The sequence below is a fragment of the Mobula birostris genome, chromosome 9 (genome assembly GCF_030028105.1).
Source record: "Mobula birostris isolate sMobBir1 chromosome 9, sMobBir1.hap1, whole genome shotgun sequence".
Taxonomy (NCBI): Eukaryota; Metazoa; Chordata; class Chondrichthyes; order Myliobatiformes; family Myliobatidae; genus Mobula; species Mobula birostris.
Window position 1 is genome coordinate 126012675 of NC_092378.1, and position 114762 is coordinate 126127436.

The following is a 114762-nucleotide window of genomic DNA, read 5'->3' on the forward strand; positions in this document are numbered from 1 at the left end:
TACAGATGCGTTGGGCTGTCCGCACCACTCTCTGCAGAATATTGTGATTAAGGGAGATACAGTTCCCATTCCAGGCAGTGTTGCAGCCAGTCAGGATGCTCTCAATTGTGCCCCTGTAGAAAGTTCTTAGAATTTGGGGGCCCATACCAAACATCCCCAACTGTTTGATGTGAAAGAGGCGCTGTTGTGCTTCTTTCACTACACTGCTGGTGTGCACAGACCACGTGCATCTCTCGCTGTGTACCGTGCATTGTTACTCATGCATCCCTTTGTTAGCATCCGTGACAGCCTTCTCCAAACTGATTTGCTCTTTCCTCTCGTTCTCTCTCTCCCTTCCTTTGAATTCTTCTTCTCATAACTGTCAGTGCAGTTGGTGATATTCGCTGACATTGAGGTTCATACTCGTCGCCATTTTTTGTCTCTGTACAACTGCATATCAATTAAATAAAAGCATTCAAACCAATACGCATGGATAAGTTATCAGTCAGTAAGTGGTGCGCTAAAAGAAATAGATCCATACATTACACATGGTTTTTCCACTGAGGTTGGGTGTGTCTACAACTAGAGGTTAAAGGTGAAAGGTGAAATGTGTAAGGGTAATATGAGGGGAAATTTCTTCACTCATAGGGTAGTGAGAGTGTGGAACAAGCTGCCAGAACAAGTAGTGTCAACGTGCTCAATTTCAATATTGAAGAGAAGTTTAGATAGGTACGTGGACAGTAGGGGTATAGAGGGCTATCTGGTGCAGGTCGATGGGAGTAGGCAGTTTAAGTGGTTTGGCACAGACTATATGGGCCAAAAGGCCTGTGTCTGTGCTGTATTTGTCTATGACTCTATGAACAGAAGAGATTCCGCAGATGCTGGAAATCCATATTAACACACTCAAAATGCTAAAGGAACTTAGCAGGCCAGGCAGCATCTAGGGAAAGGAATAAACAGTCCATATTTCAGGCCAAGACCCTTCATCAGGACTTGAAAGGAAAGGGGTAGAACCCAGAATAAAAGGTGAAGTGAGGGGAAGGAACTCGAGCTAGAAGGTGAAACCAGGTGACAAGGAAGGTAAGTGGGCGGGATAGGGGCAGTGGAGTAAGAAGCTGGGAGATGGCAGTGGAAAGGTAAAAGGTAAAGGGCCAAATAATCTGTTAGGAGTGGAGTGTACCATGGGAGAAAGGGAAGGAGAAGGGGCACCAGGGGGAGGTGATAGGCAGGTAAAGAGAAGAGAAGGGGTAATGCTTTGAACAGACTTTCTAAACGTCTCTTAGTGACTGTGATCCAACTCACAAGTTTTAATCATTACTAAGTTAAACTGATTTTTCTGAGGCGGGTGGAGTGATGAAATCTGGCGTTCCAAAAGCATGAATTTCCCAGAAGTCAATCAGGGAATTGTGCCAGAGCTGATTGGTGGCCCAGAGACACGGCCGCTCTCTCCCATCGCTTTGTTGTTTTGGAGGAGTCGGGCAGAGGAGTCAACAGAGCAACTTGAGTGAAGTTTTTAAGGTAAGTGCAAGTTTTCCAGCTGGCTGACTTTCGCAGGCAAAACGCGGGATCAGCTCCCCGGCGATTAAAAAAAATATGCGTGCCGAGTACACATATTAATAAATATATAATTTTGTGCTTTTTGTCAACAAAAATGATGAAATTGACTAGGTTATTTGTATTTTCATTTTATTACTCAATAAGTCCATGTTTTTAAAAAATATTTTAGCCATAGGTTTCGAGTGCAGTAAGCTTTAGCAATCCAAAGCATTTGGTTCCATAGATTGTTAATATTAAAACATAAATTATGTACGTTATTGAATTACTTTCGTGGAATCAAATTGATGCAACTTTCTGCCCATGTCAATAGATCGGTTGATTTCGATTAAATGCTAATTTATATTTAAGATGAGGAAATCGGCACTGCTCTGAGAAAATTACTTCTAAGCACAGAAGAGACGTTCTTCTTACGTTTGCAACATAGACAATCCTGCCCTCTCACATTTTCAGGAGTGACGAGGGCTGGAAGTTTGTTCCCTTGGACTCCGCGGGTGAGTGTGGCGGAACTTAGCTCTCTCAGCTGTACGGCGACTAGCAATATTGTTTCTTGTTCTTCTGGAAGTACCCAGAAAACAAAAGGAACTCATAAGGGAAACCGTATTACCTTAGCGACTCTGAATAACGTAAGTGAGGAAGATGTAAAAGTCTTATGAGCATAAAATAGACATTACTCAGAATTGCATGTTGTCCTTCCACAGCCTCTATAGAGTCTATACTTCTTTGCCTCATCTTTTTACTGCGTAATGGTGCTCAAACTTTGCTGAATTTCGTTAAATTGGCTTTGCGCTGAGGTGGCAAAACAAGTTGTCAATGGAAAGAGATCACTGGCAGTATTCAAAGATAAGCAAAAGTTTTTTTAAACTAGTGTTCTGCCCAAAATTCGTCCGTGTTCATTGCTCCTCTTGCCGTTTGTGGGATCTTGTCACATCGATCACCTGTTGTGGTTTTTCTGTATAGTAACACCTGATTAGACTTCAAGCATTACTTAGTGACTGTAAAGCTCACGGGAATGTTCTGGAACCTGAAAACTGCTTTATAGATTCCGTGCTCTTGGTTAACCTTCTTCATTTCCGGAATCAAATGTTCACTCAATGCCTTGCCTTTTGAAGCGAGTCAGAATAAATTCAAATTTTATTCCTTAAATATCTTTGAAAAATCTATAATATCAGTGCTTAAACAATTGTGTTATTTGAGGAAAATATTATATGACTAATTCCATTATCCTCATAAATGGAGGTTAAAGCTTTTGGAATTGATGATTGCTTAATCACAAAAAGCTTAAAAGTTGCAAAAATAATAGAAGCACTTGAAGAGATATATTTGAGTACATGTGTTAGACACCACCGAATCAGGTAAAGCATCAATAACAATACAAATAGCTAATCAGCCAATCATATGACAGCAACGCAATGCATAAAAGCATGCAGACATGATCAAGAGGTTCAGTTGTTGTTCAGACTATCAGAATGGGTAAGGAATGTGACCTGAGTGACTTTGACTGTGGAATGATTGTTGTTGCCAGATGGGGTGGTTTAAGTATCTCAGAAATTGCTGACCTCCTGGGATTTTCACGCACTGCAGTCTCAGGAGTTTACAGTGAGCAGCGTGGAAAACGACAACAGAAAAAAACATCATTTGAGCAGCAGTTCTGTGGCAAAAAAAGGTGCTTTGTTAATGAGAGAGGTCAGAGGGGAATTGCCAGGCTGGTTCAAACTGACAGGAAGGTGACAGTAGCTGAAACAACAGTGGTGTGCAGAAGAGCATTCCTGAACGCACAACATGTCAAACCTTGAAGTGAATGGTCTATGCAGCAAATGACCACAAACACAGCCACCTTGTTATGTATGGGAAGTACTTAATAATGTGGCTACTGAATGTACATCATCATTCATCAATGTCCAACTCCTAGTATCTTGTTAAGATTTCTTAAGTTATTCCATCTTGAGAAAGACTGGTGAGGAGATAGGTGTGCATGTATGATGAACAGGTAGTGATGCATGCATATGTGTTGAAATTCTATTTCAGCAGTTCATTTCCATCAAAAATAATAGAATCCAATTTGAATAATGGGGTCTAAAGCACACGTGTTAACAATTGAAGTGTAACGTATACAACAGAGGGTATATTTTTATTAATGATGTCACTTGCCAAGAAGGAAAAACTGCTATGTTCATGGAGTTGTTTTGCTTAAATATCTTGTGAAACACCAAGCCAGGAGATTGTGAAATTCGTAAAAGGATCTTCAGCAGTCTTTCCAAAGGATTGCTAATATTGGAGACCAGAGTATGAATAGTGGCAGATTATCCTGTTCTTTTCCTGATAAAGGGGCAACAGATAGGTCAGACATCGTGTACACAGAGAGGAAAGGAGTAGGTTACAAGCTGAGTATGAAGTTGTTCAGTGGAAGGATGCTGGTAATGAAACAATACTTTGAGAGGTTGGTTATGGCTAGAGGTAACTCTTGTTTCAGCAAGGACCTGGAGCTAGTGCAACTTGCTTATCACCACAATAGGTCCACAACAGGTGTGATCTCATTGTCTCTTCGTGTGGCCCAGGATCACTTGAGCAATACACATACCTATGTCAGGATGCTGTTTTTTGACTGCAGCTCAGCGTTTAACACGAACATTCCTACAATTCTGATTAAAAAGCTCCAACACCTGGGCCTCTGTATCTTCCTCTGTAGCTCGATCCTAGTCTTCCTAACTGTAAGACTACAGTCTGTGTGAATTGGAAATAACATCTTCGCCTCACTGACGGTCAACACTGTCACACCTCAGGGATGTGTGCTCAGCCCACTGCTGTGCTCTCTAAACAATGACTGTGTGGCTAGGCATAGCTCAAATGCCACCTATAAATTTGATGACAAAACTGTTGTTGGCAGGATTTCAGACGGTGACAAGAGGACATACAGGAGCAAGATATATCAGCTAGTAGAGTGGTGTCACCGCAACAACCTTGTGGACTTCAGGAAGGGTAAGACAAAGGAACACACACCAGTCCTCATAGATGGATCAGAAGTAGAGAGAGTGAGCAATTTCAAGTTCCTGGGGGTTAATATCTCCAAGGATCTATCCTGGGCCTAACATGTCGAGCTACAAAGAAGGCATGACAGCAGCTATATTTCATTAGGAGTTTGGAGAGATTTGGTATATCACGAAATACACTCATACATGTCTGCAGGTGTACCATGAAGTGCATTCTAACTGGGTGTATCAACATCTGGTATGGGAGGGTGGGGGGGGTGGTTCTGTTGCTCAGGACAAAATCAGCTGTAGAGAATTAGCCAGCTCCATCATGGTCTCTAGCCTCCATAGTATCCAAGCCTTCTTCAAAAGGCGATGCCTTAAAAAGGCACCACACATCATTAAGGACCCCCATCACCCAAGAAGGAGGTGCAGGAGCCTGAAGACACAGGCTCAATGATTCAGGAGCAGGCTGATCCCCTCTGCTACCTGACTTCTGAATGGACATTGAGCCCATGAACACTACCTCACTGTTTTAAAAAAAATTTTTATCTTTGCACTACTTATGTAATGATTTAATATACAGTATATACACGCTTACTGGAATTCAGTATTTCACAACTGAAGCACCTTCAATAACTCCAAAAGACTGAAGTTGGGTAAAATACTGACAGGCTTTTATTCGCTCCACGACCTCCACGGTGAGTGTCTGCCCCCAGACTGAGGGGGAGGGGGAAGGTGAAACACCTTTATACAGGATCTGTGGGAGGAGCTACAGGGGCAGTCAGCAGAGGGGCGTGTCCAGACAGTTAACCCAGTTACAACATATATATGGTTTATCTCTGATTCACCTGTTGTAAATGTTCCATGTGAAAGTGGACTGTCACTGGTGCCTGTTAAAAGGCTATAGACTTCAGATTCATTTACTTATCCCATGTACTGTGAAATGCATCGTTTGCATTAACAAGCAACACTACCCAAGTGTGTGTTGGTGACAGCCCACAAGTGCCCCCCACATTCCAGTGCCAACGTAGCATGCCCACAATGCTCAACAGAACTACACAAGAAAACAAGCCTCCCCACCCCTCCCATATCCACACATACAGGCAGTCCCCAAACCCCAGTACAGGGCCCTGGAACCCAGGCTTCAGCTATCGGGTTATGACCTCTGGACTTCAATCGACCTTCACCCTTTGGTATCAAACCCCAGACTAGCTGTTGACTGGAGCAAACAGCTCGAACTCTCAGTGTACCAGCTGTTGAGCCTTTGTGCATTGGTATATCATATTTGAATCACCTACTGGAGTTTTTTGACAATTTGGATAATATGGATATGGTTGGTCAACAATGTTAGAGGACACAGTCGAGAGCTATATTCTGGCAGGGATTGAGAATTGGGTATGGGAACAAAAACAAAATGGATCCTCCCGAGGTTGCTAGGCTGTGTCTAGTGAGTATCAGAGATTAGACCTTAGACCTCTGTTGTTCATATTACAACAATTTGGTCTAGGAGACCACGTGCCATTCCTCTAAGTTTGCTGAAGATACAAAACTAAATGGAATTGTGATAAAGGGTGGATATCAGAACGCCCCATGGACAAGCTGCGCAGAAGACAAGAACGTGGCTGAAGCAACATAATGTGATAAGACGTGATGTTAACCAGAGTAACTATGAATGTGGAGGAACTCAGCAGGTCAGGCAGAATGTATGGAAAGACAAAAAGAGTGGCTGTTTCTTGCCCAGATGCTTCTTCATAACTGATGCGAAGTTATCCAGCCTGGTGCACAAAATAGAAAAGCAGAGCATTTTTAATGGCAGGTAATTGTGTAATATCAATGTTCAAAAGGACTTGGCTGTCTTTATACAACATAGGTCACTATTAAGCAAGGTGCAGGGGCAGCTAGGGTCTGTGGAGACAAATGGTATTACAAGAGGATTTGTTTGCAGGAATAAGTAATTCTATTGCAATTCACACAAAAACAGGTCAGGCAGCATCTATGGAAAAGAGTAGACAGTCAACATTTCAGCCTGAGACCCTTCTTCAGGACTGGATAGGGAGGGGGAAGATGCCTGAATGAAAAGCTGGGGGAAGGGAAAGGAGGCTAGCTTGAAGGTGATAGATGAAGCCAGGTGGGTGGGTGATGTCAGGGGCAGGAGAAGAAAGAATCTGATAGGAGAGAAGAGTGAACAACAGGAGTAAGGGAAGGAGGAGGGGACACAGGGAGAGATAGTAGGGAGGTGAGAAGAAGTGAAAGGTCAGAGTGAGGAACAGAGGAAGGGGAGAGATGAGGAAATTTATTCACCAGAAGGAGAGATTGATATCCCTGCCATCAGGGCCTTGATGACACCAAGCAGAAATATACATATTTTAAATACATGTATGTACTTCCCACAGAGGTAGCTTTGTATGGAGCAATATAGAGAGGGATCTTGTGGTCCAAGTACATACATCCCTGAAAGTGCCAACATACATAGAGTGGTAAAGATAGTATATGGCATGTTTACCATCATTTCTAGGGACATGAGTACAAGGGTTAGGAAATCATGAACTGTCACGGATTATGAAGTATTAAAGAACAGGGCAGAGAGCTGAACTGGTAGATAGAAAAATGTGGATGTGTGTAAGTGACCAGCTATCAGATAGTCTTGGGTAGCTTTGTTGAAACAGGGCTACCAGTGTGAAATGTGGTGACTAACCATCAGAGGAGTGTGTGTATACTTGTACAGGGGAACGGTATAGTGGCATTCTTAGATCATAAGACCTTAAAACACAGGATCAAAATTAGGTTATTTGGCCCGTGGTGTTACAGCCACAGATTCGGCAGCACAGTAGATACGGGAATTGTGCTTGTGAATTTGCACGTGTCAGGTAATTATTATTTAATCGTGATAGTAGTTAACTCCACGCTCTTCGTCATAGCATTTGTTGAGACTTCCACAGAGCACAACAATGCTTCGCTTCCTGTCTCCTTTCCTGAGAAATTGGACTTCTGAGTCAACTGACTCTGAAGACTAGCGGTATTTGTTTTAATGTTTAGATGTTCTTTTCAGCCACAGCATAGGCTTTGTTTTCCATTTGAGAGTTTTAGTTAACGGCCCTGTTTTGGCCTAGCGTTTATTGTTTATTTTCCCTTTAACACTGTTTGCAATAAAGTTTGTGAACTATTGACCTGCTTCAGTGTCTCTCACTCCGCACTTGGGCCATATCTGAACCCGGTAACAGCAAGTCTTGACCACACAAAGATGGACCCAGCAGAGAGAGAGCAGCTGACCTTGGCCATGAGATTAATTGGTCAGGTAGGAGACAAGCTACAGGCAATGGAATCTGTTCTCAGTGATGTTACGGAGGCAATGAGGCAGATAATTTTGTGCCGACAAGCCCAGTCTCGCTTGGAGGAACAGGTATTGGCCCCAGCCGCAACTGTTCAGCAGCTCACCACAGACAATCAGACTCATGTGTCTGCGATTTTCGCACCCACGGCCGCCATCTGCGAACTTCCTGTGAACAGCCAGCATCAGCTGACAGCCATTAACGTTCTTGCCAACTCAATTCAGCAGCTTCAGGCCGCCTCAGTCCCACTCCCAGCATCTGGCAGGTCCTCCTTTTCTGCTGCCCCGACAATCTCTGCTACTAATGCTCCCGCTCCCACACCTGGACCAGAGCCGACTCCCATGACCGTACAGGAACCGGGCATTCCACCACCAGGCAGATATTCTGGTGATCTCAGTGGTTGCAGGAATTTTATTACCTAATGTGAGCTGACATTCCAAGCCCAGCCTGGTCATTTTGGTGATGATGCATGAAAATTGGCATACATGGTCAACCTTCTTGACGGACAACCACTCAGCCTGTTCAATGCTTTATGGGAGCAAGGATACCCCACAGCCCAGTCGTTCTGACATTTCGTGGCGGAGTTAAGGAGGGTTTTTGATCTTCCAGTACGGGGTCAGGAGGCTGCCCACCGACTCTTGGACTTCCGCCAAGGAAGAGGAACGGTGAGAGCCTATGCAGTGAAATTCCGTAACCCTTGCAGTAGAGATGGGATGGAATGAGAGATCTCTCATCACTGCCTTCCAGCGTGGACTGAACACAGGGGTCCGGCATGAGATCACTGTCCGGGACAAGCAGGATAGTCTGGATGACCTGATTAATCTGGCTATTTGAGTTGACAACTGGTTAACTGAGTGGCGCAGGGAAAGAAAGTTTCAAACTTCCTACCTGATCACCGTCTTTCCTCACCCTCTCCCCCCTCCCCCAACACCCAGTACCCAGCCCACCGAGGAGCCTATGCAAGTGGGGCGCATGCGCCTGTCTCTGGAGAAACGAGAGCAGTGCCAGAGGACCGGTTCCTACCTCTGTTGTGGTGATCCAGGACACTTCCGGGCGGTATGTTCCAAGCATCTAGTAAAAGAGAAAACCCGTCAGCAGGGAGGGGAATCCTGACGGGTGGGTTCTCTCTTCAGTCAGCTTCCCCTGATTCTGTAATGCTCGCAGCTTCCTTGTCGTGGAGGTCTCAGACCCATGAACTTAAGGTGTTAATTGACTCTGGTGCAGCCGGGAATCTTATGGACATCTCTCTCACTCAAAGATGGGGAGATACAACTCAGGAACTAAGAGAAAAGATCAACGTCAAGGCACTGGATGGTCGAACTCTGGGAACCGGCCAGATCCACCTTTCCACCCAACCCCTCCAACCTGGTGCTTGAAGGCAACCATCATGACGAAATATCTTTCTATCTGGTTAATTCACCTGAACTGCCACTGGTACTTGGTCTCTCCTGGTTATCTCGACATAACCCACAGATCAATTGGTCTCTTAAAGCACTCCAAGAGTGGGGACCGGCATGCCTGTCTACCTGTCTGGGTCCAGCTCAAGATCCATTCCATGAATCCCCTCCTGTGTCAGCTAAGGATGTGGACCTGTCTGGGATTCCGGCTGAATATGCGGTTCTCTCTGAGGTTTTCAGTAAAAGAAACGCCACCACCCTGCCCCCACACTGGCCATATGACTGTGCCATAGACCTCCTGCTTGTCACTAGTCCTCCCCCGGGCCGGCTCTCTTCCGTCTCTCGTACTGAAATAGTGGCCATGGAGAAATACATTAAGGAAGCATTGAGCATGGGGTATATCCGCCCGTCAACCTCGCCGGCAGGAGCGATCTTCTTTTTTGTGAGCAAGAAAGATGCCAAGCTCCGTCCCTGCATAGATTATCGGCCCCTGAACAACATCACTGTGAAGAGCCGCTACCCTCTTCCCTTGCTGGCGTCTGTGTTTGAACATCTCCAGGGAGCAACCATATTTCCCAAAATTGATCTCTGCGTAATGCTTACAATCTGATTTGCATAAGAGAAGGGGATCAGTGGAAAACGGCTTTCAACACCTCTAATGGCTACTATGAATACCTGGTGATGCCATGTTGAACTAGTTTGTGTTTGTGTATTTAGATGACATCCTTATCTGTGCCCGCTCTCATCAGGAGCACGTCCAGCATGTCTGAAGTGTACTCAGACGCCGCCTTGAAAATAACCTGTACGCCAAGCCTGAAAAATGTGAATTCCATAAAGACTAGGTGTCATTTTTGGGCTATATACTTACCCCATTCAGTGTTCAAATGGACCCTAGTCAAGGTCAGGCAGTTGCAGAGTGGCTGAAATCGTCTACAGTCAAACAGGTACAGAGCTTCATGGGGTTGAGAATTTTTATCGCGGTTTCACCTGGAATTTCAGCTCTATTGCGGCTCCAGTTAATGCACACACCAAGAAGACCTCAGCAGGACTCCACTGGACGGACGATGCTGACCAAGCATTTTCCGAGCTAAAGCGACGTTTCACCACTGCCCCACTGCTGCAGCACCCAGACCTATCGCAGCCATTCATTGTCGAGGCGGATGCATTCGATGTCGGCATTGGAGCTGTCCTCTCTCAGCGCTCGTCTGCGGATAGCCGGCTGCACCCCTGTGTCTTTCTTTTCCGTCACTTGACTCTGGGCAAGAGGATTTATGACGTTGGAAACCGGGAGCTTTTGGCTGTCAAGGAGGCCCTGGAGGAATGATGACACTGGCTGGAGGGGGCACAGCATCCATTCTTGGTATGGACAGATCACAAGAACCTCTCCAATATTCAGGATGCTAAGAGATTCAAGTCTTATCAGGCCTGGTGGGCTCTCTTCTTCACACGCTTCAATTTCATCCTTACTTATCGTCCCGGCAGCAAGAATACAAAGGTCGACATGCTTTCCCGGCAGTTCGACAGATCTCTGGACAATGCCGATCCAGGGCCCATTCTTCCTCGAATGTATCACTGCTCCAAAAATCTGGATAATAGAGGCAGAGGTGAGTGTCGCCCAACAATCAGATCCAGGCCCGGATGGGGAACCTCCCAACCAGCTCTTCGTCCCTGCTGCGGTGTGTTCCAAAGAGCTGGACTGGGGTCACTCCTTCTGTCTGGCTGGACATTCGGGAATTCAACGGACTCAGGAGTTTATAAAGAGACAACTTTGGTGGCCATCTATGTCCCGGGAAGTCTACGACTTTGAATCTGCCTGTCCCAGCTGTGCTCAGAACAAATCATCATGCAGCATCGTACGGGTCTGTTATGTCCACTGCCTGTGCCCCACCACCCCTGCTCCCACCTCTCAGTAGATTTCATCACTGGTCTGTCCCTATCTAATGGAAACACCACCATTTTGGTGGTTGTGGATTGATTTTCCAAGGCTGCCCACTTCATTGCCCTCCTTAAGCTCCCATCAGCTCGTGAGACTGCCATACTCATGGTTCAACATGTGTTCACACTCCATGCTTTCCTTAAGACACTGTCTGATCATGGACCACAGTTCATTTCCTGCTTTTGGAAGGCTTCCTGCTCTCTTGTAGGAGCCATGGCCAGCTTCTCGTCTGGCTTCCACCCCCAATCTAATGGCCAGACTGAGAGAATGAACCAGGAGTTGGAGACAACCCTGTGCTGTCTTGTCTCTTCCAACCCCACGTCCTGGAGCTCCCAATTGGTTAGGGCAGAGATCACCCACAATAACCTCCAGTTCTCCTCCACTGGTATGTCTCCCTTTGAATGTCAGAAGGGATTTCTGCCCCCGCTCTTCCCTGATCAGGAGATCGACGTAGGAGTTCCTGCTGGTGAACAGCTGACCCAGCGCTACAAGCGCACCTGGAGACGAGCCAGGGCTTCTCTGCTGCGTGCTCAGAAACAGCATTCCCTGGCAGGCTGATCGGCTCCGTCAACAGGTAACTGAAGCCAGGAGAGGAGGTCTGGTTGGTATCAAGGGATCTTCCCCTGAAAGTCAAGAACTGGAAATTGGCACCGTGCTACATGGGACCGTTTGTGGTGGAAAAGGTTGTCAACAAGGTGTCCTATAGATTGCGTCTACCAACATCATTGAAGATCCACCCAGTATTCCATGTTTCCCAGATCAAGCTGATTACTACCTCTCCCCTAGCCCCAGTCACCCCACCTCCCTCTCCTCCCTGCTTGGTAGATGGTCCCTTGTCTATACGGTGCGGTGCCTCCTGGCATCTCGCTGGGTATGTGGTAAGGTCCAGTACCGTGTGGACTGGGAAGGGTATGGCCCAGAAGAACGTACTTGGATCCTGGCGAAGGACATCTTGGACAAGTCGCTGATGCAGGACTTCCAGTGGACACAGGGCTGTGGCGCCTCAGGGGCTGCACCTGGAGAGGGGGCCCCTGTCACACCACGGATTTGGCAGCACAGTAGATACGGCAATTCCGCTTGTGAATTTGCACATGGCAGCTAATCATTATTTAATCCTGATAGTATTTAACTCCATCCTTGTTGCCGTGGTGCTTGTTGAGACTTGAACAGAGCACAGCAACACTTCACTGCCTGTTTGCTTTCAGCCTTCCCTGAGAAATTGGACTTCTGAGTCAACTGACTCTGAAGACTAGCGGTATTCGTTTAATGTTTAGATTTTCTTTCTAGTCGCAGAATAGGCTTCATTTTCCTTTTGAGAATTTTAAATAACAGCCCAGTTTGGCCGAACGTTTATTGTTTATTTTCCCTTTAACACTCTTTGCAATAAAGTTTGTGAACTATCGACCTGCTTCAGTGTCTCTCACTCCACACTTGGGCCATATCTGAACCCGGTAACACATGGTGTCTGTTCTGTCATCACAGTATGGCTGATCCCTCAAACCCTAAACTCCTGCCTTCTCTCATAACCTTTGATGCCCTGATTGATCAAGAATCTATCGACCTCTGCTTTAAATGTACCCAGTAGTTTGGTCTACACACTGTTAAGGCAATAAATTCAACAAATTCACCACCCTCTGGCTGAAGAAACTTTTTCTCATCTCTACTCTAGATGGATGTTTCTCTATTCTGAGGCTGTGCCTCTGGTCCTAGACTCTCCCACTACAGGAAAAATGCTCTCCACATCCACTCTATCTAGGTCTTTCAACATTTGATATGTTTCCAATGAGATCCCCTTTCATTCTTCTAAATTTGTGAGTGTGTTTGTGTGTTTCAGAATAACTTGAACCTTGGTAATAAGACTTTTAAATGCAAGGGCATACAACAGGCATTTTGAGTTCAGCGGCACACAAGTGGAAAATTGCGGAGTACATAGTCTGTGGTTTAAAGTATCTACTGTTTAATTTTTAATCCATCCTTCCTATTTTGTTTAGTGTGGGAATTAGTGTGGAAATATTTGAGGGAGAGGTTATACCTAGAAATATCTGTTGAGATGGGCCCCCATTGTGGTCAGACAACATCAGGTCAAGAATCCTGACCACCCCAGCCAGCCCTTTACACTGATTACCACAATTCACAGACCCTTCACTCCCAGAGAGAAGCAGAACATTTTGTCTCAACTGCTCTCACCTAAAGCCACTTGTTGGAATTTAGAATTTTGGCACATGCTTCAGGAAATGATTGAAATTCACCAGATGCACCCCAAAGATATATATGTGTTGCTTAAAGAGAAATGCAGGGGGAATACCTAGGAAAGCACAGCCCAGGGGGTGTGGGATGGTACGGGAGTAACTGCTGGGAGTGCTAGTAATGAGGAGAGACATTGCTTCTTTAAGAGGAAAGTGAGGCAGTGGGCAGTGACTGGAGGGAGGTGAGGGTAACTGGGGAATGATAATGTTAGTACAGAGAGCTGAAGGGTTTGCCATGGATTATGCAGAAAGTAAATAATGAGCATACGAGGAATATTCAGTGTTAGACAATCCAGGGAGGGTCTTCCTGAAAATGCTGGAGGGAGTCCTGAGATCAGCCCAGCAGGGAGATTTAGATTAGAAGATAGCAGTGGGATCGAGCTACCCACAATAGTATCATGGGCCAGGAAGATAGACAGGGGAGGGGGAAATTAAGTTGTAAAGTGGCAGTGGTGGATGTTGCTGCTGTGACATCACAAAGGATTTGTTTAGTGTCCCAGAAAATGGGGCACCTAGCAAGGGACTGCCAGAGTAAGCGTAAAAGTGTAAAGGAGATGTTGTGTTCAGCTGAGGCCTATTGGGCTGCAGATAGAGGCAGTGTCCCAAAAAGAGATAAAGGTGTTACAGTCACCTACCAAAACAGGCCAAAATGACAGCAGTGCCTTGTCTGTCCAATCAGATTGTAGAGCTGGTTAGGTCAGCGTCCAGGTCAGACAAATGGCTGGCCGTTGCCAATAATGGTCAATAATGGCCAATAATGCCAATAATGAGTGTACACAAGAGTTTTATTAAGGGAACAGCAATGTGAAATGTCGTTGACACAGGGTGATCAGTGTTGGTAACTGTTCTTGTCCAGACTGGAGAGGTGATTACATTACCAGTGCAGAGGTTCAAACAATGAGGGAGAGAGAAGTGATCCTCTGGTATTTGAAATGGAGGGAGTGTGGATTTTTCTTTCACCCAAACAATGAGGAAATTGCCCTGGGGAGAGACAGGCTGAGTAAAGCAGGTGTGATCATAGATTCAGGAAAGGGAGCAACAGCATGGACAAAGCACGGAGGGTAAACATATATGACCAACAGAACAGAAAACATGGCCCACAGAGAAGTAGCATTCCCAATCAGGGGCAGGAGACAGGACAATGTGTGTGGATCATGTCATGAGATCCCAAGTGTAGGGGTCAAACATAGCGAAGAGTTGTTAGAAGTAGTGCGGCTGCCTACAGAGAGAGCAGTAATTAGAGATGCAGCAGAAAGGGGAGAGAATACTGATACATCTGACTTTAGCTTCTCCTTTTCAAATTCCAGGGTGAATTTGATCATATTGTGATCACTTGTCCCTGAGGGTTCCTTTACCTTAAGCTCTCTAATCAATTCTTGTTCATTATACAACACCCAAAACAGAATAGCTGATCCTCTAGAGGGCTGAACCATGAGCTGCTCTAAAAAGCCATCTCGTAGGCTCTCTAGAAATTCCCCCTCCTGTAATCCAGCACCAACCTGATTTTTCCAATCTGCCTACATATTTAAGTCCCCTGTGACTATTGTAACATTGTCCTTTTGGCATGTATTTTCTATCTCCTACTGTAATTTATAAGCCACATCTTTACTATTGTTTGGGGGTCTGTATACAACTCCCATCGGAGTCTTTTTACCTTTGCAGTTCTTTAGCTCTGTCCACAATGATTCAACACCTTCCGACCCTATGTCACTTCTTTCTCATGATTTGATTTCATTTTTTACCAACAGAGCAATGCTGCCCTCTCTGCCTTCCTGCCTGTCCTTTCGATACAGTGTGTATCTTTGGACATTAAGCTCCCAGCTATAATCTTTCAGCCATGACTTAGTGATGCCTACAATTTCATACTTGCCAATCTGCAGCTGTGCTGCAAGATCATCTACCTTATTCCGTATACTGTGCGCATTCAGATACAGTGTAACACCCTCAGTCCTGTGTTCACCCTTTTCAATTTGGTCCACCTTTTATGTTGCAACTCATCGTGTTGACTGCAATTTTGCCCTATCAACAGCCTCTCCTCACTACACGTTGTGTCTGTTTGTAAACCAGCTACCTCATCTTGAGCACTATTATCCACCTTTCCTACGATACTTCTTGCATTGAAGTATATGCAGCTCAGGACACAAGTCGCACCTTTTGATTCCTGACTTTGTCTGAGGTCTTACCAACATCTGTCTCCACAACCTCTCCACTAACTGTCCCGGCTCTTTGGTTGCTACCCCCCTGCAGCTCTAGTTTGAACCCCACTGTGCAGCATTAACAAACCTTCCCACTAGGATATTCGTCCCCCTCTAGTTCAGGTGCAAACTGTCCCTTCTGTACAGGTTCCACCTTGCTTAGAAGAGAGCCCAATGATCCTAAAATCTTGTGCCCTCCCTCCTACACCAACCCCCATAGCCACATATTAAACTGTGTAATCTTCCTAGTTCTCGTCTCACTAGCACATAGCATGGGTAGCAATCCTGAGATCACAACCCTGGAGGTCCTGCCTTTTAACTTAGCATCTGAACTCCTTATGCAAAATCTCGTCTCTCATCCCGCCCATGTCATTGGCACCTACATGGACCACCTTCTTGCTGTTCACCCTCCCACTAAAGAATGTTGAGGACTCATTCCAAGAGATCCCGGACCCTGGCACCTGGGAGACAACATACTTTTCTTTATACTTTATACTTTAATGTCGCCAAACAATTGGTACTAGAACGTACAATCATCACAGCGATATTTGATTCTGTGCTTCACACTCCCTGGATTACAAATATTAAATATTAAAAATATTTAAAAATAGTTAAAGTTAGTAAATATTAAAAATTTAAATTATAAATCATAAATAGAAAATAGAAAAATGGGAAGTAAGGTAGTGCAAAAAAACCGAGAGGCAGGTCCGGGTATTTGGAGAGTACGGCCCTGATCCGGGTCAGGATCCGTTTAGCAGTCTTATCACAGTTGGAAAGAAGTTGTTCCCAAATCTGGCCATATGAGTCTTCAAGCTCCTGAACCTTCTCCCGGAGGGAAGAGGGACGAAAAGTGTGTTGGCTGGGTGGGTCGTGCCCTTGATTATCCTGGAAGCACTGCTCCGACAGCGTGCAGTGTAAAGTGAGTCCATGGACGGAAGATTGGTTTGTGTGATGTGCTGCGCCGTGTTAACGATCTTCTGCAGCTTCTTTTGGTCTTGGACAGGACAACTTCCATACCACGTTGTGATGCACCCTGGAAAAATGCTTACAATGGTGCATCTATAAAAATTAGTGAGGGTTTTAGGGGACAGGCCAAATTTCTTTAGTTTTCTCAGGAAGTAAAGGCGCTGGTGGGCCTTCTTGGCAGTGAACTCTGCTTGGTTGGACCAAGTCAGGTCATTTGTGATATTGACCCCGAGGAACTGAAAGCTTTTGACCTGTTCCACTTGCGCACCACCGATGTAAACTGGGTTGTGCGGTCTGCTACTCCTTCTGAAGTCAACAACCAATTCCTTCGGGAATCATACCATCTGGGAATCTCGTTCTTGACCACAGAACCTCCTATCCGTTCCCCTAACTTATAAATCCCCTATCACCACAGTGTTCCTCTTCTCACCCCGCTCCCTCTGAGTCACAGAGGCAGATTCAGTGGCAGAGACCTAATCACTGTGAATTTCCTCTGTTAACTCATCCCCCACACCCTCCCCCCCCCCGACAGTATCTGAGTGATGTACCTATTGTCGAGGGGGATGGCCACAAGGGTACTCTGCACTGTCTCCTTAACCCTTTCCTGACAGTCACTCAGTTTCCTGTGTCCTGCACCTTGGGTGTAACTACCTCTCTATATGTCCTATCTATCACCCCCTCAGCCTCCTGAATGATCCGGAGTTCATCCAGTCCCAGCTCCAACTCCTTATCACGGTTTGTTAGAAGCTGCAGCTGGATGCACTTCTCACTGTGGTAGTTGTCGGGGACATTGGAGGTCTCCCTGCCTTCCCACATCCCACAAGAGAAGCATTTCACTGTCCTGCCCGGCATCTCCACTGTCCTGGCTGAGTAGATGTAAAGAAGAGAAGAAAAGACCTAGGGTAATGGATGAATTGAAGGAAATTTATATTAGGCAGGAAATGGTGTTGGATAGGCTGTTGGGTCTGAAGGCTGGTAAGTCCCCGGGACCTGATGGTCTACATCCCAGGGTACTTAAAGAGGTGGCTTTAGAAATCGTGGACGCATTGGTGATCATTTTCCAATGCTCTATAGATTCAGGATCAGTTCCTGTGGATTGGAGGGTGGCTAATGTTGTCCCTCTCTTCAAGAAGGGAGGAAGAGAGAAAACGGGGAATTATAGACCAGTTAGCCTGACGTTGGTGGTGGAAAAGATGCTGGAGTCAATTATAAAAGATGAAATTACGACACATCTGGATAGTAGTAACAGGATTGGTCTGAGTCAGCATAGATTTACGAAGGGGAGATTGTGCTTGACTAATCTTCTGGAATTTTTTGAGGATGTAACTATGAAAATGGACAAGGGAGAGCCAGTGGATGTAGTGTACCTGGACTTTCAGAAGGCCTTTGATAAAGTCCCACATAGGAGATTAGTGGGCAAGATTAGGGCACATGGTATTGGGGGCAGAGTACTGACATGGATTGAAAATTGGCTGGCTGACAGAAAACAAAGAGTAGCGATTAACGGGTCCCTTTCGGAATGGCAGGCGGTGACCAGTGGGGTACCGCAGCTGTTTACAATATATATTAATGATTTAGATGAGGGAATTAATAGTAACATTAACAAATTTGCCGATGACACAAAGCTGGGAGGCAGTGTGAAATGTGAGGAGGATGTTATGAGAATGCAGGGTGACTTGGACAGGCTGGGTGAATGGGCAGATGCATGGCAGATGCAGTCTAATGTGGATAAATGTGAGATTATCCACTTTGGTGGTAAGAACGGGAAGGCAGATTATTATCTAAATGGAGTCAAGTTAGGAAAAGGGGAAGTACAACGAGATCTAGGTGTTCTTGTGCATCAGTCACTGAAAGCAAGCATGCAAGTACAGCAGGCAGTGAAGAAAGCTAATGGCATGCTGGCCTTCATAACAAGGGAAATTGAGTATAAGAGCAAAGAGGTCCATCTGCAGCTGTACAGGGCCCTGGTGAGACCACACCTGGAGCACTGTGTGCAGTTTTGGTCTCCAAATTTGAGAAAGGACATTCTTGCTATTGAGGGAGTGCAGCGTAGGTTCACAAGGTTAATTGCCGGGAAGGCGGGACTGTCATATGTCGAAAGATTGGAGCGACTGGGCTTGTATACTCTGGAATTTAGAAGGCTGAGAGGGGATCTCATTGAAACATATAAGATTATTAAGGGATTGGACACGCTGCAGGCAGGAAGCATGTTCCCGCTGATGGGCGAGTCCAGAACCAGAGGCCACAGTTTAAGAATAAGAGGTAGGCCATTTAGAACGGAGTTGAGGAAAAACTTTTTCACCCAGAGAGCGGTGGATATGTGGAATGCTCTGCCCCAGAAGGCTGTGGAGGCCAAGTCTCTGGATGCTTTCAAGAAAGAGATGGATAGAGCTCTTAAAGATAGCGGAATCAAAGGTTATGGGGATAAGGCAGGAACTGGATACTGATAGTGGATGGTCAGCCATGATCACAGTGAATGGCGGTGCTGGCTCGAAGGGCCGAATGGCCTACTCCTGCACCTATTGTCTATTGTCTATAAAAAAACTCGAGCTTTTTCTTCCTTTGCTTTCTCTGACTGAAACCTCTCTTCACTGAAGCCTCAAAGACTTAAAGCCTCAAGATCACCACTCTGACTGTCCACTCAGACAACGGCTGCTGCCCTTGCCCCGGCTTCCTTTAATTTGCTCTTATTAATCAATCCCAAATGCTGATCGGTCGCTAGTCAAAGCTCTTTATCGCTGCTGCCTTTTAACCTCAGGCAGTGGACCTGATTAAAGTTCCCTCTTCGCAAACTTCTGGTGTCTGGATTAGCCTTTGGTCAAAGCTCTTTTTACTTTTGTATTGCTAGGTTCAGTGTCTCTCCAGTGACTTTGATCTCAGTCTCACCAGAGGGATATAGCTCATGTGTAGTCAGAAGGGATTAGTTTAATTTGGCACCATGCTTGGAACAGACGTCTTAGGCTGAAGGGTCTGTCTCTGTGCTGTGGAGCCATATGCTTTTAGGGTTGACAGGCTGTGTACAGGGAAGATGTTTCCTTAGCTTGGGAGTATAGAATTAGGGGTCAAAGTCTTAAAATAAAGGTTGATCCAACTAGGATTGAGAGGAGGAGAAAATTCTTCATGCAGGAGGTGGTGAATCTTTGGAATAGTCTACCATGGAGAACAGTGAAGGCACAGTCCTTCAGTTCATTTAAAATAGAGATCAATATATCTGGATTTAAGGAAATCAAGGGATGAGGAGATTGTGCAAGAAAGTGATGTTGATGTAGCAGATCAGTGTGACGAATAGTAGAATCTGCTTGGTGGACCAAATAGCCTATTGCTACTGATTGCTTAAATTCTTAAGTGAGTAATGGGTTAAAGTAAAACTAGATTGAGAATAGGTAGTCTGCTTAACAGATTGTGATTGTTTGGGGAATGAGGAATCACTTTTACCAAATATAGCCAAGTGAAGACCCAAACTTGCCCTTTGTGATTTCATGAACAAGAAAAAGTCTGCAGATGCTGGAAATCCAAGTAATACACACAAAATGCTGGAGGAACTCAGCAGCCCAGGCACCATCTATGTAAAAGAGTAAATAGTCCAAGCTTTGGGCCGAGACCCTTCATTCAATTCTGCTGAAGGGTCTCGGCCCAAGACATTGACTGTTTACTCTTTTCCATAGATGCTGCCTGGCCTATGAGCTTCTTTGTGATTTGGTCAGGTTAGTAAGGTAATCCTGTGTGAGGTCTGGCAGTGACACTCGAGAACCTGCTCCTCAGCTGTTTCTCCAGATTGCTGCAAGAACTTCTCTGGCAACTTTTTTCAGCCAGTTGGAAATTGGATGTCTGTTCCTTCAGGTGCTGAATTACATCATAGATGTGTCTGAGACCTGACGATTTCCAAATAAATTCCAACATTAGCATGTTTGCGGGAAAGAAAAAGGATATTTTAACATGCTTGTGTTTAGTTGTGTTTCTATGGCGTTCTGTTCATCAGACGCACGCCTTGAACATGTTTTAGGAGTGACCTTTGCTGGAGGAGTGTTCCCCCCCCCACCCCCCACAGGGAAAACAAAGCTTTTAACATTAATTTTTCACTTCAATCAATTCTCTGGAGAATGTTCCACCATTCTTCTTTGGAAATCCATGTTCCACATATATGCTTCCCTCCCCCCTTCCTTCATCTGCTCTATTTCTGCAACAAACAAATATTGTTTCCTGGCTGAAAAAATATTGTTAAAGAGAGAGCAATGCAAATAGTGAAGTGTGAGCAAAAAGGTTCATTTTATTCCTAGGCTCACCCTTACATCCAAAAATACTCAAGTTATTCACAATCACTGAACAGCAGATGTTTTATTCATATACAGTGGGAAGTGAAAAAGCTAGTGCTACTGATGTGAGCACTTTGACTGGTTGTGCATTGATACAGTGCATTGATAATTCTAGGACTTGAGGAAATACCATCTCTCTATTGTCCTTCCTGATTTAGTAGCCCCAGTGAGGAAAACCATGCTTGATGCTAATCTACAATGCAAAAGGAATGGTTGTCCATGTAACATTAATATAAATCTGTTGTCTAACTTAGTTTTAATTGTTCTGCAATGCTATAAGGCATTTTTTTAAAAAATTGTATGTTGGAATGGATGCAAATAAGGGAAAGCAGCACATGAATTCCAGATGTAAGAGAAAAGATATTGCACTCAGCTGTACTGTGTTTACTTTATCACTGGATGTATGGTCTGGTTGAAGATTGTGAAATTTAGACCATAAAGGTACACATGTACAGTACTGTGCAGAAGTCTTAGGCACGTCTATATAGCTAAGGTGCCTAAGATTTTTGCATAGTATGTAGTAATTTTATCTATTGCATTGTAATGCTGCAAAAAAAAATTCATGACATATGGGATTGATGATAAATCTGATTCTGATATGGGTCTCTATTGTGGATTGAGAGTGGGAAGGGGACTGGGAGAGGGGAATTATAGTTGGGACAAAGGGAGGGGAGAGGGGAGGGATTGGAAAGTACCAGAGAGACATTCTGTAATGATCCAATAACCAGTTGTTTGAAATCAAATGGCCTTACCTGGTGCCTCAGGACTGGGTGTGTCTGCACCCATCTCACCCCCCACCTCTGGAACTCCTCCTCTGCCACCTGTCCCACACTCCTCCCTTGGCACTCCACCATCACCATTCCCAACATCCTTTGCTCCCGCCAGATTTACAAACTTGCTCTCTGCGCTACATTGACAAATACAGTACTGTGCAAAAGTTTTAAGCACCCTAGATATCTATACATGCTTAAACTTTTGCACAGTACTGTAAGTACAAAGTGAAAGCTCAGATAATGAAAATGGGAGGTTAATATCACCAAAACATGTGTTTTGAATAACAAGTAGATTTGGATACATTAGGAAATAATTCTCGCTGTTCCAGTTAATATGTGGTTATTATGTAAGCTTTGTTTTCAATCTTTAGTGATTTTCTTGGAAGATAAAATTAGGCAGTATTTAAATCCTTGGATTCCTTCCAGCTTCAGCCCTCTGTCACTACTGGGTTAGAAGGTCATTGGTTCCAGTTTCACTCCATAGGGATGAGTTCCATAATCTGGCTGGTGCCTTTTAGGAAATGCAGTCCTCTGGCAAGATATTAAACAGAGGTCTCCTCTTAGATGGATGTAAGAAAAAAAAGACATTATTAGAGGAGGAGTGAAATTTTCCTGCTGTTTTGCCAACCATTTGAGAGATAACATGCAATCAAGCTGTAATGTTAACTCTCTCATGTGGTGATTGACCTCTCAAGTATTTCAGCATCTTCTGATTTTCTTTCTCTAAAACAGATTTTCTTTTAAATGAACACACCCAAAATGCTGGTGGAACACAGCAGCCCAGGCAGCATCTATAGCAAGAGGTACAGTCAACGTTTCGGGCCGAGACCCTTTGTCAGGACTAAATGAAAGAAGTGATTGCAAGAGATTTGAACGTGGGAGGGGGAGATCCAAAATGATAGGAGAAGACATCAGCAGTATACCGGACACTCAAGGGTGGCAGGGAAGAGAAGTGTGTGCAGTAACAATTACGACAGAGAAAGTACTCAGGAAGCTGAATAGTCTAAAAGTAGTTAAATCTCCTGGACCAGATGGAATGCACCCTCATGTTCTAAAGGAAGTAGCTGTGGAGATTGCGGAGGCATTAGCGATGATCTTTCAAAAGTCGATAGATTCTGGCATGGTTCTCGAAGATTGGAAGATTGCAAATTTCACTCTGCTATTTAAGAAGGGGGCAAGGAAGCAAAAAGGAAATTATAGACCTGTTAGCTTGACATCAGTGGTTGGGAAGTTGTTGGAGTCGATTGTCAAGGATGAGGTTACAGAGTACCTGGAGGCATATGACAAGATAGGCAGACTCAGCATGCATTCCTTAAAGGAAAATCCTGCCTGACAAACCTATTACAATTTTTTGAGGAATTTACCAGTAGGCTAGACAAGGGAGATGCAGTGGATATTGTATATTTGGATTTTCAGAAGGCCTTTGACAAGGTGCCACACATGAGGCTACTTAACAAGATAAGAGCCCATGGAATTACGGGAAAGTTACATACGTGGATAGAGCGTTGGCTGATTGGCAGGAAACAGAGAGTGGGAATAAAGGGATCCTATTCTGTTTGGCTGCCGGTTACCAGTGGTGTTCCACAGGGGTCAGTGTTGGGGCCGCTTCTTTTTACATTGTACATCAACGATTTGGATTATGGAATAGATGGCTTTGTGGCTAAGTTTGCTGACGATATGAAGATAGGTGGAGGGGCCGGTAGTGCTGAGGAAACGGAGAGTCTGCAGGGAGACTTGGATAGATTGGAAGAATGGGCAGAGAAGTGGCAAATGAAGTACAATGTTGGAAAGTGTATGGTTATGCACTTTGGCAGAAAAAATAAATGGGCAGACTATTATTTAAATGAGGAAAGAATTCAAAGTTCTGAGATGCAACGGGATTTGGGAGTCCTCATACAGGATACCCTTAAAGTTAACCTCCAGGTTGAGTCGTTGGTGAAGAAGGCGAATGCAATGTTGGCATTCATTTCTAGAGGAATAGAGTATAGGAGCAGGGATGTGATGTTGAGGCTCTATAAGGCGCTGATGAGACCTCACTTGGAGTACTGTGGGCAGTTTTGGTCTCCTTATTTAAGAAAGGATGTGCTGACGTTTAAGGGGGTACAGAGAAGATTTACTAGAATGATTCCGGGAATGAGAGGGTTAACATATGAGGAACGTTTGTCCGCTCTTGGACTGTATTCCTTGGAGTTTAGAAGAATGAGGGGAGACCTCATAGAAATATTTAGAATGTTGAAAGGCATGGACAGAGTGGATGTGGCAAATTTGTTTCCCATGATGGGGGGAGTCTAGTACGAGTGGGCATGACTTAAGGATTGAAGGGCGCCCATTCAGAACAGAAATGCGAAGAAATTTTTTTAGTCAGAGGGTGGTGAATCTATGGAATTTGTTGCCACGGGCCGCAGTGGAGGCCAAGTCATTGGGCGTATTTAAGGCAGAGATTGATAGGTATCTGTGTAGTCAGGGCATCAAAGGTTATGGTGAGAAGGCGGGGGAGTGGGACTAAATGGGAGAATGGATCAGCTCATGATAAAATGGTGGAGCAGACTCAATGGGCCGAATGGCCTACTTCTGCTCCTTTGTCTTATGGTCTTATAAATGTAGTTACAGGTACGTAAAAAGATCATGCCCTGGTTTTAATTCTGAATGTGCTTATCCACCTCCAATAATATAATTCCAGGCAAACTCATCAGCAAACTTGAGACCCTGGGAGTCTGCAACTGGATCCTTGACTTCCTGACCAGTAGACCACATTCAGCAAGGACTGGTAGCAACACCTCCAACATGATTATTCCAAACACTGGTGCTCCACCAGGTTGCACCCAGAGCCCCCCAACTCTAGTCCCTACATACCATGACTGTTTGGTCAGATTCTGCTCTAATTTATTTTACAAGTTTGCAGATGATACCATCGTGGGTGTATCACAAATAATAATGAATTGGAGTACAAGGAGGAAACTGAGAGCTGACTGATGTGGTTGTGTAACAACTGTTCCCTCAATGTCAACAAAAAAACTGGTCATTGGCTTTGGGGGCGGGGAGGGAGTGGAGGGACTGTGCACATGCTCCTGTCTACATCAGTGTCGAGGTTGGAAGGATTGAGAGCTTCAAGTTCTTAGGAGTGATCATCCCCAATAACCTGTCCTGGTCTAACCATGTTGATGTCATGGGGAAGAAATTTCATCAACCCCTTTACTTCCCCAGGAGGCGAAAGAGGTTTGACATGTCCCTGTTAGCCTTTATCAATTTTTTTATCAACGCACCACAGAAATCATCCTTTCTGGGTGCATGACAATTGTCCTCACATGACAGCAGAGAGTTTTGAACCCAGCTCAGCACATCAGGTAAACCAGCCTCCCTCTATGGACTCTGTCTATACTTCTTGCTGTGCCTCAGTAAAGCATTGGCATTATGAAAGACCCTGTCTACCCCAGAATTCTCTCTTCTCCCCTCTCTTAGCAGGCAGAAGATACAAAAACTTCAAAGCACATTCTAAGCTCAAGGATAGTTTTTAATCCTGTTGTCATCAGACACTTGAATGGAACTTGTGTGATAAGATGGGCTCTTAACCTTACAATTTACCTCGTTATGATATTGCACTTTGTTTCTGTAGCTTGTACACTTTATTCTGCATTATTATCATTTTATCTTGTACTATCTCGATGCACTGTGATGGTTTGATCTGTATGAATAGAATGGAAGACAAGCTTGTTGCTGTATCTTGGTGCATGTGACAATAATAAACCAATACACTGTAGCATTTGAAGTTGTTCTCTGCTGAATTTAGTGGAATCAAGTTTCAGAAGCATATTAGAACCCACGACCTCTATTGTATTGGAATATTTTACTATTACCCAGCGAGATGAATTTCTAACCATAAATCAATCCTTTTTTTCTGATTTTTTTGTGATTATACTTACTGCAATAGAGAAGCAAGTTAACAAAGTTTCTGGATGGTTAGCTGTATCAGGTAAAAAAAAGCTCATCTGCCTTCTTACAATTAGCATATAATACTTGCAAAGTTTGCCCTATCTCAGAAAGAAAGTTCCTGCTTCTTGCATTGATCAGAAACGATAGCCCAGCTTTCCTAAAATTACATCCCTTCACTGAATTTAAATTATAGGCATCTTTTGTGCTGTGAAGGTACACACACCCTTTCTTATTATAATCTTTAATCTGTTATTCAACTGTACATGATTTAGACATTGGTCCCAAACCAGTCAGAGTTAAAAATAGGGCAACATAATGAGGTCCCATTGGACAACTGCAGTCACTGAGCCACAGGAGTCACTGGAGAGATCAGAATTCTGTAGGGGACCCGATAGGAGCTGCAGTTTGTACATTAAACCCAGCAGGTTAAGATTATTGTACATAACAAAATTTGGAAGTGAGTGTCAGTCCAAGCTGGAGGTGTTGCATTGTCTTCTGCTCCTTTCTCTCTCAAACATAGAAGTGTGACACACTCAGTTTGTGATTTTAAAGTGAATGCAGCTGGAGAGGAGTTGGACTCACTTGCTGTACAATTTGATGACTGAAGAGATATCAAAGAGCAAGATCTCTCTGATCTGAACAGCATTTAATTAGCATTTACTGTGTAAGCAAGAGGTTTGGCTAATCTTTCAGGAAATATAGAAGGAGCAAGATCTGTACACTGAAAATTGAACTTTCATCTTGCCTTTGACTGGATCTGGGTGACACTGGAGATAATGCCCTTTATTTCACAAAGTGCGCTCAACATTTGTGCCTTTCATTATAATACAATTGTGTTGTTATTATAGTTGCACAGATCAGTGCTCTTGCTCTCATCTGCTTTAAAAGTGATCCATGTTAATTGCAGTGAAAACATCCTAGAAACACTGAAGCAAAAATCAAGTGTGCAATGAGTAGATCAGTGTGTACTGTTGATTTCAACATCAAGGCTAATGGAAGCTTTGGTTCTATTTCTTCACAGAGGCATGGGATATATTGTATTGTAATTGTGTACAGTTAGAATCTATATACCATGCTATGTATAGTTTTGGCTGCCATATTATGGGATGAAATTAAAATCCACACAATATAACGGTAACCAAAGAGGAGTCAAGGAAAGAGGAGTCCAGTTGAAAAAAAGGACGATTTGATAAAAAAACCTATTTAAGGCTGTGATATGTCAGGATTAAAATTGTTATCAAGATATTATCAAGAAGACTCAAGATTAAAACAGCCAGAAGTGAAATGAAGATGAATATACATTTTTTACTACACAGAAGGACTGGATGTTTTATTCTTTGCAATAAATATGTCCTTTCAAAGATTAATGGATAATTCCTTCAAATAAACTGGTGCATTAATGGGAACATGGGCTCAAGGAGAAAATTACCAGTCCCAGGCTGATTATTTTCAATGCTTTACCAGTCCATTGGGGTAACTTTGAAATCTGGAGGGGCTTACAATGGAACTGGAGCAGAGTGGCTGATGAATATAAACACTGCTTGTTTCTAGAACTTTCTCTCTCTCTCCACTGAGATGAATTTTAAACTATGAAGCTAAAAATTAAATGTGGTGCTCCAAGCTCTTTTTACCATTATTTCTACTGCAATACAAGCTTATACGTAGAAATGTTGGAATGGTTGGAATGTGTTCAGATGTCTGAGGATTTTTAGATTATTTGGCCTCAAGCAACAAATGTGCAAAATATTTACTTGAAATATTATTGCACTCAAAGATATGCAACCAAGTTGTGATATTTATTACATTGTATTTAAGAACTACTGTTTGAAAAACCCAGTGCTTAGCTATACTATATAGTAGATGGATTTGAGTGAAAGCTTATAGTTTCATCTATACCAAAATATTATCCAAATAGTTAGAATCTGATTGTGATTGATCAAAGTTCACATCCAAGACTACTTTCAATTTCCAGATGCTTAATCAAAGCATCTAATATGCAGATATATAACAGCTACAAAGCAATATTTTGTTGATGAGTTTTGGGCTATTTGACATTCCTTATTCTTAGTTCGACTTCTGAAGAATGCTTCAGACAGAACTTCCAATGAGTTTAATATTCCACAAAGATAGAGTGTCAGGTTTTCATTTATCCGCTTCCTGTCTGTACTAACTGAAGTACAGCTTAAATTAAATTATTTATTTCCATGCATTTTTAGAAGTCTTTTGTGCATTATACTGCTTGCTCCTAAATAGCTTCTGAAAGCTGAAAAGTGACTTGATGGTCTGATGAAGGATCTTTGACCTGAACTGTTAGCTCTATTTCCCTATCCACAGATGCTGCTTGTCCTGCTGAGCATGTCAAGCATTAAATGTGCAGAGTTTTCATCCTTTAGGTTTAGTTATTTCCTAAGATCCTGAATACACATTTATAAAATTAATCTTACAGAGATATCTGTATTGTATGGATCCATTTCTTTTAGAGCAATGGCTCCCCCCACCTTTGTACTACGTATTAACCTGTTGCCTGTGCATATACTGTTGTCAGTGCACGTGTATTCTTCTCTTTCTCTCTTGCTGCAATGTAGCACACCAGTCAAAGACATCTGCATGTGTGCTTTTATTTAATTGATTAATAATTATGCACAGACATAACAAACTGGCGACGAGCACAAACCTGAATGTCAGAAAATATCACCAATTGTACCGACAGTTACAGGACGAAACAACAAGAATTAATCAGCATGAGAAAGCCATCATAGACGCTAACAAACACATGAGTACAGTGCATAGTAACAGTGAAAGACGCACTGAAATTAAAGTGGAAATCACGTGGCGATGGCATCAGCCAGGAAAGTTGATGAATTTGATAGTGCTAATGAAGGCTGGGAGTCATATATCAAGTGAGTTGAACTGTTTTGTAACGTGAAAAACATAGAGGAGCAAAAGAAAGCCTCTGCACTTATTAGCTTAATGGGGACAAGGACGTACAGTCTCTTATGCACCTTAGTAGCCCCAACAAAGCCAGCAAGCAAGACGTTCGATGAAATTGTTATAATTTTACAAAGTCTCTTGCGCCCTAAACCACTAGTCATAGATTTAGAGAGATTTTGATTTTACAAAAGGAACCAGTCAAAAGGTGAAAACCTTTATGAATACATTGCAGAACTGTGCAAACTTTCCCTGTACTGTGACTTTAGAGACGGACTTTCTGCTACATTAAGGGACAAGCTTGTATGTAGCATGCATAGTCAAAGCACTCAAACAAAGCTACTGGTAGAAAGAGACCTAATCTTAGAATGGGCATTGACCATTGCAACATCGTTGGAGACTGCAGCAAAGGATGCAGAAAAACTACAGAGAACGAGATTAAAATGTGAAATGCACAAAATGTCCCTAAATGGTACAAATGTCAAAATATTATTGATGTGGCAAATCTTTCCATGATACAAATGACTGTTGGTTCAAAGGAAGTATCACAGTCAAGATCACATGGATAGAGAATGTGGAAGATAGACAAAAAGTTCAACGGAGTGAAAAGTTTCAAACACAAAGTTAAGCGAATGCATTGTTACTAAATGTAAATCAGATTCAGACAACACAGTGTTTGTCAAAGGTGAACTGTCATGTCTAGAACCGCATAGTATAACTGAAGCAGATCACAAAATCACCTGTGTCTGGTGTGAAACTGAAGATGGAGCTGGATACAGGGGTCATCTTTGTCCATAATTCCAGAGGCTGACTACAACAGACTGTTTTCTAAGATACCGTTAGAGAAGACCTCATTGACACTGAAGACTTACACATGCAAAAAAAGTCTCTCCCAAAGGCAAAGTGAATGTGATGTATGGAGGCCAAACACAACAGTTAGAGCTTTATGTATTGAAAAGTAGAGGGCTGGCACTCTTTGGATGTGAATGGTTGAGAAAATTCTAACTGTACTGGCACCAATCAAAGCTCTCGGTGTGGGATCATTAAGCAACAGCCGTCCAAACGGTAGCACTAACCAGAGACTGGCACAGCTGCTTAATGCTAATGAGAAGGTGTTTGAGAAGGAGATTGTAAAGAAGGCCAAAATTGAACTGGATGAAACAGCAACACCAAGATTCCATAAAGCGTGTCCATTGCCTTACGCTCTACATCCTAAAGTGGATATTGAACTGAAGAGCTTGGAGGCGTCTGGAATTCTCTCTGAGGCTGTGTGGAGTGATTGAGCCATGCCCATTGTCCCAGTGATCAAAAAAGGGAAGGCCGAAGCTGTTCGCATATATGCAGAGTTCAAGGTGAGCACTAACCCAGTTCTGCGTACTGTGCAGTATCCTCTGCCACAAATAGATGACATTTTTGGATCATTGGCAGGCAGGGAAAGGCTTTCAATGATTGACTTGTCACAAGCCTATCTGCAAATGGAGATTGAGGAGTCTAGCAGGAAGTTCCTCACAATTAACACTCACAAGGGACTGTTCCAATATAATCATATCATCTTTGGCATCACCTCAGCTCCAGCAATTTGGCAAAGAGCAATGGACCAAGTGTTCCAAGATATTCCAGGAACACAATGTTATCTTGATGACTTCATTGTGACTGGCAAAAGTGATAAAGAACACCTCCAGAACCTTGGTAAAGTGCTTACCAGGCTGAGTGAGTATGCTGTTTGCACAAAGAGAGAGAAATGTGAGTTTTTCAAGAATGAAATCTCATATTGTGGACATGATATTGACAAACATGACTTACATAAATCACAAGAAAAGATTGAAGCAGTGCTGCAGGCACCCAAGCCAGAAAATATGTCAGAACTCAGGTCATACTTGGGCCTTGTAAACAACTACCACACATGTCTCTCAAATATAGCTACAGTGCTGCATCCATTGAATACACTGTTACAGTCTGGAACAAAGTGGGAGTGGTCAGAAAGATGTGAAAAAGCATTCAAGGAAACAAAGAGACTAATAACATCCGATGAACTGCTCACCCACTATGACCCATCCTTGCCCATCAGACTGGCGTGCGATGTGTCCCCTGATGGCATTGGAGCTGTTTTGTCACACATTGTGAAAGATTCATTTGAACGCTCAATTGTGTTTGTTTCAAGATCACTGACAAGCACAAAATGCTACTACGCACAGATCGACTGAGAGGCCCTTAGTCTAGTATGGGGAATAAAGAAGTTCCACCACTATCTCTGTAGACAAAAGTTTACACTAGTGACACATCACCAGCCCCTTGTGTCCATTTTCAATCCCAGGAAGGGAGTTCCAGTGATGACTACTACCTGGTTACAAAGTTGGGCACTGTTCCTTGGAGCCCATCCTTATGACAGAGTTCAAGAGAACCAAACAAAACAGCAACTCTGATGGCTTGTCACATCTTCCACTATTGGCAACAGAAGAAGAAAAGTCTTCATACTGTGATTCGGCAGAAGCATTCCACATCGCATTGGTGGACCAGCTGCTGGTAACAAATTCTGAAATACAAAGAGAAACTGGGAAAGAACCAACATTGTCAAAAGTCTATGAAATCACCATGCAAGTTTGGCCAGCTCATGGTAACCCTATGTTTCCAGAGTTCGGCGAGACGAGACTGATTGTTGGTATGTCGAAGAATGCTGATGTGTGGATCTTGTGTTGTGGATCCTTCTAAACTGCACACCAGAGTGTTGGAAAATCTGCATGGAGATCACTTGGGTACGGTCAAGATGAAAAGTCTTGCCTGGAGCTATGTGTGGTGGCTGGGAATAGATAAATAAATTGAAGGCTTGGCCAAAAGTTGTTCAGGATGCCAGAAAGTTCAAGATCCACCCCCCATTACACCCATGGGAGTGGCCATCTTCACCATGGCAAAGAGTATATATTGACTTTCCTGGGCTATTCATGGACTCCATGTTCCTGATTGCTGTAGATGCTCATTCAAAGTGGCTGAAGCTAATACCAATGAAGTCAACCAGCTTAGCAAAGACTGTCTCTGCTCAGAGGAGTATCTTTGCCAGAAATGGCTTACCAGAACAAATTGTGAGTGACAACGATCACAATACACATCAGAAGAATTCCAACTGTTCTTGAAGAAAAGTGGCATCAGACATTTCAAGTCAGCTCCTCACCACCCAGCGGCAAATGGATTAGCTGAAAGGTTTATCCAAACCTTCAAGGTCCATTAAAGTGATGGAGAAGGAGGGCAATTCTCTACAGCACAACGTGGACAACTCTTCCTTTTTGTGTATTGGAACTCAGTTCATGCAATAACAAATCAAACACTTGCAATACTGTTCACGAGCAGAAATCTGAGATCTTGCGGAGACCTCCAGAAACAAGTTCTCCAGAGGGAAGTACAGAATAAACAGTTCAGCCAGTTGCCAAGTGAAGCAGCAAGGAGATAGATGATTGGACAGGAAGTTCTAGTGTGCGAGTACTGAGAAACCAGTAGACACCTGGTAGGGTAACTACAAGAACTGGACCACTGATGTACCCAGAGGATGTTGGAGATGTCATGTGGACCAGGTAACTCAACTGAAGAACACACCCGAGTCGATTGCATCCAACAAGACGGACACATTACAGTCACCAGACTTACCTCTCAGTGATGATCATGTCATTGACAGCAACGTGACACCGGAAACCGAGAACAGTAACTTAGACAAGACACCTACCAAACCTAATGCCACCTCATCGGTCCTTTCTTTCAGAGGATCTGAAAGAAACAGAGCACCTCCCAAAAGACTGACCCTTTAGAACTGTGAAGTTAGTTATGTACTGTTATTGTGAAAGCATGTTTATTTGGAATATGGGTTTATGAAAGGGAAATTGAATGTTTTGTACATATACCGTTTTATATTGCATTAAGCTAAAGGGGGAAGGAAGTGTAATGTATGGATCTATTTCTTTTAAAGTAATGACCCCCCCCCAACACTATGTATTGATCTGTTATCTGTGCATGTGCACTCTTCTCTCTCTCACTGCAATGTGAATACACCAGTTAAAGACATCTCCCGCGTGCGTCCTTTTATTCAATTGATAGGTAGTCGGGCTTAGACACAACAATAACCAAAATGGATCTGCTAAGACAAAAAGTGAAAGGTAAGCCTCCAGAAGCTTCGGAGAATAACTATCAACTATATACATTCAAATATTTAAATGCCATGTAATTATATACTTTGCAACATTTGACCCTTTTCACTTATCCCTACCTCCTCTCAAACTACACAAATTGAACATTTAACAAAATATTTTGAGTACACATGGGAATCTCTGCTTTCTGAGGTGGAGCATCTAACCTCCATTAGAATTTTGCAATCTCTTTCTTAATTTACTGGTCTGGGATGAATAAAATGGAAGAAAAAAGTTATCACTAAAAGGGTTAATCCAGGGTTGCCATGGGGATCAGATGTTGAGGTAATCTGGTTGATCGATCAGGGCAAGAATAAAGAGAGAACACGAACAAAGGATCTTAAGAGCAGTGACATGGGGCTGAGGGGCGAGGGCAAAGGAAAGTGAGAGCTGCAAAATGCTGAGCTGCAGAAAATGCCCAGCAGGTCAAGCCTTGCTAATGGAAAGAGAAAAAAAGACTGAGCCATACGGTTACATATGGATGACTTACAGCAGAACTGTCTAGCTTTAATACAAACAACAAAAGTTCATTACTTGAGGTTGCTGAATTCAGATTTGAGTCCAGAATACAGCATCGTTAGAGACAAAGTGAGGTGCAGTTCCTTAAGCCTACATTGGACCCTGTTATAATAGCACTGGAGGCATTGGGGTTGGGGTGGGCTAAACAACTCAGACTTGAAATGGCAGGAAGAAAGGACTGTCTGAACACAGTTATTCTTTAAAATAGTCACCTAATCTGTGTTTGTTTTCTCCAATGTAGCCCAGTCCTTCTGTCAATTACCCATATATATTTTTGGCTCATTTTCTACTCCATGGGTTATGTTGCTAAGCATATCCTACAGCTCTGCATTTCATTGCTTCCATGTTCCTTTGTTTTGTTTTCTCTCTCTCTCTCTCAGCAAATGATCTTCTTCAATTATCAATCAGATTACATCATCAGTTAATCCCCAAACGGCACCTCGGCTTCACCCTTTGTTACGTTTGTCCTTTCCACCATCTTCAAATGAAAACAAACTTGTTTTCTCTTTCCCAATCATGACAAAGGAGTATTAACACGAGTTTCTGCACGAAATACTGGAGAGCCAGACTAACACACAAAATGCTAGAGGAAATCGGAAGGTCAGGCAGCATCTATGGAAAGGAATCAAGTGTTGATATTTTGGCCTGAGACCCATTTGTCAGGACTGGAGAAGAAGGGGAGGAAGCCAAAATAAGAAGGTGGGGCAGGGGAAGGAGTACAATCTGGAAGGTGGCAGGTGAAACCAGGTGAGGGGGAAGGAGGGTGAACTGAGAAGCTAGAAGGTGATTGGAGGAAAAGGTAAAGGGGTGAAGAAGGAATTGATAGAAGAGGAGAGTGGACCAAGGGAGATAGGGTAGGAGGAGGGACACCAGAGGGAGGTGATAGGCAATTGAGAGGGGGTAAGAGAGAAAGCATAATAGGGAATGGGAAAGGGGGAGAAATTGCTGGAAGTTGAAGAAATCAATATTCATGCCATCAGGTTGGAGGTGACCCAGATGAAATACAACACGTTGCTCCTTCAACCTGAATGCCGTCTCATCATAGCTGTAGAGGAGGCCATAGAGTAACATGTCAGAATAGGAATGGGGATTGGAATTAAAACGGTTGGTCAGCAGGAAATCCTGCTTGTTGCGGATGGAGAAAAAGTTCCCAACATCGAGCATTAACTCTTTCTCCATCGACCTGTGCTGCCCGATCTGCAGTCCGAATTTATCTTTAGACCAGCTGGGCAGATTTGCCCCAGATTTATTAAACTGTACCCTATCAGATGTAACAGCATTACATCTTACACTGTGGCTCCTGGATCCACCCAGTTCTCCAGTCTTTATTTTTTCAACTACAGGTATATACTGCCTCTGGTCTGATGTGATGCAAAAATACAGGAGGGGATTAGCAATGGTACTTCATTTGTGAATGACAGTGTACCTGAATCATACCTCCGGCTCCAACATAACTCATCATTTTTCTGATATCTGATACCAGATGAACAGAAATTTTAAGAGTAGGGGAAGACACAAATCAGTCCTTGGGAAGTGGGAAAACAGTGGAAGGAGTAAGCAGCTTCAACAAGGGTTTCAACAACTCAGATGATCAATTGTGGTCCCAATATATCTCAATTATGAAGAAGGTATGACAGCAGCTTTACTTTGTATGGAGATTGAGGAGAATTGGTATGTCAGAGACACTTGAAAATTTCTATGGAGAGCATTCTGACTAGATGCATCACGAGCTGGCTTGATGGAAGCTCCAATACACAGGATCGTAAAAAACTGCAGAAGATCATAGACTCAGACTCAGCCACCTTCATTATAGACACAACCCTTTCCTCCAGTGAGGCCATCTTGACCAAATAGAGGTATACAAGATGATGAGAGGCATTGATCATGTGGATAGTCAGAGGCTTTTATCCCAGGGCTGAAATGGCTTACACAAGGGGGCATAGTTTTAAGGTGCTTGGAAGTAGGTACAGGGGGGATGTCAGAGGTAAGTTTTTCCACAGAGAGTGGTGAGTGCATGGAATGCACTGCCAGTGATGGTGGTAGAGGCGGATAGAATAGGGTCTCTTAAGAGTCTCTCTTAGATCGGTACATGGAACTTAGAACAATAGAGGGCTCTGCAGTAGGGTAATTCTAGACAGTGTCTAAGAGTAGGTTGCATGTCAGCATAACATTGTGGGCCAAAAAGCCTGTAATGTACTGTAGATTTCTATGTTCAACAGGTAATGTCTCAATGATAAGGACCCTCACCATCTGGGACATAGTCTTTTTTCATTACTACCATCAGGGACGAGGGACAGGGGGCTGAAGCCTCACACTCTACAATTCAGGAACTGTTTCTTCCAGTTTGCCATCCGATATTTGAACAGTCTATGAACACTACCTCATTCTTTTTTTTTTGCAGTTTATTTATTTTTGTAATTTATAGTAGTTTAATATCTTTTGCAAAGAACCTCTGCTGTCAAAACAAATGTCACACAAATCAGTAATAATAAATCAGATCTTGAAGACTGTACTCATTGTGTTTGATCTCTGCTATTAGCTGAGCTTTCTGTATATCATTCTGCCCTCAAATATTCTGAAATTAGGCAAAGTAACTCACACTTGTGGTGCAAGATTTGGCTTGGTGATTGTCATACATCTCCTCTTATCAGACATCCCACCCTGCAAAAACTCATTTCAGGGAGGTAGCACCATCAATTTGTGGGAGACTCCTGGAACTTCCGGGAAAGGTGGGATGTCTGCAATAGAGTAGCTCCTTAGCAGCTCGCTTGCTAGTTTAAATAATGTTACCTATGCTAATGAACGAATGACATCTGTTAAACTCACCTCAACATGTCTTTTACAGTCTTAACCCACCATGGGCAATAGAAAAGTCACTGTTGTAGACAGTGCAGTGAGCAACACTGTCATTATTTTGACCCCTATTAGGCAGGGGTACACTTTAGTGTAGTCTGGCACGACGTACGTTTTATATTTTCTTCTTTTGGAACACTCTGCCATGGCGCGCGCTTGCTCTCTCTTGCGATCTCTCTCTCTCTCTCTGTCTCTCTCTCATGGTTGCTCTCACTCTCTCGCGTGCTCTCTCACGCTCTCGCTCTCTCCCTCTCGCTCTCTCTCTTGCTCTCGTGGTCTCTCTCGCGCTCGCTTGCTCTCAAAAAAATAGATTTCCGGGACATTGTATATAATTTGCAGGCATCAGGGAGCCACTATTAATATGCAGGAGACTCCCGGAACTTCCGGGAGAGGTGGGATGTCTGTCTTACTGAAGCTGTGTGTTTCCAGTACTGTGCACTATACCATGGCTGGGTGACTGTGCTCTTAACTCAGCTAATATGACTATAAAACATAGGAGTAGAAATAATCCATTCAGCTCATTGAGTCTGCTCTGTCATTCCAATACGGCTGATTTATTATTCTCTCTCAGCCCCCCATTCTCTTGCATTCTCCTCTAACCTTTGATACTTTACTAACCAACTACCTATCAATGGCTTTAAATATACCCAGTAACTTGGCCTCCAAAGCCAGTTATAGCAATGAATTCCAGAGATTCATCGGCTTATGTCTAAAGCAGGGGTTCCCAGACCTAGAGTCCACAGATCCATCGGTTAATAGTAGGGGCCCATAGCATAAAAATGGTTAGGAACCCCCTGGTCTAAAGAAATTCCTGATCTAATCTTTTATTCTGAGGCGGTACCTTCTAGTCCTTGACTCTCCCACTACTGGAAACATTCTCTCCACATCCACTCTATCCAGGCCTTTCAATGTTCAGCAAGTCTCAATGAGACCTCCCATAATCCTTCCAAACTCAGAGCCATCAGTCACTGCTTTTACATTTACACTTTCATTCCTGGGATCATATTCCCAAATCCATTCTCCTAAACCACTTCTGGACTCTGTCCAATGCCAGTACATCCTTCCTTAAATATGTGCCCCAAGATTGCTTAAAATCCTCCAAATGTGGAGTGATCAATGCCTTATGAAGCCTCAGCAATGTATTCTTGCTTTTATATTCTGGTCTTCTCAAAATTAATGCCAGTATTGCATGCACCTTCCTTACTACCAACTCAACCTGCAAGTTAACCTGCACAAGGACTCCCAAGTTCCTTTGAACCTCTGACTTCAGAGCTATCTTCCCAATTAGAAAGCAGTTCACTACCAAAGTGCATGACCATGCACTTCCCTACACTGTATTCCAGTTTTCACTTCTTTGCCTATTTCCCTAATCTGGCCAAGTCCTTCTGCAGACTTCCTGCTTCCTCAAAGCTACCTGTCCCTCCACTGATCTTGGTACTGTCTACACACTTGGCCACAAAGTCATCAATTCAATCATCTAGCTCACCAGCATAAAGAGAAAAGTAGTCGGCCCATCCCTAACCCCTGCAGAACATCACTAGGCACTGGCAGACAACCAGAAAAGGTCCCCTTTAATCCAAGTCTTTGGCTCCTGCTGGTCAGTTAATCTTCTATGTTTGTACTTTTCCTGAAATAGTATGATCTCCTCTCTGTTTAACAGCCTTGTGTGCAGTACCTTGTCAAAGGCCTTCTGAAAATCCAAGTTAACAACATCCACCGACTCTCCATCTATTTGGCCTGTTATTTTCTCAAAGAATTCCAAATTTTTGCCTGAATCTGTTAGGCGAGGTCTCCCCTGAAGGAAGTCATGTTGACTTCAACCTATTTTGACATGTGCTTCCAAGTACCCAAAACCTCATAATAATGAACTCTAACACCTTACCAACCAGTGAAAAGACCTATAATTTTCTGCCTTTTGCCTCCCTTCTTGAAGATGTCCAATCTCAAGAAGAATGCTTGGCTTACAATTTGAAGTACCTGTTTTAATAGGTGTGAGGAAGAAGAACAAGTCAAAGCACAGAAGTACATAACTAGGGCATACTACTTCCACCCATTCCAAGGTTAAAATAATAGCAACCATCTCAGATGTGAATACTGGTACTTTGTCTGCTAATCTTTTACTTGAAACTTTGGAGCATAAACAGAAACACCTGAATGACTTGTCACTGGATCGTTTGAACTATCCATGTGGAAATGCAAGAATCCATAATATCTGCCTTGCATATATTGCTGAACTTCCTGTGCTACTGACAATCACTCATCATCTTGATCTTTTCCTGAAGGCTCAAATCAACCACAGGCAAAGGGAAATACCATGGAGGAGTGACAATGGGTACACTGGGAACATAATCCATATTAAACAAGCCTATACTTTGTGCCCATTCATTTCCTATCCACTCAGAACAGAAGATCTTATGAATACAATGTTCCCAACACTCCAATGTTGCCAAAATTGGATGACCAAGTTTATATCCTCCTGTGTAAAGCCAGTAAACCAATGCTAATTGTAACCCATGTAGATGTAAGGATATTGCACCCATTTCTACCAGTAATATCAAAATTTGGATGATTTAACAGCACTACAACATAATCTGAATGCTTATGCTTGAACTTTACCTCGGGGCTTTAAGATGCTGGTGAGGCCGACCCATCAGCAACACATCCATAAGCAAAGACAGATCTGGTTAAAGCAATACATGTTTGTTTGTGACCTCCTACTCATATCCAAAATACACCCAATTAACCACCTGAGCACACTATGGGCTTTTTTAAAAAAAAACACTTCTCTAAAATTTTATTCACATGCACCTTCCATGTTAACCTTGTGTCCATCCACATAGCTAGAAACTTTACCACTGATTCTTGTTTAAGAGATTTGCCATATAACTTGAGATTGATTGCAGGTGTAATGTTTCTTTTAGAAAAACAAATAACTGGAGTCTTTGCAACAAAATTTAAACTCCCATCAACATCTACATTCCTCTACTTCATTAATAGTTGCCTGCATTTTCCTAACTACATAATACAAGCGTATATTAGTCTTCCTCTCTTCCACACTGCACCATCATCAGCATATAATGATTTGGAAATGTCTGAGCCAACATTTAAGAAAATATCATTAATCAAAATATTAAAGAGGAGTGGGCTACACAGACACCCCTGTGGAGTCCATTTCTCTAACTCATACTCATTGGATAATATTGTCCCTTAACTTGTATTGTCCCATCACATAAAAACTCTTGAATCCAATTGAACCTTCTGCAACCTGTTCCCATCTTTTCAAGTTTAAGCAGCAACCCTTGTGCCTGTAACATATCGGAAGTTTTCTCTACGTCAAAGGAAACTTAACCACTGAGTCTTCATTAGCTTGGGCCTTACAAATATCAGATTCCAAACTTAACAGTGAATGTCCGGTCATTCTCCCTTTATAAAATACAGATTAGTATACAGCTAATTTTCCTCCACTTTCCACAAATAAGAAAGCCTTACAATAACCATTCATTCTATTATTCATGTGAAGTAGGTCCATAATTGGAAGGATCTGATTGATCCTTACCAGGTTACAATATAGGGATAACAACCACTGATTTCTAGGAAGCAGGAAGTTCCCTTTCAATCCATATTGTATTAAAGAATTTCAAAACCACCATAAACACATCCACCTGCTCCTGCTTTATTTAATTAGTTTTAATTTGCTATCATTGTTTAATTACCATGTTGTCAGTAATCTCATTTAAGTCTCAACTATTAAGCAATTAACCCATCTGAGTAATTTAAAGAGGAAAAGTTACAAGTCTGATCTGGGCCTCTCACATCAAAGTACTGCACCTACACTCATTCACCTGAGTTTACCTTCTTTTTATTGACAGCTGCTGTCCAATTAGTCGTTCAGCTGATCAATGAGCCTTGCTGCTTTACTCCTTCCCACTTTTATTCTGGTATAGTAAAACTCATCAACAATGAGACTGCTGAAAATCTCACCCTGTCCTTCATTATCTACAGATGATGTCCCAATGATGGCCTAGCTCTGGCCTACATAAAAATGCCTGTCCAAACTTCTGCTCCTCAACTTTCTCTGAATTCACCCCAATCTAATTTATGTTTGGCTGCACTGAAAATACCCATCTCTGGATTCACCCCAACTAAACTGTGCTGGGCTACAATGACAATACCCACCTGCCAATGACTCATCTTCAAAACCCTCATTCTTGTCACAGTATTCTTTGGCTGACATGACCTCTATCATTTTTCCTGCCGCCAACTCTGGCCAACCCCCATCCCTGCCCTGCAATCGCTTTCATCAGTCCTCCAGCATTGTTTGTGTGTTGCACAAGATCTCCAGCATTTGCAGAATCTCTTGAGTCAAACCTTTTAGATTGCAATGTTCTCCAGTTTTGATTTCTTTCACATGTTCAGTTATAGAATTAAGTTCAGTGAAAAATATTGGCATTTTATTAATGCTTATTTTTGCTGTGAAAATTCTTGGTGAAATGCTTACGACACTCAAGAAGATGCATGTTTTGAGATGGTCTTTTTTTGTGGAAGAAGGTTGCAGATGTGAATACGTAGATTTTGTCTTGGCGCCATTCAGTGAGATATTGGTGTAGTTAGTGAGATGCCTGCTTCTGACAGCCATTGGGCTGATTTGTGGAAACTCCCAGGTAGCAGTGGTCAGAGTCATAGAATGTTACAGCACAGAAACAGGCCCGTTCGCCCATCTGGTCCATGCCAAACTATTAATCTGCCTAGTCCCATTGAACTGCACCCGGACCATTGCCCTCCTCCCATCTAAGTAACTATCCAAATTTCTCTTAAATGTTGAAATCAAATCCAAATTCACTGAGCTCATTCCACATTGTCACCATCCTCTTAATTGACGAAGTTCCTCCTCATGTTCTCCTTAAACATTTTACTTTTCACCTTTAACCTATGACCTTTAGTTTTAGTCTCACCCAACCTCAGTGGAAAAATCCTGCTTACATTTACCCTATCCGTATGCCTCATAATTTTGTATACCTCTATCAAATTTCCCCTCATTCTCCTATGATCTAGGGAATCAAGTACTAACTTATTCAGTCTTTTGCAATAACTTTCCCCTGCACTCTTTCAATCTTATTGACATCTTGCCTGTAGGTAGGTGACTAAAACCATACTGAATACTCTAAATTAGGCCTCTCTAATGTCTTGTACATCTTCAACATAACATCCCATCTCCTGAACTCAGTATTTTGGTGTATGAAGGCAAATGAGCCAAAATCTTTCTTTATGACCCAATCTATCTCTGATGCCACTTTCAAGGAACTCTGGATCTGTATTCCCAGATCCCTCTGTTCCAAGCTCCTCAGTGCCCAACCATTCACTGTGTAATTCCTCCCCTGGTTTGTCCTCCCAAAGTGTAACACCTCACACTTGTCTGCATTAAATTCAATCTGCCAGTTTTTCAGTCCATTTTTCAGCTGGTCCACATCCCACTGCAAGCTTTGATAGCCTTTCTGATTGTCCAGTCAAAATACAGCTCCTTAATATCTGTCCTGGAAAGATAGTCATGAGCCAAGGTATTAAGGCAGCTCCCCTAGCATTCAATAATCTGGATGGAAGAGAGGTCATGCTTAGCAGTAGCACAGAGTAACGATACTATGATTGTGCCATAAAACCAGGCAGACATCTGCCTAACACTTTACATGACAACCAATTGAATGTATTTGAAATTCCTTACAATTCTCCCAGATGAATGGGTTATCATATGGATGCACATGTGAGGGGTTTCTTCTTTTATGTTACTGTGTATGTTAATCAGGCAGTGAAAAAAGCTAATGGCATGCTGGCCTTCATAACAAGGGGAATTGAGTATAAGAGCAAAGAGGTCCTTCTGCAGCTGTACAGGACCCTGGTGAGACCACACCTGGAGTATTATGTGCAGTTTTGGTCTCCAAATTTGAGGAAGGACATTCTTGCTATTGAGGGAGTGCAGCGTAGGTTCACAAGGTTAATTACCGGGATGGCGGGACTGTCATATGTTGAAAGATTGGAGCGACTGGGCTTGTATACTCTGGAATTTAGAAGGCTGAGAGGGGATCTTATTGAAACATATAAGATTATTAAGGGATTGGACACGCTGGAGGCAGGAAGCATGTTCCCGCTGATGGGCGAGTCCAGAACCAGAGGCCACAGTTTAAGAATAAGGGGTAGGCCATTTAGAACGGAGTTGAGGAAAAACTTTTTCACCCAGAGAGTGGTGGATATATGGAATGTTCTGCCCCAGAAGGCTGTGGAGGCCAAGTCTCTGGATGCTTTCAAAAAAAAAATGGATAGAGCTCTTAAAGATAGTGGAATCAAAGGTTATGGGGATAAGGCAGGAACTTGATACTGATAGTGGATGATCAGCCATGATCGCAGTGAATGGCGGTGCTGGCTCAAAGGACCAAATGGCCTACTTCTGCACCTATTGTGTATTGTCTATTGTCTAAAATGGCTTCTTCGTTATGTTATAATTAAAATGGCTTCTTGGTTATGTTAAGTGCTGAGAAAGTTCTCTCGCTAGCAGCTTGTTTGGGTTATATTATTGATAAGAGAAACAATGAACCAATGGGTGTCCCTATTATTCTTTTTTGGGGTGATATTCTGTCTCATTTGGCTGGGAACCGGTGTTTTTGGTGGGCTTTTGGAGGAGAGACTGGGAGTAAGACGAACGTGCTGGGAGCACTCTGTTCAATCACCTTGGGTGGTCTCGAGCGGCGAGCCAAGGGGGTTGGAGTGGATCGCAGGGTGAAGAGAGAAGACCCCGGGTATTTGAGCTCCAACCGTGTGCATGAAGAAATTGAACTTTGATAAGTCTGGCGCCTTTTTCTTTTTCTTTTATATTGTATCTCTATTAATCTCATAGTCCCAGTAAGATTTATAACGTGTAATCTGTAAAGCGTACATTTTGTGCGGTCTGGTGTTTGATGTTTGAGGTCGTACCAGGTGGCATTGCACAGCAACCGATGCAACCAGGAGACACGGTTGGGCAGCGGACAGGGTTCCCCCTAGATAAATACGAGCCGATATAGCTGAGCGTTACACACAAATCACAGCAGTGAAATTACATTTATATAAACTCTTAAATGGCCTTCAGATACCCCAGAGTACTTTATAGCTAATGAGGTAACTTAGAAGTGGCCATGCTTTCTTATGATTAAGGAAATGTAGCAAACAGCCTCCTTAGATGAAGGTGTTACTGATTATACTGAAAAGTAGTCAAGATACAGTAATGTATTGTTAGCTTGTAGAACTAATACTTGCCAGAGAAGTGACAAAACTCCACATCTTCATCTTCAACTGACCCATGAAGGTGGCTTATGTTCTTCCTGAACACCAAGTTTGCTGTTTGCTGTTGTTCCTTTCTGCACCTTGTGGTGCATCGGACAGCAAGCATCCTTGCTGTTTCTTTATCATTCCTCAGATTTTATGAGGCTTTGTTGCTAGCTTGATGCTTAATGGGTGGAAAGTTTTCAAGAAGCTGGCCGGATTTGAACCCAGGACCACCCGAATTGAAGGCCAGTGTGGATGCCACTACACTACTGGCTGGCTTGAAACAGAGAGTACTCAGTCAGTATTACACATAACAATAAGACTATATTGGGCTGAAACATCTGATCTGCCATTCACTGGGCTCCTAACCAAACTGTTCAGAGTCATACATCACTTGGCAAATCCCTTCCCACTGGCAAACCTTGCACAGCGCAGACTTCATCAGCATGTACTGATGATCACTCAGCTGCTCTTTCCATGCATTAATAGGTGTTTCTCTGGCTACAATCATAACACTTTACCTCCATTAGCTACGAGGGTTGCATATGAAAGGAGACTGGGGAGCCTGGGGTAGTTGAGTATTTGTCAAACAGGACACAAACTCAATGTAGTGGTCTTATTTATTACATTTCGGAAGAAAATGTAATTATGGAAAGCTATAGACTACTAAAATCTATGCAGATACTTTCACAACCCTGCATAAACACTGATACAGCTTCAAAGTTCGAAGTAAATGTATGATCAAAGTACAAAAATGTCACTGTATAAACCCTGAGAGTCATTTTATTGTGGGCAAATACAAGAAACACAATAGAATCAATGAAACGCAAACACGAGGAAATCTGCAGATGCTGGAATTTCAAGCAACAGACGTAAAAGTTGCTGGTGAACGCAGCAGGCCAGGCAGCATCTCTAGGAAGAGGTACAGTCGACGTTTCAGGCCGAGAATGAAAGACTGCATCCAACAGGAGGGATAAACAACCAATGTGCAAAAGACGATATGCTGTGTAAACATAAAAAGAAGAGAAAAAGTAAATAATAGCAATAATATTGATAAATAAATATGTAATAGAATTGAGAACATGAGACGAAGAGTCCTTGAAAGTGAGTGCATAGGTTGTGAAAACAGCTCAGTGATGGGGCGAGTGAAGTTATCTCCTCTGGGTCAGGACCCTGTTGGCTGAGGGGCAGTAACTCTTCCTGACCCTGGCGCTCTGGGTCCTGAGGCTCCTCTACCTTTTTCCTGATGGTAGAAGCAAGACGAGAGCATGGCCTAGATGGGGGGGGGGCCTTGATGATAGATGTCTGCATTAAAGTTATCTCTAAATGAACTGTATACTAACTTCCATGTTTATAAAATTTGAAAGAAAAAATTTAAACAAAGAAGTTGATAAAAAGAAGTTTGGATTGTGTTTATGGCATTAATATGATGCGGGGACAATAAGGCTTGATATGTGATGGGAATGGATAAGCTGGGACTGTTTTCCCTTGTGTGAAGGAAGCTGAGGGGTGACCTTAGGGGTTTATAAAATTACTTAGGGTGTATGGGGGTGTCAGGGAGGGGTAGCACCTCTGGTGGGGGAACATGTCGCGTCCTTTTCAGGGCGGTTAGTCCACCTTTGGTCCCTACCTGGCACTCAGCTCTCACCTGTGGCTCCCCGTAGCTGTTTGCATGTGACAGCGGCCACACCCCGGGCAATGGCTTCGACAAGCCAGCTAAACCAGGTGAGGGTAGCTGACGGGTCTCAAACCCTTGGTGAGATAGGGAGTTGTCTATCCCAGCATGTGAAGACAGACTCCGGCGGATTGAGTGGACGAGACCAATGGAAGGTCCAACGGTCAAGAAGGCGGTCTCTGCAAGTGTCGTGGAACGTATAGAGCAGGACAAGACACAGAAGACGTCCTGGTCATCCACTGCGCCTAGTCCTATCTCCAGCCGTCTAGACTCTGTCTTGCCACTGGATCCAGATGGGAATTGGGAAGAGAGAGTGAGGCTGACACTGCGCAACTCTCCCTCACTTAAATCCAAATCACGCGCTAGTCTCGACACCATCATAATGGTGTCGAGGTCCTCATCGACGTCAACGATGGACGAACAACCATAAAATTACTTATTGATTTGTTTATTGAGATATATTGCAGAATAGGCCCTTCCGACCCCCTGAGCCTTGGCTCCCTGCAACCCTCGATTTAACCCTCGCCTAATCATGGGACACTTTACAATGACCAATGAACCTACCAACTGGTTTGTCTTTGGACTGTGGGAGGAAACAGGAGAAGCCAGAACAAACCCAGGTAGTCACAGGGAGAATGTACTAACTCCTCACAGACAGCAGCTGGTATTGAATCCGGAATGTTGTGCTAACCACCACGCTACTGTGATGGGACATAGATAAGATAGACAATAGACAATAGGTGCAGGAGTAGGCTATTTGGCCCTTCGAGCCAGCACCGCCATTCACTGTGATCATGGCTGATCATCCACTACCAGTATCCAGTTCCTGCCTTATCCCCGTAACCTTTGATTCCGCTATTTTAAAGAGCTCCATCCATCTCTTTTTTGAAAGCATCCAGAGACTTGGCCTCCACAGCCTTCTGGGGCAGAGCATTCCATATATCCACCACTCTCTGGGTGAAAAAGTATTTCCTCAACTCCGTTCTAAATGGCCTACGCCTAATTCTTAAACTGTGGCCTCTGGTTCTGGACTCATCCATCAGTGGGAACATGCTTCCTGCCTCCAGCGTGTCCAATCCCTTAATAATCTTATATGTTTCAATGAGATCCCCTCTCAGCCTTCTGAATTCCAGAGTATACAAGCCCAGTCACTCCAATCTTTCGACATATGGCAGTCCTGCCATCCCGGGAATTAATCTTGTGAAACTATGCTGCACTCCCTCAATAGCAAGAATGTCCTTCCTCAAATCTGGAGACCAAAACTGCACACAGTACTCCAGGTGTGGTCTCACCAGGGCCCTGTACAGCTGCAGAAGGACCTCTTTGCTCTTATACTCAATTCCCCTTGTTATGAAGGCCAGCATGCCATTAGCTTTCTTCACTGCCTTCTGTACTTGCATACTTGCTTTCAGTGACTGATGTACAAGAACAGGGGTCCTCAACCTTTTTTGCATTGCGGACCGGTTTAATATTGACAATATTCTTGCGGACCAGCCGACCGGTGGGGTGGGGGAGTGGGTAGGGTTGCCAATGGACAAGAGTAGCAGTCAAATGCGTTGTTTACCCAGAAAGACTACAATGACCATGAAGCCTTGCGTGGGCACCAGTGCGCATGCGCGTCGTGACCTGCCGATATCCCCCCCACAGCAAATCCTTTTTGACGATTCTGTTCGTGGGGGTGGGTTTTAATCACTACTGGAATATAGGCGATAAGTGGGTAATACACTCAATTTTGTTTCTAAAAGGGTTTATCTAATGAATTTAATATTAAACACACCGCATATTTTCCTCGCATGAATACAGTGATGTCAATTATCAGAGGAGGACAGGGGAGCTTGAAGTACGTGTTGAACAAACTTCCAGTAGAAGTGGTAGAGGCAGGTTCGATATTATCATTTAAAGAAAAATTGGATAGGTATATGGACAGGAAAGGAATGGAGGGTTATGGGCTGAGTGCAGGTCGGCGAGACTAGGTGAGAGTAGCGTTTGGCACGGACTAGAAGGGCCGAGATCGCCTGTTTCCGTGCTGTAATTGTTATACGGTCACTTATAAGTCATAACACTTTAAGTAACATTTGGATATTAAACACACAGCACATATTTTCCCCGTATAAATATATAAAATCATTGCAACACACCAATATCGCAAATCAGTGGGAGCCCTGGGCTTGTTTCCCTGCAACAAGACGGTGCCATCGAGGGGTGATGGGAGACAGCGATACTTGAAGGGGGTTCCTTATGTCCAGTCTATTCCACAGTTTAGTTTTCGTTGTATCATTGCAGAAAACTCCGCTTCGCAGAAAAATGTTGGAAATGAAAGCAACGTTTTCAGTGCTTTCGTGGCTATCTCGGGATATTTAGCCTTGACTTTGATCCAAAATGCTGACAGAGATGTTATGTCAAACATACTTTTCAGCCCGTCGTCATTTGCAAGCTCGAGGAGTTGATCTCCTTCCCGCGCTGACACGGACGACGCGCGGGCAATGACCTTGCATGCGTAATGACTCAACAGTGGCCGTGACAGGGAATGAGGAAAGGTGCAGCTGACTCATATCGCCAAATCATATTGCTTCCTCACGGCCCGGTAGCGCATGCTCTGCAGCCCAGTACTGGTCCGCAGCCCGGTGGCTGGGGACCGCTGTACAAGAACACCTAGATCTCGTTGTATTTCCCCTTTTCCTAACTTGACTCCATTTAGATAATAATCTGCCTTCCCGTTCTTACCACCAAAGTGGATAGCCTCACATTTATCCACATTAAACTGCATCTGCCCACTCACCCAGCCCGTCTAAGTCACCCTGCATTCTCATAACATCCTCATAACAAGATGGGTGGTCACAGTCTTTTCCCCCAGGGTATGGGAGTCTAAACTACTGGCCATTAGTTTAAGGTGAGAGGGAAAGGGTTTAAAGGGGACTTGAGGATTAAGTTTTTCACACAGATGTGGTGAGTATACGGAATGAGCTGTCGGGAAGCTGTAGAGCCAGGTCAAATGAAATGTTTCAAAGACCAGATGGTCAGTTCATGAATAGGAAAGGTATAAGCAAAATGCAGACAAATTGGTCGGCATAAACGAACTAGGCCGAAGGTCCTGCTTCCATTTTTGTAACTCGATGGCTCTATGATAATTGCACCATGGCCCACACATTACCTATTCTACATGAAATTGAAATTCGTGTGATGCTGGCAGTGGTTTTAAAGCACCTTGTTTCCATAAAGCTTTCGCTTGAAACAGAAGGTTAATAAATTGTCCAGTGCATGCTCTATAACCAAAGACTGAGATGTGAATAACGCCAGAAAAGGAAATAGTAAATGCTTTGATAGCAGTCGTTAATATTAAAGAACTACCGTGGGTGACCAGAACAGGACCTCCAAAATTTTGATTCATGCCCAGTACAGAACAGAAATCATAGCATGGAATGTACTGTTAGGCTCCTGTGCCAGAAATAACTCCCAGCTTTCCCAATGGCACCTTTTATAAATAGGTCTTTTTTGCAAAAGAATTTCACAGATTTATAGCATCCTAATAATACCTCATGGGGTAGAATATTATTACAGTAGGAGGCAGGGTTCCAGACTATTGATCAAGATGCATAAGTTTGAAAGCCTCCAGGAAATTGCATACTTTAAGTCTGAGTAATGAAATATATGTGCAATTGAAACAACCCACAGTAATGTTAACCATGCAACTACTGCATGGTCATAAGAACCCATGTGATTGTCTTTTAGGGAAGAAAATCTGCTTCTCTTATCTGGCCTGACTTATTTGTTATTTCAGTCCACTAAAGCTTCCTCATTTCTGGGACAACTAGGGATGGACACTGAATGCCATTATTCCAAGTATCATCCAAATCCTGTGAATGAATATAAGGACACTGGAAGAATGTGCTTTAGAACATTTGCTGTTGAGACCAATTTTCCCTTCCCTCCAATGCCAAAGTACAGGTCTAAGTCAGAGACCCAATTTCTTCAACCCGAGATCTCTCACTTGTCAGCAATCCGGATGAGGTGAAGCCAGGACCACTGGTAGTGGAACTATCTGCAGGTACCGACATGTGTGGGACTGATTTGACTGCCACACTTGTAGACAGAAGGTTGGAACTTCATTATTCTATCTAAAGTCTAATTTTCTGACTGAGTTACAGAAAAGTGTACTCCCAGATGGCGGGTCATTTGATTGGGCTCACTATTTTCAAGTCTGGTGTGAAACTCCACTGTCTTGGTCCACACTTAGTTGCCTTGATTTCATTTTCTTGAGTAGAAATGAGGTGATGAGGTGTGTTAATTCCTTTTAAAGTACAGTTCGATTGCAGCAATGGAATTCAAACCAAGTGAGATTGTATTTGATCTTCTAGTCAAGATTTCACCTGAGTACAATGCTCCTTTGGTCGACATCTTCTGGATGGATCATGAAACCATATATTTCACGTCTTTTATGTTTGATTTTCACCTTGAAAGTGATTCTGGAACTGTTGGAGCCTGTGATTTGCAATTTGGAGATCATTTGGGTGTTTCAGTGCTTTGCAGTTTCCGAAGGGATTCGGGGAGGCAGAAAAAGCTTCCATTGTTCACCACTTAAAGTGATGAGGGAGATTGAAACACCAACTGCCTTCCTTTTTATTGTTGGGGGATTACTCTGCTGCCAGAGAGGGAAGACTGCCTTTTTGTGGCATGTGAAATTCTCTGCTACAGAGAGGGGAGACTGCATTTTTATACACTGGTGAAACCACTCTGCTACTGAGAGAGGAGTCTGCCTTCTATTGCTGGTGAGATCCCTCTGCTGCAGAGAGAGGAAGCTGCCTGTTTATCACTGGTGTGATTGCTCTGCTATGGAGAAGGAGAATGCTGCCCAGGCTTTCTGCACTTTGGATGTGGACTTGGACTGTAGACTTTTTTCAGTCCTGTGATTTTTTTTGTATTCCGTGTTTTCACATGATCTTTCTCATTTTTTTGTGAGTGGGGGAGGAGGATTTGGGGCTCAATGTGCCCGTGAGATTTTTGTTCATTTTTTGTGCAGGGAGGAGGGATTTGGGAGTTAATGATCGTGCTGCCTTTCTTTTGTTTTTTGGTCTCGTGGCTGTCTAGCGAAGAAGAATTTCAGAGTTGTACACTTTGATAATAAATGAACCTTTGAAATCTGCGTCAAAGAATAAAAGATGAGTGGACTATCAGGGGTATTTTTTTAATTCAGTTACGCTGAACCTCTCCTATCTATTGTGGGGGATGGGGATGCTGCAGCAGGTTAAAAGTGGATATTTACAGGTCTCTGTAGTTGTGTTAACTGAAATACGTGCATTGCGTAATATTGCTTGTGTGAATCTTTCACTTTTACAGAATCATTTCAGATGGGGAAAGCAACTGGCCCTAAGAGAGGCAAACTGCTGGTGGCTTCAGAGCAGTTTAAGCAACAAGAGATACATTTCAAGAAAGATGATGTCATCTTTTCCCTCCTGTGAGACGGAAATCCCAACCTCCACATCTTACTTCATCCTCTTGCAGCAAAGAGCTCTGATTAAATACAAAGCTGAAGTGTGTGTTCTCGATTGATTGATAGTTATAATCATGCAATTTTCAACCTTGTTGAGCATGGTCTAGGTGTATAACTGCTTGAGTCTAGTTGTTGAAGTGTTACACAAAAGAACTGCTGATACTGTAATTGGAATGTAAACAAATCAGCATTGATGTTCACATAATGCAATGCCCAGTGGCTGTGAGAAGCTCATTTAAAATGTTCTGCATCCTTGTTTATGATTAGGCTTATAAATTATATAGAATATATTTTGAAATATCATCTTACATATGGCAGATTTGTCATTTTTAGTATGGGGGTACTTAATATTTCAGGCTGCAAAATATTTACTGTAGTATTTCACTGTGTTTAAAATTAACCTTGAAGTAAAATAAATCCGTTCTTATTTTAATCTTGTGCAATTGTGTGAACAGGTGATGCAGTGATGGGGGAGGGGAGAAACTAAGGAAATAACAGGGTTCCTTGTATGTTCATAGGAATTGACTTTAGTACTGCTGTTAGTATTAGTGACTTGTTCTAGTCACAATTTACACATACCTTTTATACAAAAAATATATATTGCTTTTCCTTCAGGAAATAGAGAGATATAGTTTGAGTATATACGATTGCTTGTGTTTCTTGTGCATCTTCTCATTGCTCGTTTAATGCTGCTGGAAAGTGGTTTTATCTGCATTGGTAAGGATATATTGCATTTTCCCAGTTAGCACAGCGATGTTACACAAACCTCAGGATTACAAATACCAGTCAGTGAATTGGGAACATTACATATTCTCTCTACATGGGGAAGATTGTGTTTGTATTCAAGTGTGTGCTGCATGTGGTGGGAGGGAGATGAGATCATAGACATCTGCGAGATAATGACTGATGGGAGTTGAGAGCAGCATAGCATTAGGGCAGCTAGCAAATCAATAGCGTCTGCAGACGAATAGGATTTTTTCATTACAGTTTCTTGCAGTTTCATTGCAGTCAGTTTATAGCATGTGAAATCCTCTGCTCCACGATTACTTTTCCTGATATTTTTCTCATGTACTTTATGGGTGCAGTATAAAGGATATTTTGTTCTGGCTGTTGGCTTTTTTTTATTGTGCTCATTTTTGAGTGAGTCAGCATCCACACTGCTTGGAGAAAGATTGCCATGTTGGGATTGGATGTGTGTGAGTTTGGCAGCCAGCTCCTGGAACTTATGTGGTTGACAGTATGCTACAAAGGTGAGCTGAGAGTTTTTAAATTTCTGTTCTTTCAAATCCAAAATCCCATCCTTTGTTTGAAGAGCTATACAATGGGTTTCCTGCAAGACCAAGCCTGCTCACATCACTGCTGACTGAGCAGATTCTCTTTAGTATCTGTATTAATATATTCTCAATGTTTTGCATTTATAATCATGGGGTTCATAAAATGAGCTCCTGGTTGAAAGATATATAAAAGCAATGTTACTTCGTGATGTGATGTGCTATATGTGCAAGTGTAAATTAGCATTGGTAAGCCACACCCATATATATCTTGCAGATGCGAAATAACTTTTTGTTGCTGACAAATACAGCTGATCCTGAGAAATCCTTAGTAAATATGAGCAGTAATTATGACCGATGAAAACAGTCAATTGTGAGGTAGACTGGTTTCAGGCCAGTCTAAGAATTATGTTTAAGGACAGTTTCATTTTTGCTTTCTATAGTTTAATCAGTGTTGCTCCATTCATAACTCTGTATGAGAGTGGTGTGTGCATGAGAGTTTCTGTCAGCTTAATTTTCTTTTTAAGAATTCGAACTTTGATACTTTAACCCACTAGAATTCACTTCATACAGAAAAAAGACTTGTACTGAGTATTGTGTAGTAATATGGCTTTATGCTCAGTTTTTGTAAATGATCCAGTCCTTATTGTGGATTACGCATACATTACCTGGATTGTGTGAAGTCTCTGGAATGTGTCACTCCCCACAGTGAAACAATTGTACTGAAGTAGCTTAACAGTGAGAAGCATTTCTTGAACTGAAACTGCTAAACAAGAATAAGGTTCTGCTTTATTCCTGAGATTTGGTAATGTGAATGTATTTTTGAAAGGTGTTTGTGTTTGTTGCTGGCTACCAAGGGAAACGATGCAGCAAGGCAATCTAGGTGCAACTACATGATGGCTGCGCAGCCCTCCAAAAAGTGTCTCCTCTATTGAACATATGGTCCCGTTAGGCAGGACCTTTACATGCACAGCTGCTGGTTTTCTGTGCTTTAGAACAGTTCCTTCAGCTACCCTGAGTGGTTTTAAATTACTTAAGGGATGTGCTTTCTTTCACTCCCCAAGCCTCTGAAATTATAATGCCTGTGATGTATAGCTTCCATCACAGCCCTTTTTTTTATCTTCACACCCAATATGGGTATTTCAGATAAAAGGCTGTGCTTTTGAGTAATTTACGCTGTTTTCATTCTCTTTGCTGTCTTGCCATGCCTGTGTGCTTTATTCTGAGAGCAAGCTCTGTTCAGGCATGCTTCCTTGGCAAAATTTCTCCTGTAGCAATCCTTATGTTGTCTAAATATTTAATTATGGATTGGCTTGAAGTCTATGGTCAAACTATGCCAGCCACCTAGTGTCTTCAGTTTGCTTCTCTTGATTTCATGTCCTTACTGCAACCCGTTCAATTGCCTACTAATATGGTAATTGAAGTACATTATGAGAGGCATTAATTTTCTGTTTCCACACACAATTCTAACAGAGAGCTTCCATTTATGGAAAACCTTTTGATGCAGCCAGAAGATTCTTCAGAGGATTATTGTCAATCCAAAAAGAAACATTGAAGTACGAACTTAGAGTGGCAGATGACCAAAAGCTTGATCTGATGGGTTTGTTTTGTGAAAGAAAGATAATTGGGAATTTACGGCAGATTTGAGGCCTTTGGAAGCTGAATGTTTTGAAGTTAAATGACTGAATCTGAAATTATTCCAAAATTGGAGGACTGCAGATCTCTTTAAGATTTAATATATCTGGAAAGGTTTACATCAACAGGGAGGGGCGAGACACAGGGAAGGATTTGAAAGCAAGGATGAGAGGGTTAATGTATGTAGAGGCATGGCTTAACCTGGAGTTAATGGCCAAGAGTGAATGGTATGAGTTATTACCCAGGTAGCAACGTTTTGAATGGCTGTAGAGGGCATAACTAGAGAGGACAGCAAGGACTATACCAGTAAAGTCAAGCCTAGAGTTTATAAAGGCATTGACAAGGGATTCCAAAATTAGTGAGGCTGGATTTAGGCAGTATTATTGACGTGGGGGTATAGGGCCCTAATGTGGCATGTATATGAGGCCCCGTCATTGTAGGGTCAAGTACAATACTGAAGTTGTTAATGGTCTGCTTCAATTTCACACATTGGCAAGGGAGAGTGGTAGAGTCAATAGCTGGAAAATGCAACTTATGACAAGGTCAGAAGATGATTAGTTCAGTCTTTGTAGTGTTGGGGAAAATTTCAGCTCACCCCTTGCTGAATCCTGGTCAAACGGTCTAACAACTGAGAGACAGTGGATGAGTCAAGACAAGTTGTGGTGACGTAAAACTCTGCTTTATAAACATATCCTATGTCGTATTTGTAGATTACATGGAAAGTGATGCAATTTTTAGTTGACCAAGGATAGATCCTGGGGTAGTACTAGTGGTAATGATGCAGATATGAGAAAGCTGGTAATTCTTTGGTTGTGACTGGAGGCATAATAATGGAAGTTTTGGTTATGAGAAGGAACTGAAGAGACTGGAATTTTGGAATTATACACAGTCATTGGCGCATCACACCTTCACTGTGTTCAGTTATTTACTAAAACTCTCTTCTCTCTTACACACTGAACATTGTATTTTCAAAAATATCCCCTTTTAAAATTTAAAATAAGTATTCTTTCATCTGTTTCAACCATCTTCTCTGTTTATAAAAATGCAATCTCTACCTTAATTTTAAATGTGAATCTTTGTAGCAGCCACAAAATTTATTTTAAAGAAGCATCCTTTTATTCTGAACACCTCACTCAGATTTATTAAACTTCTCCGTTTGTATAGAAAGAACTCCATTCTTTTTCGTTCCTTTCCATACCCTGGTTCGTGCTGTGATGCTGTGATGAATTTCTTCTCTACTCTTTTGTCAACCTCATATTATTCTTAAAACACTGTCTCCAAAATGTGAACGAATTTGTGGTTCACTCATATTTACTTTATATAGGATTAACCATTATTTTTGTGCCTATTTTTTACAACTTTATCAACGTGATTTTTGAAAGATGTTTCAGTTTATATTTCAGAATCATCTCAAAATAGTTTTACCATTTCCTCTAATATGATATTGCCTCTAATTTAATTTTTCTATCAGTTAATCCATTAACTGTGCCCTAAATCACAATTTTAATATATCACTTCATATATCAGGGGTGAGGGGTCAGGAGACTGTGCAATTCACCTGCCTGCTCTCTGAGAATGAGACCTGGTAGATTAAAGCTCTAAAGCTATTATAACTTCCTAAAGTATCAACCAGACGCAGCCTTCCTTTATGTTCCTGTATAACCCATAAACTGACAGAAAAAGCAGATACTGATCCACTGCCACTTCCCCTACCTGTAGGGCAGGCATGGTTAAAATCAGGGCCCTGAATCTACACAGTCTGCTTCAGAGTTATCATGCTCCCTGTTATCTGCCTTGCCTAGAAATATTAATACAACATCTGTTGTTACCCAACTTCATGCCAAGTAAGTGTGGAAATAGGGATTCTGGAAATGAATTAGGAACTCAGCATGAAGGGGGCTACAATGTATATTGTGAGGCCTGAGGAAGTATGCCTAAGCTTCTTCTTTAACTTAAAATACCCTTTCTGCTGTCAAACCACTTCTGACCTGGTGGGAAATGACATCTCCCCTTATTTAAAATTGATGATGTTAAAATTGGAGGTAGGCTATCTTCATGGTAATTTTATTATTTATAAAAGGGCCCTTGCAAATCTGGATGAATAGCTTAATTCCTGATATGCTAGTAAAAGTCAGAAATTGCATTACTTGTGTAGAGTATTGATGGTTAAGTCACTAAATAAAAATTCACTGCTTAATATCTCCAAAGCAGATTCCATCAGGTTCAAATGGGAGTGGCAATTAAATTGCAAACAATCCCAGTATGTCAAATAATTTTTGTGAAAAATAAAGCCAAATTTTGGATATATTTATATTGCATCATTGGATTTACTAAGGATCAGTTTGAAACATTTGTGAGAATATTATTTCTTATTATTATTCTGGTTATTGTGGGAAAGTACATTGAAACTTAATCAAACAGTGGAATCTATTTGATTCACATTGTATAAAAGGATATTTATATTGCACTTAAGAAAATTTGTTTATATTTCTTCATTCTTTGTTCTAAATTTAAAAGTAATCATCAATATTAATTCTGACATTTTATGTCTCTTTCTCACCACTCATCTTGATGGATACCAAATAGTTTTCTAAGCAATTTTTTCAATACGTCTTTCAGGAAGTATATCACTGAATGTGGTAGAAATAAGATTGAGGAGAATTGTTAGATACTGAGTCTAATGAAACAATACACCACAACAATCAAATAAACGCAGAAGAAACAAAGAGCAAAATACTACTGACATTGGAAATTTGAAATAAAATAGAAACATGGGTCACGCAGCATCTGTAGAGGCGGAAGCAGAGTTAATTTTTGGTTTGACGGTCTTTTGCCAGAACTTGGAAAATTTGAAGATCAAGTAATATTTAAGATGTAGGGAAAGGGAAGAGATGTAGAGAGAATACAAGGAAAGGTTTGCAAAGCTGAAATGAAGGCGGAAGCGATTAAATGATGGATGAGGTGATAGAGTGTGAAAAATGGTGGTGCTGGCATTGGAAGTTAAAAGAGGGCAGTCTGGATGAGGTGGTAGGCAGGAGGAGATGAGCAAAATGCTCCTGCACCTTGATGAGGACAGACACAGTTGGTTGTCCTGGCACCAAGTGGTTGGTTTACAGAACAGCTCTAGCCACTCCATCAGGGTGACATGCGCTTCTAGTTGCCTACCTTCTTAATTCTTCACCTCACTTTAATTTTGATCTCCCTGGTTTTGGTTCCTACACTGTTCATGTTCAATGTATCCTCGAGCCACAAGACTTTATCTTCTGCAGAGGTGTGTTGTAGGCTTCATGGTGAAGAAAACATGTGTATCCCACATTTACAATATTTTTATATTTCTCTTTCTCTCTGCTGATAATTTCAGGTATTTATTAATCTTCTCCAGACATGCCTTTACCATCCTCTTTCACCAATCTTATCAGTCCTGTTGTCAGTAAGTCTGTGTAAGCCTTTAGAATATTAACGTGTGCAGATAAACCCATGGAATATAAACCCAAAAAAGCTGTGACCCAGTTCCTGAATTTTCTGCATTGAAAACTTTAGCTAGTTAAGCCACAGTCTTAACACCACCACCTTAAGAGTAATTAGTTATTGGTAATATATGTTGGCCTTTTCTGTATTTCTGTGTTCCATAAATAAATGAAAATTAATGTCCTTTTATAACCTCTGGTTCTAATTTGTACACTTTAGCCTGTTTCCTCTCTGTGCCATATCAACAGACCTAGATTTTCAGCTCCTTATTCTTTCACCCAGTACAGGCCTAAGCAATCAGCACTTCTCACAAGCCAATCAGAGAACGTATCCCCCGTTCCTATTTTCTGATGCTCTGACCAATTATAAGATTATACCTACTGCTACAGCTTTTTAATTTATTACAAATCTTTTAGACAGATCCATATTAATTAGCCTCTGTTATCCACATCATCCACAGGTAATCTTGTTCATAAAGCTCAGAAAAAAAAACAATTGCATTAGTCAGGGATGATATATCTTCAAGATTATTATTAAATGATATGTATGAGGACTCATTTACTGTGTGGAAGAAATTTTCCTTAAGTCGCTCATACTAAGTATGCAAAATGTTACCTTTTACTCTGCTCATCCAAAATTCAGTTCCATTTGAATTGATGTGTCCAAGGACAAATTTCTGTCTTTCGGTTTCTGAAGGTAAATTGCAGAAAGTTTCGCACAGTTGATGTTGGATAGATGGTCTGCATAAAATGAAATTCTTCATTTTTGAATCTGGACACCTTGACAAATTATGATGAACCCAAATGCAATTGTTCCAGCATTTGTTTCAATCCACTGAAGTTCAAAGCATTCAATCTTAGAGTGAAAAAAGAGATTTAGTCAGTTATTTTAAATGCCTACCACAAATTTCCTTAGAAAGGAAAACCTCTGTTCTTTCTGTATTCAGGACTTAGGCTTGTGACTCAAGTTTGACCCTAATAGGGCTAACACACAACAAGCTTCTGACATGGCCTATCGTCAACTTATATAGAACTCAACTTCAGGGTTTCAAAGCAACGTCTACATGTTGTAGATGTGATCTATTTTTCCTTGACAGAGAATCCTTCACTTGAAATGAAGTCATTGGTTACTGGTGAATAATTGTCATTGTTTTCTAATCCTGTATAAATACACTCAGTTGGAAAATATTATTTTCGCAGTCTAACAAACCATTAGCAAGATTCCTCATTATTGCACATCACCGAGAGCTCGCAGTGGATATAATGAGGTTATAGAGATAATAAGTTTATGATGTAAAGTTGAAAACATTAAAGTATTAGCCAATAGAGCAGAGAAATCTATATCAATTGCAGATTTGTTTTCAGTGTTTTCTCTTTAAATTCCTGGTATTATTTCTGCTTGTATATATATATGTGTGTGTGTGTATAAACTCCTGTGATTGGCAGAAATATCTTTCAATATCCTTGCAGGCTTTTTGATATCATTGCATCAACACTTAGCGCCAGGTGTCTCTCTGTAGAGATGACATAATGGGGATAGAAAGCAAAACAAGAAATATCTATTGACAAGTGTTTTGTATTTGTTGAGATGAGGTGTTGGTTCATTCCTTTTCATTTTGTGTGCTTTGCTCAAGGTATTTTTCACTCCCTTTTATTTATCCCATAAGTGACACAGGAGGGTAATGCTACTTGGTTTGAGTCTATGGTATCCTGTACATTAGGACAGTTAAATTTTGAGTGAAAAGAGAGTTAAATGTAATCCATTCAGGTTCCTTCTTTATTTTGTATGAGTTCATCAAATCCTCTACTTGACTCTATCCTCGCCCATAAGGCAGGCGACACACTACCACCCCCAGCACTAAATCCGATTTACCTTTGGAATTCACTTCCTTGGATAGTCTCTTCATGCAACGATCTGATTGTCAGGTGCAGCAGCAAGGTAATGTGATGTGGAAGCTAAATTACATAATGCTCTTTTATTTGAAAACCATGCAGATTGAAGCTGGATTTTCCTTTCAAGTATTATGAGTATTTCTGGGTCATTCCACGCTGTGTGCTAAGTTTTTCCAAATTTTCTTCCAGTTGCTGGTCACCAACTCAATTTTGACTCAATATTGGAGAAAGTGGTGCCAAGGCAGACCCCATCCCACCTTCATTTCTTCACTTGGAACATTGCAGGATACCTTGCAGACATTGTTCTGGGATGATCATTTTTGGGACACAAGTGGACACGTGGTTTTAAAAAATCCACATCATTGAACTTGGAGTCCTGCATGCCAAATAAATTAAATTCCCAAACCTTCCACCCTATTCCTCTCATTCACTGCCCTAAAAACCTTCCATGTCCACCTCTAGTCTATGTACAAGCCCCAACAAACCCCCACCCTCAATCCACACCCTACTTAACTTAACCTCAGTCTTGGTAGGAGGTTTTAGCTCGCAGTCACAACTGAAGTTTTATATGGTAGGATGATGACCAAAGCAGTTGTAGCTACTCTTGCATCTAGACAATTCTAGTCCACCTTGTGGGTGCACTAGACCTTATGTGTTCCGGTACTTTATTTTGTGAGTGTTTTCTATTCTATACTCGCTGAGACATGAATGGTATTTTTATTTCCTTTAATGCATCTTCATGGCATGTATATAGCATATTAAAAATTGAAAAACGTCTAAACATAATATCATACCTTGATATAAACATCTAAGGAAGTTCTTTTATTTATGGCTGGCAACTTACTGGGCTCCTATCTACTTCTGTAGATTTATGCCCCCCACCTCTGTATTAAATTTGGGAATATTATGACAGGATTGGTGGATATTTAGGCAAAACCTGCAATTAGCATCTACTTCGGGTGCATTTTTGGTCGGGTTTCATCCATGTAAAAAACTACAGAGAAATTTGACTATGTGCTAAATATGCAATTCAATGGTAAATCATGAATACCATGGGTCATATAAAATTCCACCTTCCAGCTACTTTGGACCCGGCCCTCTACTCCGTTTTGTCCCACCTGGAAAACAACGCCTCTTATGCAAAGATGTTCATTGAAATCAGCTCGGTGTTTAACACAATCACCCCTCAGAGGCTGGTGTGTAAACTGTCCTCACTGGGACTCAAAACCCCATTCTGTAACTAGATCTTGGACTTCTTGATGGATAGATGCCAGTCAATCCCAGCTGGCAGCAACATCTCGAACTCCATCACGTCCCAACAGGGCTTTGTGCTCAGCCGCTGCTGTTCATGTTGCGAACTCACGACTGCACTACCAGATCCAACTCAAACCACACCATCAAGTTTGCTCATGAGCTGGCATACAGATAGGCGGGAGAGAGCTTGTCAAGCAGTGTAAGAGCAACAACCTGAGTCCCAATGGGGACAAGACAAAAGAGGTGATTGTGGACTTCAAGAAGGCACAGGTCAACACTCTCCATTGCACATGAGTTGGCTTTGCTGTGGAGAGAGTGAAGAGCACAAAGTTCCAGTGTGTGCACATAATGGACAATTTAACCTGGACCAACAACACCTCCTCATTAGTCAAGAAGGCACAGCAGCATATACATTTTCTGAGGAGATTGAGGCTCCCTGCCCCGATTCTAACAACTTTCCACAGGAGCACCATCGAGAGTGTCCTGTCTGCTTGCATCACTACAAGGCATCAGACCACATGACCCTACAGAGGATCGTAGAAATCAGCAAGAGGATTACCAAGGGGAATAAAACGGAGTCGTGGGGAGGGCCAAGATTAATAGTATTGATGGGGGAAGGGTGATGATAATGGTTGGCGACCAGGGATCAGAATGGGGTTGGAGTGGAGAGTCCAGCTCTATAAAGGGAAGAGTGCTGGAGACAGTTAGGTCAGTGAGTTGGGAATTGGTGGTGGAGTGTCTGGGAGATTGGCAGTTAGAATGAGGGTCTGGTGGTCAGGTCAGCAGATTTGGAGTTGGGTGAAGATTACGTGGGGTTTGGAAACCAGGGGGTGAGGTAAATACATCATTTAGATGTGACTTTGCAGAACTGGCCTTGTAGACTGGAGCCATGCGGTTCCTCTGCAGGTAATGCCAAAAAAAAAGAGTTGTGGTGACTTACTTCCATATATGTGACCTGCATGGATGAAAATCCATAAAACAGCACCCAGGCCTGCATGGCACACCAGTGGCCTTGACAGTGCATTGATAAGCATGGAGGAGCTTACAGAGAAGTCATTGATTTTGTGCAACTTGAGGTAAGTCCCAGACTTGCCTCTGTAATTGTTTTTATTGGACCAATTACGAAGTACACAAACATGTTGTGGTATGATATGTCATTTTCAAGTCGTGGTGCTATAAGTATCTTTCATAACCTGAGGACACACCAAAGCGCACTGCAGAAAGTAAATTAAAGTTTAGGAGATGCAGTGGCTGATTTGCACAGATAATGTCCTGCACAGTGGCCAGATGATCTGTTTAGTCTGTTGGTAGAAAGCAAGCTGGTGACCAGTTCAATGCATGAAATCTTCTGCTCCTTTTCAATGATGCCATTGGATTTTTCTTTTCTGTGGACATTTCATCCATGACGTGAAACCTCTGTCAGTGCAGTATGGAGGTGGCAGCCTAGAATGTGTTCTCTTGGCCCTGGTGGTGTGCTTCCATGTGGAATATTATTAAATCCGATTGCGCTGCAGTAACCACACCAGTTTGTTGCGGTGTAGGACATGCCCAATGTTTCCTAATATCATTCATCAATCATGACCAGTTCACTTACTGTTGCCCGAGTGCAGCACCTTGGACTCAGCTCTGTGAGTAACTTGTGGTGTGGTTCAGGTTATCTGGAACTAACCTGGTTTTCAGGTCAGTTGAAAATCATTCCATGGAGTACTGGGTACAGAAGCAAGGATGAACATAAAATCCCCAATACAGCCCGGTGCAACAGAAACATTCTCTTTCCAATTGACAGCTTTACTATTTTGTATTCATATTTCTACATGACATAGAAAGAGGCTGTTCAGCCCATTCAGTCTATGCCAGCTCACACAGAGCAAAGCAATTCCCTGATTAATTTTTCCTATAACCAACTCTCGGTCCCATTCCCATCAATTCCCATCAGATTCCAACTCTTACTGCACCGAGGACAATTTACCATGGCCAGGTAATCTGTCAAACTGCACATGTGTGAGATATGGGAGGAAACTGGAGAAATAAAGGGAAATCCACACAGCCACAGAGAGAACACACAAGCTCCACACAATGAGCATCAAAAATTTGGAGTGAACCACGATGATGTAGATGGGGTATTCATACCTAATCCTCCTTGACACAGTTCACTTGTTCTCACATGGTGGTCCATTTGGATTATCAGCTGCATATGGCTTGGTCTTCCCAGATCTCCTACCATAAGCAATCTCCTGTCCCTCAATGGCCCAGCGGTTGCCTTTTTGCTTCGGTCTTACTCTTGTGCTTTCCCGGCTCAGCTACTGAAACTGCACATTATGGAGATTTAAAAGCAGGACTATATATAGGAATGGCCTAAGTAGAAGGCAGGGTGACAGCTCACTGTGGGCTGTTCATGGAATATTCATGTTTGTTCATGGAATATTCAGCTGAGGATCTTTATTGAACAGGACATACACCAGACTCTGGGGGCTACACGCAGTAATGTGCTGAATGTGTTAGCACAACTTCAGTGTGCATTGTCCAGTCCAACCTTGTGCAGAGTTCCTAACAGAACACGGATCGATACCAGCATGGATGTGGCACAGAATGTCACTTCAACCCGCAGCAAATGACGGCCAATCTTCCAACTTCAGCTGCAGCACAACCAGGAAAGGAGATTCACACGTACGTTGAAACGTACGACGAAAAGTGTCATTTACGTCAAATCAGATCAGTGAGGATTGTGCGGGTAGCCAGCAGGAGTCACCACACTTCCGTTGCCAACATGGCATGCCCATAACTCACTAACTCTAACCGTACGCCTTTGGAATGTGAGAAGGAACCAAAGCAATGGAAGGAGACCCACGCGGTCACGGGGAGAACAAACTCCATACAGACTGTGGTGGGAAGTGACCCCCAATCTTATAGCTGCCATTGTATAGTGTTGCACTAACTGCAACTCTACCATGCTGCCCCTCCATTTAATATCTAGCTGGGACAATGGCAGTCTTGATAGCTGCCACACTAACCTTGCTGCTCTATTGCAAGGCTAGCTTTTGATACCAGTCAAAGTGGCTGCAAGTGTGTCAATCAAATCTAGGCTCAACTGGACTAAAAGGCATGTTGTGGCACTAACCATGAAGGGCAGCAGTGGCTCTGGTGAAGGTGAACACCAACCTCTTGTCATCTCTCATTGCTTTAAGTGTGATTCTGCTCTATGGCATGATGACAGCACCATGACGGTCATCATCAGTATGGTTTAAGTGTACATGGGCTTTCTACCTGAATAAGGAGGAGCTTGTGAAAGAGAAGGGTTTGTGTCAGATGGTGGAAACTTGTTGGATTTGATAGAAACTGTGAAGGCTGATCCAATGAATATGGAGACTGGAATTTCAGGGTCTGGTGAATTCTGCCCTTGCCCTTTCTGGAAGGAGAAGTTTTAAGAGCAGAGCGGTTTATAGATGAGATGTGGGCAAGGATTGTGTCCACCAAGCCTACACAAAGGTGGAAGATGTTAGTGGAAGTTTTAATACTTTAGGAGTGGCTGTAGAATGGTGGGACCACTTTGTGTTGACATTTCTCATGATGTCCATAAGAGAAGACGTAGGAGCAGAATTAGGCCACCTGGCCCATCGAGTCTGCTCCGCCATTCAATCACGGCTGATCCTTTTTGCTTTCTCCTCCTCAACCCCAGTTCATGGCCTTCTCCCCGTACCCTTTGATGCCATGTCCAATCAAGAACCTATCAATCTCTGCCTTAAATACACCCAACGACCTGGCCTCCACAGATGCATGTGGCAGCAAATTCCACAAATTCACCACCCTTTGGCTAAATAAATTTCTCCGCATCTCTGGTTTGAAAGGGCGCCCCTCTATCCTGAGGCTATGCCCTCTTGTCCTAAACTCTCCCACCATGGGAAACATCCTTTCCACATCTGCTCTGTATAGGCCTTTCAACATTTGAAAGGTTTCAATGACATTCCCCCCACCCCCCCAATCCTTCTGAGCCATCAAATGTTCCTGGTATGGTAACCCATTAATTGCTGGAATTATCCTTGTGAACCTCCTCTGGACCGTCTCCAATGCCAGCACATCTTTTCTAAGATGAGGAGCCCAAAACTGTTCAAAATACTCAAGGTGAGGCCTCATCAGTGCCTTATAAAGCCTCAGCATCACATCCTTGAAATGTGATGCTTTGAAATGAATGCTAACATGGCATTTGCCTTCCTCACCACTGACTCAATCTGCAAGTTAACCTTCAGGGTGTTCTGCATAAGGACTCCCAAGTCCCTCTGCATCTCAGATTCCTGGAATTTCTCCCCATTTAGAAAATAGTCCACACGTTTATTTCTACTACCAAAGCGCATGACCATGCATTTTCCAACATTGTATTTCGTTTGCCACTTTCTTGCCCATTCACCTCATCTGTCTAAGTCCATGTGCATCCTACCTGTTTCTTCAAGACTATCTGCCCCTCCATCAATCTTTGTATCATCTGCAAACGTGGCAACAAAGCTATCTATTCTATCATCTAAATCATTTATATGCAGCATAAAAAGAAGTGGTCCCAACACTGACCACTGCGGAACACCACATGTCTATTCATCTCCTACTCCACCACCTCCTCAGATAGTCCTTCACATGGTGGCAGCAGCAAGTCAAATTAGCCTGTCGTCTATGAGTTTGCAAAAGGGCCCACGTTGTCCTAGCACCCAGAGGCCCCTGGTTGGGCATACCTCAAGACTTCTCACTTGAGGAGTAGTAATCTTTAACAAAGGTTGTTGAGTTTAATACAGGCGATATCATAATTAGACTTAGGAATCACTTTTTAAAAAACTACATGTGAAAATGAATGCTTAATAGTTGCTATTAAGTTAATTGCCTCTATCACATTTGATTTTTTTTTCTTTGTTTTAATAGCAGCTTCTAAGTCTTCAGTGTCAGAAAATCGTTGACGATGAAGTTGATTGAGTGGATAAATATTGGTTAGTGCAGAAGGATGGAATTGGTGAAGAATGTGATAATGGTCTAGAAATTGTACCATGCAGTGTGCATTTTAGGTATACACGTGCTTAAATTTGTAAACTGGCAGACAGGCACCCTGCACCACAGTATTTGTAAGGACAACCTGTATTTCTGGTTGAAAAAGAGAAGAGACCTAATGCCTTATACAAGGAAATCAATCTTGCAGAATGTTAGCAGAGGAAAGCCTAAACCGCTCTCCCCACTGTTTCCTTTTTCAGCGTCTCATCCCCTTCAACCCCACCTTCCACCTCATCCAGGATGATCTGACTCCCAGCTTCAGTCTTCCTTGAGGATCACAAAACTCTGATCTCCTTTGCCTATTTTCTATTTCTGATCCTGAGGCTGCCGCAAAATGACACATTTCACATCCTACGAGACAGTGATAATAAACCGGTTCTGCTCCTGCATTTAATTCCTGCCCCAATATGTCTGCCGCCTACCTGTGAACTAGTGCCAGTCTGCTCTTGGTGTTTGGGTCAGTTATTGCAATGTTTGCACAAGAGTTGGCTCCAAGCCCTTCCCCTTGACTTCCAGAGGATTGCTTGCTGCCCCTCTTCAAGTTGAGGGTCAGTTAATGGACTTGGTGTGAGATTACGATATTTTTGTAGCGCATGTGACTTATGTAATATTGAGAACGTATCTCTTTAAGAATTGCTTGCTACACGTTGCTGCAAATATTTCAGTGTAAAGCATTGCAGAAGTTTTCATTAGCAGAAACCATGAAAATGAATGCTTTATTTAATCAATAAATGGCCTTTATGTTGTTCAAATCACATAACCACCTTTCTTTCAATGCCTAAACAGGACACAGCAATGGCTGATTGCTTAGTCAATCCTTAGTAGTATATGGGTGCAAAGTGTTGATATTTCATGAGGATTTCCAGCCATATACTCTCCACATTCCAGCCTGTCTGTCATGTGACATTGTGCAGTTTACAGCCTCTGTGCCATGTTGCAAGTGGGGCTTAGACCTGTCAAAGTGCCTAGCTGTCTCCTTTAGCATCCCTAGGGCATGATCTCTGCTTTTCACTACATCTGTGTTGCTCAGGTGCAGTGCTGTTGTAAAAGGATGTGAACCATGTGTTCTTGGCTACTTTCCGTCTGGTACCAAGTGACCTGCAGTTTCTGAGCCATCCCTATCAGACGGATAGATAGATACTTTATTGATCCCAAAGGAAATTATAGTGTCACAGCAGCATTACAAGTGCACAGATATACAAATATTAGAAGAGAAGTAAGAAGGAATAAAAATTAAGTTAACTCAAACAGTCTAACAGGAGAGGGTCATCACCTCCCCAGCTATAGGTTGACTCGTTATAGAGCCTAATGGTCGAGGGTAAGAATGACCTCGTATCATGCTCTTTGGAGTAGTGCAGTTGTCTTAGTCTATTACTAAAAGTGTTCCTCTGTTCAGCCAAGAGGGCATGCAGAGGGTGAGAAACATTGAATGGCAGATTTTTGTATGAAAATTTGCCATAAATTATATAAATTTTCCGGAGGGCGTGTGTGTGTGTGGGGGGAGGTGAAATTGTGGAATAAATACCAAAAATAAATACCTATAAAAAAGCTTGTATTGCCATTTTCCATAATTGAAGCGCTGTCATTAGTATTTGACTCAAGAAAAGCAAGTTGAGATGATAAAATTTTGAACTAATTCATTTACTCTGTATTTTACATAAATTTAGAGAAAGCAAATATTATTCTATATCTCAGTTTTGTGTAGAGATTTGTGACTTCTGCAAGGGAGAGTTTCTATTTCCTGAACAGCGGTAATGCATAGTTTACCTGTATAATTAGCAGAAAATAACCAATAAGTGAATGTATCTATGAGGCATTGTATACACTAAGACTTTAAAATGTTTTAAGACCATAGATCATAAGACATAGGAGCAGAATTAGACCACTTGACCCATTAAGACCTCTCCACTATTCCATCATGGCTGATCGATCATCCCTCTCAACCCCACACTCCTGCGTTCTCCTCGTAACCTTTGACTCCCTGACTAACCAAGAACCTTTCAACCTCTGCTTTAACTATACTAAATGACTTGGCTTCCACAGCTATCCATAGCAATGAATTCCACAGTTTCACCATCCTTTGGCTAAAGAAATTCTTTCTCAACTCTCATCTAAATGGACGTTCCTTTATTCTGAGGCTGTGACCTTTGGTCCTAGATGCACCCACTGTAGGAAACATCCTCTCCACATACACTCTGAGCTTTTCAATATTCCATAGGCTTCAATGAGATACCCCTTATTCTAATAAACTCCAGTGAGTACAGGACCAGAGCCATCGAATGCTCCTGCTGTGTTAACCATTTCATTCCCAGAATTATTCTTGTGAACCTCCTCTGGACCCTGTCAATGCCAGCACATCTTTTCTTATATAAGGAGCCCAAAACTTGTTAACATCCTTGCTCATATATTCTAGTCCTCGTGAAATAAATGCTAAAATTGCATTTGCCTTTGGATTTGTTCCCTGTTTAGAAAATAATCTATGCCTTTATTCCTTCTACCAAAGTGCATGGCCATATGCTATACTATATTCCATCCGTACTTCTTTGCCCTTTCTCCCAATCTGTCCAAGTCCTTCTGCAGACTCCCTGCTTCCTCAACACTACCTGCCCTTCCACCTATCTTTGTATCGTCCACAAACATGGCCACAAAGCCATCAACTCCGAATCGCTGACATATAACGTGAAAAGAAGTGGTTCCAGTACCAACCCCTGAGGAACACCACTTGTCACCAACATCCAAGCAGATTAGGCCCCATTTATTCCACTCCTTGCCTCCTGCCGATCAGACAATCTTCTATCCATATTAATATTTCTCTTGTAATACCATGGGTTCTTACCTTGTTAAGGAGCTTCATGTACGACACGTTGTAAAAAGCTTTCTGCAAATCCAAATTCACTGACTGTTCTTTAGCTATTCTGCCTGTTATTTCCTCAAAGAATTCTAACAGATTTGTCAGGCAAGTTTTCCCCTTCAGAATTTATATAACTTTCCTTTATATAACTGGAAAGGTATCATTAATACATTTTAAAGATTTCTTTCCTGTAACAAGATAGCCTGTCCCCCTAGAGGGAGACCAGCAAAATTTTTGTTAACTTAAGTATCACTTTAACTTGTCAAAACAGATGCTTCTAGGATCACATCAGTATGACAGAGTACACAGAGAGCAAAACCAAATTGCTAGAGGAACTTAGCAGGTCAAGCAGCTTCTATGGGGCCAAAGAGATGAGACCTTACATTCCTTGACCTGCAAAGATGCTGCCTGACCTGTTGAGTTCCTCCAGCAATTTGTTTCCTGAGCACAGAAGACTTCTGCTAATTGGTATGTTTTTCATGTTCTTCATGTAAATTTTCTTCAGATAACATAATCCATAAATTGACTTTCTCAACATCCAGCTCATCTATTCATTGTTTTAAAAATACAAATAAAGTGAAATATTGTTCTTTCCCAACAATTTGATCCAACAAGTCTGATTTGAATTAATTTTAATTTTTAGCTTTATTGCTGCCAAGCTACACTTAGTTGATTACAAGTATCTGCTTACATTGGACTTTTGGAGGAAACAAAGGTTGCTACATAGAGTGATAGAGTCATAGGGCACTGCAGCACAGAAACAGGCCCTTCAGCCCATCTAGTCTGTGCTGAAATATTATTCTGCCTAGTCCCATTGACCTGCACCCGGACCATACCCCTCCATTCCCCTCCCATCCATGTAATTATCCAAATTTCTCTTAAATGCTGAAATCAATCTGAATTCATTTCCACTGGCGGCTCGGTTCACATTCTCAGTACCCTTGAGTGAAGAAGTTCTCCTTCATGTTCCCCTTAAACATTTCACCTTTCACCCTTAACCGATGACGTCTAGTTGTAGTAATACCAACCTCAGTGGAAAAAGCTTGCTTGTATTCACCTTACCTATACTCTGCATAATTTTGTATACCTCTGTCAAATCACCCCTCATTCTTCTATGCTCCAGGGAATAGGTCCAGACCTGTTCAACCTTTCCCTGTAACTTAGGACCTCAAACCCCATTGACATCCTTGTAAATGTTCTCTGGTCTTCTTCAATCTTATTGATATCCTTCTGTAGGTAGGTTACCCGAACTGCACCCAATACTCGTAATTAGTCCTCACTCAAAGTCTTATGCAACTTCAACATAACATCACAACTCCTATAGTTAATACTTTGATTTATGAAGGCCAGAGAGCCTAAAGCTCTCTTTACGACCCTATGTACCTGTGATGGTACTTTCAGGGAGTTATGGATCTTATTCCTAGATCCCTGTATCCAAATCCACACTTGTGATTCTATTGAGAAGTGCATCTTGTGGCCTGGTCCTGCTGTCAGGCTTCAGCGCACACTCCAGTTGGTGATTTATAGGAGGTGTTACGACCCCTATATATGTTTTTAAGGTCAACACCTCCCAAGCCATGTCCACTCAAAACACCGTGTCATTGTAGTATCACCAAACAGGGCAGGGGCAATAACGGGGCCGCAAGGCACTCAGTGGAACATCTTTCAGTCTCCACCCGACTCATTTTTAACAGAGCCAGGACACTAAAGGCTATGAGGTATCAGCCCTCAGAACAGACATTTTGTACTTTGTTACGTCGGGAACAGGGATAATTGTAATTGCTCCTCTGTAAGTTTCCACTGTGTTGTGTCATGCTCAATATTTTCAATTTTAAACTGGTACAATTTTCAATTTGTATAACACGATTGTCCAAAGGAATTAAATTGCTCTCCATTCGCTGCACACAATTTAAATGATGATATTCAAAGTTTTGGTAATTTAATTTCACGTAATATTATGCAGAATCTCTCTATACCAGATGATTTGCACTACATTTTGTCTAATAGAATAAACCTGTGAACCTTCCTCTTTCTCAGATATTATGGCAGACAAGGATCCAGAAATATATCCCGTTGAAGAGAATGCCTTGGTTGATACAAACTACAAAGCACCAGCACAGAAGACACTTAAAGAAATTCAGGAGATGGACTGTAATGATGAGAGTTTGAACAAATACAAACAGGCACTTCTTGGCTCCTCTCCTAAGAATGTAGGTTAGTATTTCATTAATATTGAAAAACTGACGGAATAGTTCCCCATCTTGCTGCGTCTGAATTATGTGAAAGGAATATTTCCTTTATAACCAGAGTGACAGGGCTGAGGATGGTGCAGTTTGTATATAAGTCCGTGCAGTCTGCAGTGAGACTCTGAGGACAGGCAGATGATAGGGGAAAGTTGCAATCAGTGGGATGAGTTGAAATGTAACATGGGGCAGAATCATAAAAGGATGAAGAATACTTGACTTAAGGTGGTATATTTGAATGCACGCTGTATTCAGAGTAAGATAGATGAACTTGCAGTACAGTTAAAGATTGGCAGGCATGACATTGTGGGCATCACTGAGTCGTAACTGAATGAGGATGATAGTTTGGAGCTTAACATCCAAGAATACACATTGTATTGAAAGGACACGCAGGTAGGCAGAGGGTGGCTTTATTTGTAAAATATGAAATCAAATCCTTAGAAAGAGCTGACATAGGATCAGAAGATGTAAAATCATTGTGGGTAGAGTTAAAAACTGCAAGGGTAAAACCACCCTGATGGGAGTTATATACAGGCCTCCAAGCAGTAGCTTGGATATGGGATATAAATTACAACTGGAGATAGCAAAGGCACGTAAAAGGGGGAATGTTACAATAGTCATGGGTGACTTCAATATGCATGTAGATTTGAAAAGTCGGGTTGTTGCAGGATCCCACTAGACGAAATTTGTAGAATGCCAATGAGATGGCATTTTCGAGCAGCTTGTGGTTGAGCCCATAAGGAAAAATACAATTCTGGATTGGGTGTTGTATATGAACCAGATTTGATTAGGGAGCTTAAGGTAAAGGAACCCTTAGGAGACAGTGATCATAATATGATAGAATTCACTGTACAGTTTGAGAGGGAGAAGATAAAATCAGATGTATCAGTATTACAGTGGAGTTAAGGGAATTACAGAAGAATGAGAGAGGAGCTGTTCAAAGTTGTTTGAAAGGGGATACTACCAGGGATAACTGCAGAATAGCAATGGCTGGAGTTTCTGGGGGAATTTGGAAGGCGCAAGATAGAAACATCCCAAAGATAAAGAAGTATTCTAAAGGGAGGATGAGAGAACTATGATTGACAAGGAAAGTCAAAAACAGCATAAAAGATAAAGAGGGGGCATATAATAGAGCAAAGATTAGTGGGAAAGAGGATTGAGAAGCTTTTAAAAACTAAGAGAAGGGAACTAAAAAGCCATAAGGAAAGAAAAGATAAAGGATGAAGGGAAGATAACCAATAATATCAAAGAGAATACCAAGGATTTTTCAGATACATAAAGATTAAAAGAGAGGTGAGAGTGGCAATTGGCCTGCTAGAAAATGATACTGGAGAGGTAGTAATGGGGGACAAAGAAATGGCTGAATAACTAAGTAAATATTGTGCGTCTGCATTCATTGTGGAAATCACTCAGCATCCATTTCGAGAGAACTGGAATATAAGAACTAGGATGTAATGCTGAGGCATTATAAGGCATTGGTTAGACCACACTTGGGGTATTGCGAGGTGTTTTGAGCCCTTAACTCAGAAAGGATGTGCTGGCATTGGAGAGGCTCCAGAGCAGGTTCACGAGGATGATTCTGGGAATGAAAGTGTTAAGGTATGAGAAGCGTTTGATGGCTTTGAGCCAATTGTTTCTGGAGTTTAGAAGAATGAAGAGGGATCTCATTGAAACCTATAGAATATTGCAAGTCCTATATAGAGTGCATATGGAGAAGATGTTTACTATAGTGGGTGAGTCTAGGACCAGAGCCACAGCCTCAGAACAGAGGGATGTACATTCAGAACAAAGGTAAGGAGGATTTTCTTTAGCCAGAGGGCGTTGAATCTGTGGAATTCATTGCCATGGACAGCTGGGGAGGCCAAGTCATTGAGTATATTTAAAGTGGAGGTTGATAGGTTCTTGATAGGTTTGGGAATTAAAGTTTACATGGAGGAGAATGGGCTTGAGAGGGCTTGAGAGGACTTATAATAAGTCAGCCATGATGGAATGGTGGAGCAGACTCGATGGGCTGAATGGCCTCATTCTGCTCATATGTCTTATGGTGTAAATCTTAATTTCTTTCCAAGTACAAATGCCTTATTATGCAAGTAGCATATAGAAGTGTTGTGAGGCTTGAATCAGAAGATGGAGAGTAACCAGGTAAGCTATATTTTAATGCTGGGCCTTGAACTGTACTGAATTTGCAATGACAAAAATCTTCAATGACAATGTGAGCTAAATTATTGATTCAATCTTTCACCACCAAACAAGAAAAATATCCTTCCTAAATACTACCTTCATCCTAAATTCTGATTTATTTTACAGTTGAATATTTGTTGTGCTGTTACTTTTTCCTTGCAGAGAGCCAGTCACATCTGAGGAGCTATGGGGAGGGTCGGCTGGGATATTGAGGACAGTTTTATGTTTTGGAATGTGATGGGGAGATGGGAATGATTGGTCGTGATCCCTGTTGATTTAGACAAAGAAGAATAGACAGCTTACACATGCCCCTATTTGAGCTCTTCCAAGCTACTCTCAGTAATCAGAATGTGTGAGTGACCAACCATTGCAACTTTGATAGAAAATGCTTCAAAACCTGAAATCCACTGCTACAGTTCCAGGGCAAGTTCTGGGATGATTAAGTCTCTGATGATAAGGAATTCTTTCAATTGAAACTATTACTATTTCATGGACTTGAGAATGATCTCTGAGATCCATTTGGAGTTTGCTTATCCTTCAGCTTCGAAACAGTGACCTAGATACAGTATGATGCAGGACGATTTCTCTTCTTAAAAAGCTCTGAATTTCTGCTCTCAGTTAACGTGTATCTCTGAACCATTCTTGTTACCTTTGTCAGATCCTCTGATGTGTCTTATGTTTTACTGTATTAACTGTACCATGAAACTGCAGGGAGGGGGGGAACAATAGACAATAGGTGCAGAAGTAGACCATTCGGCCCTTCGAGCCTGCACCGCCATTCTGAGATCATGGCTGATCATCTACTATCAATACCCGGTTCCTGCCTTGTCCCCATAACCCTTGATTCCCCTATCCATAGAATACCTATCTAGCTCCTTCTTGAAAGCATCCAGAGAATTGGCCTCCACTGCCTTCTGAGGCAGCGCGTTCCACACCTCCACAACCCTCTGGGAGAAGAAGTTCCTCCTCAACTCTGTCCTGAATGACCTACCCCTTATTCTTAAACCATGCCCTCTGGTACTGAACTCTCCCAGCATCTGGAACATATTTCCTGCCTCTATCTTGTCCAATCCCTTAATAATCTTATATGTCTCAATCAGATCCCCCCTCAATCTCCTTAATTCCAGCGTGTACAAGCCCAGTCTCTCTAAGCTCTCTGCGTAAGACAGTCTGGACATCCCAGGAATTAACCTAGTGAACCTATGCTGCACCTCCTCCACAGCCAGGATGTCCTTCCTTAACCCTGGAGACCAAAACTGCACACAATACTCCAGGTGTGGTCTCACCAGGGCCCTGTACAAATGCAAAAGGATTTCCTTGCTTTTGTACTCAATTCCCTTTGTAATAAAGGCCAACATTCCATTAGCCTTCTTCACTGCCTGCTGCACTTGCTCATTCACCTTCAGAGACTGATGAACAAGTACTCCTAGATCTCTTTGTATTTCTCCCTTACCTAACTCCACACCGTTCAGATAATAATCTGCCTTCCTGTTCTTGCTCCCAAAGTGAATAACCTCACACTTATTCACATTAAACGCCATCTGCCAAGTTTCTGCCCACTCACCCAGCCTATCCAAGTCACCTTGAATTCTCCTAACATCCTCATCACATGTCACACTGCCACCCAGCTTAGTATCATCAGCAAACTTGCTGATGTTATTCACAATGCCTTCCTCTAAATCATTGACGTAAATCGTAAACAGCTGTGGTCCCTGTGGCACCCCATTAGTCACCAACTGCCATTCCGAGAAACACCCATTCACTGCTACCCTTTGCTTTCTATCTGCCAACCAGTTTTCTATCCATGTCAATATCCTCCCCCCAATGCCATGAGCTCTGATTTTACCCACCAATCTCCTATGTGGTACCTTATCAAATGCCTTCTGAAAGTCAAGGTACACCACATCCACTGGATCTCCCGCGTCTATCTTCCTGGTTACATCCTCGAAAAACTCCAATAGATTAGTCAAGCATGATTTGCCCTTGGTAAATCCATGCTGGCTCGCCCCAATCCTATCACTGCTATCAAGATATGCCGCTATTTAGTCTTTAATAATGGACTCTAGCATCTTCCCCACTACTGATGTTAGGCTAACAGGGCGATAGTACTCTGTTTTCTCCCCCCCTCCTTTCTTAAAAAGTGGGATAACATTAGCCATTCGCCAATCCTCAGGAACTGATACTGAATCTAAGGAGCATTGGAAAATGATCACCAATGCGTCTGCAATTTCCAGAGCTACCCCCTTTAGTACCCTAGGATGCAGACCATCTGGACCTGGGGATTTGTTAGCCTTCAGTCCCATCAGTCTACTCATCACCGTTTCCTTCCCAATGTCAATCTGTTTCAGTTCCTCTGTTACCCTATGTCCTTGGCCCATCCATACATCTGGGAGATTGCTTGTGTCTTCCCTAGTGAAGACAGATCCAAAGTACTTATTAAATTCGTCTGCCATTTCTCTGTTTCCCATAACAATTTCTCCCAATTCATTCTTCAAGGGCCCCAACATTGTTCTTAACTATCTTCCTTCTCTTCACATACCTAAAAAAACTTTTGCTATCCCCCTTTATATTCCTAGCTAGCTTGCGTTCATACCTCATTTTTTCTCCCAGTATAGCCTTTTTAGTTAAGTTCTGTTGCTCCTTAAAAATTTCCCAATCATCCGTCTTCCAACTCACCTTAGCTCTGTTATACTTCTTTTTTAATGTTATGCTATCTCTGACTTCCTTTGTCAACCACTGTGGCCACTTTCCCCCCTTTGAATCCTTCCTTCTCCAGGGGATGAACTGATTTTGCACCTTGTGCATTATTCCCAAGAATACCTGCCATTGCTGTTCCACTGTCTTTTCTGCTAGGATATCCAACCAGTCAACTTTGGCCAGCTCCTCCCTCATGGCTCCATAGTCTCCTTTGTTCAACTGTAATACTGACACTTCTGATCTGCCCTTATCCCTCTCAACTTGCAGGTAAAAACTTATCATATTATGGTCACTACCTCCTAATGGCTCCTTTACTTCAAGATCACTTATCAAATCCTGTTCATTGCACAACACTAAATACAGAATAGCCTTATCCCTGGTCGGCTCTCGTACAAGCTGCTCCAAAAATGCATCCTGTAGGCACTCTACAAACTCCCTATCCTGGGGTCCAGTACCAACCTGATTTTCCCAGTTCACCTGCATGTTGAAATCCCCCATAACTACTGCGACATTTCCTCTACCACATGCCATTGTTAACTCCCTATTCAACTTGCACCCAATATCCATGCTACTGTTTGGGGGCCTGTAGATAACACCTATTAGGGTCTTTTTGCCCTTACTGTTCCTCAGTTCTATGCACACTGACTTTACTTCTCCTAATTCTATGTCCCCCCTTGCAAGGGACTGAATCTCATTCCTCACCAACAGGGCCACTCCACCCCCTCTGCCCACCTTTCTGTCCCTTCGATAGCACGTATACCCTTGTACATTCAATTCCCAGGTCTGATCCCCCTGCAGCCATGTCCCCGTTATCCCAACAACATCATAGTTACCCATTCGCACCTGAGCTTCAAGCTCATCCGCCTTATTTCTGACACTTCGTGCATTCAGATATAGAATTTTTAACCCATCTCTCCTCTCTCTGTTTAAATCGCTGCCTATTGTGCATAACCCAGCTCCCCAAACTCTCACTGGGCTATACGCCCCTTGAATTCTGTTGTCCTTCTTAAATTTACTTACTCTTTCTACACATTTAACTCCATGCTCCGCCAGACCATCCCTCTGCACATGTATCCTCCTTATCACTCGTTCTGCCTCACCTTTCTCTACTTCACACTTAATAGTCTGGAACCGTGTAGTCCCCACCTGTCCTTTATACTTCATCTTGCTATCCTCTCTCACATTCTGGATCCCTGCCCCCTGCAAATTTAGTTTAAACCCCCCCCCCAGCAGCACTAGCAAACTTTCCTGCAAGAATGTTAGTACCCCTCCAGTTCAGGTGTAAATGGTCCCATTGGAACAGATCCCACCTTCCCTGGAACAAAGCCCAATTATCTAAAAACCTGAAGCCCTCCCTCCTGCACCATCCTCTCAGCCACATATTGATCTGTATAATCCTTCTGTTCCTCGCCTCACTCACACGTGGCACAGGTAGCAATCGTGAGATTGTTACCCTGGAGGTCCTGCCCTTCAGCTTTGCACCTAACTCCCTGAACTCACTACGCAGGAGCCCCTCACTCTTCCTACCCACGTTGTTGGTCCCTACATGGACCACAACATCTGGATTCTTGCCCTCCCTCTCGAGAATAACCTGCACCCGATCTGAGATGTCCTGGACCCCGGCACCAGGGAGGCAACATACCATCCGAGACTCCCGATCTCCCCCACAAAATCTCCTATCTGCCCCCCTGACTATAGAATCCCCTATCACTACCGCTGTCCTCTCTTCCCTCCTCCCCTTCTGCGTCGAGGGTCCAACCTCAGTGCCAGAGACAGGACCACTGCAACTTGTTCCTGGTAGGTCATCCCCACCAACAGTATCCAAAATGGTATACTTATTGTTGATGGGAATGGCCACAGGGGTGCTCTGCACTCTCTGCCTGCTCCCCCTTGATCTCCTGACAGTCACCCAGTAGCCTACCTCCTGTATTTTCGGTGTGACTACCTCCCGATAACTCTTATCTATCTCTGTCTCTGCCTCCCGAATGATCCATAGTTCATCCAGCTCCAGCTCCAATTCCCTAACTCGCTCTGATAGGAGCTGCAGCTGGATGCACCATGAGAGGCCTGCGTTGGGCATTTTCATGCCTTATAAGGCACAGATTGGAAGTCTGTGTGGGGTGCCACTTCTCGCACAGACACTAGAGCAATGTGTGGTTAAGTGCCTTGCTCAAGGACACAAACACGCTGCCGCAGCTGAGGCTCGAACTAGCGATTTTCAGATCACTAGCCTTAACCAGTTGGCCACGTGCCCACAATAAAACTGCAAGTTGATGTTAATTTCTTTCATTTTCAAATTGATGAGAGAGGGCATACAGGCTAGTTGAGTGGTGTAACAACAACTTTGCACACAATGTTAGTAAGACGAAAGAGCTGTTTGTGGACTTAAAAAAGGATAAGATGAGGGAACACAAACCAATCCTCATAGTGGGATCAGAAGTGGACTGAGTGAGCAATTTTGAGTGCTTGGGTGTCAATATCTCTGAGGACCTAACCTGGTCCCAACATATTGGCGCAGCTATAAAGGAGGCAAGATGGCAGCTATATTTCATTAGGAGCTTGGAGAGATTTGGTTTGTCACCTAAAGCACTCAAAAACTTCTACGGATGTACCGTGGAGAGCATTCTGACTGACTGCATCACCATCTGGTATGGTGGGGGGGGGGGGTTTGCAAGTCAGGTACGGCACAGGATCAAAGTAAGCTGCAGGAAGTTGTAAACTTAGTCAGCTCCACCATGGGTACTAGCTTTCATTGTATCCAGGACATCTTCAAGGAGTGGTGCTTCAGAAAGGCGATGTCCATCATTAAGGAGCCCCACCACCCGGAACATGTCCTCTTCTTGTTGTTACTAACAAGAAGGATGTAGAGAAGCCTAAAGGCACACACTCGGTGATTCAGGAACAGCTTTTCGCCCTCTGCCATCCAATTTCTAAAAGGACATTGAACCCATGAACACTACCTCACAACCTTCTTGAAATTTCTGTTTTTGTACTACTTATTTTAACTGTTTAATGCACATACATGCTTCCTGTAATTCAGTGTCTTTTCTATATTTATCATGTTTGGATTGTACAAATTTCACAACAGTGGGCAATGTGACTCATTAATTGCGCCTGTCAGTGGCTCAGTGAGCAATCACTGAGGACAGCGTGGGAAATGCCCACCTATCAGCAATTGATCATATACAGTAAATCAAAGACCCAAAATAGAGTTAGGCAGCTGACGATTGAAGCACAATGATCAACTGTTTGGAGGATAAGAAGATGGAGATAAATCATCCACTATCAACTGACTTTTGGAGAATCTGAACAACCAAGTAGCCCAAATGCATGAATAAGTGATTACAGGTGACCCCTGTTGTGGTGGGATTCGATTCCTAGAAAAGGGTCTGTGTTAGAAACATAGAAAACCCACAGCACAATACAGGCCCTTTGGCCCACAGTGTTGTGCCAAACATTTACTTACATAGAAATTACCTAAGGTTACCTATAGCCCTCTGTTTTTCTAAGCTCCATGTACCTATCCAGGAGTCTCTTAAAAGACCCTATTGTATCTGCCTCTATCACCGTCGCTGGCAGCCCATTCCACACACTCACCACTCTCTGCTTAAAAAAACTTACCCCTGACATCTCCCCTGTACCTATTTCCAAGTACTTTAAAACTGTGCCCTCTTGTGTTAGCCATTTCAGCCCTGGGAAAAAGCTTCTGACTATCCACACGAATAGTGTTGTGAATTTCCATAAGCCAAAATTGCATAATCTGTGCAAGCTTCAATAAACATGAATTTTTAAAAAAGGAAATTATTTGTTCATTTATTTACTATTTTCACATAATTTCTATAAGAGTGAATTTTAATCTGTATCTCATTTTTGGGTAGTGATTTATGAATTCTGTACAGGCAAATTTCTGTAACCTGAACCTTTTCAATTTAGTCTTGAGGTAAGGTGACAAAAAGAAAACAACATTAAATCAATGTCTGGAACAGGAGCTTTGTAAGATTTGTTAATTTGTCAAACAAGTCACAGTAATGTGATCTGAAAAATCCGGCTATATCGTGACGACCTGTTTGTTCTGATGCTTTGATGTGCCAGTTATTTCTTATGTCCGTGTAGTTTCTATAAATTTGTAATTTACAGCTGCTGCTTGTCCATTGGTAAAATACTGGTAAGTATTTCATAAAAATGACTTCATACCAATAAGAGGCTTACCTGGACCAAAGGTTCTATGAAATAATTAAAACTAGACTCTTAACAATACCTTTGATAACAGAAATCCTAGTTACAGCTTGAATTTGTCTGCTTGTGTTTCCACTATTGTCCTTAATATTCAAGAGTTTATCTGCCATTAGAGAATAAGGAAAGTAATTTTTGGAATTTATCTTATTTGTCATGCCTGTTTGCTGCAAAATTCCATGTAAACATTTACCAGTGGAGGAAGTGATTCTTTGATGTTTTAGTCTGTAATATATGGTTGTGAGGGAGCATGTTGAGAAAGATCCAGAAAGAAGAGGAGGATACCGAAGTTATGCTTTACATTCTGCAATCTAAATAATGGCCATTGAATTTGATGATCACAGTATAAACAAAACAATTAAGCCATTTCACAAGTGGATGGTTACCGACCTAAGAAAATTGTTTTGAAAACTTGGTATTGTGCTGATTATAGAGGAATCATTCATTTTTATTTAGAAAAGAATGTGAAAATGCAATTTGAGATTTAATGATCTGATACCAATTTCTTCTGTAAGGAGTGATTGAACAAATCTACTTCAAATTCCTAATTATACCCATTTTCAACGGAAGCCAAATTAACTCATTACTCTAGTTTCCAATGTGTACGCAATGATATTTTTTACTTTTGATATATTGAAGGTCTAGGTCTACTCCAAATGCAAATATTGACAATGTAACCCATCACGTGGATCAGTGCTGGGATCTTTATTGCAAGTGATATATATCAATGATTAGGAAGAAAGTGTAGATGGATAGATTAGAAAATTTGCAGATGACACCAGGATTGGTAGAGTTGTGGGGAGTGTAAAGGACTACCAAAGAATATAGTGGGATGTAAATCGGTTACAGATCTGGACAAAGAAGTGGCATATAGAATCTAATCCAGCCCAGTGTTAGGTGTTGCACTTTGGGAAGTCAAATGAAAGGAAGAAATATACAGTTACTGGTATACTCAAATAGCTTTGAGGTACAGAGGGATCTTGGGGTCCAGGTACATATTTCCCTGAAAGTTGCTATGCAACTGGATAAGGTGGTAAAGATGGCATGTGGCATGCTTAACCTCATTTGCAGGGGTGTTGAGTATAAGAGTAAAGAAGTGATGTTGCAGCTATATAAAACCTCATTCAGATCGCACTTGGAGTATTGCATGGACTTCTGGTTGCTCCATTATGGGAAGGATATGGAGACGATGGAAAGGGTGGAGAAGAGGATTACCAGGATGCTGACTGGATCAGAGCATATGAGCCATAAGGAAAGGTTGGCCAAATTGCGTTGTTCTTCCTAGAATGCTGGAGGCTAAGGGGAGACCTGAGAGCATTATTTAATATTACAGATAGATTAGACAGTAGGAGTTTGTCCCTCAGAGCAGGAATGACAAACACCGGAAGACATATTTCTAAGGTTTTGAAGAGGGAGTTTATAGGTGATTTGAGGGGCAAGTCTTTTTTATGCAAAGAGTGATAGGTTTCTGGAATAGGCTATCAGGGTAATTGAAGAATCCGGCAGTTTGGATGAGTTTAAGAGGCTCTTAGACACATGAATAAGAAGGGGATGGAGGGATATGGATGACTGGCATCAGGATGTCAATGTATTCTGTCATTTGTCTTAGCATTGTGGGCCAAATGGCCTGCCCGGAGCAGTACTGTTCTTTGTTCTGTGCTCTTAAATATCAGTTCATGTATATAAGTTGAAGATACAGTGAAACTGGATGTCCACGTTAATCTTGAGAAATCAACAGCAACATGTACTTAAATAAGGTTCTCACCTTGGTCTTTTAAAGAATATTGAGATAGGAACAAAGCATTGTGTGGTCAGTGAAGTCAGTCCATGTGTTGAAATGATAGAGGAATGGAAGATGTTACTTGCATCTGAGGTAAATTTTATAAAGTTGCTTATGGATGCTTATGAACATGGAATCTAGATTTCTATAGCAAAGTGGTACAGGGAGATAATTTGTATGTCACTGGCGGTTTCTAGAGTGACATGTTTTCTGCTGCAATGTACACTAATGTATTCTATCATTTGTCCTAACATCTGATTCCTCTGATAATTTAGTTCATCACAGATGTGATCTGCAAAGAGTGGTAGGTATCTGGACTGCGATGCAGATGGAAGTGGAGGAAGCAGATGTGATAGCAACACTTAAAAGTTATTTAGGTAGGCACATAAATAGTTAGGAAATGGATGGATGTGGATCAGCTCGTCGGATGATTGCATTTCTTAATTTAATGGCTAGAAGATCCATTTTGCTGAAATGGAAAGAGATTAATTCTCCTACCACATTTCATTGGTTTTCTCAAACAATGCTGTGTTTAAATTTGGAAAAAATTAGAAGTGTTGTTTATGATCCCTCTATTAAATTTGAAAAGACTTGAAGGCCATTTATTCAACATTTTCATATGACGTAATTTGACCTTTTCCAAACTTATTTTATTTCTTTGTAATATTGGTTGAGTGGAACGGAGTCGTTGACACTAAGGTTTTCTCTTTTCTCTTTTTTTTAATGATGTCTTTTTTTTAGTTTAGTTGATTAATTCTGTTTAGATTAGTTTGTTTTTGGGGGGCTATATTTTTTTTTCCTTTTTCATGGTTTTTTAAAGATATTTTTCTTTGTTTTATATTCTTCATTTGTATCCTATATGATTGGGAGTTTTATCATTTAAATGTTAACCGGCTTTATAATCACTTATGCTAATTATAACAATAGATTCCCAATAACTTTGTACCATTACCATGTTATGTTTATTTTTATGAAGCTAATAAAAAGATTGAAAAAAAAAGGAAGTGGATCACATGCAGGCAGATGGGATTTGTCTAAATTGGCGTCCTGGTCAGCACAGGCATTGTGAGCGAAGGTCCTGTTACACTGCTGAATTATTCTGTATTCTAATGCCCTTAGTGTGTAACTGACTAGTAGAATCTGGGGATAGATAGGGAGAATCAGAAGACACTTAATGTATGATTAACATAAATAAGTTGTTGATAACTGGCTTGGACTTGGTGGCCTACAGGTCCTGTTTCCTTGCTGTATCTCTCAATGACTCATTGGATCCCAGTGACAAGTTTTAGAATGGGTGAACTGTTCAAAGATCTCAACATTTGCCGTAATTTATTTTTGTTAAAATTGGCACAGAATGTAATAGCACATGCTTTTGGCAAAGAGCCCTGTTATTTATTTCTTGTTACAGCTGGCACTTGAATCCTGTCCAATAAATTGATTTTTTAAAAAAATAACTTTTACTAAAGTGGTTGCCAACTTCTATGGGTTGAAAGAGACCCTTGCTCGTTATTGGAAACATGAAATACATTAACACCAATAATTGTAAAATATTTTCTTCCTTAGACATGTTTCATATTTCCAACAACATACGTTCGAATCAAGTACCAGTCAGAGATTAAATTCAACTATTTTAGAACTTTAACACATCAATATTATTTTGACAGTAAAATGTCCCGACCAATTGTGGGTTGTTTCAGATTAAAATTCCCCAGCCAGCCAAAGCTGCGGGCAAAATCTTGTTGCAATTATTTTTTTCCTCAACCAAGTTACTTTTATTTTCAACAAAAATCTTAGAAATGAAACATACTTTAGATAGAATGTTATCAAGATGTTTAATGACTTACTTGATCAAAATGGGTGCATTGCCATATTTATAAATAATAAACTTTCAGTGCCTTCCCTACGTGATTCCTGTTCATTCACCCAATGTCATCTGACAACCCTTAAAGAGATAGATGGACAGGAATTGCAAATGTAGGATTATTGTGGGACTTATAGTTGTTGAACTGTTGACAGAGCTGCAATATGATTTTAGTTATTGAGATACAGCTTGGAATAGTCCCTTCTGGGCCTTTGAGCCGCACTGCCCTGCAATACCCCAATATAATCCCAGCCATTCACGGGACAATTTACAATGACCAATTAACCTAGCAACCAGTACGTCCTTAGACTGTGAGAGGAAACTGGAGCACCCGAGGAAACCCATGTGGTCACGGGGAGAATGTCCAAACTCCTTACAGGTAGTGGTGGGAACCAGGGTCGCTAGTAATTTTTTTAGCCAGAGGTTGGTGAATCTATGGAATTTGTTGCCACGGGTGGCAGTGGAGGCCAAGTCATTGGGCGTATTTAAGGCAGAGATTGATAGGTATCTGAGTAGCCAGGGCATCAAAGGTTATGGTGAGAAGGCGGGGGAGTGGGTCTAAATGGGAGAATGGATCAGCTCATGATAAAATGGCGGAGCAGACTCGATGGGTCGAATGGCCAACTTTTGCTCCTTTGTCTTAAGGTCTTACGGTAAAGTGTGGTGCTAATCACTTTATGCTACCATGATCCCAGAATCTACGTACTCTTCATATTTTGTATTTGCTCCCAGGATAGAAGGAACATATGAACAGACATTTTAGGAGGATAAAACAGAGCATGAGATAGCCCTACACCTTGTGATGATCACATAATAATGAACAGTTTCAATTAAAGAAAGTATAGTGAAGTTTTGTGGTTCAGTCAGATTTAGAAATTAAAACTAAGGCCAATTTTGTGTTTAATTTTTGTTTGACTTGATACTGGTGTGAGACAAATTATATCTTCTGAACTAATTAGTGCCTTACTTATGTTAAGAACCATTAAATATTAATGCAATTATTTTTATTGAAATTTAATCCTTAATATTTCTTCTGTGAGTTATTTTAGGTTTGAACAGAACTTACCATCATCCATATCATTTTTATTTATTATAGTTCAGCCATTATCTATTTTTGATTGACTTGCATTCACATAAACCAATTTATTTATTCAACTTTTTGAAGCGACGCCTTCATGTTTCTTTCAAATTCTTTCTTTAATTTCAACTTAATTTAGAAATACAGCCTGGTAACAGGACCTTCTGTCCAAGTGAGTCTGCAGTGCCCTATTGTACCCATGTGACCAATGAACCTACTAACCCATTCATCTTTTGGAATGTGGGAGGAAACCGTAACGGGAAACCTCACACTGTCGTGATGAGAACGTAGAAACTCCTTACAGGCAGTGGCAGGAATTGAACCGGGTTGGCGACGATGTGATAGTGTTATGCTAACCACTACACTATTGAGCCTTGTTGAACCCCACATTTTTGATAAGCTTTCGCAGTCTGGTGGATTTCACTTTTTTTTTCCATTGCAGTTGTGCAATTCTTGGGGATCACTTTTCCTGTGTGGTTTTAGGGGCTAAAGAGAAACTGTCATAGTCAAAAAGGGCCTTGAAATCATAAGCTGTTTACTCTGATTTTATTGCAGGAGAAATAGAAAATAATAGAAGCACTCAGTGGGTCAGGAATCAGAGAGAGAAATAGTTAATGTTTCAGGTCTGGGACTCTAAAACTAATCAATAAGCTTCAAGACCTTGGCCTCAATACCTCTTTGTGCAATTGGATCCTTGATTTCCTTACTAGCAGACTGCATTTAGTTCAGATTGATAACAACACCTCCTCTTCAATCACCACCAGCACAGGTGCACCACAGGGCTGTGTGCTTAGCCCCCTGCTCCGCTCGCTTTACACCAATGACTTTTTGGCTAAGCACATCTCCAGTGTCACATTCAAGCTTGCTGATGACACCACTGTCATAGGCCAAATCAAAGTGGTGATGAATCAGTATATAGGAGGGAGATTGAAAATCTGGCTGAGTGGTGCCACAACAACAACCTCTCACTCACTGTCAGCAAGACCAAGGAGCTAATCATTGACTTCGGGAGGAGGAAAGTGGAGGTCCATGAGCCAGTTCTCATCAGGGTATCAGAGGTGGAGAGGGTCAGCAACTTTTAATTCCTTGGTGTTATCATTTTCTGGGCACAGCACTTAAGTGCAATTATGAAGAAAGCATGGCTGCACCTCTGCTTCCTTAGAAGTTTGCGAAGATTTGGCATGACATCTAAAACCTTGATCAACTTTTATAGATGTGCGGTGGAGAGTATATTGACTGGCTGCATCACAGCTTGTTTTGGAAACATTAATGCCCTTGAACAGAAAACCCTACAAAAGTTAGTGGATACGGCCCGTTCCTTCACGAGTAAAGCTCTCCCGACCATTGAGTACATCTGCATGGTGTATTGTCGCAGGGAAACAGCATCTGTCATCAGGAACCCCCACCAACTAGGCAAAGCTCTCATTTCGCTGCTGCCATCAGGTAGAAGGTACAGGAGCCTCAGGACTCACTTCACCTGGTTCAGGTACAGTTACTACCCCTCAGCCATCCGAGTCTTGAACCAGAGGGGATAACTTCACTCAACTTCACTTTCCCCATTACTGAACTAATCCCACAACCTCTGGACTCACGTCCAAAGACTCTTCATCTCATGTTCTTGATATTTATTGTTTATTTATTTTATTATTATTCTTTTTCTTTTTCTTTCTTTTTGTATTTGCATAATTTGTTGTCTTTTGCACACTGGTTCTCCGCACCCTTTGTGCAGTCTTTCATTGATTCTAATATGGTTATCAGAATTATTGAGAATGCCCGCAAGAAAATGAATCTCAGTTGTATATCCTGACAAGTCTGATAATAAGTTTACTTTGAACTTTGAACTTTATCAGAACTGGAAAGTGCTGAGAACCTGAAACATTAACTATTTCTCATTCTATAGATGCTGCCAGACTTGCTGATGTGTCCAGCAATCCCTATTTTCACTGGAATTTTTTTTACTTTATGACAGGATAGCTTCTGGTAAATGGGTCAAATCATGTATTATGAATCCTGATCCTGAATAACTTTCAAGTTTTGATTGACAAGCTGTAGATGTTCGTTTTGAAAAAAAAAACGTGTGCTGTTTTTCAGGTTTGTGCTTCAATTACTAATTCCTCCCAACAGCAAGTGACTGCACAGAGCAAATAAATTGATCCTGAGACTTTCTAACACTACTTAAAGCTATGTCATGTTCACTTTGTGTTGGAGTTAGATCGTATATCAGATGGACTTTTGAGCCAAATCAATAGACTTTTAGCAACATAATATCAATATTTTATCTGTAACTATGCTACAATACCTTCCTGAGTAGACTGTGGTCACAGAGTATATGTGTGTCCTTAGCCAAACCACCCCCCCCCCCCAATTCCAAACTCATCTCCTGCCTTGGGCTGGAGGACAAATGGGATAGAAACAGACAATGGGAGAGATGAAAAGAAAGGTGAGGTGGGCTCCTTCCAATTGTAGCCGGGTGGTATTCCTTGTCCACATTCTTTCTCCAGATCCACTCATGTAAGACCTCTTCTTACTTTGTAGCTGTGATATTCTGAATTGTCCCATGATGTGCCAACCAATTGGTGACACACTTCTAATAGAAGTAGGATTTTGGATTTCTCATTTACATAAAAATATTTTAATTGATGCCTGAGTATGAAACCTGCAGATTTTATTGACGTGTGCGTGCGTGCGAGTCTGTGCATGTGCGTCTGCGACTGTGCGTGTGCGTCTGTGTGCGTGCGTCCGTGATGATGTCTTTTTCATGGCTCTTGCAAGGCATGGAGCGAGAGAGAGACTGTGTGGCGTGCCACTCCTCACACAGACATTTTCGCAGTATTTTTCCCTTTTATTTTACGAGGTCGAGTTGCGATCTCGGCACTCAACCCGGCACGGATGGAAAGCGTACTCGGGAGGGGACCCGACTGGTTTCGAACCCGGGAACCCCTGCTCCCGGGTCTGGCGCCGATGTCATTGCGCCATCAGCCGGCCCTGAAGATATCTTCTTTATGCTTCCAAAAACACTTAAATCATGAAAATCATAAAATGCCCAAAAAGCTCGCCTCAAATTAGCCTTTAAATGGCTATCTTATTAGCACATTACCCATTTCATGTTTATGGTATTTCCATTTTTTCATCAAATGGGTGCCCTGTTCTTTTAACCTGAAGCTGCCTGTGACATCTTTTGTTGATCCTGTTTGTGAAATAAATAGAGCTTTAGGTTTACAGATTTACATATTGTCTTTATATTGTTCTAAGAACTTAGATGAACAATTCTGTATATTTCTTTGTAGACTTCTTCATTAACAGTACAGCTGATTTCCAGTGCAAATGGAATGTTGGCCTTCGTTGCTAGAGGGATTGAACTTTAGAGCAGGGAGCTTAGGCTGCAACTGTACAGGGTTCTGGTGAGGCCGCATCTGGAGTTCTGGTCTCCTTACTTGAGGACGGATATACTGGCTTTGGAGGTGGTGCAGAGGAGGTTCACCATGTTGATTTCAGAGATGAGGACATTAGACTATGAGGAGAGCTTGAGTTGCCTGGGACTGTACTCTCTGGAATTCAGAAGAATGAGAGGAGGTCTTATAGAATCATATAAAATTAAGAAAAGGATAGATAAGATAGAGGCAAGGAAATTTATTTCCACTGGTAGGTGAGACTAGAACTAAGGGACATAACCTCAAGATCCAGGGGAGTAGATTTAGGATGGAGATGAGGAGGAAGTGCTTTTGCCAGAGAGTGGTGAATCTGGAATTCTCTGCCCAATAAAGCAGTGGGCGCTACCTCAGTAAATGTATTTAAGACAAGGTTGGCTAGATTTTTGCATGGTAGGGGAATTAAGGGTTATGGGGAAAAGGCAGATAGGTGGAGATGAGTCCATGGCCAGATCAGCCATGATCTTACTGAATGGCGGAGCAGGTTCGACGGGCCAGATGCCCTACTCCTGCTCCTATTTCTTATGTTCTTATGTTTCATTGTGGTCCATTTTTACTCCCCCATTGTGGTTTTCCTGGCATAAATTTAAAATATTAGCTTGTGAAATTTCTTTCTCTGTATCAAATCCAACACCTATTCACTTGTACTGTGGTTACTATTTACAAAGTTCTTTTTTTCCCTGCAGATTGTTGATCAAATTGATTATGCTATTTTCCATTATATCCAAGCAGAGGTCAATTTTACATAAAGCAGACAGGCATCAATTTGTCTGCTGCACTTGGAAATATATATTTTTGTGTATTGAATAGATAAAGTAGAGGTTGGGTGATAATTTGCCCTGGAACATGTTCTCAACTTTCTGGAGATTAAGCTGATCTTGGGCAGCAACCCAAAGCAGAGGAGAGTGAAATGTCATCCTGTTTTAACACGATTCTTGTTCCCATTAAACTGATTCCAACAGCAGTTAGCTAACATGAGTTCTCTCAGCCTCGGCCAATGTGGAAATGTTTGTAATGGGAACTTCTTATGGATTGGCAAAAGTCAAGTTTTATTTACTATCATGTACACAAGTACGGTGAGATACAAATACAATGAAAATCATGCTTGCAGCAGCATCACAGGCACGTCGGTACAGACAACACACGGAGTATAAATGAATCATAATTTATAGAGCACAATGAACAGAGAGAGAAAAAAGACCTTGCAAAAACAAGACAGTGTAAAAAAAAGACACAATCAGAGTTAACCTAAATGTTGCATTGCTAAGGCAGGGGTACAGTTGTGCAGGTCTGTTCAAGAAGCTGGTGGTTATTTCTCAACCCGGGGGTGTGGGACCTCATTCCGCTCTTTCTCTGCCTGAAGGTAGCAGTGAGAAGAGGGCACAACCCAGATGGTTGGCCAGAGAATTTGTAAATAGATGGGTAAACAGAGTTCCTATTGATTTTCTGCCAGTTAATGTGGCTGGTTTGGAGAACCTGCGAAGAAAACCTGGCATAGATTCCTTATAAGCTTTAGAAATGGTTACCTGAGGAGCTTCTGTCTGTCAGGGAGTGCAGTTTTAAAGTAATGTACATCAACAGTAAATTGAAAGACCAATGTCTGGGTATAGCTGCAATTGCATAGTTTGCTAAATACCATGAATGGGGGACACATTTTGAGGTACTGGAACATGGGAAATGATGTGAAGGAATAAAATAGAGGTTTAAATTCACATTTAAAATAAAAATATGGTAGCAAAGGTAGCTGAGATGCTGTTGTGCCTAAGGATGCATTTTTGAAGCAATCTTTGAAACATGATTCCAAGTTAAACAGAATGGTCATAAAACTGAACAGCAACAGGTGATGAGAAAGCAGCAAGGGATTTTTCTATTCCAGGTAATTTTCGTTCAGAAAACCAGCTAAACTAGGATGCTTCTTGCTTATGACCTTTACAGTCTTGTTAAAGACCCGTGTTACTCATCCTCGAAAGTTATCTGTTGATTGTAACTTTTTTAATCAAATAAATTAATGTTCAGGAACTTTGTGTTGATTTATGAATGCTGTAGCTAAACGGGTGTAGCAAGCTATGTAATTAGTGAGAAATATTGTTGGGCTTTATAGGTAAAAGCCTATTTTTAAAAGCTCTTCTGACATGTGTCTGTCATTTGCAGATCCCAGTTTACCCAACGTTCAAGTAATAAGATTGACCTTGATCTGTACTGTTGCACCTGAGCCCATTTTTATGGATTTAACAGGTAACTATCTTTTTCTGACGTGTTCTTTCAATTTCATTAAGTGAGATGTCATCAGAATGAGATTAACATGGCGAAGTTGCACTTGGCTCCAACTTAACTTGCCACTGCATGTCACAGACGTTAGGTTTGATTTCTTCCAGTGTTGATCCCTATGAGCCCTGAGGTATTATAATATTAATCTGAATTCTCTAAAACTGTTATGCTGGGTGATAAACAGATTAAGATTTGAAAAAGTAAAGTGACAAACAGGGTGGTAAGACTGGAAAAGCAGTGTTCAACCTCCATGTACAGTGCTTTTAACACTTGGGCATTTTATAGAATTAAGGGTGGTCTGCTCTTCCAAGTATCCATGACAATAGTCAGCTTATATCGCACTCTGTTTCTATGATTTATGGATCTCCAGACACAAGCCAGGATGAGTTCTCTATTTCCGGTTCAGCTAAGTAGTTAGAGAATGCCTTTTGGCAGCCAGGAAAGTATAGCTGGCCCTGTTGTTCCCTGAAGCTTGTTGCAGTAGAAGCCTTTGGCCCTTCCAGAGATCCCATCAATTAAAGGTGAGATCTTTGAAAATCCTCGGTTATGATGAACCCCATTAACTTCCATGAACTTAGGTCGTAGTGCTAGTCTTCCTATGTTTGTATCCAGACTTCTCCTCTCATTGACTGGTGGGAGGTCAGATTCAGTTGGGATTACAGGAACATTTATGTATATAAGCCCCGGCTGTTAAGATGGGTTTGCTCCCCACATGCACAGGATCTTGAAAGGCTCTTCCTGCTTGGGTTTGTTAGATGCAGAACCTGCTTTCCATTAAAATTGGGTCTAGACTTTCTGGTGCTGTCTGTGCTCCTTCATTAACACTGGCCTTGTACACCCTATGTGTCGGGCATAGCTTCCCATTGCCAGCTCCTGCCCCTCATGTCTTCCAAAGTTCAACATCTCCTGAGACAGTTACTGTCTGCTTTTTTTTATCCAACACTTCATGACCTGTGGTGATGAGAGAAAGGCATCTACGATAATGAATAGCAAAAATATGTTGGAAAAATGTGATTAAAGCTTGTGACTCTTTAAATGGCAAGCTGCCTGGGACTCCCATAAGTACCTTAATGCTTTTCAATAATCAGGTGGACTGGGGCCAATTTGTTTCTGTTCAGTGTTTGTTTGCATGACAGCAGAACAAAGATGCATATGTATGGGTGTGAGTGTTCAGTGATACACGGGACCAATCTGATATTTGTAACCCTTCTATCTAACTTCCAACATCACCCACTGATGTTTATAGTTCAGGCTCACAGATACTGTCCAAATATCTATAAGCTGCCAATACCAACTGCTCAGTACTTGGCACAGCATGGTGATTACTGTGGTGGAGAAGAGAGATCTGCAAGTAGAGAGTGACTGAGCAAGAATGGCATATAGGTGACAAGAGCTAAGGAATGAAGGGTGTGGGTTGGCATGTGCTTTGCTCCAGTGATGGACTTTGATGGAGCAGGCACAATGGGATGTCTGAATCACTGGCAGACTGCATCCAGTTATCATGATGGGGTCATCCAGCTACAACCTTACAACTGGCTTTGTATAGTTGCATGCTTGTACAGTTTCATGATTACTGGGAGCCAACATGGATCCAATAGGCTGAAGGGGACCATTAACCTATTAGACCTGTTAACTCCCAGCAATTCTAGCAGTTCCATTCACCCTCTCCTTATTTCCCTGTAGCCCTGCAGGCTATTCCTTCGCATCCCCATCAGTTTTACTTTGGTCTTTTTTGCTACTTAAATATAAAGTTCATCAGTGACCCAAATTTTTAAGTGTGGGCACTCTGAATTAGGAAACATGGTAGCTAATTTCTGCACATAAATGTCTCAATACAGTGAAGTAGCTACGATCAGGCGTTTTTTTGGCTCTCTGGAATTGTGAGTCCGCTGCACTAACAGCTGGCTGCCATGTTGTTCTCCACATTTCCACATTTGTAGACCCACTCGTCAGGCAACCCTTTGCATCAAGGAGGTCTCTGATTCCTGCCATGGAAGCTCACACTACTGCCATCATTCCTCGGCTTCCTAATGTTCAGTGAAGCACCAAGTGTGACAGAACACTCTAGTAGCCCATCCTGCAAGTTGCTAGTATTACTGAGTTCATGATCCCACCAGTGCCACTCCCCATTGTGCCAGTTGATAACTCATAGGTCCAGGTTCCTAGTTTTGGGTCAATGGCACAGTCTGACACCTGACCTTCCAGGTACTGAGATTCTCAAGTTGTGCAATACTTTTACACTCCTGGGGTTCTGAAAGGCATTTATAAAAGCCAGCAAAAAAAAATTATATATATTTTAGAAGCAACACACATCAAAGTTGCTGGTGAACGCAGCAGGCCAGGCAGCATCTCTAGGAAGAGGTGCAGTCGATGTTTCAGGCCGAGACCCTTCGTCAGGACTAACTGAAGGAAGAGTGAGTAAGAGATTTGAAAGTTGGAGGGGGAGGGGGAGATCAAAAATGATAGGAGAAGACAGGAGGGGGAGGGATGGAGCCAAGAGCTGGACAGGTGATTGGCAAAAGGGATACGAGAGGATCATGGGACAGGAGGTTCGGGAAGAAAGACAAGGGGAGGGGGGAACCCAGAGGATGGGCAAGGGGTATATTCAGAGGGACAGAGGGAGAAAAAGGAGAGTGAGAGAAAGAATGTGTGTATAAAAATAAGTAACAGATGGGGTATGAGGGGGAGGTGGGGCATTAGCAGAAGTTAGAGAAGTCGATGTTCATGCCATCAGGTTGGAAGCTACCCAGACGGAATATAAGGTGTTGTTCCTCCAACCTGAGTGTGGCTTCATCTTTACAGTAGAGGGGGCCGTGGATAGACATGTCAGAATGGGAATGGGATGTGGAATTAAAATGTGTGGCCACTGGGAGATCCTGCTTTCTCTGGCAGACAGAGCGTAGGTGTTCAGCAAAGCGGTCTCCCAGTCTGCGTCGGGTCTCACCAATATATAAAAGGCCACATCGGGAGCACCGGACGCAATATATCACCCCAGCCGACTCACAGGTGAAGTGTCGCCTCGCCTGGAAGGACTGTCTGGGGCCCTGAATGGTGGTAAGGGAGGAAGTGTAAGGGCATGTGTAGCACCTGTTCCGCTTACACGGATAAGTGTCAGGAGGGAGATCAGTGGGGAGGGATGGGGGGGACGAATGGACAAGGGAGTCGCGTAGGGAGCGATCCCTGCGGAAAGCAGGGGGGGGGAGGGAAAGATGTGCTTAGTGGTGGGATCCTGTTGGAGGTGGTGGAAGTTACAGAGAGTAATATGTTGGACCCGGAGGCTGGTGGGGTGGTAGGTGAGAACCAGGGGAACCCTATTCCTAGTGGGGTGGCGGGAGGATGGAGTGAGAGCAGATGTACGTGAAATGGGGGAGATGCGTTTAAGAGCAGAGTTGATAGTGGAGGAAGGGAAGTCCCTTTCTTTAAAAAAGGAGGATATCTCCCTCGTCCTAGAATGAAAAGCCTCATTCTGAGAGCAGATGCAGCGGAAACGGAGGAATTGCGAGAAGGGGATGGCGTTTTTGCAACAGACAGGGTGAGAAGAGGAATAGTCCAGATAGCTGTGAGAGTCAGTAGGCTTATAGTAGACATTAGTGGATATGCTGTCTCCAGAGACAGAGACAGAAAGATCTAAAAAGGGGAGGGAGGTGTCGGAAATGGACCAGGTAAACTTGAGGGCAGGGTGAAAGTTGGAGGCAAAGTTAATAAAGTCAACGAGCTCAGCATGCGTGCAGGAAGCAGCGCCAATGCAGTCGTCGACGTAGCGAAGGAAAAGTGGGGGACAGATACCAGAATAGGCACAGAACATAGATTGTTCCACAAAGCCAACAAAAAGGCAAGCATAGCTAGGACCCATACGGGTGCCCATAGCTACACCTTTAGTTTGGAGGAAGTGGGAGGAGCCAAAAGAGAAATTATTAAGAGTAAGGACTAATTCCGCTAGACGGAGCAGAGTGGTGGTAGAGGGGAACTGGTTAGGTCTAGAATCCAAAAAGAAACGTAGAGCTTTGATATATATTTTAGAAGTATTTTACTTAGAATTTCCTGATAGTTGCTGTACCATGAGGCATGGAGACATTGTTTGTGCACAAAACCGGAAATGACTTCTTAAGCAGAATGCAGAATACCAGAATGCCTATGTGTCTTGAAGAAAGCTGTCCATATTACTGTGAATGATGGTGGTCAGAATTTGCTACTTTTTTCTTTAGTATGTGACAAGAAGATGTACTACAATCTGATCTGTAATCTATAACTTAAAGGTTACCCTTAGATAGGCAGAGATTTGTGGTAACATTGAACCACATCATTTGGAAATTCACATAAACTGGATTCTGTAATGATTTGGTTGGCAAAATATGTGGTCCGTCTGATTCAGGTTGATGCCCTCGGGGCAGACACCAATTTTACAACAAGTGATGGTTATTTAAAAATAAAAGATTGCACACTTGAAGCATTTCCTCTCCTGTGAGGGTCATGAATCTTTGAAAGCCCCTTGCTTGAAGAGTAGTGGATATGAAGCCTTTGAATATTTTAGAGGCAGTTAGATTGAGTTGTACAACCAAGAGAGTGAAAGGCGATTAGGCATAAGCAGAACGTGGGATGAGGCTATTATCAGATTAGTCATGAATTCATTGAAGGGCGTAGCAGGCCTGGGTAGCCAAAAGATCTGCTTCTGTTCCTAATTTATGTTTGCGTGCTCATGCTTTTAAATTCATCGCCAAATGCAGCATGTGTGTTCTGTGCAAGTCAAAATGTATTCTGTATCATCTTCCCTTTCAGTGGAACATGCAGTGTAATAAAAATGTCTCAAAGGACTTGACAGGAGTATTACCAAACTAAAAAAAAAATGTTAATCCAGGCAGCGGATGTCAAGAAGATTGGTCAAGGAGTTAGGTTTTAAGGTGTGGCCCAAATGGAAAGGGTGAGGCAGGGAAGCAACTCCAGAGCTAAGGGCCTTGGTAGCAGAAGGCATTACTGGTAATGGAGAAACAATTAAATTCAGGGATCAAGATGCTGACATCTCTGTCTGGCCAATTACAATCCCTGTTGACTCATGGGTGAGTAATCAGCCTCCAACATAGAGTTTATTAAAACAAAGTGGGGGGGAAATGAAGAGCTCATTTATTAGCATTATGCAGACATCAATAATAAATTAGCATTGCTAGCTGTTGGTCAGACATCTGTAAAAGAAAAACATCTTTATCCTATGGGGCATTCGTTAAGTTTCAAAGATGTGGGTTTTTTTTTTGATGTTTGTGAACATTCATGTTTGGAGTTTTATTGGATAAGTTTGTTCCACATGGAGGATCTGTCATAGTCATACTTTATTGATCCCGGGGGAAATTCGTTTTCGTTACAGTTGCTCCATAATAATAAATAGTAATAGAACCATAAATAGTTAAATAGTAATATGTAAATTATGCCAGTAAATTATGAAATAAGTCCAGGACCAGCCTATTGGCTCAGGATGTCTGACCCTCCAAGGGAGGAGTTGTAAAAGTTTGATGGCCACAGACAGGAATGACTTCCTATGACTCTCTGTGCTGCATCTCGGAGGAATGAGTCTCTGGCTGAATGTACTCCTATGCCCACCCAGTACATTATGTAGTGGATGGGAGACATTGACCAAGATGGCATGCAACTTAGACAGCATCCTCTTTTCAGACACCACCGTCAGAGAGTCCAGTTCCATCCCCACAATATCACTGGCATTACGAATGAGTTTGTTGATTCTGTTGGTGTCTGCCACCCTCAGCCTGCTGCCCCAGCACACAACAGCAAACCTGATAGCACTGGCCACCACAGACTCGTTGAACATCCTTAGCATCGTCCGGCAGATGTTAAAGGACCTCAGTCTCCTCAGGAAATAGAGATGGCTCTGACCCTTCTTGTAGACAGCCTCAATGTTCTTTGACCAGTCCAGTTTATTGTCAATTCATATCCCCAGGTACTTGTAATCCTCCACCATGTCCACACTGATCCCCTGGATGGAAACAGGGGTCACCGGTACCTTAGCTCTCCTCAGGTCTACCACCAGCTCCTTAGTCTTTTTCACATTAAGCTGCAGATAGTTCTGTTCACACCATGTGACAAAGTTTCCTACTGTAGCCCTGGAAAGAGATGCAATACTATCATCCATGTTGGATGCAATATCAGATCCCAGGGATTGAAGGGTAATGATGTGATCCACTTTATCACCCACCACCTTTCACTAATATATACAAACACAATGGTATTCCGGTTAATTGGGATGCATTAGGACCTATGTATTTTGGCCCAATTAAGCATTGCCCTAATCAGCCGAAGTTTCATGGAAATAGCTAAAAAGGTATAAAAAGACAAACTACAGTTTAACTGAGTAACAAATTGTGTATTTAAGTGAAATACAGAACAAGTTAGAACATTACCAATACTAGTACAGTACTATAAAACTGTGTATTCTTTCCTTATAGTTATCGGCGGAGGAATTCATCCAATGTATGCTGTCGTGTTCTTTTGATTGATTGTCAATGAACAAAATCAAAATAAGTGCAGACACCTAGTGTAGATAATGGACTATATTCATACAGTGCTTTTGATGATTTCATCCTGCAAATCTTCATTTTCATTGTACCATTCAAGATCATTATTGATATCATCAAATTCTTCATAATTCCTAATTGTTGAAATGACTTTACTTTCACTCCTGGCTGTTTCTGGTATCTCCAAAGTCAGTGTGCTTACCATTTATTTCCAGTGTTGGCTTTGGAGAGAATGCAAAATTGCAAGAGCCAGATTTTACTAGCCTGATTACTCATCTAGGTTCTAGAATTGCTGCCCTACTACCTGGTCTGGCTGCAGAGGGACAATCTCACAAGTCCAAAGCCCCAGATTTCAGTAACATGGTCTAAATGGCAACTGGGCCTTCATGTGGAATTCATTCTGCCAAAGCGTTCCCAACCTTTCTTTGCTAGCTGGCAAAACATTCCCCACGCTGAGCGGGATGTAAACCTTGCGAGCGATTTTAATAGTTTTTGTCTTTGGACAGCAGAAACGTTTGAAAGCAAATAACAGAAGTAAAACAGGTAAAATTTAAAAATAAATAACTAAAACACAGATAATTAAGAAGACTAAATTACAGCAAAATGATTTCAGTAACCCAGATTTCCCTTTTTTTCTTAGTCTACTGTATAACTTTACTGAACACATTAAAGTCAATAGGATCTCTCATATTACAGCAGATATGCCCTGCTCTAGGATCTTAGAAGCAAAATGAAGGGTCTGTTTCACTAGAAGACCTCAGGAGTGACGTGAACTAACAGATTCAACTTCCAAATCTGACATTATCAAGAACTTTGACCTTTGGCATTGCATGCCTGTGTGCTCACTGGTCTGAACAGCTAACTCAACTTTGGAACCAATAGCAAAACACAGCAAGAGCCTCTGATTAACATCTTAATACTGTTTTTTAAAAAATCTGAATAACAGCTATTATAATCAGCACTGAAATGTATTAAAGGTAAATATTGATGATTTTTCAGACTATAGGTTTTGTTATGGTATACTGACAATAAACTTGTGATTCAACACTGAATATAAACCTGATCTTAATTTGAACCTAAGAACAGCTTGAATTTTATTTTGCATTTACAATTATTGATTTAATGAACTTTAGTGTTGCAGTAGCAATCAATTCAGGAATGATTCTAAATGAGATCGAATTGGATCAATGACTCCAGCTGTGGATGAAATGTAGCACCCTGAATTTCCCTCACTTTCAAGCACTACTAATCATTTCTTGAACTTTGAAAGATTTCCAGTTGGGAGGGAAGGAGTTGAAAATTAATGCATCATCGTGCCAGTGAATAGCAACACTGTCTTTGTTTTCTTTTAAATTTATTCTTTCAAAAGACAATTCATGGGACTAGGACTTAATGTCTGTCTTTAATTTGTTTGCCATCGTCTTTAAAATTAATGAAATAAAATAAACAGTCCATTGTGAACTGTTAAGAGTCAACTACTGTGATAGGTCTGGAGTTATATTTAGCCAAGACTAAGGCTATGTCCACACTATGCCGGATAAGTTTGCAAACAAAGCTTTTTCTCTTCGTTTTGACCCTCCGTCCACACTAAAGCCGCGTTTTCATCCCCCGAAAATGGAGATTTTCAGAAACAGTCTCCAGAGTGAATAAATCTGAAAACGCCTAATATCCGCTGCAGTGTGTACGGGGTAAACGGAGAGATTTAAAAACGCTGTCATGACAACACCACAACAACAATGCTTTTCCTGCTTCTGCTTGGTACTGCGCAAGCACTGCCGTACGGCTGTTATAATGCGCAGACAGTGTGAACGGCGTGAGAGTTAAATTGTAAAGTGAGCTTTTTTGACTTTTTAAAACCGCTGTCATGACATGCTGGAACAGACGGCCACAGCGCGGCATTTCATTGTTTTCTTGAATGCACCCCCCCATATAACCTAACAATTTCAGAACAGACGGCAACGAGACTGAAGCCAGAAGAGTTAGAAATGTACTCACCAAATACTTTGACCCATAGCTTACTGAATAAATAAGTATTCTCACTTCGCCCTGTTTTCTGTCCTTGCTTGTATGAAGGTGGTTTACATATTTATGCAAGTACTTCTCTGACAATAGATGTGTAACAGCCTAATGTAACATTGTATGGAAATACAAGATAACGCTGATGCAGACATGTGTTATACATTTAACTAGGTGCTTTATTAATGCAAGAGAGTTAGTCAGTTTTTCAATGCTCATCGTCAGCTGGGTCATACTGTCTGTGAACTCCCTGTCGGTTGCCTCCATGCGCTCCAGTATTTGTTTTTTTTTTAGTTTTAAGTCCTCCTGCGCGAGAGCCAAGAGCAATTCCTTTGAAGTTTTTCTACTCTGTAACTGGACAAAACGTGCACTAGTATACCGTTTCCTCTTCACTTGTTTTCTGTGTGCCCTGCGCATGCCCAGTAGAGGAGATTCGCCCAAATATCTGTGTTAGCGTGGACAGAGCTATTTTGAAAAACGCTTAGTGTGTACGCCTGTTGTTTTTACTCAAAATCGGTGTTTTCAAAATTATCTGGTGTAGTGTGGATGTAGCTTAAGTAAAGACAGCACATTTTCTGTTGTAGTAAACCAAACAGGTTCTTCCAACAAGGCAGTATTTAACTGGTCACTGGTATTAGTTTTTAAAAAGTTTCTGTAATTACTTAATTGCTTGAATTTAAATCCTCAGCGAGCAAGATGGAATTTAAAATCAGGTCTTGAGATCAATAGCTCATGCTTTTCACTCTGCGTCAAATAATGTAATCATAAAGCTCTTGTATCCTTGTGATGTTAGCACATGACAGGCTTGTAATTTAATGCTTTATGTATTGATCTTTTTCTTGAAAAAAGGGCAATAAATTGTGTGGGGAAGAGAAGTAGATGTTGGGTCCATATATTTGTGGCCCATTTCTATCCCACATCACTATTTAATCTTAAGTAGGTCTATTTTATGGACTTTACAAGCTTTTAAGTCTGTAAAGTTAAGCACACAAAGAGATGTTTCATTCTTTCATTTCTACCCGATGCATTTTCATCAATAATGTATTTAATTCGCCATCTGTCACCCAGCTGGTACCTTCCAGGCTGAAGGAAGAAAGAGTTGTAGCATTTTGCCATCAACTTTTTTTGTGATAGAAGCCTCTGAAGCTGAATGTTGAACAAGTGCACACTTGACTTTAAGGATGTTGCATGCCAACTCTACTTCATACCTGAACCAAAATGGTTCTTTTCCTGTATCGCCCATTTACGTGCAGCCAAAGGTAGAAAACCATGTAGGTCAATGTGTTTAGATTCTATACATCAACCCATTATGCTAACTACACTTGAGTGACTATAGCAAACCAGAGGACAGCCACTTGCCAACAAATGAAATCCGCAGATTGCATGGCTGATGGTTCTGATGCATGTTCCACGTGCGGCAAAATGTATCCAGTGAAAGCAGGACTAGCACACAATCTCTGATAGGGCAGATTACTGAAGCAGGCTTGCACTGACTGAGCCACTTTGGAAGGTGCCACAGTAATCGGGAGATTTTTCCCGATAGTCTGCTACGTGCACCTCCGACCCATATGTAATTATAGCTCTAGACACAAAAATACACTGAGCTCATGGGAGGCAGGAAAACAAGGAAAAAATGAAGCTGAAAGTGGAGGAAACAGAAGAAGGAAGTGACAATCTGACAGCCCACCTCTGCCTAACTAATCCTTAAAATCATCTTTTTTTTGGCGTGCGAGTCTGTGCGTGTGCGTCTGCGTGTGCGTCCGTGATGATGGATTTTTCATGGCTTTTACAAGGCGCGGAGCGTGAGTGAGAGAGACTGTGCGGCGCGCCACTCCTCACACAGACATTTTCACAGTATTTTCCCTTTATTTTACGAGGTCGAGTTGCGATCTCGATACTCAACCTGGCACGGATGGAAAGCATGCGTGGGGGCAGACCTGACTAGTTTCGAACCCGGGAACCTCCGCTTCCGAGTCTGGCGCTGATGTCGCTGCGCCACCAGCCGGCCCCCTTAAGATCATCTTAATGCATTACCAGTAACTACAAACCCAGTTCCCTGCTCAGCTCATGTACCTTCCCTTTGCCTTCGATTATCACATTAGTTGTTCACCCATGATACAAAAGTAAGTGTCCCCAGCAAATAATTATTCCAAAACATCTTTGTAAATGAGATTTACCATATTGCAAAGATAACCAGCTCTCCTTCCATTCTGTGAGTGCCTGTTACCAGGTGGATTTTCCTGATGGCTATTGGAATGCAGAGCAGACTGCAGATGGAGGACATCTTCAAGCAGCTCTGAGTTGTGAAGGCCTGGTTCTGGACAGTACCTCTTTGCCACATGCAAGCTGGACTAGCTGGTATGCAAAACCACTGGCAGAGGATACCAAGTTCCTGTCGTGGGCATACCGCCTCTAACTGGGGTTTCTACAAGATTTCCAGTAATCAGTTGATGGACATATTGCTGTGATATTCTAAGAATGTCTTTGATGGCAGAGGTCTGTGTTTCCAAGTTAGTATTCAGATTCAGGAGAAGGACTGAGGCTTGCATCATGAGATGCTGCATCCATGTTAATCCCCAACTGTGTAAGTTGGGAATTCCACGCTGAAAAGATATACGACAAGCTCTGCACAAAGTTCTACATCATCTTAATTCCATAACCTCCCCTGTACCCTCTCCCCCTCCCCCCCCCCCCCAAGTTGTTTGCAATTCTTTAAATACATGAGTGTTGAGTTCAGGAATTGTGGTAAGCAGTGCAAAGTCACATGGCGCTGTCTTTTCATCTTCACTGTTCCCCTTCTGTTCCTGAACTGCCTGGCATGTGATACCTCAAAGGAAAAAGGCATAATAAGGTTATATTGGTAGGAATCATTAAAGTTATGACTCTGTTTCACCTTAATCAAAGTATATGGTTTCTAATGAGATGTGATATGAGGGGCAGCACAGCAACGTGACAGCTAGTGCAGCCACTTTACTGCACCAGCGTGCTCCAGTCGGCGCCTGGTTTCTGCCGCAGTCTGTAAGGAGTGTGCATGTGCACTCCCTGACTGTGTACAGTTAGGGTTAGTGAGTTACGGCAACTCTTGCGGGCTGCCCCCGACACAGTCTTTGATCTGTGTTGGCCATTGACACAAAACGATACGTTTCACTGTATGTTTCGATGTGACAAATAAAATTAATCTTTAAATACCTTCAATATCCAACAGTTTTCAATTCATCATTAATTTAGGCTTTATCCATTGATGTGTCTGTGAGTGTCAGCACTGTTGGGGATTAGGATGTCAGTATACCTCTAGATATTTCTTCTGCCTTTGTGCTGTTATGAGCTATGAGAGAGAGATCAAGTGCCCCATTCAGTGTTACCAATTCTTTTGTGACAACATGGTTTTCATAATTGACACTGGCATTCTGAGAGAGAGAGTGATGAAGATGAAGTGGTAATATATTTGAGGATGAAGTCAACCTATAATTGTTAAAATCAGATCCTTATCGACAGTATTGTTGTTAATTGAGTCACAGAGTTTGAGGGCATTGAATGGTGTCTGCTGGTGCTGTTGTGGAGTGGAAAATGCACTCATTGAACTTCATCAGTTGTTTGAGGTCACTGGATTATTTGCATCCTGAGGTTTGATTCCTAACATTGACCTCCAAGTTCGTCTAATTCCACGGCTTTCCCAGTGAGCATCTAGAGGGCGTTTCTTTTTCCTGAAGGTCCAGGTCATCTCTCCATTTCCTCCAGCTGCTTCTCCAACATCCAACATCTGTAAACCATAAAGCCCTCGCCCTTTTCAGAGTTGTGCTGGTGTGAGTATCTCTCAGATCAGGTTCACTTGAACTCCTGTTGTTGTCAGCTGTGGCCACAGTGAATTACTCTTGGAGTGGACCCATCCTAGCTTCCGATGGTACAGTTTCAGCTGGTGCTTGCCTGCTACTTATATTTCTCATCTAGCAAAGCAGCAATATGGATAATGTTGGGTTGGTCCTGAAATCATTAAAGTGAATAGTATGCATTAAGTTTACATTGTGCCTGCATTGCCAACTGTGGTACATTAATTGCACATCATGATCTTTCCTCTTTGCTTTTGTTTCAGGATCTATATTACCCTTTCAAGAAAGGTTTAGAAGTGCTGCCCTCTGCAGGTTGTTCATCAGCATTTAAATCTATTGGACTTTTTTCTGTTCTTAACACAGAAGCTCTGAGTGAGTCATAGATGTAGAACAGCCTTTGTACCATGCCTCAGTGTAGAGATAGCCACATTTTCAGTCTATAGCATGAAGATATTCAAGACGAGAATTAGTCATAAGCTTTAGCCATTTTCTTGAAAGGATTACTGAATTAATGAAAAGGAAAAATAGTGAAAGTGATATTTGTTTGTGAAGTACATGCCATTTATAATTTAGTGCATTTTCTAAACCAATATGAACATTAATAATAGTTATCATTTTTCCAAAGTCTAGCATTTCAAAACTGAGAATTCAAAACAGTGTATTTCTTTTTTTTGTGTGTTTTCTTGTGCCAGTAAGGGCCATTTACCCGATTTATTGGGCAGCACAAACAGCTCCCAAATGTGGTGTAAAGTTTGTATTAAGAGGTCATTATTGCTGATTCATAATGTGCCTCACCAAGACTGTTTTCTAACTTAGTGTCAAGTCAAAGGTATAAATTGCTGTATGATACAATTTATTTTCCAGGTGACCTGGCAGCTCTGAAGAAGAAGACCTTTGTGCTGAAGGAAGGTGTTGAATACAGATTGAAAATTAACTTTAAAGTAAGAATTTTAATTTTAATGCCAATAGATGTAATAGTATTGAATAACTTCGAAGAATTCAAAGCCTTGTTCTTAACACATCTTTGCATTTAGAATGACAATTTCAAAGCCTTGATTTAATGAAGACCTGGCTGGTAGCGGCATTGTACTTCGGCACGAAAGGTGCCGAGTTCGAATCCAGCCGGCTCCCCTGCATGCTTTCCATCCGTGCTGGGTTACGAGCTGGTGATCTCTTTGGAAACCCAATGGCAAACCACTGCTGTAACTTGCCTCGTACGCGGTTCCCCACTATGTCTGAGAGGCGTGGAGGGAAATCGTCCACTAACCGGAGAAACTCCTGATGCGATGTGCCTTTCCTTCCTTTCCTTTGATTTAATGAAGGATTTTGAAATGGTCATTTGCAGCTCGGTTATAATTATGACTGTCATCTTACTTCATGCTGTGAGTGTCTTGTATCTGGGTTTATTGCTCTGTTCTGTTTTGTGCTGCATGTTGATGAACATTCAACTGTTTGTCCACCTCTCATGCTTGGTGCTAGCTGATCAATAACCAAAGTGGAGTGAAATTGCTCTTCCTTACCCGTCAATGATTCTGATTCTGTCTCAGAATGTTATACTTTGTGCTCTTTCTGGCTGTAAAGCTTTCTGCCTTACTGATCACTTTGCTCTTCAAGATAATTTCAGCAATCCCTACATTCAATTCATTTACACACCTGATTTTCTCTCTCTCTCTCTGGTTTAACATCAGGGGTTTGATAACAGATTTCCCTCTTGGGAAATGGGTTTACGTGAGAGGAAGGGGATTTGAGAGATAATTATTTTACACAATGTAGTTCATGCTTCTGGAGGAGATGCTAGAATCACATACATTTACTGTGTCTGAAAGGCATTTTAGACAGATGCATAGATAGGATGTGGACCTAATGCTTGCACATGAGATTAGTGTAGATGGACAATAAGGTTGGTATGGACGTTGCGGGCCAAAGTGTCCATTTCTGTGCTGTATGACACATTGACTCCACTGTATTTTTGTTCAGTGCTTGAACTATTCAGAACTAATAAATCAAGCCATTGAATTTTTTGAATAATTTCATAGTTGTAAAGGTCTTTTGCATTGGAATTATACCCAAGAATTATGCCACAGAAGGAGAACATGCAGCTATTATGTTGGATTTGATTAATGCTACCAGTTGCTGTGGTGCACAAAGGCAATACTTTCACATTTGATTTGTTCTGTAGAATACAGCAAAAATTCTCACAGAAGACTTAAATTCTTCTTTGAAAATATTTCTGTACTCTAGTAATAGTCAAGCATAGGCAGATCTCCTACTTCCACTTTCATTGCATTATGCAGTTGCAAATTGAGCTCAAGTACTTTGCCAGAGGAAGATGAGAAAAATGCTTAATTTTAAAAATAATTTATTTTAAGTTCAGTCGTTCACTGACTCCATGGAGCCTGGCTAACCTCATCGAATAGTAGAATTCTATTAGTCAAAGAGTTAGGTGGGGGGAAATACAGTGGAGCTCAGTATGGCCGACGCCCTACAGTAAGTGAAGAACAAGAATTGCTAATCCGCTCGTAACTGAATGGAAGGTAGGTTTGTATTTAACCCTAGCTGCCTCATGAAATTATATTGTGTTTGTGAAACGTAATCAGTTTAAGTACATTGATAATGTTGAAACTTAGGAATGAAATAGCTTATTGATTTCTTTTTTAGGTTAACAGAGAAATTGTTTCAGGCTTAAAGTACATCCATTACACGTGCAAAGGACGTTTGCAGGGTGAGTCGCACGTGGGATTACAATATCCTAGGCACTTTGTCTAAAATATATGAAGACAGATAAAAACATTTGCACTTGAGCAAGTGGTCTGATTAGTCTAAGCAGAGCATGCATTCTCTTGAATTATTACGTACAGAAAGCAGGAGGAGACTATTCAGCCCTTCAGGTCTGCTGCACCATCCATCGTAGTTATGGTTGATGATGCACATCAGTGTTCCACTCTTCCATTCTCCCCATATTCCTCAAACTTGTTTTTCTTTAAGAAACATATCTGTTTCCTTGGGTAAATTTTAATAACTAAATTATTATAGTATTATTATTGATCACTTGTACCACATTCCACAAATTTACCAATCTTTGGGTGAAGAAAACTCTCCTGATCTTGGTTCTTGGTTCTAAGTGACATGCTCCTTGACTTGATTTTGTGACCCTTTGTTCTGCACTATGCATCCGTCGGGGAGATGTGTCTATCTAGTCTATCTAATCTTCTTAGTATTTCTGTGAGATCACCTCTTAACTATCTAAACTCCGGTGAATTTATCCCAGTTGACTCAGATATCATTGAGCAATACAGCACAGATGCATGCCCTCCAGCCCAGCAAATCCACGACGGTTACAGTTCCCACCCAGCTTGTCCAATTTTCCGGAATTCGGCTCAAATCTCTAAGTCTTTCCCTGCACGTGGCTATGCAAGTGCTTATTAAATAGGAGTTTGTACATTCCTCCCATGATCGCCTGGGGTTCCTCCGGGTGCTCCGGTTTCCTCCCACAGTCCAAAGACGTACCGGTTGGTTGGATATTTGGTCATCGTATGTTGTCCTGTGATTAGACAAGGAATAAATCGGGGGATTGCTGGGTGGTGTGGCTTGAAGGACTGGAAGGGCCCATTCCAACAAATAAATAAGTGATACTGTTGTACCTGCCTCAACCACTTCTGGCAGCTTGTTCCATATGCTCACCACCCTCTGAGAGAAAATGTTGTCCCTCAGGTCCCTTTTAAATCTCATCCTAAATCTATAACCCCCTGTTTTTGGACTCCCCTACCATGGGAGAAGACTTAATCATTTTGAACATTCGATAAAGTCACCCCTCATTCTCCTACATTCTAAGAAATAAAGATCTATCCTGGCCTGTCTCTTCCTATAATATCTGGTTCTGACAATCTTGGCAATATCCTCATAAAGCTTTTCTGCACTCTTTCCACTCTAACCATGTCTTCCCTATAACAGAATGACCAAAGTGGTACACAGTACACCAAATGAGGCCAATCCCTTTACTTATTGCCTTCACTGATAAAGGCCAGCAAGCTACAAAGCGCTCTCACCACTCTGTCTACCTGTGATCCTGCTTTCAACAAACTATGCTCTTGTACACCATTACACTCCCTCACACCCTACTATTCACAATACAAGTCCTAGCTGGTTGGACTTTATAAAATATATCACCTTACACTTATCTGCATTGAAATCCATTTTCCACTGCTTGGGGGACATCCCTAACCAATCAGGATCTCCCTATAATCTGCTATAGCCTTTGTCACAATCAACAACACCTAATTTTGTGTCATCTGCAAACTTACTGGTCAATCTTTATGAATTCACATCAAATCATAGCAATGGTCCTAACAGTGACCCCCTAGTTACCAGCCACCATTCTGAGAAACACCCTTCAACCACTATCCTCCGATTCCTACCTCTGAACCAAATTTGAATCCACCTAACTAGCTCTTTCTGGATTCTATGGCTCCTACCCTTCCATATGGGACCTTGTTGAAGGCCTTGCTAAAGTTGAAACGGACAACATCCACTAGCCCCTCATCTACCTTTTTGACGAACTCTTCAAAGCACCCTGAAAGATTTGTGAAGTACTGCTTTCCACACGCAAAAGCCATGCTAACTCCTCTAAATAGACTCTGTTTATCCAAATGCTGATAGATCCTGTCCTTCAGAATTCCCTCCATTTTCTGTAGTTCCCTGGATTCTCCTTGCTACCCTTTTTTAACAATGGAACAACATAGCCACTTTCCAGTCTTTGGAAATGACACCAGTGGCTAACAACGAAGCAAAGATCTCTGCAAGGGCCTCCACAATTTCTTTGTTAGCATCACAGAAAAGATGAACTTCGTCAGGCCCTGGGGAGTATCCATCTTAATGCACTATAAGACTGTAACTACTTCCTCCCTGGTAAAACAAATGCCCTCCAGAGCATCTTCACTTGTTATCCATGTCTCAAGCAACCTTGATTTTCTCCTTAGTAAAACTGAGGAGAAATGTTTGTCAAAAATCCTACTCCTCTCCAGTGGCTTGAGACACAGGCAGCCCTGCTGATCTCTCATGGGGTCTGCTCTCATCCTAGCTACACTTTTACTTTTAATATAGCTATAGAACCTCTTGAAATTTTCCTTAGACATAAGAATTTGCTGGATATGTAGAGCAACACACTCTAAGTGCTGGAGGAACTCAGCAAGTCAGGCAGGATCTATGTAGGTGAATAAACAGTTGACATTTCCGTCCAAGAGCCTAATTAGGATTTTCCTAAACCTTAACCTGCCAGATCCATCACATATGCTCTCTTTACCCTCCTGATTTCCTTTTTAAGAATATTCTTAATCTTTTTAATCTTAAAAGATTCAGTCCTCCCTTCCTAAACCCTTTTACCTGACCAGAGCTTCAATATCTCATCAGCCAAGGTTACCTAAACTTGTCAGGTTTACCTAAACTTCTCCTCACTCTCATGGGAATATGCCACTCCTGAACATTTGCTATCATACTCTTAAAGGCCTTCCACTTGCTATTTCTGCCTTTCAAACAGGCTCCCTCATTCCACCTCTACTGGATTCTCCCAATTCAACAACTTGCTTACTCCAATACAACACCCTAACCCGTGGACCTCTGCCTTCCTTTTCCAGAGCAGCACACACATTCTTTTCCATCACTATATTAAAATGAATAGAATTAGGGTCACTGGAGACAGTGTGTTTCCTGGCTTCCACTTCAATTACCTGCTCGGCCGTGTTCCCGAAGGGGAGGTCCAGTATTGCCTTATTCTCTGCAAGAAACTTTCCTGAACTTATGTCACAAATTCCACCCTGCCCAGGCCCGTAACATCTGGGTGGCCCAGTCAAATTTGAAAATATCACTGATATAATCCTATTATTCCTACAATTGTGAGAAATTTCTCTGTACAACTGCTCATCAGGTTTCTGCTTATTGTTGGGGCTTGGGGTGGGGACCTAGAGTGATGCACCTCTTTCTGTTTCTACGTTCTACCCATAAGGCCTCACGGATGATCCCCCAAGAATGTCATCTCTAAGTACTGCTGGTTGTAATCAGAAAGGCTACACCCCCTCCTCGCCACAGTCATGCCTGTAGCATCTTCATCTTGGAATATTGAGCTGCCAGCCCATGTTTCTGTTATAGATATAACACCCTGTATTCAGAGCCAATCCATACTTTAGTTCATCCACCTTGCCTGTTAAACCACATGCACTGATATAACAGAAGATTCCCTGAGTATTCCTTTCCCTGCCTTTACTGTACTTCTGGCTAATCTGATTCACTCTTGCAGGTCACTGCTTTATCTAGGACTTGCTCCTGCTCAGAGTCCCAGTCCACTGCCAAGTTACCTTAAATCCTCCTGTGTAGTATTAACAAGTTTTCCCTGCAAGGATATTGGTCTCTCTCCTGTTCAAGTGCAACCTGTACCACTTGTACAGGTCAGCTCCACCTCAGAAGAAGTCAATAGTCCAAGAACCTGAACTCCTGCCCCTCTGCATCAGCTCCTCCACATTGAGTCCATCTGGCCTGACTTTCTATTTAATCATAGGAGCATAATTAGGCCATTCGGCCCATCGAGTCTGCTCCACCATTCTATCATAGCTGATTTATTGTCTCTCTCAATCCCATTCACTTGCCTCCTCCCTCGTAACCTTTGATGCCTGACTAATCAAGAACCTATTAACCTATTCTTTAAATATATTCCTTGACTTGGCCTCCATAGCCATCTGTGGCAATTAATTCCATATGTCCACTGCCCTCTGTCTAAAGAAATTCCTCAGCATCTATGTTCTGAGTTAACATTCTGAAGCTGTGCTCTCTGGTCCTAGACTCCCCCACTATAGGAAACATCCTCTCCACATCCACTCTATTAAGGCCTTTCAATATTTGACAGGCTTCAATGAGATCCCTCCTCCTGCTTCTAAACTCTAGTCAGTACAAGCCCAGAGTCATCATATGCTCCTCATACATTAATCCTTTCATTTCCAGAACCATTCTCATGAACCTCCTCTGGACCCTCTCCAATGCCAGCACATCCTTTCTTAGATAAGAGGACCAAAACAGCTCACAATGCTCCGTGCAGTCTGACCAATGCCTTATAAAGCGCCAGCATTACATCTTTGCTTTTATATCCTAGTCCTCTAAAAATGAATTCCTACATTGCATAGGACTTCCTTACCACTGACTCAACCTTCAAGTTAACCTTTAGGGAATCTTGCACAAGGACTCCCAAGTCCCTTTGCACCTTTGATTTCTGTTTTTTCCCTCATTTAAAAGGTAGTCTATGCCTTCATTACTTACGTAGTGCATGACTGTATACTTCCCTACACTATATTCCATCTGTCACTTCATTACCCATCCTCCTAATCTGTCTAAGTCTTTCTGCAGACTCCCTGCATCCACAACACTATCTGCCCTTCCACCTATCTTCATATTATTTGCAAATCTGGCCACAAAGACATCAATTCTGTCATCCATGTCATTAACATATAATGTGAAAAGCAGCGATCCCAACACTGACCCCTGCAGCTTCCCACTAATCACCAGCAGCCAACCAGATAAGATTCCCTTTATTTTAACTTTTGCTTCCTGCCAGTTAGCCAATGCTCTATTCATGCTAGTATCTTTCCTGTAATACCATGGGTTCTTAGTTTGATAACAGCCTCATGTGCAGCACCTTGTCAAAGGCCTTCTGAAAATCCAAGTAAACAACATTCACTGACTCTCCTTTATCTATCCTACCTGTTATTTCCTCAAAGATTTATCAGGCAAAATTTCCCCATGAGAAAATCATGCTGACTCTGGCTTATTTTATTATGCACTTCCAAGTACCCCAAAACCTCAATCTTAATAATGGACTCCAACATTCTCCCAACCACTGAAGTCAGCCTCACTGGCTTATAATGTCTGCTTTTTTTCTGCCTCCCTCCCTTAAATAGTGGGGTAACATTTGCAATTTTACAGTCCTTCAGAACCATTCTAGAATTCTGGTAATTCATGAAAGATCACAACTAATGCTTCCACAATTTCTTCAGCTACCTCTTTCAGAACCCTAAGGTGTAGTCCATCTGGTCCTGGTGACTTATCTGCCTTTAGACATTTCAGCTTTCCAAGCACTTTCTCCTTAGTAATATCAGCCACAGGCCTTCTGCACCACTCCCCCCACCCCCCGACACTCTCGAATTTCTGGCATACTGCTAGTGCCTTGCATAGTGAAGACTAACGCACAATACTTATTAAGTTCGCCCACAATTTCTTTATCCCTCATCACTACCTCTCCACTGTCATTTTCCAGCAGTCCGATATCCACTCTCACCTCTCTTTTACTCTTTATGTGCTTGTAAAAATGTTTTGTATCCTCTTTTATATTATTGGCTAACTTACCTTCATAGTTCATCTTTTAGTTGCCTTCTATCAGTTTTTAAAAGCTTCCCAATCCTCTGACTTCCAACTAATTTGTGCTATATTATATGCCCTTTCTTTTGCTTTTATGCTATCCTTGACTCCCCTTGTCAGCCACTGCAGTGTCAACCAAACTTTAGAATACTTCTCCTTTGGGATGTATCTATCCTGCACCTTCCGAATTTCTCCAGGAAACTCCAGCCATTGATGTTCTCCTGCCATCCCTGCCTAGTGTACCCTTCCAATCAATTTTGCTCCCCCAAGATTCCTTTACCTTAAGCTACCTAATCAAATCTGGTTCATTACACAACACCCAATCCAAAATTGCCATTTCCTATTGGGCTGAACAATAAGCTGCTCAAAAAGCCACCTGAAAAGGCACTCTACAAAATCACTCTCTTGAGATCTATTATAGTACTGCCCTTTTTACATGCCTTTTCTACCTCCTGTTGTAATTTGTACCCCACATCCTGGCTACTGTTCAGAGGCCTGTGTATAATTCTCATTAGGTTTTTTTTTAATCCCTGCAGTTTCTTATCTCTACTCACAAGGATTCTACACCTTCCGATCCTATATCACCTCTTTCTAAGGATTTAATTTCATTTTGTATCCTTGGATGTTAAGGCTCCCAGCTATGATCTTCTTTTAGCCACAACTCAGTGATGCCCACAACATCATACACACCAATTTCTAACTGTGCTCGCAAGCATGTGGCACCAGGAGTAGTCCAATGATCACAACCTTTGAGGACCTGCTTGTTAACTTCCTACCTAACTCCCTATATTCATTCTGCTGGACCTCATCCCTTGTTCTGCACCAACACGTACAATGATCTCTGGCGGTTTGCTCTTCCTCTCAAGAATTTTCTGCAGTTACTTAGAGATATTCTTGATCCTGACACTCTCATGCAATGTACCATCCTGGTGTCTGTCATTTCCCTCTCAACTTGCTATTGAGTCTCCTGTCACTATCACTCTACCTGACTGCACCCTTTCCTTTAATTGCCTGCGTCATAGCATCAATCTGCTCATCGCAAGAATCAGTGTAGTAAAGCTGTGTTGCAAACCCTCAGTGACAGAACTTCTTTACTCAGATAGAGACCAACATAGCATACAGAACTCCAGATGAGGTTTCACCAATGCCCTGTACAGCTGTAGCATGACATCTTATTACTGTACTCAAGTCTATTTACAATGACAGCCAAAATATGATTTGCCTTCCTTAATTGTTTGCTGCACCTAAATGCGTCCTTTTGAATGACTACAAGAGGATCCATAATCTAATCTAATCTAATCTTATTGTCACTTCCTGCTCTGTAATCAATTATCTGTAGATAACAATCAGTCGTTCTGTTTTTAAATCAAAGTATTATTTCACATTTATTCATGTTAAACTGCATTTGCCCATTCACGCAATTTGTCCAAAATCACATTGGAGCCTCTTTTCAACCACTGCTTCAGTCACATTTTCTCACACTGTAACACACATCAAAGTTGCTGGTGAACGGAACGTTAGTCCTGACGAAGGGTCTTGGCCTGAAACGTCGACTGTACCTCTTCCTAGAGATGCTGCCTGGCCTGCTGCGTTCACCAGCAACTTTGATGTGTGTTGCTTGAATTTCCAGCATCTGCAGAATTCCTGTTGTTTGCGTTCTCATACTGTGTCATCTGCAAATCTGTAGATGCTACATTTAGCTCCCTTATTGTGATTTGTGACACTACAGGTCCAGATGATGCATTTTTCTCTCCTCAATGGGGTTACAATAACACTAAAGAGCTGTACTTTTCACTCTTTAAAGTGGTTATTGTGCCTCAGGTGAAGGCAGAAGCAGATTGTATACATGGAATGGCCAAAATTGACAACTTTTCCATTTCTGGTGGTGTTTATTTGCAAGAATGATTAATGCGAAGACAAACAATTATTCTTTACATGATGATATTTTTCAAATGAAATGGTCTTACTAGAGCAAAACAGTTGTCTTGCTTTTGACCAGTAATCTTATTTGCACACATTCATATTTTGGCTTTTTCAATAAATGAAACGACTTGAAATTATTTGAAAATTATGCTTGTAGAATCATTAGCTCCAAAGATAATCACAAGACATATTATGCTATCCTATGCCATTGTTAGTCAAATATGTTCAGTCAGGTGTTTAAATCTGGATGTTGCTGAGGAATTGCTTGAATCACTTGACAATGTTATAACTTTTTCTTTCTAAGCCTTAATTATCTCTTCTATTTATGGCAAACAGCAAGCAAAGACACCTATATGGTTGGCAGCTATGGCCCCAGAGAAGAAGAGTATGAGTTTATAAGTCCAGTTGAGGAAGCACCAAAAGGAATTATGGTGAGGGGCATGTATACCATGAAGTCCCATTTCACAGATGACGACAAAAGTGACCACCTGCACTGGGAATGGAAGCTGAATATAAAGAAGGATTGGAATGACTAGGACCTGGCTCACTCTTAAATAAGATAGAAACCGGTAGTCAGAGGGATTACTGTCCTGGTACCAAAGTTACTTTACGGCTTTTTACTACCATTACTAATTGCATATGTCATTAATTGTACAAAAGTAACTTTGTCTGCAGAACCCTTTGCTTTTAGTACAAGTGCTTTAGGTAGTAATGTGTGTTCTGGTGTTTTATTGGTGATATGAAGATTGATATTAAAATTGACTATTCAAAATGACTAAATGTGAACATGGATATGAGAAAGATTAGTTATTTCTGAATGGCTAATAAAATACACTGTAATGGCATTCATTATGTGAAAAGGAAGCCAATGAACAGTGACTATGTTGCTAAGCTCTGCTTTCGGGCACATGTTCTATAATATATTGGGCTTCTTCATTAACATAAATCTGAAATAAAAACACAAACTGCTGGAAGTGCACAGCTACTTAATTGACATCCAAAAAAGAAAGATGTGTTAAAATTTCAGATATATACTTCATTGGAACTGTATTTCCCCGAATACAGTTTTTTTGGATTTTACTTCAATGTGAAAAGCCAGCCAACATTAAATTACAAATTATTGATAATATTTAAATTTCACAATGATGAAAGAAATATTTGCACTTTGCAACTAAAATTCAATATGGATAGTCACTTTGAAACCATACATTGAACACCTTTGCCATTAAGCACGTTAACTACTGTATTTACATTTCAAAAGTACTTCACAAGCTGTAAAGCACTTTGGGATCTCAAAGTTTTGTTCTTTTTGTCAGCTTTTCTTTCTGACATTTTTCAAACATATTGCCATTGATTCACTGCTTTATCTAAAAATGGCATCGGTTCTGAATACAATATCTTTGCTGATAACAGATAGAGATTTTAAAATTTTAAAAATTAATTTGACAAAAACGTACTTTTGTTTTTACTCTTTCAGAGCAGTGTCTTTTATTGTAGATACAAATTCACTTGAATTAGAATTTAATTGCATTATTGTAATTCTTCCTGTTTTTGAATTTGCCTTCCACAAAGCATAATTCATTCAGGTAGCTTTTAGTGATTATTGTGGTGGAGGCAGCATGTTAAATGGTTTGAAAATGTGTGTTAAGGTGCACAGGAATGTGACATAATGGTACTAGTACACTTCACTTCCCAGCTTTCACTGCTTTGCTGCTCTTTCTGAGAGTTAACTATAGAAATTACAAATGTGCATTTTGTTAGCCTTTTCCATTTCAAAGCAGTTTGTGACATTTTAGCAAGATTCTTAAAATGTAATAAGACAGGGGTCCGAAACCTGGGCTCTTTCTAATGCAGTTCTATATTCCATTGTGTGACCAAAGCCTATTTATTTCAGTATGTTACAACCATTCTATCTACTTGTGAGGCTCTTATTTTTCTGTGACCTGTATTTGATGCTTCAAATAAAGATTGGGCACGAACAAGACTCTTTAAAAACCATACTCTTATTTTTTATTTGATAACGGTGAATGGAAGAGTTATATCTACCACAAGCAAAGCTTTCATCAAAGCTAAACCTCAAGAAATTCTTGCTAATTATACTCTTGGTTGACCTAATTATAATATTAAGTCAAAAATGATAACTTGCACCTTTGCCACCTAATCAAAAATAGAACGATTACATCAACTATATGCTCAGATTGTCCATTGACTATATTCCTGTTGTATGTGTAGAAAATGACATTTTTGCTTGGAAATATATCTGCAGTAAGCTGCACTAAACAGAATCCTCAAAATTACGTTCTGAGTATCCAAAAGGACAATGCTGACAATGGTCATATGTACACTTCCACAAGGTATATATATGTTTTGAAATGTGCAATACGGTTTCCAGTCAGACAACAGACTT

The 114762-nt window shown here is 41.9% G+C and overlaps 1 protein-coding gene across 6 annotated transcripts; it reads left to right on the forward strand.

Annotated features, from left to right (window-relative positions):
- The first annotated feature begins 1402 nt into the window (after window positions 1-1402).
- Window positions 1403-114337, forward strand: arhgdig (Rho GDP dissociation inhibitor (GDI) gamma). Of its 6 annotated transcripts, none has more exons than XM_072268767.1 (7): window positions 1403-1497; window positions 4421-4512; window positions 69946-70122; window positions 89561-89644; window positions 102903-102979; window positions 104697-104760; window positions 112692-114337. In XM_072268767.1, exons 3-7 carry the CDS (start codon window positions 69951-69953, stop codon window positions 112889-112891), a joined length of 597 nt encoding a protein of 198 aa, XP_072124868.1. In that variant the 5' UTR covers window positions 1403-1497; window positions 4421-4512; window positions 69946-69950; the 3' UTR covers window positions 112892-114337. The 6 variants fall into 6 exon arrangements, with proteins under 6 accessions (XP_072124868.1, XP_072124863.1, XP_072124870.1 ...); XM_072268763.1 differs by lacking the exon at window positions 1403-1497 and adding an exon at window positions 2038-2159; XM_072268762.1 differs by lacking the exon at window positions 4421-4512.
- The last annotated feature ends 425 nt before the right edge of the window (window positions 114338-114762 follow it).

What these genes read in the sequence shown, in the direction of transcription:
- arhgdig (XM_072268761.1), top strand. Translation starts at nt 51,690, where the DNA reads ATGTTGGGATTGGATGTGTGTGAGTTTGGCAGCCAGCTCCTGGAACTT. An exon ending in CTCCTCTCCTAAGAATGTAG is followed by an intron (nt 70,123 to 89,560) that starts GTTAGTATTTCA and finishes TGTCATTTGCAG; the next exon opens with ATCCCAGTTTACCCAACGTT. An exon ending in CATTTTTATGGATTTAACAG is followed by an intron (nt 89,645 to 102,902) that starts GTAACTATCTTT and finishes TTTATTTTCCAG; the next exon opens with GTGACCTGGCAGCTCTGAAG.